Source organism: Anolis carolinensis, chromosome 2, assembly GCF_035594765.1.
Source record: "Anolis carolinensis isolate JA03-04 chromosome 2, rAnoCar3.1.pri, whole genome shotgun sequence".
Taxonomy (NCBI): Eukaryota; Metazoa; Chordata; class Lepidosauria; order Squamata; family Dactyloidae; genus Anolis; species Anolis carolinensis.
This window is the reverse complement of record NC_085842.1, coordinates 76,630,221-76,762,768: the sequence shown is the minus strand read 5'-3', so window position 1 is coordinate 76,762,768 and position 132,548 is coordinate 76,630,221. Positions and strand designations below refer to the sequence as shown.

Here is a 132,548-nt window from a genome sequence, read left to right as displayed (position 1 = left end):
CTCACAAACCTGAACTAGAAAAGACCATTTGGGCTTCTCCAATGTCTTTATAGGGATACAAAGGAATATGTTTTCAATTTTCTTATCACAGTGATGAACTACATTTCTAAGGCCCCTTCTACACTGCCCTAAATCCCAGGATCGAATCCCTGATTATCTGCTTTAAACTGGATTATATGTCTCCACTGCCAGATAATCTGGGATAAAAATAATTTAGGAACAGATCCTGGGATATAGGGACAGTGTGGAAGGGGCCTAAACTGATCCAATGATTTGGCAATTCCTAATCAATCCAGGGGAGCCCCCCCCCCCCCAGTGGCACAGAGGGTTAAACTGCTGAGCTTCTGAACTTGCTGACCGAAAGGTCAGTGGTTTGAATCCAGGGAGAGGGATGAGCTCTCGCTGTTATCCTCAGCTTCTGCCAACCTAGCAGTTTGAAAACATGCAAATGTGAGTAGATCAATAGGTACCGCTCCAACGAGAAGGTAACGGCACTCCATGCAGGCATGCTGGCCACATGACCTTGGAGGTGTCCATGGACAATACAGGATCTTCAGCTTAGAAATGGAGATGAGCACCAACCCCCAGAGTCGGACACGACTAGACTTAATGTCAGGGGAAAACCTTTGCCTTACTAATCAATCCAGTTTGGCTCTTCTTAATGGATTGCACTGGCCCAACCTGTTTTTTTTAATACACTTTAAAAAAATTCATTACATATTGATTTGTAGCATAATTAGTCTATAAACACCAGGGACTTCAGGACCTTTATCTGACTTTAATTCAGTGTGTGGTATATTTGCCACAAAATTGATACCTTCAATAAAACATGCCACCTTTTAATTACATTACAATGTATCATCTCCTCTTCCTCCTCTTTCTTTGTATCCTGCCTTTCCCCCAGTTTGAGGCTTAAAGTGGCTTACAAAATATTTAACTAGTTAAAAATCCACAAAATGTATCAGTTTAAAAGTGATTAAAATATCAAGTCAAATTAAAATGCATTAGAAATATAAACAACAGCATAACAAAAACAGAAAATGTGGCAAAAAGGATGGGCCTTGTACAATCAGCCCCCAAAAGCCTATTAAAATGTTTTTTCCTGCTTACGGAAAGATAGGGAAGAGGATGACAGTCTGGCTTCTCCGGGAAGAGAGTTCCAGAGCCTACGAATAGCCACTGAGGCCCCTTCTACACTGCCATATAAAATCCAGATTATCTACTCTGTACTGGATTATGGCAGATGCAGGGCTCTTCCAGACAGATCCTATATCCCAGGATCTGATCCCAGGTTTTCTGCTTTAAATTGGGCTATATGAGTCCACCCAGCGAGATAATCTGGGATAAACAGAAAACATGGAATCAGATCCTGGGATATAAGATATGTCTGGATGGGTCCTCATATAATCTAATTCAAAGCAGATAATGGGAATTATTATCTTCGATAATCTGAATTACATGGCAGTACAGAAAAAGCCTGAGAAAGCCCTCATGTGTCCATTTAGTGTTTCAGATCTGTGATTTCCAGTAACTGGATTGCTGTGCCCCATATCATTAAATGACAGTGGCATGTGCATTCACTTCACTGCCATTTAGCAGTGTGGCATATGATAGTCCATGCTTTTTCATGTCCCAGATTTGAACCTACTGTACTTGGCAGAATCACCTTTCTATAACTGAAAATCACGGGAACTGTAGTTTGGTGAGGTACAAACTATAGCCCCCATGATTTCATCACAATAAGCCATGATTGTTAAAGTGGTGTCAAACTGCATTGATTCTACAGTATGGGTGTACCCTGTAAGACATTCAGGTTCTTGTTTTCCAACCTTTCCAGTGTTATTTCAACTGCATGTTTAGATTATCTTGCTGGAGATTGCACCTCTACCACAGGTATTTTGCAGCCTGATACATTCTTTTCCATTAGAAATACCCCGAGAAAATGCCTACAATGCAAGGTAATCCTCCAATGCGATTCTATAGCCAGCTTCCAGATGAAGGTGGAAGAGTTGTGTTGGAAAACCTAGAAGTTCCTAGACGTTTTTTCTCCGTAAAAAAAGCAATGTCTTTATTCACATTGTTTCACATTCATGGTTTTCCTGTGACCTTAAACCTCACTGAATGTGAAGGACAGGCTATATATTTATTATTCTCATGTAGGGTTAATTAGACCACTTATTTTGTAAGCCACAAAGCAAGAATTGGCTAACTCAATCAGTCTTAATTACTACGTAGAATCAGTGCTAAACTTGATATCTGTCAACAGACCTGAACTGAAATTGGCATGTGCAATAATAAGCCAGTGTTTCTCAAACTCTGCTCCTCCAGGTGTTTTGGACTTCAGTTCCCACAATTCCTAACAGCTGCTAAACTGGCTGGGAGTTTTGGGACTTGAAGCCCAAAACACCCGGAGGAGCAGTTTGAGAAACACTGTAACATGCAATGGGATAAATATATTTTGGTGTTAATACTTGATTTGAATAGTTGACTACAAAGCCAGACATTTTAATTTTAATTTTTTTTAACCCTGCCTTGTAAATAATTGTTTAAAGTACAGTACATAGAACTCATAGAAGCCCCTGATGGCGAAGTGGGTTAAAACGCTGAGCTGCTGAACTTGCTGACTGAAAGGTTTGAATCCAGGGAGCGGGGTGAGCTCCCACTGTTAGCCCCGGCTTCTGTCAACCTAGCAATTCAAAAACATGCAAATGTAAGTAGATCAATATGTACCGCTCAGGCGGGAAGGTAACAGCGCTCCATGCAGTCATGCCAGCCACATGACCTTGGAGGTGTCTACAGACAACGCTGGCTCTTCGGCTTAGAAATGGAAAGGAGCACCAACCCCCAGAATCAGACACAACTAGACTTAATGTCAGGGGAAAACCTTACCTTTACCTTACATAGAAGTCATACCCTGCTCTGTTCCCTTATATAAAGTCTCTACCTTATGTATTTTTCAAGACCAATTCCAATATAGATATTACTTCTGATTCCACCAGTAGAGCCAAATGTAGTTCTTTAGGACTAGTTTAGCAATTGTAGCATATGTTCTGCGTGTCATGCATGAGCTATTTTATAAATAGAAAATAAGTTTAATTTCACCTGAAATATTTGACAACGCTATCTGGCACTAGTAAACTAAATGTAGAAAAGTCACCCGATATGCCTACCTATATATCAAAGGCGAGAACCATGTAGCCCTCCAGTTGTTGAACTACAACACACAGCACCCATCATTGGCTGACTGGGACTGCTGGGTCCAACAGTGAAATAACAATATCTGGAGTGCCACATGCTTGCTGTCCTTGCCTATATATACACCTATATACATATATTGAACTGGGTTATCTGCATCCACACTGCCATATATCCCAGTTCAAAGCAGAAAATGTGGAATTATATCCAGCTGGGTGGAAGGGACCATAGAAAATGTGAGTTTGAATATATGCCTTTTCCCTCACAGCTGAAGGTTGGTGATTCTCTCATATATATATATATATATATATATATATATATATATATATACACACACACACACACACACACACACTACCTATGCCCCGCCACGCGTTGCTGTGGCAAAGTGGTGGTGGTATTAGTTAAAAATTGTTGTGTAATTTTTATTTGACGTTATTTGTATTTTTTAATTAATTTTATTGTAAGTTATCTTTTTATTTATTATATTTTATTATTTTCTTGTATTATTTTTAGTTATTTTCTGTTATTATAGTATTTTATTGTATTAATCTTTTAGTGTTTTTAATTATTTTTAGTGTTTTTTATTATTTTTATTGGGTTGCTAGGAGACCAAGTTGGAGGAGCTTAGCCTTCTAACTGGCAGCAATTGGATAAAAGCAATTATTCCTCTCCCTCTAATTAGGACTTTATTTTTCTTTTCTTTTTGTTGTATCAACCTAGAGGCATGGATGATGGGTTGTGTTGTCAAATTTCGAGGTTGCGGGGCCTGTAGTTTTGTTGTTTTGTCCGTCGCCGTGATGCCATCACTCTTTTATATATATAGATATCACCAACCTTCAGTCGTGAGGGAAAAGGCACATATTCAAACTCACACTTTCTATGGCCCCTTCCACACAGCTGAATAAAATCGGCTTGAATATATTCCAGCTGAACTGGTATATATGGCAGTGTGGACACAGATAAACCAGTTCAAAGCAGATATTGTGGGATTTTCTGCCTTAATATTCTGGGTTATATGGCTGTGTGGAAGGGCCCTATGATACCTTGCAGACATATTCTAAGGCCCTAGCTTTGGCTGAAAAAATGTATCTCAGGGCTGAACCTTGGCTCAGAACCAGGATTGACTACATGTGATTTTGTCACGTGGAAAGTGGTGTAAGAGCAAAAAGTCAATTGTTTCCTGTGTGTATTTGAATGGACTTTGTAAGGGCAGCTGATAAACATCTTAACACAGACATCTCATAACCATTCCTAAAAGTGTCTATATTTGCTAATACTAGAAGGTATCTGATGTTTATATACATCAACAAAGGTTTAGCAAAAGCAAAAAACAAACACTTGACTGTGATTAGGAGGAAAAGACTTTAGCCTCATCTTCATTACCCTTCCCCTTCCCAGCATGTGTAGATGACTACTCTTGTAAACTTCAAATAAATTACTCTCACTTTTAAGTTATTTCCTTTCATTCAAAGAACAAATAATTTAATTTATGAAAGGGATCCATTTTTAATATTGTTTTTAATTACTTTCTTGGAAAACAAAACAAAGCAAACAAAAACTCAAGTGAAGTAATAAATAAAAGTGCACTTTAGCACAATTGGATGTTTTCCCAGAGTAGCCAGTCTTTGTTTCTATACTTATGCTCCTGGAAGAGCTGGTCTTCATTTCTGTGTTGTAGCTGCAGATAAACCTGAGCCCTGTTTAAAAACGAAGTGAAAATCATTACATCTGGTCTTCCACAGTTGTGGGCTAGATCTCTGTAGATTTCATTATTTACAGATTTGATTAAAATGTTACCTTTAGGAATCTCTAGATCCTCCAGTGTGATTCTATAGTCACTAAAGGACCTAGAGATTCCTAGGGCCCTTCCACACAGCCATATAACCCAGAATATCAAGGCAGATAATTCACATTATCTGCTTTGAACTGGGTTATCTGAGTCCACACTGCCATATAATCGAGTTCAATATGAATTTTATATTGCTGTGTGAAAAGGGCTTTAGAGAGGTTTCTCTCAAGGCCCTTCCACACAGACATATAACCCAGAATATCAAAGCAAAAAAATCCACCAATATCTGCTTTGAACTGGGATATCTGAGTCCACATTGCCATATATTCCAGTTCAAAACAGATGTGGGATTTTATTCAGCTGTGCAGAAGGAGTCTCAGTTTAAAAAATGCTGGTTTTTAAATTTGTTTTTCCCCCCCTACTTTTATGGGGATTGCACATCCCTACCGTGAACTGTAGGGCTGACTGTAATTGTTTTAACAATATTTTCCTTGCTCAAATATAGGACTTAGTAAACTGTTCAAGGACAGTGCTGAACATTTTTACTCGGTATTCTTGATGTCTCCATACCTAGAGGGCACAGGAATCCTTGCTGTAGAAATTCAGGGAATCTGGATTTTCTGTTGTCTGCCTTAGGGCTGGTTGCATGCAAAACAAGGGTTTGTACAACACAGTTTGACTTTCTTAAGGAATGTATGTGTACTGAATCCTACACAGACACTGCTATAACTTTTTCATAGTGGCTCTTGAAACTATTCTTGCAGAGCATGGGAGGGCAACTGTGGTTAGTTTGGGGGCCAATGGAGAACTCCTGGGATTTGCAGATCACCAAAAAACTGCAAATTGCCAAAATTATTTTAAATGTGTTTCTTAAAACATTAAGTACTACACAACACCTGTGTCAATACCTTCAAAGCAAAATCATGCTTTTGGGAGCATCCAAGTGAGGCAATTTCTACCCTTTTTTGCTAGAAAAAGGAAAGTATGGGAAATTTATACTATGTTAAAAAAAACAGACACCTTCCTTTCAGATCTGCAAGGCCATTCTGAAAAGGCCCATGTGATGAACTGTGCAGGACTGCACTTCGCTCATTCCTGTTATAGTTTCTAGTCACCATTCCAGGAAATAGATGTTCCATCTAATAATGGCTATGTTGTGTTAAAGTGCTGAGCTGCTGAACTTGAGGACCAAAAGGTCCCAGGTTCAAATCCTAGGACCAGAATGAGCACCCACTGTTAGCCGCAGCTTCTGCCAACCTAGCAGTTCAAAAACATGCAAATATGAGTAGATCAATAGGTACCGCTCTGGCGGGAAGGTAGCGGCGCTCCATGCAGTCATGCCGGCCACATGACCTTGGAGGTGTCTACGGACAACGCCGGCTCTTCGGCTTAGAAATGGGGATGAGCACCAACCCCCAGAGTCAGTCACGACTGGACTTAATGTAAGGGGAAAGTCTTTACTTTACCTTTACTTTCTACAGTGCTTGACATCTTGGTGCCTGTGGAAAGAGAGAGCTGCATTGTGAGCAACAACTTTGGAATGCTGAATTGGCCCTTGGTCATGCAAATACAAAAAAACAAACAAAACAAAAACACTTGGTTTGCCCCCCTCCTCAAATCATCTACATATGCCTCTTTTATTAAATCGACACATGTGCATCCTCTTTGTGGGTGTTTCATGGGCCCGGACGACACATGCAACCATTTTTAGAGAAATGGGAGCTGAGCAGCTCATTCTCAGCTTTATACATTTTATCCAGATTTCAGAATAGAACTAACCAATCTACAAACTAGAGGAGAAAAATAAGATGTGATCGTGCATATAAGAGTAACTGGTTTTTATTTCAGCATGAGCTTTTGTAGCTATAAACCTATTATTTCAGTTGCAGCATTGAATGATATTAAGGCTTCAGACATAAAACATATTTATAAAATTGTGGGAGTGGGATAGGATCCAGCTGGATTTGTGGCATGGTATTGTCCCTGTATTATTAATAATGCAGGGACAATACCCTGCCACAAATCCAGCTGGATAAATATATTTTAGGTTGTACATCTGTGGCAGGACCCATTGTTTTTGCTTGTTTTATTTTGAAACATCACATGTCCTTGATGGCACGATAAAAAAATGGTTGGTGATGATGGTGATGATAGAAATGGCAATACGCAATGAACAGTTGCAGAGCATTTTAACCTTCCTGGACAAAAAAGTAGAATTATAGAATAATAGAGTTGGAAGAGACCACATGGATCATCTAGTCCAGCCCCCTGCCATGCAGGAAAAGCACAGTAACGGACATACACATTACAGTCCCTGAACAAGAAAATTACAAATGAAAACAAGACAGAGAAATAGCTTGATTATATAAGCACAAATTCCAATTCATTAATTGAAGTATGAACAAAGGCAGTGGCTTTATGGCATACTTACTTTATGGCATACTACATATATTAACACTAGAGCCCTCGACGCTGTACTTGTAAGCAAAAATAATTGTCTCAGAGGGAGTTTTGAACTCAGGAAAAATGGCTTTTCTCTAAGCAGATTTATTGCTTTCACACATCAGCGTTGACAGACTACTGTAAAGATTTGAAAGACATGTGATCAACTAGCCCAGTCCTTTGAAATTTTAGGACAAGTAATATGATTTGCCTCTTTCTGGATCCTATTACACTCTTAGCATCACTACAAGTGTATAAATATGCTTTACACCTGAGGCCTTAATATCACTGGGTCCAACATCCAAAGAAACACAAAAACTCATGGTAAAATAACAATCACAATTCTTTTTTTACCTCTTCCTATTTCCTCTTTTTAGTGCTACAAGAGATTAACACAGCTACCTTGAAACCTTTAAACTTGATAGCTTTCAGAAAAGGAAGAATTTTCACTAATTCATTAATTTTCAGAAGTGACTTGAGAACATACTGCAAGTCACTTCTGCTGTGAGAAAATTGGTTGTCTACAGAGATGTTGCCCTGGGAACACCTGGATGTGATAGCTGAGAGGCTTCTCTCATGTCCCCGCATAGGAAGCTGGGGCTGACAGACAGGAACTCACCCTGTCTCGTGGGTTCGAACTGGCAGCCTTCAGGTCAGCAATCCAACCTTCAGGTTAGCAGTTCAGTCGGCACAACGGTTTAACCCACTGTGCCACCATGGATGAAAATAGAGTGAAAATACTGATTGTAATAGAGTTTTACAACTGGATCTAGAACTAGAATAGCACCAGCATATGAAAACTTTCTAAAGCAAATAGAGAAGAAAGAGGAATCTAGCTTGACTTTGTTGAAGAAATAGTACCCTCTACTGGTCTTCAACACAAATGAAAACTTTGTTGCACTAAAGATGCAATTGAGGTAAAAAGCACATTGGAAATCACACACAATGTGAAGCTTTGGAATGCTTACAGGTTTGATTCAGCTGTCTTATAGAAACTATTAGAAACAGTAAAGATGAATAGAAATGCTGGCATAATAAAGAAACCGAATGTATAGACTTTCCACAAAGCTATCTCTCGAACTATCATTTCTAGCATTCATTTTTCAGATTATTTGAACAACATTTGTAATATGTTTTAAAATTCTATTTACTATTCAGTGAGACTTCCTGATAAAAAATGAAATAATCAGGATACTGAAAGTGCATCTACACTGTAGAATGAATGCACTTTGACGCCACTTGAATTGCTGTGGCTCAATGCTACGGAATCCTGGGAGTTAGTCCAGATGTATAGAGACAAGAATTATTCTGGACCATCAGTAATGACTGCAGGGGAAAGATTAAGGAGGATCTATTACACACTTTGCCTGTTTTAGGATGAAATGTTGACACTAAACACAGGTTATGGTTTTTAGCAGTCCTGGTCCAACTTAATTACAATATAGTTCAAAGAGTCAATGAACCAATGTAGTGCTTAAAAAAAAAAGACTATTTTGCCTGGTCTCTAGGGGTGCATCTCCACTGCATGAACTAATTCAGTTTGACACCAGTTTAACCGCCACAGCTCACTGCTATGAACTCATGGGAGTTGTAATTTTCAAGGTCTTCGCCTTCTGTGCCCAAGAGTGCTGCTACCTCACCAAACTATAACTCCCACAATTCCATAGCATTGGGCCAGGATGTTAAAGTGGCATAACATTTCATTAATCTTGCAGTGTAGATGGAGCCCTCGCTGGCGCAGCGGAGTAAACTGCTGAACTTGCTGACTAAAAGGTCGGCGGTTAGAATCCGGGGAGAGGAGTGAGCTCCCGCTGTCAGCTCCAGTTTCTGCCAACCTAGCAGTTTGAAAACATGCAAATCTGAGTAGATCAATAGGTTCTGCTCTGGTGGTAAGGCAACAGCGCTCCATTGCAGTCATGGCGGCCACATGACCTCAGAAGTGTCTATGGACAAAACTGGCTCTTCGGCTTAGAAATGGAGACGAGCACCAGCCTCCAGAGTAGGACATGACTGGACTTAATGTCAGGGCAAAACCTTTACCTTTACGGTGTAGATGCACACTAACAGATGATGGGCAATTTCAGGATGGAACATAGTTTATATTTCAGTTTGGTTGCATTGTTTTGGAAATCACGCTTCAATTGTAACTTACTTCACTTTCCCATTTTTGGTATGCGTAGGAATCCACCAGTATGGAAACAGAGAAATGAATCATCTGCTTGGGTTTCAGGAAACAGGAGATGCACGAAACACTCAAGAAAACTCTCACAACAACATCCCACTACTTCCAGGCTTTGACTGACAGCAAAATTATGAGAAGCTAGACTAAATCATTTTGTTGAGATAGAGTTAAAGGTAAAGGTTTTCCTCTGATATTAAGTCTAGTCGTGTCGGACTCTGGGGGTTATTGCTCATCTCCATTTCTAAGCCTAAGAGCCGGCGTTGTCCGCAGATGCCTCCAAGGTCATCTGGCGGGCATGACTGAATGGAGTGCAGTTCCCTTCCCACTGGAGCAGCACCTATTGATCTACCCATATTTGCATGTTTTCGAACTGCTAAGTTAGCAAAGCTGAGGCTAACAGTGGGAGCTCACTCCACTCCAAGGATTCGAACTGCCGACCTTTCGATCAGGAATTTAGCAGCTCAGCCGTTTAATCTGCTGCGCCACCGAGGGCCAGGAGATAAAATTTCCTGATTATTTTTTCACATTACATATAACCTTTTAAGGAAAGAATGTTTGGTGGTTTAGAAATATGCCAATCTTGTAACTTAACCCACTTTTACTGGTGCAGGCCAGTGGTGAAAATGAGCCTTGGAGATTGTCCAGAGATGCATCTATACTAGGCATGGGCCAACTTGGGCCGTGCGGGTGTTTTGGACTTCAACTCCCACAATTCCTAACAGCCTACCGGCTGTTAGGAATTGTGGGAGTTGAAGTCCAAAACACCCGCACGGCCCAAGTTGGCCCATGTCTGATCTACACAGAAGAATAAATGCAGTTTGACACTACAGTAGAGTCTCACTTATCCAAGCTAAACGGGCCAGCAGAAGCTTGGATAAGCGAATATCTTGGATAATAAGGAGGGATAAAGGAAAAGCCTATTAAACATCAAATTAGGTTATGATTTTACAAATTAAGCACCAAAACATCATGTTATGCAACAAATTTGACAGAAAAAGCAGTTCAATACGCAGTAATGTTATGTTGTAATTACTGTATTTATGACTTTAGCACCAAAATATCATGATATATTGAAAACATTGACTACAAAAATGGCTTGGATTATCCAGAGGCTTGGATAAGTGAGACTCTACTGTACTTAAACTGCCCTGGATCAATGCTATGGAATCATGGGAGTTGTAGTTTTACAAGGTCTTTAGCCTTCTCTGCCAAAAAGTACACAACTCCGAAGACTCAATAGGACTGAGCCTTGGCAGTTCCAGTGGTGCCAAACTGCATTGCTTCTAATGAATAGTAGATGCACAATTTCTCTCCTTTCCTGCACCCACTGCCCCTTTAAGACCTCTTCTTGCATCCCGTAAGCAGCTCTCAGCCCGGCTCGCGCTATTCCTTTCCTGCGAGATTATGCTAATTCGCGCTGAGCAAAACATCGTCTGCAAAGGGGCTTGGAAAAGTTACTTCTGTGGGACTACAGTTCCTGAAAGGCCATGCCTCCCTCCCTCCCTTCTGTCAACGTGGCCAGAAGCCATATTGGATGAAGGATCCTGGGAGTTGAAGTCCACCCAAAGAAGGGGATTGAGATCTGCTGGTGTAGATCCATGTTAAAGATTACCTTTCCAATAGAGGAAGTGCTATCTTCATTTGCACTTCTAATACAGACAATATAATCTCTAAAATCATGACAGCAGGGCCGTAGCCAGAAATCTTTTTTGGGAGGGAGGGGGGTTGAACCCCTAGCACACACACACAACTACAACCCTGTCTATATCTGCTTGAGATAGTGCCTGGAGGGACTCTTAATGTTTTGAGTCTCATAGACTTAGCATGGGGATTTGGTTAACCAGTTAAAATTCATGAGTAAACCAGGTTTTTTTTTATAACCTGAAAAAATTCGGGTGTGTGTGTGTGAACCCCTAATCCCCCCCCCCCCCTCGCTACAGGCCTGCAGGACAGTAAATAACGAACAACATTCTGAAAACAGGGAAATTCCAGACAGGAACAATCAGGGCCAGCTAACATCTCCCAACAAAGGATTCCCCCAGGCAGGAAGTATCCAGGCTTTGAAGCAGTAAGGCCATTAAATGCTAATCAAGGTGACTGCAGCATTCATACTTGCCACACCAAGACTATTAATTGCTATTCAACCTGGGCAACCAAGGATTCCACAAGGCAGAAAGCGGCCAGGCTTTTAAACTGCAAGACTATTCAGTGCAATTCAAGCTGGCCAAACAATGATTCCCCTACAAAGGAAGTAGCCAGGCTTCGAAGCGGCTCTTTGATTGAGGGTGCTACTCCAGCTCGCCAAACAAGGATTTCCCTAGCCAGGCATTGAAGCTGCAAGGCTATTCAGTGCAATTCAACCAGACCAACAAAGGATTAACCTTGATAGAAGGCAGCCAGGCTTTGAAGCAGCGATACTACTCTGTACTATTGAAGCTGACCAACCAAAGATTCCCCTAGGTAGCAAGCAGCCAGGCTTTGAAGCAGTGAGGCTATTCATTGCAATTCTAGCAGTCCAAAAAACCATTCCCTAAAACACAAGTACCCACCCTCACAAGCAGCAAGCCTATTCCATTGTATTCCAGCTCACCGAACAAGGATTCCCATAAGAAAACGGCCAGGCTTTGTGGGTGCAAGAATATTCATTGCTATTCCACCTGGCCAATAAATGATTCCCATAAGCCGCAGCAACTCGTGGCCGGGCACAGCTAGTAAGTATATACAGTAGAGTCTCGCTTATCCAAGCTTCTGGATTATCCAAGCCATCTTTGTAGTCAATGTTTTCAATATACCATGATATTTTGGTGCTAAATTCGTAAATACAGTAATTACAACATAACATTACTGCGTATTAAACTACTTTTGCTATCAAATTTCTTGTATAACATGATGTTTTGATGCTTAATTTGTAAAATCATAATGTAATTTGATGTTTAATAGGCTTTTCCATAATCCCTCCTTATTATCCAACATATTCGCTTATCTAACGTTCTGCTGGCCCATTTATGTTGGATAAGTGAGACTCTACTGTATATGTATAGAACTAGGCGATAAAGATATTTATTACTGTCGATTCCTTCTTGCCCACACAGCCCTATATCCCAGAATATGAAGGCAGAAAATCCCACAATATCTGTTTTGAACTGGGTTATCTTAGTCCACAGGAACCCCAGTGGCAAAGTGTGTTAAAGCACTGAACTGGTGTTAAAGCACTGAGCTGCTGAACTTGCAGACCGAAATGTCTCAGGTTCAAATCCTGGGAGCGGAGTGAGCGCCCGCTGTTGTTCCAGCTTCTGCCAACCTAGTACAGTAGAGTCTCACTTATCCAAGCCTCGCTTATCCAAGCTTCTGGATTATCCAAGCCATTTTTGTAGTCAATGTTTTCAATATATCATGATATTTTGGTGCTAAATCCGTAAATACAGTAATTACAACATTACCTTACTGCGCACTGAACTACTTTTTCTGTCAAATTTGTTGTATAACACGAGGAATGGAATGAGGAAGTACAGACACTACTGGACAGTGAAGCAACAGCTCCCCCTGTGGCCGGAATCGTGAAGCTGGGAAAAATGTTAAATGCCTCTGTGTCTGTCTATATATGTTGTTTGTCTGTTGGCATTGAATGTTTGCCATATATGTGTTCATTGTAATCTGCCCTGAGTCCCCTTTGGGGTGAGAAGGGCGGAATATAAATAATGCAAATAAATAAATAAATAAAACATGATGTTTTGGTGCTTAATTTGTAAAATCATAACCTAATTTGATGTTTAATAGGCTTTTCCTTAATCCCTCCTTATTATCCAAGATATTCGCTTATCCAAGCTTCTGCCGGCCCCTTTAGCTTGGATAAGTGAGACTCTACTGTAGTTCGAAAACATGCCAATGCGAGTAGATCAATAGGTACCGCTCTGGCGGGAAGGTAGCGGCGCTCCATGCAGTCATGCCGGCCACATGACCTTGGAGGTGTCTACGGACAACGCCGGCTCTTCGGATTAGAAATTGGGATGAGCACCAACCCCCAGAGTCAGACATGACTGGACTTAACGACAGGGGAAACCTTTAACTTATCTTAGTCCACACTTAGATAATGTGGGATTTTCTGCCTTGATATTCTTGGATATAGGGCTGTGTGGAAGGGGCCTCTCTCGCTCCTCTTGTGAGCTGTTCGCCTGCTTCCTTGGCCAGAGAGTGATTGCTTCCCTCTGCTGGGCGGGCGCTGTATCCGCAGGGTCTTTTCCGCGGCGAAGGGGGCGTGGCGGAGGCCTCTCTCTCTCCTCCCCTTCTCTCCTCTTCCTTCCTCCGAAACTTCCTGTCATGCTGCCTCTTGCTCCGCGTTGCATCAGTCTTCGCCGCCCGGCTGCTACTGCGTCTGCTTCTCCTGCTGCTGGGCCTCTTCCGCGGGTAAGCCAGGAAAAGCGGCCTCTCCTCCTCCTTTTCCGCAGGCCTTGCATGCCTTTCTCTCTCAGCTGGAGGAGGATGGGCAGAGCTCTGGAAAGGCCTCCGTTTCTTCCTCCGGGGCCTTAATGGAGGCTAAAGGTCCTGTCTCTGAGTAAAACAGGCTTGGGTGGGAGGCCTTCAAGGAAGATCAGGTGCTATAGGAGGCATAAGCCAACTAGGGCCCTGGAGGGGTTTTGGACTTCAACTCCCACCATTCCTAACAGCCACAGGCCCTTTCCTTTTCCCCCTCAGCCGCTGAGGGGGAAAAGGAAGGGGCCTGAGGCTGTTAGGAATGGTGGGAGTTGAAGTCCAAAACCCCTCCAGGGCCCAAGTTGGCCCATGCCTGTGCTATAGGCTGTATATTTCAGAACAGGAAACTCACAAAACCTTACCTAAGAAAACCATATGGGGTTGACAGGAGACCTGAAAGCACGCCAACACATATGTGTGCATACCTATATGTGTACAGTATATGTATAGAGTTTCGCTTATCCAACATTCTGTATTATCCAACATAGTCAAATGTTTTTGTAGTCGTTGTTTTCAATACATTGTGATGTTTTGGTGCTAAATTCATAAATACAGTAATTACTACATAACATTATTGTGCATTGAACTGCGTTTTCTGTCAATTTGTTGTAAAACATGATGTTTTGGTGCTTATTTTGTAAAATCATAACACAATTTGATGTTTAATAGGCTTTTCCATAATCCCTCTTTATTAGCCAACATTTTTGCTTATCCTTATTGCAGGCCAGTTTATGTTGGATAAGTGAAACTATTGTATATGTGTATATATACAGTAGAGTCTCACTTACCCAAGCTAAATGGGCCGGCAGAAGCTTAGATAAGCGAATATCTTGGATAATAAGGAGGGATTAAGGAAAAGCCTATTAAACATCAAATTAGGTTATGATTTTACAAATTAAGCACCAAAACATCAATTTGACAGAAAAAGTAGTTCAGTGCGCAGTAAGGTAATGTTGTAATTACTGTATTTACGGATTTAGCACCAAAATATCATGATATATTGAAAACATTGACTACAAAAATGGCTTGGATAATCCAGAAGCTTGGATAAGCGAGGCTTGGATAAGTGAGAGATTACTGTATATACCCTGTTTCCCCTAAAATAAGACATCCCCGGAAAATAAGACCTAGTAGAGGTTTTGCTGAATTGCTAAATATAAGACCTCCCCTTAAAGTAAGACCTAGCAAAGTTTTTGTTTGGAAGCATGCCCGCCAAACAGAACATCAGAACATGCATGATCAGTAAATGTACGTACCATAGATTGTTGTACATGCAAAAAATGGTAGTAACAAGAAATTCTTGTTAGGATTCACATTTTGGCTGGTTATGCTGGTTTGTGATGACAACTACTGTACAATATATAATAAATGTTCATTTTTTGTGAATAAATGTGAATTCTTCATGGAAAAATAAGACATCCCCTGAAAATAAGACCTAGCACATATTTGGGAGCAAAAATTAATATAAGACACTGTCTTATTTTCGGGGAAACAGGGTATGTGTGTTTGTGTGTGTGTATACGAGCATTCCCTAAGTTATTAACAGGATAAATTCTGTAGGTTTGCTCTTGAATTGAATTTGTATGTAAGTCGGAATAGGTACATTTTTCAAAGTGTACCTCCAGCCAAATATATAGAATCCTAGAGTTAGAAGAGATCTCGTGGGCCATCCAGTCCAACTCCCTGCCAAGAAGCAGGAAAGTCACATTCAAAGCACCCCCAACAGATGGCCACCCAGCCTCTCCTTAAAAGCTTCCAAAGAAGGAGCCTCCACCACACTCTGCTGCAGAGAGTTCCACTGCTGGACAGTTCTCACAGTGAGGAAGTTCTTCCGAGTGTTCAGGTGGAATCTCCTTTCCTGTAGTTAGAAGCCATTGTTCTGTGTCCTAGTCTGCAAGGCAGCAGAAAACAAGCCTCCTTCCTATGACTTCCCCTCAAATATTTATACATGGCCATCATGTCTTCTCTTAGCCTTCTCTTCTGCAGATTAAACATGTCCAGTTCTTTAAGCCGTTCCTCCATAGGGCTTGTTCTCCAGACCCGTGATCATTTACTCACCCTCCTCTGGACACATTCCAGCTTGTCAACATCTCTCTTCCATTGCGGTGCCCAGAATTGGACACAGTATTTCAAGTGTGATCTGACCAAGGCAGAATAGAGGGGTAGCATGACTTCCTATATATGTATTCTTTAATTTTTCATAGCACCATGTGGAAGGTTTAACGCCCCTGTGGTGTTTCTTTTGCTGTCTGTGCCTCCGTTCGGAAGATTTCACTTCACTTTCTGTCCCTGTGAGAATTTAATTTTGGAAAATTTGGCTTGTTGTCGAAACAAGGTGGCGCAATGGATTACACCCTTGTGTCGACAGGACCTGTAGGTTGGGTTGCCGACCTGAAGGTTGCCAGTTCGAATCTGAGGAGCTCCCCATGCGGGGGCATGACAGAAGCCTCCCAAAGGATGGGAAAACATCAAAAACATTTGGACTTGGAACAACTGATTTCAGTTAAATGTTTATTGGTGTACTTATACACTGCTTTAGTATATTTAACTTCACAACTGTTGAAATGCTTCTTGACAGCATCTTTGTTTCTTTCAGGCTGGAGGCCTGCTTTCCTGTTTAATACTGTTTAATACTGAGGTCATTCGCACTGGATGCTCTTTTCTCTTAAAATTTGTGAGTAATATTTTTATTATGTTTATTTAGTGCTGGATTTTTCTTTTACATCAAACTAACCGCATAATCAGGTAGTTCTTCCTATCATATAATTAAAATGAACTTTCTGAAGAATTTCTAGTCCTTGTGGTTGCTATTATTTAGCCAACTATTAGTGATGTGAAAGGCAATTTTAAAGAAATAAACCCTACCTTTGATTTCATTGAGATCTCTCTCATTTTTTCCTTTTCAATATTTTTTTCCACTGACAGGTAGGTTATTAATAAATCACAATGAGCAAGGCTTTTAAATTTTTATTTTATTGACTATTTAAATCTTACTTAGTCTGAAAATTCCAGATTAGTTTACTGGTAAAAACATAAATAACAATATAGGAGGAGTGACATTTTAAAAAATGAATAAATCTCAAGCAGTGGAATAATTTTCAATTGCATTAACATTTATTTATTTTATTTTTATGTGTCTCTATATTGAGAGAAACATTAAAATGAATGAATAAATGAATGAATGACACAGCCCAATAATTTTTTCTTGGTGTCTTGGTTTCTAGGCATGTTCTTGGGGTTATTTGGAAAGCACCGATGGACCACATCAGTTTTAGTTTCTTAGATATGGTTATCATGAATTTTTTTGCGTGAACAGGTGGTAACTGGTATATGGCATATGGTCTGCATCTCAAAAACTCGAGCTGATAGGGGAAAACTGGTGTGCCATTTTTGAAATCAGCAGGTCAAATTTACCAAGAAATGGGTCTAATATTTGGGTCACCAAAATGTGTATTGGCTAGTGTAATGATATGTCTAGGCATATAAATTTGCCATCATTTGATGTGGTTTGAGCATTGGGCTACAGCTCTGTAGACCAGCCCTCGAGTCTCTGCTTAGCTGTGGAAACCCACTGGGTGACTTCATTTTCTCAAGCCCTAGAAAACCATATAATATGGTTGTCTTAGGGGGTCTCCATAAGTTGGAAATGACTTGAAGGCACACAGCAATAACAGCAGCAATCAATTGACATTCAACTCTTATGATTGAAAAGTCTTCAGGCTTCTCTGGGAAATGCATTGTATAGTTGGGCAGCCACAAACGAGATGGGTCTTTTCTGGTTTTTATGCACTTCAATGGAAATCCTCTGAACATGGGATCTTGAAGTATAGTCTTAACCAAAACTTGAGCAGATTTCTGCAGGTTCAAGAAGACATTTTTTTAAGCAAATCTGTATAGGAGTGCACTGTAAGGTTCTCTGAAATATCCTCTGAGGCAGCTATTACTTCCTGATGTTGCAGTGCTTTAAGGAAGGTTGTAGCTTATGTACTGGCCCTGTGGTTACTGGACGCTGTTCTCTCAGTACGGTGCTTCAGTTAGTAGAAATGGGCCAAAAGTAATGCTTTGACTTACGCATGGAGTCTGACTTGTTAGCAGCCTCCATAGCCCGGTCATTGTGACACTTTACTTCTTTTTCATGCATAGTACTTTTTTCTGGTGGTAAGAATGTTCAGTTTTGATTTAGTGTTTTTTCTCCTTTTTAAAAAAAAAGATAGAAAAATCCTAACCTGAGCTAATATTTATCATGCAGAAACCAAAGAGTCGACCAGGAGAAGTAAATGCAACAGACCTATTCTAAGAGAAAGCAACATTTAAAACATTGCATTCATTTTCCTTTGCCCTGACTTCTCTGGTATACATTTGGTACAGGCATTATTCTCTCAATCCCCCCAATTTCTTTTGTTTACCACAGGTAGCTATTATTTTATTCTTTTTGCTAAATGGAATTACAGATGTAAACATAAGGAACATACAGTGTGGGAAACTGAGTATATGAGTATTGAATATAGTGGGTATTGTTTCTGGGTGAGGATACATACCAATGTGATGTAAGCGGCTCTCTAGGAACTACAGAAATGGAACTGGTAGAGAAAAGTATTTTGAAGAAAATTGCACCATTATGCATGGTCCACCATGGTACATCTTAGATTATAGCAACTGGAATCCTTGACTGCTGACTCACACTAATTGTAATAAGTGACATGTGCAACAAAATGTACTTTTATATAGCTTATGCACTTTTGGGACAAAAAATGGCCGTAATTTTGTGTCCTGTCTTGTTTCACACAGGGAAAAGATGGTCCAACAAGTTGCAGAAAACATAAGCTTTCCACAAGAGGAAGAGAAAATATTGCAGATTTGGAACAAGCTTAATTGTTTTCAAGAATGCCTGAAACAATCCAAAAATAGGCCGAGGTAGGAATATGCATTCCTAGTTTTGTTCTTTGACATACCTATAAATTGGCAATACGTAGCTTTTATTCACACCTTCAAAGTTTAAGTTGTGTGAGATGCTATGATAAATTCTCATATTTTTGCCCTCAGATTACTGGAAAACATAACACAGTGGAAAGATGTCTGATAAAATTATATGTTTTATATAAAAAAACAAACACAACCCTCCATTCTATAATTATGACATTATTTACCATTTGTTTCACCTAATAAGTATAAAATTAAGAAAAAAACATATTACAGTATTTGTTTTATTTTTCTGCTTGAGAGATTTTTGTTTCTAAATGTGTATACTTTTTATTTGTTTTCATAGGTTTACATTCTACGATGGACCTCCATTTGCCACAGGGCTTCCTCATTATGGACACATACTTGCAGGAACCATTAAAGACATAGTAACTAGATTTGCTCACCAAAGTGGATTTCATGTGGATAGAAGATTTGGCTGGGATTGTCATGGCTTGCCTGTGGTATGCTGCATGTTTTTTTCTTGAATTTTCTTAGTATATAATTGTTTGTCTTCTTGGTTGTCCCTTGACTCCTGGTGTTCTACTATGCTTATATGTGAATCTCTTTTATAAGAAAAATCCACTGAACTTTATAATGAATGGCCTACTTTCAATTTTTCAGATATTAGTGGTCCTAACTAAATTGGAGACATTTTCTTAAATGTGGGCTTCATCCAATATTAGCCATAAGTCAGAATTCTCCTTCGCCTTCTTTCTCTCTGCGCTCTTCAAAATACACTCTGGCAGATCCCCTGTTCTGCTGGAGGAGATCTGAGATATGTTCAGGTCGGAGAAGAGGATATGTTCTGCCAGTAATTTCTGTTTTGCTCTTGAATACATCTCATGGCTTAGTTCATTCTGGACATTGTAATAATAACCTTTATAAGCTGTTTGTGACCACCTTAACACATTTGTTTTTGTGATTTTTTAAGGAATATGAAATTGACAAAGCCTTAGGCATCAAAGGCCCAGAAGATGTTGCAAAAATGGGAATTGCAGAATATAACAACAATTGTCGAGGAATTGTGATGAGGTATTCACAAGAATGGAAAGTGAGTAAAATACATTGTTTTCAATCCCAGCCTTTCGAATAATATCTTCATTACCTAGTATGCACTTTTTCTTCTCCTTCAACACACACACACACACACACATATTGCTGGGATAAAAAAACCCCTTGTTTTGGTATGGCTAAGGATCTAGATAAACTTGACAGAATTTTTAGTGATTAGCAGACCCTTCGTCCTATGGTAATCTGTATAATTTCAAACTGCATTTGAAATGTCTTTGGTTTCAGAAGTAGTGTGAAGTCGACAACAGCTCAAAAACACAAACTCAAAGCTGCTGATAGAAATTCATCTCATAGAATTAATTGCAAGGTACTTTGCATCCCTAATGTTAAAAATCAACATAGAAGGGCAAATGATTGTTACCTGTGTCATAGAATGAAGATAGTTCCAGTGTACTAGTAGTAGAGCACCATGGCTCTGTTTTTATAATGAGACTAGCTTTGCCCAGCCACGCGTTGCTGTGGCTTATGGGAATCATTTGTTGGCCAGGTGGAATAGCAGTAAATAGCCTTGCAGCCTCAAAGCCTGGCCATTTTCTGGAGTAGCTGGAGTAGCACCCTCAATCAAAGATCCGCTTTGAAGCCTGGCTACTTCCTTAGTAGCCGGGCTGGGCGGTGGCACAAGCTGGTTAGCAGCCAGCTGCAACAAATCACTCTGACCAAGAGGTCATGAGTTCGAGGCCAGACCATGTCTGCCTCTGTCTCTGTTCTGTTATGGTATTGAATGTTTGTCTTATATGTGTGCAATGTGATCCGCCCTGAGTCCCCTTTGGGGTGAAAAGGGCGGAATATAAATACTGTAAATAAATAAATAAATAGTAGGGGAATCTTTGTTTGGCCAGCTTAAACTGCACTGAATAGTCTTGCAGCTTAAAAGCCTGGCCGCTTTCTACATAGGGCATCCTTGCTAGGCCAGGTTGAATGGGACGGAGTAGCCTCGTGGCTTCAGAGCTTGGGGGTTTTCTATCTAGGGGAAATCTTGGTTGGCCAGGTTGAATAGTGTTGAATAGCCTTGCTGCTTGCAAGACTGGCCGCTTTCTACCTTGCGGAATCCTTGGTTTGAATAGCAATTAATAGTCTCAGTGTGGCAGGTATGAATGCTGCAATTAGCCACCTTGATTAGCATTTAATGGCCTTGCAACTTCAAAGCCTGTTTGCTTCCTGCCTGGGAGGATCCTTTGTTGGAAAGTGTTAGCTGGCTCTGATTGTTTCCTTTCTGGAATTCCCAATTTCCCTGCTTTCAGAGTGTTGCTCTTTATTTACTGTCCTGTCGCTTATCCAATGTTCTGGATTATCCAATGCAGTTGGCCTTTTAGTAGTCAGTGTTTTTGTAGCCAATGTTTTCAATACATTGCGATGTTTTGGTGCTAAATTCATACAGTAATTACTACATTGAACTACTTTTTCTGTCAAATTTGTTGTATAACATGTTTTGGTGCTTAATTTGTAAAATCATAACGTAATTTGACGTTTAATAGACTTTGCCTTAATCCCTTCTTATTCAACATATTCGCTTAACCAGCGTTCTGCCGGGGTGTTTATGCTGGATAAGGGAGAGACTACTGTATATTTATAATCTTATATTATCTGCTTAGAACTGGATTATATGAGGCTCCTTCTACACAGCTGTATAAAATGCACACTGAAGTGGATTATATGGCAGTGTGGACTGAAGATAATCCAGTTCAAAGCAGATAAGATTATAAATGGGTAATATAGCTGTGTGGAAAGGCCTTGAATCTACACTGCCACATAATCCAGTTCAAATCAGATAATCTGTATTTTATAAGCAGTGTGGAAGAGGCCTGATTGAAGTGGCCCTCGGCGCCATTAAATGGCTGAGTGGGTTGCTAGGAGACAAAGTGGGCAGAGCTTAGCCTTCTAACTGGCAGCAATGGGGAAAAAACAATTATTCATCTCCCTCTAATTAGGATTTTATTTTTCTTGTTTTTTTAATGTCTAAACACAGCAGGCATGACCATGTCTTTTGTAGCCAGGTTTCGTGGGTTTTGGGTGTTTAGTTTCGCTGTTTGCTTTAAGTTAGAAATTGTCCGAATATTTTTATATATATAGAATAGCACTGCAAGTAAAGTGATGGTCTACGTGTGACAACCAAAGGTTTTTTGATTTGGAGTGAATTCAGAAAAGAAAAGGTACTAGGGATAATTTGTAAACATACATTAGATAAGGAGTGCATTAAAGAATTTTAGAAGAAAGTCTGTTTTGTATAGATTACAACAAAGCCTGTGATTAATTAGATCATGGAAACATTGTTTTCTTTAAAAGAAACTAGCTTGGGGACCCGGCGATGCCCGGGTTATTAGAAGAAGACATTGCTTGTTTTGAGATGTTAGGTAATATCATCTAAGTTTGGTCCAGATCCGTTGTTGGCTGGGTTCAGTGCTGTCTGGATAAGGGTGAACTACAACTCCCAGATTCCCAGGGCAATCACTCCCAAATCCTGACAGCATTCACATTTGGCCATGTTGGGTCTGTGTGCCAAGTTTAGTCCAGATCCGTTGTTGGCTGGGTTCAGTGCTGTTTGGATAAGGGTGAACTACAACTCCCAGATTCCCAGGGCAATCGCCCCCAAACCCTGACAGCATTCACATTTGGCCATGTTGGGTCTGTGTGCCAAGTTTAGTCCAGATCCATTGTCGGCTTGGTTGAGGACTATCTGAATAAGGATGAACTACAACTCCCAGATTCCCAGGGCAATCACCCCCAAGCCCTGACGGTATTCGCAGTTGGCCAAGTTTGCTCCAGATCTGTCGTCAGCTGGGTTCAGGGCTCTCTGGATAAGGGTGAACTACAACTCCCAAAATGAAGGTCCATTCTCACTAACCCCTGCAGTATGTTCAGTTGGTCATTGAACTTCTCTGTGCCAAGTTTGGTCCCAGTCCATTGTTGGTGGGGGTAACAGTATCAGTGAAGGTACTGCAGGTCCCATTATCCATGGCGAGTTTGGTTCAGATCCATTGTTGGTTGGGTTAACAGTGCTCTCTGGCTGTAGGTCAAGTACAACTCCTGTAAATCATTGTGAATCTCCCCAGACTTCTTGTTCAGTTGGTGATCAATTCATCTGTTAACTGTGTGCCATAGTAGGAAAGTGTTAAGGTAGAGGCAGTGGGCGGGGTAATGCAAATTAAGGAATCCTGAGATGTCCATTCTGGAGGAAAAACAGATGAAATGGTCCCCACATGAAAGCCTTCACTTGGGTGGGGGGCAGAATGGTGTTTGTGGAGGATACTGGCAGGGTTTGGGCTACATGTTTATGGCGCTCACTATGACCTTCATGTCAGTGGAGGGAGGGCCATTGGTGTCTCCTGCTCAGTGGGAGCTATAGTCTGTTTGTGGAGTTGGGAGGCTGTTTGTGTAAGTGGACACACATACACATTTTTCACTTTTATTATGTGGATAGATGAGTGTGCCACAACATTTGATAGATCTAATGCAAAAACCTATACTTAATATAAGGGACCAATGTAAGAACAGAAAATGGAGAAAAACGTTTTCCAGTTGGGAAGGTGCTCAGACAAAGTGGCATTTTATCACCTTGTTTGTTAATTTATATGATGAATATATTGTATGTAAACTTTAATTGCACTCAGTTGAAGGAGGTGTGAAATTTGGAGGAGGTAACATGCACAATTTAAGATTCACAGATAATACCAGCAGAAAAAGGCAAAGACTTGGAGTAGCTATTGAGGAATGTTAAGGCATTGGGCTGTGAAATATAAAGTTGTTCTGCAAATAGTGTTCAACACATGAACTCCATATTTTGCCAAGCCCAATAACATTAAACCAGAGTGGGCTTTTAAGGGAAGAGCACAGTTTTTTTTCAATTTGTCTGGCTGCCAGAGCAGAACCTGATTTTCCTTCTTTGTGCAAACAAAACCTTCAGCATTGCCTAGGTTGTTACTTAGGTCTCATTTAATTTCTTTGCAGACCAGTGTTACAAGACTTGGACGGTGGATTGACTTTGACAATGATTATAAAACTCTGTATCCAGAATTCATGGAGACTGTGTGGTAAGTGTCTTTCGACTTGCTGGTATCAGAGTATGTCTTTTTTGTGATTTCTTTCAAAATATGGTACTAGTGTAAGTATATAAAGATTTGTAGAAAACGTACTTTATAAATGTCCTTAACTACATAGGCCCAGAATCTGCTTGATCTCTCCTGTTCACTCTTCCAAAAAAGTGCCATACCTGCCATATGCTGAGGGCTTTTTGTGAAATGTCAGTGCCTACTAGTCATGTTAACAGTATACTTGCTAAACCCAACAGCAGTGTAATACAGTATGTGTCTGAATACTGTTATTGGGGTGTAAAATTTTACTTCGTTTTATACTTACGAATGATTTTAGAGTTATACTCAACATGTCTATTGTTATTCTTCTTTACTATGTATTATGATTTGTCTAATTGTATTGTTATGTACCTACTTTTATTTATATTTTGTTCTTTTTGTAAGCCTCTCTGAGTCCCCTCGAGGAGAGGGGGTGGGATATAAATAAAGCTTTATTATTATTATTATTATTATTATTGTTGTTGTTGTTGTTGTTATTGTTATTGTTGTTATTATTACTAGCAGTAGTAGGAAAGAGTTATTTCATGTACTAGTCATGGGTTTCCCCACTGGTATCCGTTGGCTGTTATGCCATATAGGATAATGGAATAGATGCATCATTGGTTTGATTCACAAGAGGTGCTCCCATGCTCTTGTTAGCTATAATGCCCATTATTGTATGGAAGAATAAGTAACTATTGGTAATGGTGGTTACATTTCAACCTCTCTGGTGGATGAGTCCATATCTTTTTCAGTGCTGAGATATCCCCATATTGTGCAGCAGTCTCAGCTGCTATTGAGAGAGCACATTCATCTTCCAGTTGGCTACTAAACACACCTTATATGAATGAAAATAATATTGCTCCCCCCCCCCCCCCGATACCCACAATATTGTGTAAACAGCATAGATTATATGTTGAGTCGAGACTATCCCACCATTTTAACCCTTCCCCCCATATCGGCAGAAATCTGTTCAGCTATTCTCATATAGCCCCGGTGGCGAAGTGTGTTAAAGCACTGAGCTGCTGAACTTGCAGACTGAAAGGTCCCAGGTTCAAATCCTGGGAGCGGAGTGAGCGCCCGCTGTTGCTCCAGCTTCTGCCAACCTAGTAGTTTGAAAACATACCAATGTGAGTAGATCAATAGGTACCGCTCCGGCGGGAAGGTAACTGTGCTCCATGCAGTCATGCTGGCCACATGACCTTGGAGGTGTCTACGGACAACGCCAGCTCTTCGGCTTAGAAATGGAGATGAGCACCAACCCCCAGAGTCAGACATGACTGCACTTAACGTCAGGGGAAACCTTTACCTTTACCTTTATTCTCATATGATGTGATTACCAGCAAACACACTGGAACTTTATTTTGTTTGTATGGATTGTGCAAAAAAGCCCTGCTGGGATTTTTCTTTATTTGAAATGTTATATGACACAGATATAGTAAATTGATGTAATTGTCATAGTAGTTACCAGCTAAGGAACATGGATTTCTGTTGTAGTAAAGTGATTAGTAGAGTTAATCTTTTTCCAGTTGGAAAAAGTTCACTGACAATTTTCCTATCATTTAAATTTCCCCATAAAGTTTACATATCCAACTCTACTGAGCTTAAAGTAGCTATTCACAATTTCATGTGGAAAATTTCTAGATTCCTGTACAAAGGACATGATATTGTTGTTCTAGCCATGGTAGTCATGCATATATTTTTTAAAAAGCATGATAAGAATTAAAACAAAACCCAATGGTAAAAACCACAACACCGTTAAAATGAACTTTTAAAGAGTTTCCAGTAAAGTTTGGCTCATTTGACAAGGTCCAGAAAAAAATATATCAAAAGACCTTTCTCAAATGCCAGAAAGATAATTAGTTATAGGTTACAAGTAAAGCTTCCTATTGTTATTATTCCATAGTTGGGGTTCTTCAGACATATAGATCCTCTTCATCGGTACCACCTTCCTCATTACAGAATGTGAGGTGTATGAAATAGGACTTTCAATTTAGACTTTATGTTTGTGGAACACAGTTGTTTGTAGCAACTATCTCTGGTTTGATAGGCTTAGGCAGTTATCAGAACCCCATGTACATGTCAGCTGTGGATCATATTTGCATCAGGTAGCTGCTCCTTTTGAGTATATTCCATACGGGCAATTTGTGGTTATTTTTGATTTGTGATCACAAGGTCTAGAGCATATATGATTAGAAATGTGGAGGAACAACAGTGCTTGCAATTCTAGGAATTGTCTTACCTACTCACATATTGCCAGCCATAAGTTGAAAATATAGGTGCTTGCCATGATGACGTGATTATTTGTTTAATGGGTATATACCCAGTTTTCCAGTCATAAAGGCTCCAAAAGAAGTTGGCAGATTAATACGTAAACCCTTCTCCTCAGGTTTATAATCCAAAATGGTACAGAAGAAAAGAGAGGTGAGATGAAGCAAACAGGAAATGACAACTAGGGTGTTAGTGCGAATCTGATTTCCCATCTAGTGTATATTTCTCAAACCATAAATACAAAAAAAGAGTTGTATCAGCTGATCTTAATGACAGGATAGCTACAGTTGAGAAGACGTTTCCTTGAGTTTTAAGGTCCCAGCCACTTAGGGCTTTGAAGGCTAACATTTTGAACTCAGGCTAGTGTAATTCCTTTAAAAGAAACATAGATACAATTTCTGCACGATGTTCCTCACAGTAGTGCTGATGCATTTACTGCAAGCTGAAGCTTCCATGTCATTTTCAAGGATATGTGTCTGGCTTTTTTGTGTAGGACTGGTAGTAGCTGGTGGTTCGGTTGATGTTAGTCAGAAGCATTCTAAACAACTGAGTTTGCTTCAGCATCTAGTGACAAAGATAAATACAGACATTGTTATCAAGCTGTACACCTGTTCCTTTAGAAAGAAGCAGACACATCCAGTGCATATCTGGGCTCTGAGGCTAGGAAAAACGTACTTGCAATGCTTCCATCATTGTGGGATTTAGCTTCAGTTTATTTGTTCCTAATCCAGCCCATTGCAATGCCCCTTTACATCTATATATTCCCACCTGATTCTAAGGCTAAACCTAGACGTGTAACATGCTAGGTCACATATAGTACTGTTTTAGTTTATGACCACTGAGATGGTTTTGGAAGCTTAAACTTACCGTGTTTCCTCCCAAAGATACGCTAGGTCTTATTTTCAGGGGATGTCTTATTTTTCCATGAAGAAGAATTCACATTGAACAAAAAAAATGAACATTTATTATATACTGTACAGTAGTTGTTATCACAAAGCAGCATAACCAGACAAACTGAATCCTATCAAGAATTTCTTGTTACTACCAATATTTCCATGTACAACACTCTATGGTAGCTACATTTACCAATCCTGCATGCTCTGGTGTTCTGTTCGACGAGCATGCTTCCAAACAAAAACTTTGCTAGGTCTTACTTTCGGGGAGGACTTATATTTAGCAATTCAGCAAAACCTCTACTAGGTCTTATTTTCTGGGGATGTCTTATTTTAGGGGAAACAGGGTAGAAGTAGATCTTGCTTCTGCATCATACTAGAACTCCTCCATAAGCTGTTCACCGCAATATTTGCACCCTGCACAGTACTAAACTCTTTATTTCTATATCCACACCTTGCCTTGTTGCCATCCCATTTCTTCCCTGTGCTCTGAACCATTTCTTTGTGTTTCAAAACGGCATATACCTCTATAGTCTTCACAGATATCTTGCTGCCTTCCATACTTCTGCCATGTACTGTCCTCCTTTGATGACCCCCCCCCCCCAAATTGGTTTTTCAAATGCTCACTTTACTATATTCCAAGTTTTTTTTTTCGTGTCAGGAGCAACTGGAGTTGCTTCTGGAGTGAGAGAATTGGCCTTCTGCAAGGACGTTGCCCAGGGGACTCCCGGATGTTTTTACCATCCTTGTGGGAGGCTTCTCTCATGTCCCCGCATGGAGCTGGAGCTGATAGAGGGAGCTCATCCACACTCTCCCCAGGTGGGATTCGAACCTGGCAGCTTTCAGGTCAGCAACCCAACCTTCAAGTCACTTAGTCCACTACGCCATCTGGGGGCTCCATATTCCAAGGTGATAAAAGCAATGAATAGTTTTTTGACCTAGTACTATTTGACCAATGCCCTTATCTTCCTTGCTTCTATTAAAAATTCGACTACAAAAAGATTGCGCTATCAATTTTATGCTTTGCTTCCCCTTTGCTACCTTCAGCATCAGGACCATCAGCTGAATCAGAGTAAGCTGCCTGTGCTTTGGCAAGATTGTAATCTTGGGAAGTGCCAGCTATGCCTGGTAGATGTTTTTAGTTTCAGTTTGCAAATGACAAGGGTACTTCAGGATTTGCTGCTTGCCATACTGTGAAACTAAGCATGCTGCCCTTGAGAATAAGTAGAAATTGAGTTTTTAGAGTGCTTTTTGTGTTCAAATTCATGATTTATTCTAGCAATATTTGGGGCTTGTGCTATTTATAGATTTTTCATTTAATGTTGACAATTGACTGCCCAGGCATTCCCTTAGGTTCTCCGGAGGCAGAATAAGTTCTTGATTTTATCCACTCTATCCAGAAGTGGTTCCTTTTAAAAATAAGAATAAAGCTACAGTGCTTACCTTGGCTTATAGGTTAACCAAGGTTTATGGGTTGATTTTTTTTTACTAAAACTTCTAGATTTATACATGAGTATATACAGTAATTGGATGTATATTTCTAAACTTTATCACTTTTAAAAAGTCCTGAAAGCCCATCTCTAGTTGGCAACAGTTGCTTTCATCACTTGGAAGGTGATTTCCTGTTCTTTTCTGCCACATCATCCATTCTAAACATATCCTGGCATATCTCTCAGGGAAGGTTTTCAGTGCCATTGAAAGGTGAAGGCATGAGAAAACAAAATCCCTAACATAGACCTGGCCACCTTTGGATTTAGTGCAGCAATTCCTATTTTCATTTCACCAGCATAGACAAAACATAAGGAACTGCTATATTTTGAGATGTCAGGTGTGCAGGTTATTTATTAATTAACATGTACAGGCAGTTCCCAAGTTACAAACAAGATAGGTTCTGTGGGTTGTTCTTAAATTGAATTTGTTTGTAAATTGGAACAAGTACATTTTTAAAGTGCAAGTCCAGCTGTATAGCTTTGGATATCACGTGGAAGGGTTCTGACTGTGATAATTGGATTTTGAAAAATGTGCCTTGTTGTGGAAACAAAGACTGGAGGATGAAAACCTCAGCGCAGACTCCTTTTTTTCATGATAACTCTTACAGGAGTTAATTTCCCTTCCAAGGGGTAGATTTCTCGCACTTCTTGTTGTCTCACCTCTGTTATTAACTATGAGTTGTTTGTAAGTTGGATGTTTTTAACTGGGGGACTGCCTGTATTTACATTTACTTTCTCAATGAGCAAGTCTTTTAAAATGGTAAGAGATACCTTTTCGTGTTTCCAAAGGTGAATGTAATTCTAACACAGCTACAATTATTGTGTAATGTGAAAGTGTTTGCAAGAACAAAAATAATATTCCCTGTACTTGAAGATGGTTCCACAAGAGGGAAGAGTTAACCTGACTTTGACTTCAAAATCTCACTCATATGTTAGTGGAACGTATGAGTCTTGTACTATATTTAAATATGTATCTTCATGGTATTTGAATATTTTCCCCTCTTGAATATTTTTTCCTATTTGGAAAATAACTGGTAAATAAAGTAACTTCATATGTCATACATTTGCGAAGGAGCATGCCAATTATAATGCTTAAGATGTAGAAACCAGCTACCTGCAAACAGGGTGATTATCACTGATCTCCTACCAAGGATTACATGTTGTTATATGCCCCTCCAACCTTGTTGCTTGTTAAATTCATGTTTAACAAGCATGGAGTTTGAATGTGTGTGCTGCTAATTATTATAGCTGCAGCATGTATAGAGCAGGGAATGACCTTTTCTTCTGGTGTGATCTTTGTGAAAATCCTTCCCTTACCGTTGCTGTCTAAATTGGGAGGCAATTGCACCTTGGTTTCATTCCCTGACTGACCTTAGACATTTTAACACTGAGTAATGAATGCTCAGATAACATCTTACAAGTTCATTCTAGGTAGCTAATATTTTTATTACAGTGTAACAAAAATGATAGAAAGCTACTTCAATATTTATGTTTTTGCTTGGAAAAAGCAGTTCTAAGGAAGAATGATATGAGAAAAATCTGTGACAAAGAGCAGAGGAAAAAGTCAAGGGATCAGAGTTGAGGTTGGATGGGGAGGCAGCATAGTGTTTTGAAATGTGCCAAGTCTCAAGTTATGAAGTTATTTGGAAGTGCCCCAGAAGGATAAATAAGGCCTCCAGAGCATACAGAGGTGGTGGTGAAGTAAAAGATTCTCATTGATGTAGCCTGTACAGATCAGCAGATGTACATCATTTACTGTTATTGGCTATGAAATCACAGTTATTATAGCTCAAAGAATGCATATTGAGCTATACAGAATGAATGAGAATTATCACCAGGCTTTAGTGTGACTGGCTCAATACACTACTTATCTTGGGTCAGCTTTCAACTTGCTTAGGGAACTTTCTAAGGTAAGACGTGTAGAGAAAACTTTTTTTCAAGCACTTGAGCATTCATAATAAATGATGATTGGAGCCTCTACAGACATTATGGAAATTCACATGACTTTTCGTTATCACCTGTATTGGGCTCTTTAACAATGAATGGCCTATGTCTGTATTTTGGGCCTGTAAGATGCACAGGATAAGATAAGATAATGCAATGCAAGATTTAGTGTTAAGACAATATTGGCAATAAACTCAGCAGAAAGAAACTACTGTATATACTCGAGTATAGGCTGAGTTTTAAGCCCTTTTTTAGGGCTGAAAAAGCCCCCCTCTGCTCATATTCGAGTGAGGGTCCTGGTCGGTTTATATTTGGGTCAGCTTATACGTGAGTATATAGGTAATCAGAGTTGGACAGTCTTATCTTATTAAAGTCATATTATTATCTTAAATTACAGTTTTATTTAAATATTCAAAAGCATTTAACCTACTGATCCCTCAATTAATGTAATTTTATTGGTATCTGTTTTGATTTAGATTTTTGAAATTTACCAGTAGCTGCTGCATTTCCCACCTTCATCTTATAATTGAGTCAATAAGTTTTCCCAGTTTTTTGTGGTAAAATTAGGTGCCTCGGCTTATATTTGGGTTGGCTTATCCTAGAGTATATATGGTACTTGGGAGCAGCAATATAATTTTTTTACATGTGGTTAATTACTTTTCTGCCTGTCATATCATTCAAATTTCAGTAAAGCTACCCTGTTTTTTTGACTACTCAAGTTGTATTTTTGTTTTGTTTCAGGTGGGTTTTCAAACAGCTGTATGACAAAGGATTGGTATACCGAGGAGTTAAAGTCATGCCTTTTTCAACTGCATGTAACACACCCCTTTCTAACTTTGAGTCCCATCAGAATTATAAGGTATATAGTCTGGTCTATTAAATATACTTGGTTTGCTATTGTACTTCACATGATTTTGGAAATCCTAGGTAGATTGTGAGGATGGAGTCTAGGTTCATCAATACATGTCTAACAGGGCCAACCTTAGGTAATTTTCAAGTGTAAGCAAACAGTATTTTGCCCCCCTCCCAAAAAACAAAACAAAAAACCAATCAGGTCATAAGATGTATACCAAGAGCATGCCAAGAGTAAAATAAATACAAATTAAAATTTTGGAAAACAAGAGTCAATCGACAAGCTTTCGATGGGTGAAAAACTCGGGGCTATGTCTGTTTTTATTGTTGTTTTTATTGTTTTATTGTTTTTATTGTTATTTTAAAGCTAAGTGTATTGTTTTAATCTATTTCTGTAAACCGCTCCGAGCCAAACTGTGAGTAGCGGTATACAAGTCTAATAAATAAATAAATAAATACATACATACATACAAAGAAACACTAATGGGGGGGGGCAATTAACATTTTGAGAAAGCAGAGAAACGGGGAAAATCAGTACCCCTCTATCCCGATTGCATGGAGGAGAGATCAAGTCCCCTCCCTTCCTCCCAATCTAAGATGATCCTTTACATGCAGCTTCCTACAAACTCCTGAGAACTCCAGCAACCTTCTTAAACGGGGATCAAGGCTCTGCGATTGGTACAGTTCCCTCCCTTTCCAGGTTTCCAATTTGTTCCAGGATTTTCTGCATTTCCCCCCTTACAGTACTGGTTTGAAACTGCATAGAAATGGCAGTGTGGATAGATTATTATGCCTTTAATCATCCTGTATTAAGAGCCCCACTTTCCATCTGAACTTGCTCTAAACAGGGTGTCCCAAAAAAGGTATACACACTTAAAAATGGGTACCTTAATTGAGGTTTGTTTCCCCCCCATGTTAAACCCATGGAAATTAATAATGGAAATCAGGCCTCTTCTACGCTGCCTTATGTCCCAGGATCTGATTCCAGATGATCTGATTTAAATTGGATTTTATGAGTCTCCACTGCCATATAATCTGGGATAAGAAGATAATCTAGGATAAAATCCTGGGATATAGGGACAGAGTGGAAGGGGCCTCAAGCTGGAACTACACTGCCCTATATCCCGGGATCTGATTCCAGATTATTCTGTCCTGGATTACCTGGCAGTTTAAACTCATATAATCCAGTTTAAATCAGATAATCTGGAATCAGATTCGGGGATATAGCAGCAGTGTGGAAGGGACCTCAGACTGAATCTGTGCCCTAATTCCCAGGATCTGATCCTAGATTATCTTCTTATCCCAGATTATCTGGCAGTGTAGATTCATATAATCCAATTCAGAGCAGTGTAGGAAATCAAATCCTGGGATATAGGGGCAGTATGGAAGGGACCTCATGGTGAATCTACACTGCTCCTATATCCCAAGATCTGATGCCAGATTATCTGATTTAAACTGGTTTATATGAGTCCCCACTGTCATATAATCTGGGATAAGAAGAAAATCTGGGATTAGATCCTGGGATATAGGGCAGAGTAGATCCAGCCTCAGATTTAAGTTTTGAAAAAAGAAAATTAATTTTAAAATGTGAGTAGAAGTGTGAAAAGGTAAAGTTCAAAGAGAGTTGAGGAGGGAGTTTCAAGGAGACTTGCCATAAATCGAATTAGTGATCAGTTGGAATCCCTTGCTCTGCGTCAAGGAGTAAGTCCAGCCCTCCAAGGTCTGAGGGATAGTGAACTGGCCCCCTGTTGAAAAAGTTTGGTGACCCCTGGTGTATATAGACGGGGTTTGGGGGTGATTGCCCTGGGAATCTGGGAGTTGTAGTTCACTCTTATCCAGAGAACATTGAACTCAGCTGATAACATATTTGCACCAAACTTGACATATAGACCCAACATGGCCAACTCTGCATACTGGCAGGGTTTGGGGAGTGATTGCCCTGGAAATCTGGGAGTTGTAGTTCACCCTTATCCAGAGAACACTGAACCCAGATAACAATGTATCTGAACCAAACTTGGCACACAGACCCAACATGGCCCTTTGTATACTGGCAGGGTTTGGGGGTGATTGACATTGGCATCAGGGAGTTATAGTTCAGAGAATATTGACCCCAGCCGATGTCGGATTTGGACTACACTTGTCACACAGACCTGACATGGCCAACTGTGAATCCTGGGGGAGTTTTGGGAGGGTTGACCCAAGATTTTTGGGAATTGTAGTTTACCCACATCATTATACATTTTCTCATGGGAGCATTCATAAAAAACAAAAGAAAATACTGAGTTTTTTCCCCCTAAGACATAGTGTAACATGATATTACCTACCCTAACTTCCAAAAAACAAACAATCCCCCTTTCAAATAACCCAGGAATTGCCAGGTACCCAAGCTAGTTTTAAAAAAAACTAGGAATAAGAGGAGGAGAGGGCGGGCCTTAGGACCCCGCGGACCTCGACCGGAGGAAGAGGGAGACACGCAGACACACTCCAAGGTGCGAGAGAGTCAAAGGAGGGAAACAAGAGGAATTGCCTTTGCCGCAGGAGCAAAGACAAAGACAAAGGCAGCAGCAGCAAGGGACAGTGCGCCCTGCCTCTGTCTCTCACCTGCCTTGCCTGTGTGTGTGTGAGATGGAGTGCATGCACCGGTTTTTCTGGCTCGCACCTCTCTCCCTGCGCTGAACCAGGGGCACCTCAACCGCGCCCCTCGGGGATTGGCGCTACATGCAAATGCGTATCTCGCCTGATGTCTGAGAACATTGGGGACAGAAATAATATGGAAGCTGGTTCAGCTCACAAAGCACTAGGCAACACCATACTTTATCCTTTACCCCATGGAAATCATAGCAACCCTGGTTTGGACTAATTGGAGTCTATGGGCTGTTTACAGATAGCTATCCTTGAAAATCCCATGTCCATTGAATGAGTTTATAGAATTTGTTCTCGATGGTTGCCCTCTTACAGATTTTCAAGCAGGTAGCGTAAAAGTTTAAATACATTATTTACAGTAGATTTTAATCGGTAAATGTTACTGACATTCTGGCTGTGTAGCTGGTTAAAATGTGAATCTGTTCATATTCACATTTTGAACAATTTTAAAAATTGCAATTAATTTAAGGCATTTTAAAAAGTGCCTCTGATGTTTTTAACATTGTAAAGAGTTCTGAGCCTAGAAGTGTAAGTATATACAAATAAAATATGAGAAATATATATAAAAATTACATATGAGAGACTACAAAAATTAAATATGAGAAATGTTTGTGGTTTTTTATATACAGAGTAATATCTTACATGGGTGTGGAGCATCATTGTGGGAACAGAGGTCTCATATTTGCATTTTATTGAACAAAATGTGCTCCATGGTCACCAGTTTTCTTGTGTAGTGGTCTGGACTGTTTCAGCTGTCTGAAGTATATACTGCCATAGATGCAGAAATTTGAAAATAGACTTCAGTTAACATTTAAAGAGGAAAAATAAACATTAGGAGCCCAACTTTTTTTTTTTAAAGAAGCAGCTTACATTCTGTATGTGAACTCATGATATACCAAAGCAGGTTATCCAGCCATAAAAAAGAGTGATGTCCTTAAGCTTCCCAGGATCCTCTAAAATGCCTGTTAGTCAGAACATAGCGTGCACAAATGGCCCTTATCTTGCTCTAACACAAAGCTTGTTTTCCTCAAAGTCAGCTTATTTTAGAAGGCAAGGCAAAGAGAAAAATAGCTCAGCAATATTCTACAGGCATAGAGTTGTTCATCTTGTAAAATGTCAATAAATGTTCAGTGCAATTTTTCCAAATATATTTAGTACTTCAGCAAACCGTGAAGGTGGGTGGTAGCATACAGCATTACTTAGAGATTGAATAGAATGGGTAACAGTTATATAATAACTAGAAAGGCTTGTTTGCATCTTGGCTGGTGACTGATCTTCATATTTGCCATATGAATGCCCTCTGTGACAATCCTTAGCTCTAATATAAAGACTGCAAATCCTTATGCAGGGTGCAAATCATATAGCCCTCCAGATGACACCTGACTGCGTCTCTGATCAGAGGAGTCGAGTAATGCTGGGAGTTGCAGTCCAGCAATATCTGCAGATACCCATCCCTGTGCTAATTTATTAAAGAAAGAACCAGGAATAGAATTAAAGATAACTTATTTACCATAGTTATTTATCCATATTGTTTACATCTCCAGTGCAACAAACCAGTTTTATATCACAATTCTTGTTAGCATTTCTCTAAGATATGTTCTTGTTGCTTGCCCTCAAGTCGACATCAACTTACAATGATTTAGTGAATGAAATACCCCCAAGAGCCCCAGGGAAATGTGTCCTGCTCAGGTATTTCACACTGAGTGCTGGGATTTCCTTGATTGAGTGTTATTGCTTGCTTGCTAGATCGTTTCAATTTTTATCCTACCTTTCTCACGAAACAGAGTTTAAGTAATTGCCTTCCTCTTTTCATATGGGCTTCTACTTTATTGTCTTTACTTCTACATTATTGTCTTTTCCATTGAGCCATGGAATGAATGAAGTATGACAGCCTCCTAGTGAGATTAGGCTTTATTTGCTCTAAGCCCCATGCATTTGTACCATGGTATTTGTAGAACTCTCATCAGCCCCATTTTTCAGATGAATCTCTTTTCTTTCTGGCTGCCCCTTTTCACTGCCCATCTTTTATATCCATATATAGAAATAAGTCATATTTTGGCTTGGGCAGTTTTGACTTCGGTATTTACTGGTTTGTGTGTACACCTACAGATTTTATCTATTGGTTTTATGGCTGCCTTTTCAAATCTTAGTTTTCTTATTATGTTCTTCCATCTTATATGATACTTTTGTAACAGTAAAAATCAATATATTTGGGCTATGAAGGCGTGAGGGAGAGTTGCTTTCTCTTTCGTTATGGAGATAGCTTTTTCAACACATCTGTTTTTAAATCATTAATCAATTTCTTAAGCAATATCTGCATTCTAATAGATATGTATTTCCACTCCATTTAACTTTGAATTCATTACTCTGTTGAAATCACTACTCCCCAGATTTTATTATTCTATATATCCGTCAATGACTTTTGTCAGCTTTTTACAGAACAATGTCGATTAGTATTAAAATCAACATTCAGAATAGTTTTTTGACAACTATACAATAATACCTTTTCAGAACACTTGCTTAGCGTTCTCATCTCAAAAATCAAATACTTCCAAAGGGGATCCTTCATCATGTCTTTCTTCAGGAGGAAATTAAACAATATTTTGGAAATTTAGATTTTATAATGGACAGACTTTCCCTTTTAAACATGAAATCCCCACGTTGAAATCATCTTTGTACAAACTTCTTGAATCTGTGGTCATTTACCCTAGGCAACTACAGGCTTTCTTGGGAGAAACAGAATGTCTGGATCCATTTCAGTCTGGTTTCAGTTCAGATATGGTGCTGTAATGGTCCTAGTTGCTCTGAAAAATGACTTACTTGGGGGAAGGATGGGAATTCATTGAGAGTGAGATTTACTGGACCAGATCTGTGGGATGGGAGTAAGCTGCACTGGTCTACAGTGGTTCTGCTTCTGCCAGTAGAGTTGATAACAGTGTATGGCATTGGAGGACAACTAGTCACATTCATGACTATTATGCATGGGATGCTTCAGGATTTCATCTTTCCCCTTGCTCTTTAATATTCATACAATACCTTTGAGTGAATACTATAGGGGATTTGATGTTAGGTAATCTAATTATATTGAAATGTACATTTCCTGGTCCTATGTAGAGATGTCAAGAAATTTGCAACAAAACAGTTAATTTTTGTGTACAGGCAGGAAATGAAATCTAAATGTTTAGGTAAAGACATGACAGTAGTAGGAGTCCTATCGACTGTGAATCTAAAACTTATTTGCAACCACATAACACATTGATTTCTCTGTATCTGTGAAAAGTGTCTTTTATCTGACCTGTGTTTTGGACCTCATTTAAAACCAGAACAAACCTCTGTGACTCTATACAGTGATTTAACATTTCCCTGTAGCTATAGTAGTTGTAACCTATCCAACCTATCCAAGGAAATTTGATGCTTTGCTTCCCATGCTGAGTTTAAATACAAACACCTTTGGTTATATGAACTGCTAACAAACATCTTTAATTTAATTCAGAAGTTTGTGAAGATGATAGTGTTTAAAAAGACATGTTTATATTTTATCTGCTATGTTGTTGTTGATATACTACTACTTCTCAGTCATAAGGAATGAGAATATAATTGATCATAACACTACCTTTGCCTTCAGTACTTACTGATACATAAAGGGAATATTTCTCTTTGATTTCATCTCTTCTAATTCTTCATTTAAGGATGTTCAAGACCCTTCTGTCATTGTTACCTTCCCACTGGAGGAAGATGAAAACATATCTCTTGTTGCTTGGACAACAACACCCTGGACTCTGCCCAGCAATCTGGCCCTCTGCGTTAACCCAGACTTGCAATATGTGAAGGTGAAAGGCAAGTGAAAAACATGATGTGACATCACTGATGTTTTCTTCTAGTTGTGCGAATGACAATGAAAGTAAGCACTGCTTGATTCCCTAGGTCTCTTTGCCTTCAAGTCTTAATCTTGCGATCTTACTCAACCTGGTTAAAGTTTTTACCTTTCTGTTCGTCTCCATGTGCTCCTGAACTGCAGTGTAGTATTATTGCTTTATTTGTCTGGCAGAAGCAAGATTTGGCTTCAGGCAAATGGGCAAGTGGCTAATGACAAAGTTGGTTTAAATTCGCCTGGTTGTTCTGTCGTCTTCATTTTTAAAAAGGTGAAAGATTTGTACGATCTTAAGAGAAACCAAAATCTGAAAGTGACTTGATGCTGTTGTCATAATAAATCTCAGAAAGGCAGCGTAATGTAGAGAGTACAATGGTTACATAAAGTGCTTTCCTTCAAACTCATGTAGCATTTGTTTAATTTATTATGATATATCTAATTGGTTTGCCCTTTGATTTACCTACCCGTGATGATTCAAGCTACCTTCTAATGCTAAACGTATGATGGGGGAATGGCCTTATAAGGGAATATCTGTCTCTCAGTACACTGTCTGCTAAGCCGAGTGCTGCAGACTGAGCTCATCCTCTCCCTCTACAGATATAATCTTTTTCATTTGGAGGCCCAGCCATGAGCCCCCTGAGGGTAATTACAAGGGCAACAAGCAAAGAATAACTTCTTGCTGAGCACATTTTGTTTCTGACACATGAAAATGTCCATGAGAAGGAAAATTGCCTGGGGCTCACTGAAAATAAACAATTGCTGGCAGCTTATCTGTGCCTGAGGAAACCCCCTGGAAACAAGTTAGGTTGTACCTTTGGACCCGTGAATTAAGACTATTTTCATACTGAATGCTCTTATTGTATCACTATTATACTTAAAGCCGCCTTCCACAACCTGATACGCTCCTGATGTGTTGATGGTAACTCACGAAATTTCCAGAAAAGCTTTGTCAGTTGTAGTTTACATGTCACTAATGAGGACAGAGGTTTCTGAATTGCAGGATGGTCACTAAACATGTGCACATAACTAATTGTTCTATTGAAATGAAGCACTCCCATTGACAGAAATCTACTAAACATTCTTAAGCTTAAGACTGAACTCCTGTAATTACTTCACATCTGCAATGATGAATGCTGATTTCAGTAGCACTTACCTCAGATTGCAAGTGTGACAATCTCACCCCAAAGTGTTGCAAGCCCCTCTTGGGGCCAAATCATGACATTGAACACCCTGAAGTGACATGTGGAATTGGCAGTTCCTGCTCTTCGTCATTCATGTGTCTCATAAATAGACTTTGGCCATATCCATCTCTATTACGTTTATTCTTCATACCTCAAACACACCTGAAACATTCTGATGTTGCAGGTCTTTTTGGTTTTTATTGACACAGTTCTGCTGATGCTTATTGTAAAAAACAAATGTGCGTTTTGTTTCAGTCATTCATCTTGTTTGATTTTTGTCTGTTAAATTGTCCCGAGAAGTTACTGCTACTGGTCTTTAAATATGAGCCCGGTGTAAGCTAAAGAGCAGTGGCAGATAGATTGAGTGACCCACTGCACTCCCATTCTGTTCTTGAAGAATTTCCCACACCACCCCTACTGAAATCAGCCATACATATAAATAAGTTGCTCTAGAATGAGTTGACTTCTGTTTTGAGATCGACACTGGGCAATCTGCTCTGCTGGAACTTACTAAGATCTTAGCCTGATTTATAATGACCTGTTTGAAAGCTCTGTAATTAAAAGAACCAGCAAGCTAGAGCTTAGCTTGGAGCAAGCAGAATTGGGAATTATGCAGAGAGCTACCAGTGAGAGTTGCTCACCTGTTTTCACATTTCATTACCCCAGCATTTGTGTATCTGGTGGCCTTCGGATATGTAGTGACAGCCATAATTATGGTTTGTCAAATCAGATGTCATGATTTGTAGGTCTGATGCAAACTATAGGTTGTAATTCTGATTAGCCAGCAAACCACTAGTCACGATGTTGTTGGTTTGAATATCTTGTTCAGTCATGGTTAAGCTTCCTTAACTAGTTCTCTGTGTAATGTTAGTATTCAGCTTAGGAATCTCTGCTGATACAGGATTTAGATTGATTTCTTCACCATAAAAGCCCGTCTGTCCATTTGTGCTATCCTGATAGTTCTTACTGTAAGTCTCAAGTTAAAAGAATTGATTTATTCTTAATTTAAATATTCAGGAAATGCTAATTGTTGCATTAATACAGTGTTCCCTCACTACTTCGTGGTTCACTTTTTGCTAATTCGCTGTTTTGCGGTTTTTCAATAAACTCTAAAAGACTATTATAAATCATAAAAATTACAATTTACAGCATAAGGAAGGTGAAGCCAAAGGGAGAGAAAAGGAGCCCAACAAGAGGCAACAAGAGGAGAAGGAGGCGATTTATCAACACACGATTAGTTGATAAAGACTTAAAATATTGTATAACTACTAAAATAATGTATAAATATTAAAATAAATGTCCCTACTTCGCGGATTTTCACTTATTGCGGGTGGTCCTGGAACCTAACCCCAGCGATAAGTGAGGACACACTGTACTCTTGAGTCCAAATTTATTTCTGTATGTGCAAAGCATTAGAATATTCACTTTTGTTTATTTCCCCTCAGAAAAAAACACAGGTAGATTTTTCATTTTGATGGAAGCTAGACTGGTGTCCCTCTACAAGTCTGAAAGCGAATATATAATACTTGAAAGGTGAGTAGAATACTGCCAGGGACTTGTAATGATTAGGCAAACTATCCATGGGACTGGTATCAATAGTTTCATTTATCCATGTCCAACAAAATATATCATTTCTAGGCATTTTCTAGGTCCTGAAGTGTAATTCTGTGGTACTCTTGGGCTGGAAGTACTTCATTTCACTTCTGAACATATTATGTACTAGTCACACAGACTTCAGATAAGGATGTAGGTATTAGATATTGTTTATGTGTACTTTGTTGTTATCTGCATAACTCTGAAGTTCTATAAAATACTGATGCTTGGAACTAACTTTATCTTGAGTAAATTGGACTAAAAGTAGTGCTGGGACTTGGTGGTTCCAAAGTTATTGTTATCTGTTTGCCTTCCTGCTCAGTTTCAGAACTTATTCCAGCTCAGTATTTCATTTGGGTGATATATTAGGCCTGATATTTCAGTCCAAACCCACCAGTGGAATCCAGGATTGCTTATGGCGGTTCAGGACTAATAAAAAAGGATATACTTCTTTGAACAGCATATAATAGAACTATGGAAAATAGCTGTCAACTTGGATGGCTTTTATCTGTTTTATAGGATGAGCTCGTCAGTGGTTATTTGTCAGGATGACAATATGGCACTACGAGCATCAGAAACAATATATCACTGTATTCGTTACTAAGGATCATGAAATGAAGTGTATAGTGGCACTTACGTTCTGCTGGTGGTCTGCCTATGTGCAACTGGTTGACTGCTGTGAGCAAAAATACTTTTGAGTACTTCTTTGGTTTGACCCAGCTTATGTTTTTTGTTGTTATTTTCTTAAATCAACCTTCAGGCTGAACAACAAAAAAATTTCAGGAGGATCTTAAAGAATCTAATTAATTAATTAACATGCTGCCTTTCTTTTGGAGTGGGACCCAAGATGGCTTCCAAAGACAGTACATTAAAAATATTTACAATAACATTTAAAAACTAAGAACTAAATAATTGTTTCTTAATCAGGTTGTGTTTAAGGTGTTGTATGTATTGCATTCTCTCCACACAGATACAAACTCTCAGGACAGATGACATAAAATAGCAGAACTTGGTTAAAAATTACAAATTTTGAAGACTATTTCCTTCACAGAATGTCTTACAATGAATTCCTCTCTAATGCTGCAGTTACCTGTGGCTTATAGAAAGCAAAGTTGATTCATATTTTATATGGATTTTTCTTTAAGTAAGAAGCAAGTCTTAAAAATAGAACATACTGATATACTATGCAGAAATTGTCTGGTTGTTCCCAACATAATCTTCATTTATCTCTTTATAATAGTGTTGAATGTACTTTGCAAATGTGCAACCACATAATTTTTAGCTATAATACAGTGGTCCTTTGGTATCTTCTGGGTATTCCTGAATCTCACATGGATACTAAAATCCATCAATGCTCAAGACCCATTGTACATAGTGAAATAGTGTCCCTGATATATAATGGGAAATTGGGGTTTGCTTTTTGGATTTTAAAAAATATTAAGCTGTGGATGGTTGAATCCACAGATTCAGAATCTGTGGACATGTAGAACCATCTGTGTTTGTTCTTTTGCTTTATATCCCACCTTTCTCCTAATAATGGACCCAAATTGGTTTACAATATAATTTAAAACAAAATAGCTAAACCAATATATAGTACAAAGGTTTAAGAAACATTAAACAGTCAATCCAATTAAGGCATTGATGTTAAAACTGTAATTAGTATAATTAAAGGCTCATAAAACACACATTAAATATTAAAAACAACAGACCCCCTACATACCCTTCCACTACAGCTAATAAAAGACCGGGGGTCTGTTTAAATAAGATGGCATTTGCCTGCCAATGACAGGAGGGAGTGGGGACCAACTGAGATGCCATTTGGCGGGAGCTCCTTAGCCTTGGAGCAGCTGCCAAAAAGAATCTCTCTCATATCCTCTCCAGATGAGCCCATGATGGTGGTGAATTGGACAGAAAGCCTTCTCAAAGAAATTCAGGCAGCTTTCTTAAAATATAACAGAATTTTAACTTCTGTTTGAGGGTTTAGCATGCTCATACAGTTGGCTCTCCCTGTCCATGGGGTTTGGTTTCAGGACTCCTTGCAGATATCAAAATCCTGATCGTTCCATTATATAAAATGGTGACTGGACAAGATGTGAGGCTGGAGAGGGGCTGAGGATCTTTAGAAAGGGTGACATAAATTTCTGCCGAACATTACACTTGGATTCCCATCATTTCACAAACCCTCAGTGTCTCTCCAGCATCACATCTTATTTGTCATGTATTGCGTTGTGTAATTTGAATCTGCAGTTATTGAGGTATGAATTCTCTGGGACAGCTGTACTTCCAAGACCTTTTATAGAGTTGTAAAATACAGTTCTTGATGGTTTGTAGCTGCTTCAGTTTGTATGCAGCCTTTTATGTAGTTTTATTGTTATGTATATTTTAATGTCTGTTTATTGTGGGGTTTATTACATTGCATGCTACTTTGGGTACTCATCTGGCAGAAAAGCAGCGTATACATACTGGAAGTAAGTAAAATGTATTAATTACTGCTTTATTGATAAAATGTATTTCAGGTTCCCTGGTGTTCAACTTAAGGGGAAGAAATATAAACCTCTTTTCAAGTATTTTATCAAGGTAAATAAAACCATAATTTTAATTTGTTATCTAGAGCATATTCAATGTATATTTCAGAAGAAAATTTGTTTTCATGTTGGAAAAATTTGTTTTCATGTACAAAAGGAATGTAAATCAGTAGCTTTGATTGTCAAAGAAATTGTGAGGATACATATGGTGAGGAACTTGTAATCTTATGATTCACTTCCAGTTGCTCAGTCACAGTCATCAGGACCTCTTTGTCATATTATTTATTTTTGTCAACAGAGCAAGCAATGTAATATTGGGATTCTTGTAGATTGTCTTTCTTCTCTTCAGATTGCATAGTTCCATTTGGCTTGCTGAAGATTTAATGTAATGTTATATGTAGTAATCCAAAGACAGATGTGCATCCAGTTTATTTTTATAATAATAATAATGATGTGAAATAATTTCAAAATAAAACACTTCAATTTACAATATTTTATGTGTGTATGTAATTTCTCACCAAACATCCAATTATATAATCTGTTTAATTTTTTTTCAAATTGAATGTGTGAATTGATAATTTGTTCTGAGTATAGTAATTTGCCTTGCCTAATATGTCCATGTAGATTAAATTTGAAGATATAATCACATGCTGACTAACTTGAACTCAGTAGGAGTCAGTCTGAATAGACATGCATGACATCTATATATATATAAATGTAATGTGCTGTTTTACTATGGAGTAAACAGCAAAACCACTGAACCAAATCACACCAAATTTGGCCAGAAAAGACATAGTCATCCAGTCTATCTCTTTCAAATAAAAAAACCTAGAAAAATAAAGCCCAAATTAGAGGACGAGAAAGAGCAGTTTTCCCCCTTTAGAAATGACTCAGAACAGTAGGCCCCGCCCCCTTCATATCCTAGCAATTCCCACAGCCAAAATGTCGCCCAGGGCACAGGCAGAGTGCACTTAGGCCTCATCCACACTACCTATAAAATACAGATTATCTGGTTTGAACTGGATTATATGGCAGTGCAGAATGCCAAGGCACATAACCCACAGTATCTGCTTTGAACTGGATTATCTTGAGTCCACACTGCCATATAACCCACTCATCGCTGTCACTTGATGCTCAGGTGTTGGTGGTGACCGGGAGGGCCTTTGCACAGCTAAAGCTAGTGCGCCAACTGCGACCGTACCTCGAGAAGTCTGACTTGGCCATGGTGGTCCACGCTCTGGTTACCTCAAGGATGGATTACTGTAACGCACTCTACGTGGGGCTGCCCTTGAAGACGGTCCGGAAATTGCAGTTGGTACAACGGTCGGCAGCCAGGTTACTAACTGGAGCTGCTTATAGGGAGAGGTCAACACCCCTGTTCAAGCAGCTCCACTGGCTGCCGATTATATTTTGGGCCCAATTTAAGGTGCAGGTTATTACCTATAAAGCTCTAAACGGTTCAGGACCTGCCTATCTTCGTGACCACGTTGTCCCCTATGAACCCACCCGGTCGCTGAGATCTTCCGGGGAGGCCCTCCTCTCGCTTTCGCCCTCCTCACAACTGCGTTTGGTGGGGACGAGAGAGAGGGCCTTCTTGGCCGTGGCTCCCCGACTCTGAAATTCCCTCCCCAGGGAGATTAGGTTGGCTCCCTCTCTACCTTCCTTCAGGAAACAACTGAAGACTTGGATGTTTCAGCAGGCCTTTAGAGATACAGTCAATAATTAATCAGCCCCAGAGGGTTTTTAATAATCTATCCCATTTTTATTACGATTTTACCATTTATGTGTTTTAAATGCAATTTTTTATCCTGTATTTTTGTTTTAATTGATATATTGTATTACTGTTTTATGTTTTTATAGTGTGATTTGTATTATGTTGCCTATGTTTTGTTCTATGTTGTTTGGGCCTCTGCCCCATGTAAGCCGCCCTGAGTCCCCACGGTGAGGTGGTGGCGGGGTATAAATAAAGTTTTATTATTATTATTATTATTATTATTATTATTATTATTATTATTATTTTATACAGCTGTGTAGAAGGGGCCTCATATAATCCAGTTCTAAGCAGATGATATAAGATTATAAATATAATATATAATATTTACTGTGGTATAATAATACAGAACAATATAATCTCTAAAATCAGGACAGTAAATAAAGAATAACAGGAAAGTAAATAAAGAATAAGGCATGTATCAGTACCAGATAATTAAGCAACGGAGAAATTAAATTTAAGAAGGAAGGAACACGAATCAGACTAAAGAAAAAGGAAAAGACAAAATAAAGAAAGATAAATATCAACAATACAACAAACTAGAGGAATACACAAAGATGAAGATTGGGAAGTCAAGAACCCCCCTCTGCTAACCATCCCACCCCTTGTCCCATTCCTATCCTTCTACCGTTTCCATCACCTACCATACCTGAAACATCTACCCACACTTACTGTATTCCCTTATAGATTTTTCCTACTATCCTATCATCTCTATTGTTCTCCCACTTTACTTGTAAAAGAAAAATACCCCTTCCCCCCTCTTTTTTATTTTCCCTAATAAGATATATTTTTTAAAAAAAGAATAACACTCTGAAAACAAGGGAAATTTCAGACAGGAAACAATCAGGGCCAGCTAACACCTCCCAACAAAGGATTCCCCCAGGCAGGAAGTATCCAGGCTTTGAAGCTGCAAGGCCATTAAATGCTAATCAAGGTGACTAATTGTAGCACTCACACTTGCCGCACCAAGACTATTAATTGCTATTCAACCTGGACAACCAAGGATTCCACAAGGTAGAAAGCGGCCAGGCTTTTAAGCTGCAAGACTATTCAGTGCAGTTCAAGCTGGCCAAGCAATTATTCCCCTACAAAGAAAGTAGCCAGTCTTCAAAGCGGCTCTTTTTGATTGAGGGTGCTACTCCAGGTCACCAAACAAGGATTCCCCTAGCTATAACACAGCCAGGCATTGGAGTTGCAAGGCTATTCAGTGCAATTCAACCAGACCAACAAAGGATTAACCTTGGTAGAAGGCAGCCAGGCTTTGAAGCAGCGATACTACTCTGTACTATTGAAGCTGACCAAAGATTCTGCTAGATAGCAAGCAGCCAGGCTTTGAAGCAGCGAGGCTATTCATTGCAATTCTAGCAGCCCAAAAAACCATTCTCCTAGAACACAAGTACCCAGCCTCCCAAGTAGCAAGTCTATTCCATTGTATTCCAGCTCACCAAACAAGGATTCCCATAAGAAAAAACCGGTCAGGCTTTGAGGCTGCAAGGCTATTCACTACTATTTCACCTGGCCAACAAATGATTCCCATAAGCTGCAGCAACTCGTGGCCGGGCACAGCTAGTTGTATTTTAAAGTGCATTCAGGGATGCTTTGTATGTTTTGCTTTCTTTATGAAAATTACTATGTGAAGGCTTCTCACTTCAACAATTCTAGGACTTTTACTTCATAGACCATTGTATTCTGAAGAAAATTATTTTGTCACTTACAATTCAAATCACATTGTCAGGAATCTTTTGTACTTGAATTTGAAAAGGATTCTGGAAAACCAATCATACGTATATCTGTCTATCCCATTTCTGCTACTGGTAGCATTTGCTCCTCCATTCCAGCAGAGTTAGAAAAAGCCTACTTTTGATCTGTGTTGTTCCTTGACTAGAGCAGGGCCGTACAACCTCTGGCCCTCCAGGTATTTTGGGCTTTAGCTCCCAGAATTCCTGACCATCGGACAAGCTGGCTAGAGCCTCTAGGAGTTGGAGGCCCAAACACCTGGAGGGCCACAGGTTGTGCAGGCCTGCTCCAGAATATGTAAGATTGAATTGTCAGACTAGCCTGCTTCAGACAGAAGTTTTTGTTCAGTACCATAACTGCTAATCTCCAGCCATTTTAGTATTTCTCTGGCTCACATTCATAGCAATGCCTTTTGTGTAGAAATTCTTTTTTTTGTCATGGCATTAACACTAAATGATGCTCTTTGAATGTTTAGGCACTTTGCTTGACTTTTGCTCTTAAAATCTTCTCTGTTCCAGTGCAAAGAAAATGGTGCTTTTACTGTAGTGACTGACAACTATGTGAAAGAAGAAGAAGGTACAGGGGTTGTACACCAGGCTCCTTACTTTGGCGCTGTAAGTTTAAAATGCTTATGTACTTTTATACAGAGCATGCTTCTATTGTATCTTAACTATTTCAACTGACATTCAGAATCATTTTTATTAAAGAAAATATTAAGAGTTGCATTGCACAAATATCTGTATGTCAGAAATTACATTTTTATAGTTGCTTTATTCCATTCATTCCTAATATATGTGGTAAACAAATAAATGTTTTTTTTCTCCTGTATTTACTATATGTATACCTGTCGCATCTCAGGCTAGTTTCACCTTGCTTTATACACCAGGCTGCACACAGGTTGAAGTCTTTTGTAGTTTATTAACAAATAGGAAATAAACAGTTCTTAAAAAGCAAAAGTAAAGTTCCAAAAGATTGTTGCAAAACAAGGCTTCAAAGAATAATCCAAGAAATCATAAGGCATAAAACAAGGTCCCATTAGAGCATCACAATGTCCCATGAACATGAACACACAAAGGCTGCAAGATAATCCAGGAAAATGAGAGCTTGCTTCTTGACTTGAGCGAGAAGTTGCTTTTACAAAGGTTTGTCTCCCAACACACTGTTGTAATACCCCTTGCATAGCATGAAAGCATTTATTTGGCCTCTGTCCTCCTTCTTGTTTGCTATTCTAACACTCCTGCGAACCCTGAATTCCAAACGGCCAGCTCGATCTAAAGATTCCATCTCATCAAGGCCAGCCAGCTCGTTAGCATCTGTCTGCATGCTATCAGACTGAGAACTATCCTCCTTTTCTGAGTCAGTTTTCACCTGGCTAGTTTCAGTATCATCAGCACCATTCTCTGCTGTGGGAAAGCCTCCCTGTTCCTCATCTTCTATAGCAGGGACACTCTGAACCTGAGTTCCATAATTCTCATCAGAGTCATCTTGAACCTGAATCCCATAATCCCCATCAGAGTCACTCTGAGGTTCCAGCTGAGTCACAACAATACCCTGCTCTTCTCAACCCCCAAGGGGACTCAGTGGGTTACAGATTATGGTAAAATTCAATGCTGCATTATACAACAAATAATAAATATAGCATATCAAATTATAAAACAATTAAAACATATAAATGCAATAAAACAGATTAAAACATAGTTTTAATAGAGCAGATGTTCCTTCAGGGGAGGAATGAGACACACAACTGGGGCTGCGGTGGCAGCGTTCACTCAAGAGAGGGCCCAGGTGAATCAAGGGCTATGGCTGGACGCAACTAATGTCGGTATCTCTGTGCTGACCCCAGGATGCCGAAATGGAGGCTGGTCAAGATAGAGTCTGGCAACACTAAGTGGCTGGAGTGAGTCCCCAGGAGCTGAGCCAGAGGCAGCAAGGGAAACAAACACTGTCCCCTTCCCTCAAAGCCCCTGGTGAGGCCCTGCAGGCATGGTCCTTTTTATGTTCCAACCTCTGGAGCAGTAGGTGTTGATTGCTGGCCTCGCTTCACAGAGTCAGTTCTGCCAGGAGTGAGTCCCCAGGAACTGAGCCAGAGGCAGAAAGGGAAACAAACACTGTCCCCTTCCCTCAAAGTCCCTGGTGATGGTACCTTCACATCATGCTTTTGGTGGTATATTTAGGGACTTCGTTCAGCAAAACATCTTTCATTTCCTCTCCCATCATTAGATCTTTATAATTGTGTGCTCTTGATACCAGATAGTGCTGAAAACATAGAAGTAAGGAAGGAGCATGCAGAGTGAGCGGACCATGGTTTGCTATTTATCTCTGAAATGAGACAAGTTATAAAGCATTAGATAAATTAAGAACCTATGGATTTAGATTTTTGTGTGTGATTGCCCACCAATGTCAAAAAGCTTGTAGAACTTGAAGTGATGTTTATACTATTGGTACATAGGAAGTGACCTAGTCAGCATCAGTCAGACTCACCTGCTAAGAAATCTCTACCTTGTCATCATCTGTATCCTCCAGACCGTCCCAGAGATTTTGGGGTAGAATCTGAAATCTGCAATCTGCTTTATGCAAAACCAGTGTTGTCCCATTGAACTATGTTACTGTCCCCGTAAGACCCTAACCCTAACTCTAAGAACCATTATCTCATAACCCATTTCCGAACATAAAATACTGCAGTTTAAGTGAACAAACTCTTGGAAATCAAGAGTCCATGTATCAAATAACATTCTTAGTTGCTTTATATTTGATTCACAATGGTTTATGGCCTTTTTGGAAAGATAGGTGTATCTTTTGGTAATATGCAAGTTTCTTGTTTGGTCTTACAGTAGAGTCTCACTTATCCAACACTCGCTTATCCAACGTTCTGGATTATCCAACGTATTTTTGTCGTCAATGTTTTCAATACATTGTGATATTTTGGTGCTAAATTCATAAGTATTACTGCGTATTGAACTACTTTTTCTGTCAAATTTGTTGTATAACATGATGTTTTGGTGCTTAATTTGTAAAATCACAACCTAATTTGATGTTTAATAGGCCTTTCCTTAATCTCTCCTTATTATCCAACATATTCGCTTATCCAACGTTCTGCTGGCCCGTTTACGTTGGATAAGCGAGACTCTACTGTATATTGTATGTTCATACTTATAGTCAGTACCTGATATCGCAGCCATAATGTGATGAACACATCTGAATTACCCTTCAATCTGAAAAGAAACATTTGTGACTTAACTTCATAACAGGCAATAATGAACCGTTTTATTTCTTTCAAAGATGTAAAGCACTTCAGATATTGAAGGGATAATTTATCGATGGCAAAGTTTTGTAAACAGAGCACTGAAGGGTTTAGTAACATTTTGAACTCTGGAATGCTGTATAGGAATCAAAAGGTGGGCACTCAGCCTTTCTCATTCTGCTGTTCTTAGTTAGCATTTTGTTTTTATCTCTCTTATAGGATGACTATAGAGTTTGCATGGATTTTAATATTATCCAGAAAGATTCTGTGCCTGTTTGTCCTGTGGATGCCTCAGGCTGTTTCACAGCAGACGTAGCTGACTTTGCTGGACAATATGTGAAGGTAGGTTATTAGAAAATTTGCTTGAAATAATACTGAGAAATTGAAATGTAGGTCCTTGGTTTCCACTGCCCAACAGTTGCTCAGTTGCTTTCTGCTTTGGAGAATTCACTGTTGATGTTTCCACACTCAGTGCTATTTTTTTAATTTCTTTCTCATCCCACGAACATGTAGGATCTCAGAAATGTATGGCCTCTTTCATTCTGATTGCCATTTCAGAACATAAAATTAATTTCACAACTTCTTTACAATGACATCATCACACATAGATTAAAGTGATTGCTAATCAGTCTCCCTGAAGAAGTGTGTTATACCAAGAACAAAATCATAGCAAAGGACATTTTTGGCATAGCAGCCTATTATTCTTAAAAGAGTCCCTAAACTGTTGGCATGGAAATGGAGCTGAATAGGTCCATGTTGAAATAAGGAATCCCATCCTGCTTTCTGTTAGCTTAATTTAAGTTGGCTTTATTCTGGGTAGTTTCCAAGATGTCAACATCTTTATGTGCCTCTCCAACAGATTGGCCATTATGATGTAGAGAACTGCAATTAGTAGAATTCTTTTTCCATTTTGCATTTGTTTGATGGTTTTATTCTATCCATGTTCTACCATTACCTTTGTTTTTGAATGTATTTGAAAATGAAGCTTACTTGTTTTTTTTTTTGGTTTTTTTTTTTGCAATGGCTTAGATCACTTTGGCAAAGAAAAAGCATGCCTACTCATTTAGGACAGGAGGATGGGCATGTCATAAATTTGTGCCTAAGCTCTTTGAGTCATATTACAAAACAAGGCAGAATGTGTAATCACCAACTCCCCCAATCCGAAAACCCACTCTCCCAGCAGCAGTTTTCATGAGGGCATGAAGCCGAAAAGTGGGAGGTCAAAAAAAGCATTGTCCTCTATGGACTCAAGCCTTGGCTTCCTATGATGAGGCTTTTAACTAGCAGATCTCTCAACAATAGGGTGAGAAGCCACTTGTTTTTTGTTGATTGAGTTGAAATAAAACAGTAGTTCTGTGTGCCTGCATGGACCTTGGATCAAAGCTGTAAAATGGCCCATGCTTCTCTGACACATATATTATATCGCATTACATTTCAGTAATAGAGATTATTTGCCATAATGTCTCTGCGGTGAATCTGAGACACTTTGTGAATCTCAAACCTTTTAAAGCTGTGATCTTGAAAGCTGCATGTTAAAAACATATTTTGCTTTCCTTAGGATGCAGATAAGAACATCATCAAGTCCCTAAAAGAGCAAGGAAGACTGGTTCATACCAGCACTTTCAAGCACAACTACCCTTTTTGCTGGAGGTATGGAGAAGTAATTTAATACATGTTTAAAAGTCAGATTGGTGATAAATTGTTCTCACTGTGATTGCTAGGGACTATAGAGGGTCCCTAGGTTCCTTTTGAATAGTGCCGGAGGAACAATGGCTTTCTGACAGCATCTACACAAACCATGACACATTAAGAAGTAAAGTTCTAGATTGTCAGCCAAGGCGCAGCTGTGTGTTGTTTCATTGATAGCAACCTCAGCCAGTCAGTAAAGGTACTGGCAAAGTCAAGAGGTGAGGCATACCTGTCTCCCTCATTGCTTCTTTATAGACAATCTTCCCTCAAAGGTTTCATTAGCATGTTTCAGGGAAAATAATGTAAATTTGGAATGGCATAATTAGTGGCTTGTTACATCTAGGTTTTCAATATGTTCACAAGGCTGGAAAGAGGACACTAGTTTTCTTGCCAATCATTCGGTTTAGATTATATAGGCCAGACAGAATTAGAAGGGTGCTGGTAAAATTTTATTTTATGAGAGAAGTTGTATAGTATTTGTATAGTTGTATAGTATTTCTACAGCAAGCTGTTTTTATTGTTCAGCTATTCTGTAAAATGCATTTTATTGCTACAATTTATAGCCTCCAACAATTTTCAGTCTTTGGAGTTCAGTAACAATTCCATTACTTCTTAATATATTTCATTTGGGAATCCTTTAGCAGACACAATCCGCAGGTTGTGTTTAATATTTAAGCTGATGGTGAAAATTTTGAGTTTTCTCATGCAATAATAAACATTTCAAGTTAATATTTTTATGGGAGAAATAAGCATTCTAATAGGCATTTGAGGAGCACAAATAGTACTTATGGAAACTGTTTTCAGCGGTGAATTTGGTGTGATTCAGTAACTTTGCTTTCATTCTGCTTGGATGCTTTTTTAAAATAAGACTCTCCAATTCCTGTGGATTAAATTATGGTCTACATATATAATTCCCACCAACACCCACTTTCAGAAGTAGTTGCCTTATTTGAAGTAGTAGTGATAATCTTGATCAATTAAGATAACTTGGTTCTCATTCCTGAATGGATATTATTTTCTATTAAGCATAAACAAAACTTGCTTTGCCGTGGTCTAACATAATTTTGGTGTCATTACATAGTGATATGAGTGAAACTGGAGCCATGAAAAATAAGGACAAATTGGAGAAGCAGTAGTAAGAATTAGGTTAGGTTAGCAGTAAGAATATAGTAGTAAGAATTAGGTTAGGTTAGCAGTAGTTTCATTTTTCTCCTTGTTTCCAGTAAAACACTTAGATTGGATGATTCTTTAACATTTTAAAGTATGTCACAATGCGAATGACTATGAAATGCTATCAGCATTTATTACTACTCTTGCCCCTGAGATAGAAAAAGAATTTTTAGATGTTGATATTTTATTTTAAAAGCAATGAAATATATTATTCAATATAAGTGAATCAAATCAAAAGTTGTTCATGTAAGGACTTTTACTTTTAGCTGCTAGAGAGTTAATGGAGCATCAGTGGAAATCAGGAAATGCATTGAACCTCATGGCATGCAAAAATATGGGACATTAATACATAAGAATCAGAAACTGAATGAAGACACAGACACAAATAACTTTAGAGAAATTTGGCTCACGTTTATTTGCTATGTTAATCAATCGACCCAAGAAGACAAGCTTTGATCACTCCAACTCCAACTCATATATGGAAGAATGCACTTGGTTTCATTAGGTACTAAATCTATAGGCTGTGTTATATACAGTATATTGCATGAATGTTTGGCATTGTGCTAGTTAATTTGTAAACTTTGTTTATTTCATACTCTTTTTCAGTTGGAAAAGTTGTTTCATTATTTTGAAGAGTAACAGCTTTATAGATCTGGATTAAAAATTTAGCTAATGGTATCCTGGAATTCTGTATTAGAAATCCCTCCTTTGAGATATCATTAGATGTAGTAAGTGGCATGGAAATTGATATGATAAATAATAAATTAGTTACCAAGCTCACTTGTACTCTGGAGGCAAGAGTACAGTCATACTCGACTTAAAATCAGCCAGAGTTTTGCCATTAATTTTCAGAGGACTGCAGTTGTGATCAAAGTTGTTTCTTCAAACATTGCAGGATAGCTAAAGTACCTGTCTAATTGTCCTTATATAATTGCTTTTAGGTCAGATACTCCTCTAATATATAAAGCTGTGCCAAGCTGGTTTGTTCGTGTAGAGCACATGGTGGAGAAGCTATTGGAAAATAATGCCCAATGCTATTGGTAAGTTACTCTTTTTTTACTTAATTCTATAGCTTGAAGCCAATGCCTTAAGCTGTTGTGCTTCCTTTGCTTTAATAATAAAGCAAAGTTGAGTAGTTGAGATAGAGGGGAAGATCTTTCATCTGCTTCAATCTGGACATGATGGAGCTGTGATTTCCTTTTCTAAATTCCTCAGTGGCCAGGGCAGGGGTAATTGTGATGGAGGTGAAATCTTTCATCGGTGACTACATCATCTCTACTTCTGAGGCCAGGGTAGTGGCAGTTGAAATGAACGGAGAACTTTCAAATAGGGTATAGGATCAGAGTTCACAGATTACATTTGCTTCACTTGGTCAGACAAAATGTAACACTTAATATATACAATTCCTGCTACTCTGCTATCCTCACAAAAAAAAAATCCTAAAAATATTTTGCTAAAAGTTCTTGGAATCTTTCAGATTATGGATTTCTCAAATAGTCATAGCTAACTTGTGCTCAATTCATGCCATTTCTCCTCCCCCACTCCAGACATTTAAAGGAGAGAAAAGTGCACAAACATGCTGTAGCCTTCTTCCTCCTTTTCAAATAGTTCTGTGCATACATAATCTTTAGTTCTAGATGTGAGCCATTTAAAATAGCAAGCTGAACAGCAATCTAGTAATATTACCAAGCAAAATATTTTATGGCTTCTATAATATGAATTCTTTTTCTCCCATGTTATCATCTTGTAAGCAAGTCAAGGCAAGCTAGATGGCAGTATAGACTGGAACAAACAACCATGCATGGTTTTTCTTTTAATCCCCATTGGGATGTGAAAGCAGAGGTGCACATTAATTTTCTTTATGTGTCCCTGCAGGGCAATGCAACTTGCAAAGTTTGTATAGTGAATACAAATAACTCCTTTTCTGCCTTCGTATATCACTTTTTGTTTGGTTACTGTTAAGAATGTACAATAATGGAAATTACTTAGGAGATTTAAAAAATTCCTAAAGGACATATTACCTCTTCTAAATTTTTTGTTTTCATCTTGGAACAATATTAGTTATATAAAACATGCCCTAGTTATCATAGAATCATACAGCTGGAAGACACCACCAGGTCCATCCAGTCCAATTCCCTGCCATTGCAGGAATTCAAAATCAAAGCACTCCCAACAGATGACCATCCAGCCCCTGTTTAAAATCTTCCAGAATCATTGGCAGCCTTGTACCCTCTGCTGCTGCTGCTTCCTACAACAGCAACAATAATATTATCCCAACTCATCTGGTTAAATCACAAAAAATTCTTTAACATCATACCAACAGAAAAGAGCTGATTATGGCTTCCCTACCCCTCTTCCCATGGGGCCCCTGGTGGAAAAGTGTGTTAAAGTGCTGAGCTGCTGAACTTGCGGACCAAAAGGTGCCAGGTTCAAATCCGGGGAGCGGAATTAGCGCCCGCTGTTAGTCCCAGCTCCTGCCAACCTAGCGTTTCGAAAACATGCAAATGTGAGTAGATCAATAGGTACTGCTCCAGCAGGAAGGTAACGGTGCTCCATGCAGTCATGCCAGCCACATGACCTTTGAGGTGTCTATGGACAACGCCGTCTCTTCGACTTAGAAATGGAGATGAGCACCAACCCCCAGAGTCGGTTACGACTGGACTTAACGTCAGGGGAAACCTTTACCTTTTACCCCTCTTCCCTAGCAGCTTTCAGTCCTAATAAAGCTTCTGAGGTTTGGAAGAAGATGTTAACTGGTCGAGTCATAGTGCAAGGAGTTGGGACCACTTTTCATGAACTGGTGCTTTGCTCAGAGAAAGTGTCTGCACCCAATGTTAAGCAATCCTTTCCCCCCTCAGTACTCCCATGTCTTAGGGCCCATTCATACAGGCCCTGTATCCCAGGATCTCATCCCAGGTTTTCTGCTTTAAACTGGATTATATGAACCCTCACTGCCAGATAATCTGGGATAAACAGAAAATCTGGGATAAGATCCTGGGATATAGGGCCGGTCTGGAAGGGCCCTTAGTCAACGTATGTATCAAGTGTCCATGACTTTCAGGTAGGACTTTTGTAATGGTTGTGATGTAGATGCTGGGAGTAGTTGAGATGATTAAGTCATGATCCAAACATAAACTTCTTCCACCAGTGCAACAATATTAAATACTTGTCTTGGATGCTAGGTTTTTTATAGAACTTGTTTGAAACATAAATGGAGACACACATGCTTGTGACGGCCACTGCAAGGAGAAGATGGGGTGATTGCAACAGGGGATAGGGAAAAGGCAGAACTGCTTAACACCTTCTTTGCCTCGGTCTTCTCAGAAAAAGAAAGCCATCTTCAACCTCAGCAACATGGAATGGACGAAGGATTGGGGGAAATCCAACCCCAAATAGGCAAACAAGTTGTCCAGGAACACTTGGCCGCTCTAAACGAATTCAAGTCCCCAGGGCCAGATCAACTACATCCAAGAGTACTGAAGGAACTGGCGGAAGTTATTTCAGAACCACTGGCAATTATCTTCGAGAGTTCTTGGAGAACGGGAGAAGTCCCAGCAGATTGGAGGAGGGCGAATGTGGTCCCTATCTTCAAAAAGGGAAAAAAGAACGACCCAAACAATTACCGTCTGGTCAGCCTCACATCAATACCAGGCAAGACTCTAGAAAAGATCATTAAGGAAGTGGTCTGCAAACACTTAGAAACAAATGCGGTCATTGCTAATAGTCAACACGGATTTACCAAAAACAAGTCATGCCAGACTAATCTGATCTCTTTTTTCGATAGAGTTACGAGTTGGGTCGATACAGGGAATGCCGTGGATGTAGCCTACCTGGATTTCAGTAAGGCCTTCGACAAAGTCCCCCACAACCTTCTGGCAAACAAACTAGTAAAATGTGGGCTAGACAAAACTACGGTTAGGGTGGATCTGTAATTGGCTAAGCGAACGAACCCAAAGGGTGCTCACCAATGCATCGTCTTCATCATGGAAAGAAGTGACAAGTGGAGTGCCGCAGGGCTCCGTCCTGGGCCCGGTTCTGTTCAACATCTTTATTAACGACTTAGACGAAGGGTAAGAAGGCACGATTATCAAGTTTGCAGACGACACCAAACTGGGAGGGATAGCCAACACTCCAGAAGAAAGGAGCAGAATTCAAAATGATCTTGACAGACTAGAGAGATGGGCCGAAACTAACAAAATGAAGTTCAACAGGGACAAATGCAAGATACTTCACTTCGGCAGAAAAAATGGAATGCAAAGATACAGAATGGGGGATGCCTGGCTTGACAGCAGTGTGTGCGAAAAAGACCTTGGAGTCCTCGTGGACAACAAGTTAAACATGAGCCAACAATGTGATGCGGCAGCTAAAAAAGCCAACAGGATTCTGGCCTGCATCAATAGGGGTATAGCATCTAGATCCAGGGAGGTCATGCTCCCCCTCTATTCTGCCTTGGTCAGACCACACCTGGAATACTGTGTCCAATTTTGGGCACCGCAGTTGAAGGGAGATGTTGACAAGCTGGAAAGCGTCCAGAGGAGGGCGACTAAAATGATTAAGGGTCTGGAGAACAAGCCCTATGAGGAGCGGCTTAAAGAGCTGGGCATGTTTAGCCTGCAGAAGGGAAGGCTAAGAGGAGACATGATAGCCATGTACAAATACGTGAAGGGAAGTCATAGGGAGGAGGGAGCAAGCTTATTTTCTGTTGCCCTGCAGACTAGGACACGGAACAATGGCTTCAAACTACAGGAAAGGAGATTCCACCTGAACATCAGGAAGAACTTCCTCACTGTGAGGGCTGTTCGACAGTGGAACTCTCTCCCCGGGGCCGTGGTGGAGGCTCCTTCTTTGGAGGCTTTTAAGCAGAGGCTGGATGGCCATCTGTCGGGGGTGCTTTGAATGCGATTTCCTGCTTCTTAGCAGGGGGTTGGACTGGATGGCCCATGGGGTCTCTTCCAACTCTACTATTCTATGATTCTATGATTCTATGAACAAACAGTAGGTAATAAAACCAGAAATGAACAGTGCTTGCTGTATCTCCGTGAGGGCTTTAGCTGTAGCAGCTCTTTTCCTAGAACTCTGGACTTCTTTTCTTTGTTCTCTCTTTTATTCTCATTTCCCTCTATTGTACAGATACCTTACTTTGTCCATCCTAGTCATGAAGTTACTTCCCTGTTTCTCCCCTTGACAAAGTTAAAGCCTTATTTATTTATTTAGAATATTTGTACCCCGACTTTCTTTGCATACAGACTCAAGGCAGCTTACAACATAAAAACATGCCTTCTTCATAATATTTTGCCTCCTTTGATAGCCTTTACTGAATTTTCTTTCTTCATCCCAGTTTCTCTATCATATTTGAATTGTTGACATATAAAAATTATGCAATTGAAATTGAACAATGTATTACACCATCTTAAAACCAAAACTAAATGCCAAAGTGGAGAGCATTTTTTTCAGCGCAGTGACAATACTGAAGATAATAGGATCAACAAACCAAAGAAATTTGAAGGAAACGTATGGGGTATGGCGACATTGTTTTATGTAGGTAAATATTTTTGTTAATCTGAGAGAACAATTACAGTAGTCTCTCACTTATCCAAGCCTCGCTTATCCAAGCCTCTGGATTATCCAAGCCATTTTTGTAGTCAATGTTTTCAATATATCATGATATTTTGGTGCTAAATTCATAAATACAATAATTGCAACATAACATTACTGTGTATTGAACTACTTTTTCTGTCAAATTTGTTGTAAAACATGCTGTTTTGGTGCTTAATTTGTAAAATCATAACCTAATTTGATGTTTAATAGGCGTTTCCTTAATCCCTCCTTATTATCCAAGATATTCGCTTATCCAAGCTTCTGCTGGCCCGTTTAGCTTGGATAAGTGAGACTCTAAGGTATTTAGGTTCTTCAGCACAACTCTATGGTCAGTTTCTGCTGGAGGATCATGAGATTTCTACAGGGAACATATTAGTTCTGCAAAAGGTAAATCTGCAAATGTGAAGGGTGAATTGTTGTTATGAAGCTAAGCTCCAGCTTTCAAACAGGTAGTTAGTCAAAACAGCAAGCTGTCCAAGTTCAAACTGAAGAATCTAGCTGAAGAGACTTTAATTGAAGGGAATTAACACAAGATGAGCTGGTAGTCCATTCCGAGATCCAGAAGCCGATTTCCACAGATAACAGTCTAAGGTCAATCCAAAATACAAATGCCAAAGCCTAAGAGATAGTCCAAAGTTCACGAATTCCAAGATCACCAACAGTCCGAGGCACAGAGCTAAACCCTGATGTTGCTGCCAGCAACTAAATCAAGCTCCTGTGATGTCTCATGGGCCATGTAGTCCTGTTCCTAGTATTATTGTGACAGATGAAGAGGAAAACTTGGATTTCCCACCGTTTCAGCCAGAATTGGAGCCCTTGCACCTGCAGGATATTTGCCCTCCAGAAGCCAGCCAAACAAGCCTTGAGCAGAAATCTCCCCCATTTTCTCGCCGGGATTATTATAATCAACAAAGAGGCGCTCGCGAGGCGACTCGCCGGAGCGCTAGGATAGCTGCCAGACAATTAGATGATTAAGTCTGTTTCCCTTGGGAAACTTTAAGGAGTCAAACATCTGGACACAGAATGGCTTTCGTTTCTTGTTCCCCAGAGAAAGTGCTCTTTGGCGGGAAAACAAGATCCTATTTAGATGTTTGCTCTCGGAGGAAACCTTGCGGAGTCAATTCGTCAGCTCGTGGAGTGAGATCGTGTGTAGACTTCGTACTCCAGTTCCCAGCTCCTGAATCAAGTTCCCAGCCCTGCCTTGTTCCACGGATTTCTATGGACTCAGTTCTTGTTCCACGATTGCCTTGTTTCAAGTTGGACCTTGCCAAGTCTCAAGTTTTGCCTTGCCTTGCGTTTTAAACCACGGACCCTGCTTCTCGGATTCCAGCCTTGTTTCCCTTTGCTTCGGATTTACCTTAAGCCTCAAAGACTATGGACAGTTCCCCACACTATTGCTTGCCAAATAGTGTGTGTTTCGGTGAAGTGGATTATAACTTTGGACTTTAATATCATATATTGGACATTGTTTTTCTGGACTATATTTGACCTTTCCTGAAAGGTCTACTTCTGAACTATATTCCACACTTGTTTTTATTGACTTTATATATTTCTTTAATAAAGATATTAGATAGATTCTGGCCTCTGCGTATGGTTATTGGTGCTCTGCAGCCTGGGTCCTGACAGCTCCTGAGAACCTTTTATACTAGATTCTCAGGTGTTGCCTATTGATGGCTTATTTTTCAACTAATTGGGTGGAGCTGTGACTTGAGCTGCGACATGAGCCTAAAAGAACCAGAACATTTAACCCTTCCTCCACCTGCCCAGATGTACTTGTCCAGAAGTGATCTCTTCCAACAAAGACTCTTCTTCCAAGCTTGGGCACTGCTAGACTCCAACTTGGATGTTGGCCCTTCAAACAGCACCTCCTCCTCATCCGCAGAGCTGACTATGACAGCTTTAGTTGTAGCAGCAGCAATACTGAAGACAAGAACAGGGAAAGATTTGAAAAGTCCAGACTCCAAACTGAGATTCACCATGTCTGGAAAAATAAAACAACTATGGTTCCAGTGGCAGTAGGTCCTTTGTGAGTATCTTCAGATGGTTTGACAAAATATCAACATGCAATTTCCATGCACAGAATCACAACAGCAAAATTTCAGAAAGCAACACTGCTTGAAAAATGCCATATTATTTGATAATATCTCACTGTTTTATTCTTGGTAATCCGAATCATTTATAGTCTAAAACTCTAGTCATTAATTAAATATTTAGTCAATTAGTCATCCACTGAGTGGTGGACTGTGAAACTATGAATGCTAATGATGATATGAGCTGTGTATAAAATCCAGTGGGCTATCCCAGGCAGGTTTGCCAGATACCATTGTTCTTATACATAAAACAGGAGAAAAAGCAGACGTGTGCTGCTTATTTTAACATTAACGATACAAGACAGTATTTCCTCCAAGAGGGAAACACCAGTGAATAGTTCTTGTTGTTCCTTTGACAGTAGATCTGCAAACAGTCCAAGGCTTAAGGTTTCCCAGAATTGTAATGAGTCATGATTGTGCTGTGATTGCCAGAAAAGTAGGGATTGAGAATTTTTAATGCACCTCCAGTTTAGGGTAGTATAGAGAACTAGAGCAAACATCCATGTCTGGGCACAGCTAAGAGATCTGAATGCTTGTCTAAAAGTTTCAAGGGACATAGAGATGTAGGAACCAAGCAAATAAACTCAGTGAGGTTCTGAGTGGTTTTTGTGAGGAACATCTAGATTGCTTAGAAGTAGTGCAATTTCATGAAAACTAAGAGCTGAGGTACAGTTGCACACTCCCATATGAGGTAATATTATTTAGATAGAAATAAAAGGTGGCAATAATACATTATGTATGAGTGAGTATAGTTCAGCCTGATTACTTGGCTTCGAGGGGTACAAATCTGCTTCATAATACAGGTATGTTTTTCTTGGACATTCAGTGACTGAGGAGGTTGCAAAGGTCCCAGAAACTGCAACTGTCCTGCAACTGAGAGCAAACATTGGATACCTACTGTCTCTCTCTCCAACAGTTTGCTGGAGATCAACTGTTCTGAAGTCCTAAATACCGCTTGGGCACTCAGACTTTTCTGCTGGTTACTAAATAGTTAGGGAAGCAGACATTTGCTTTTTTGAGCTGGGTAAAGAGAAGCAGCATTACGGAAGAAGCTACTGTATAGTTATAAAAGGACATACATTTAAATAGATTGCCAACAGAATTCTGGATACTAGCTCATCCAGAGATGTAAACTGGGCTTAACATTGCTTGGGCAGTACCCAATTAGATTGCCGTGGTAATGGGTGCAGTAATTAACTAGATGTGAAACAATAATCAGAACCTAAATTTAGCCACCTTTTGAGTGATGTTCTACTTGTTTGAAGGGAATTGCATTCTCTTAAAGCAGGGGTGGGTAAAATAGAGTTTAAATGAGCCACCCTCCATATTTGTGGAACCTCATGCTTCCTTTGTTGACCATACTTCCCCCAAAGCTGATGGGCAAAGGTTGAAGGTTGGGAGTCTAGATTGGCCCCCAGGAAATTTTGGAGGGCCACTAAATGCACTCCCAACCACCTGAATCAACTCTTCCTTTCCCCCTCCCTTCCCTGATTACTCTTGTGCTCTTGCTGATGTCACTCTAGGCTAGGCCTGCACAACCTGAGGCCCTCCAGCTGTTTTGGCCTCCAACTCCCAGAATTCCTCCATTGGACAAGCTGGCTAGGGCTTCTGTGAGTTGGAAGCCATGACACCTGGAGGGGTGCAAGTTGTGTTGGCCTCCTCTAGCCTGTGGGCCATAGCTACCAGCCATTTTGTGGCTGGGGCTTTGCACTAGGACTGGAACAGAAGGGGGATGATAAATGCTGTCCTGGACGCCCTGAGCCTGGGGAATACAGGATGGCTATGTAAGCAGTTGTATCTGGTTATACAGTAGAGTCTCACTTATCCAAGACTCACTTATCCAAGGTTCTGGATTATCCAAGGCATTTTTGTAGTCAATGTTTTCAATACATCTTGATATTTTGGTGCTAATTTAGTAAATACAGTAATTACAACATAACATTACTGCTTATTGAACTACTTTTTCTGTCAGATTTGTTGTATAACATGATGTTTTGGTGCTTAATTTGTAAAATCATAACCTAATTTGATGTTTAATAGGCTTTTCCTTAATCCCTCCTTATTATCCAAGGTATTCGCTTATCCAAGGTTCTGCCGGCCCCTTTAGCTTGGATAAATGAGACTCTACTGTATATTAGACCTGGCCAACTGTTTACATGACCTCGGAGACTGTGTTTGCTCTGAGATTTTGAAGGAACTCCGGAGCAAGCCACAACTTTTTATAATATAGTTCATGGTCACGTTAACCTGAATCAGCTCTGCGCATCATGCAGATGTCACAGAGCAGATTAGTTCCCCACCTCTTTTGGGGTTAAGCGTCCATGTAGATGTGCCCCTAGAGGTTCTGTCTTTTGTCTTCCTGTACCAATGGTTATGGTTTTGTTTCCTAGTATACTTATCCCATAATTAGGTCTGAAATTTTGCAGCTGGTCAGTTTTTAAATTAAATGAAAACTATATATAAGCATGTACTCAAGACAATATATAATGGTTGTGTTTTGGATCTCTTCTTAGCTATTTAAACTGAAGAAATGCCTTTTATTTTCTTTAAGCCGCGGCTCAGTCTACTAGTATCTTGAAGCGGAAAGCTGTTGTATCAAATAGAAGGTTGCAAAGTTCATTTTTCACATTAGTGAATTGTTCAGATGCTCTTTTATCTTAATTCAGTTTTCCATTTGTGGTTAGATAGGGTCTTCTAAGGTCAATGGAAAGAGTATAACTATAATAGTTCCAAACTAACTTTTCATAGCAATTACATTCTTTTAAACCATGAAAACTAATGCTATCACAGAGCTAAACTTCAGGGATTTCTTAAATTATTTGACCAGGTTTATGCTACGAGTTTGGCTTATCATTATATACACTTTCTATAACCTAAAAATAGCTTGAAGCTTTAAATTGGGGGGGGGGGAGTTGTGTATTGAAGTTTTAATATATGCAGTGAAATCTGTAATGTGTTTCTATTCTGAGTGACTTTGTTCAAGAAATCTCTGTTGTTTAATATTATTTTAAGTTATGAACCATTGGGAAAGATAGAGATTTGAAAGAGAAATCATGACGTTTCTGACACTCATTTTAACCTTCTCAAATATGTGCACTTTTTCAAAGTAGTTACATATTTTTAGGTCAGGGTGTAAACTGTGAGCCTCCCTCGAAGTTGTAGGAGAACAAATCTCAGCATTTATCATCTTCAGGGATGCAAGGTAGGGCTGAAGAATTGCATGCCAGTTACATCAACCCAAAACCCCACACCTGTTTTTTTTTTTAGAATGGGCTGGGTTTCCAGATTCCAAACTTCTAAGTTATCTGATTGTGTTGTCACTCTTCTTTGAGAGGCTTAGCTGTTTCTCCTCTCAGTAGAGGTGAGCTTTGAAGAAATGTCTTGCTGCTGCAAGGTTTCTGTGTCAGTCATCTTTTCATTGCCATGTGCATTGAAATTCCATCCTCCAGGGCAGGGAAGGATGAGCTTCTGACCTTATCTTTAAGAGAGGAGTTATGTTAAGTCTGCAAAGGTGGACAAAAGAGTGGCAAGAAATTGAATAGTACAGAATCTTGAGTTTGTACACTGGTATGGTTTTGCATGAAAACTGTTGCACTGGGGCAAATTATAATTTCCATCTTGGACTTTGAAGGACCAGTACCAAAAAGGATCAGTTTTGGGCAGTGATAACACAGATAAACATGACAATCTCTGTAAATCCAATGGTTTCCCTATAAAGTTAGGCCTGAATCCAATTGTTAGTATTAACTAGAATTGAATTTACACAAGTGATTTGCCAAGTTTTCTTTAATTTATTGGGTACCAACAGTTAAGAAACCCAACCAATCAATTGGGTTTCAGACAGTCAATTTCATGATTAATTAATAGATTTTTTTCACTTTTACTTAACCCTATATTTTAATTTTTAAAACCTAATGTTCCTAGTTCTGACTCTTACTCAGGAACCTATTCAGGATGCATCTTACTAGCCTAGTTATTATAATTTTTTAAAGTGACAATGTCATCTTCAGTACCACCTTTGCTGATCTGACTTGGTTGTAGCTGTGTTCATGGCTTGCCCTTTCATTTTTGTTCAGACATCTTGCTTTTCTTGCAGAGGTAATTAAATATAATTTACTAAATTTATGAAGTTTTAAAAGATTCCTTAATTGCTGTGAACAAAAATAATGTATTTTACTTGTTGAATAAAATGTTTCATGAAGAAAGAGAGAGGATTTTTAGACTATGAGATAAATACCAACAAAATATGACAGGACATCAATGTTTAAGTTCTCAAAAATGGAACTGTGACCAAAAGCTCTTTAACATTGCCAGAAAATCTTCTGAACTGTTTCATAAAAGATGGGTTGCTTGCTCCTGTTTTTCAGCTGAACAGTGCTTATATAAGAAGGCTCACTTGCCTTTGGTGTTCGAAAATGGAAATGCTTTCTTTTCCTTTCCTTTTTTTCTGCTTTCTGACTCTAGCACAAATGAGTTATAGATTGGAATAAATGAGAATTTTGGTAGGTTTACATCGTCAGTCTTTTGAGAACATAAAAACAGAGCATCAGAAATGGCTCTATTCAGTTGCTTTAGCATGACTTGGTATTGTGTTCAAAATTATCTTGGGTGTCAATAATAGCCTGACTGAACATCACAGAATGCTGTGGTTCTTACTATGTCTGGGGTGGGACTCATGCAGCCTTCTAGATGTTGTTACAAGCATCTCAACTAGCACAAATGCTTGTGATCTGGAATACCAGGATTTTTAGTTTAACAGCATCTGAAAGGCTTAATGATTTCAGCCTCTGTGCTGTCTGAATGAACCACTGAACCATAGCAGATCTTGGGTTTTTGCCTCTCCCTACATTCTCATAGGTGTGAAGAAGGAGTTCAGGAGTATGCTACGGCACACATGTCCTGCTTGTGGACTTACATGGTAACTGGTTGGCTGCAATTTGAACAGAATCTGGGGATAGATAGGTGATTGTCTGGCTCCAGCCTGGCTTGTGTTACGAATTTCTTGAATTTATTTATTAAAAGGATTCCCATCCTGCCATATATCAGAATTATCTCAGGGAGATTTACAAGTAAAATTAAAGCAGTTTAAAGGAATACATTAATTCTGATAAACTAAAAACATATTAAATATAATTATTAAGTTATAAGAGATTTTTAAAAATTAAAATAGTTGTAAATTACATACAGCAGTATTTTATGGACACCCAACTTCCATTCTACCACCAACCTGTGCCTGGAACAATCCACACAACAAATTCATTTTCTTGACACCACTATACAATGGACTCCCTAAGCATCAAGCATCAAAAAGTTATCAATACATATGCTTACTCTGATTTCCACCCACAACACACTACCAAATCTGCTGTTTATAACAAAGTCCTCCAATACAGCTGAATCAGTTCAGATCCATAAGAAAGATTCAAAACTATTGGATTTATAATAAGCATTTCTCACATTACAATACTCATCTAAGGAAGCAGTAAAAACAAGTTAACAAGGGAAGATTAATACAACGCAGATCAAAACCACAAAATGACATACAATCCCTTGTTGTCAGCGAAAGTCTCCAGCTGAGACTATTCAAATGCATAATTAGTGAGCTATAGCCAATTCTGGGAAGCAGTCCTTAATTGGCATACAGACAGCCTCCAAATCTTAAAATGCACACAACGGGATAAATAACATTGCTGGTTATATAGCCCCTGCCACAAACTCAGATTCCAACTCTGTTCCTATATCTACTCATATTCATGTCACTTGGTATTATATCCAAGAGCGTACGGTGGTGCAACGGGTTAAACGGCTGAGCTGCTAAACTTGCTGACCAAAAGATTGGTGGTTCAAATCCACCAGAGCAGGGTGAGCTCCCACTGTTAGCCCCAGCTTCTGCCAACCTAGCAGTTTGAAAACATGCAAATGTGAGTAGATCAATAGGTACCACTCTGATAGGAAGATAACGGCGCTCCATGCAGTCATGCTGGTCACATGACCTTGGAGTTGGACAACACTGGCTCTTCGGCTTAGAAATGGAGATGAGTACCAACCCCCAGAGTTGGACACAGTTGGACTTAATGTCATGGGAAAACCTTTACCTTAATTACTATATCCAAAGAAGGTCTTAATTCCACTTGGTACTGCATGTGAGTTTAAATCCACTAAAGCTCACATGAAAATTAAAAAAGTCAGGAGTATGCTATGGCATTTTTTCTTTTTTCCTACCCCTTCCTTCCTTCCTTTTTGAATTCAGGCTGGAAGCATATTAGCAACTAATAAAGCCATTTCGGGCTCGCATTATAGATTGTCTTTAAAGGCTTCCAGTCAGTAGCTGTCCTATTGCATTTTGCATTAGCTGCAGCTTATGAGTCTTCTTCAAGGTCAGCCCCATGTAATCTAGTTCAGCGGTCACTAGTGCATAAAATACGGTAACCAGATTATCTCTGTCCAGGGATTGCCATAGCTGGTGTACCATTCAAAGCTGATGCCAAGCGCATCTTTGCTTCCAGTGACAGGGAAGCATCTTAGGGCACTTCCGAGTGTACGCCTGTTCCTTCAGGAGAAATAATTCTAGCCAGGATATATTCTTATGTCCTTAAAAGCTTTTATTTCTATTGCTCTTTAAAGCAAGAACAAAAAAAAGTCTAATGGTGACTTGTTTAAATCAAGGTGTGTTTCGTGAGAACAGCCAGATTGAAACCATGATCTCAAGAGTTTGGCTTCTTTTATAACTATTTCTTGAACAAATTTATGCTTGGGGAACTGGGGGTGGTGTAAAACTGTATGTGCTGTTTCTACTCTCCTTTTCACACATGCATACCTAAATTATTTTTCTTTGGTTGATCCTGTTTCCAAAAATTAGGGTTCCTGATTTCGTGAAAGAGAAACGTTTTGGAAACTGGTTGAGAGATGCACGTGACTGGGCTATTTCACGCAACCGATACTGGGGGACGCCCATCCCATTATGGGTCAGTGATGACTTTGAAGAGGTGTGTAAGAACAAGACTAGATTGAGTGAAGATTGCTTTACTAAAGTTAATTTTTTATTCTGTGCATAGAATGCAACACTGCAAATGAGATAGGAAGACAAACAGCATGATTCTTTTGCAGCTTTGTCAGATAGAACAACATTACATACTTTCCTCTGTTGTTGCTAAAAATGCTGTTTCTGTTTTTTTTGATAAAATGCCAGTGACAGAGAACTTGCTAAAACTGAGCAGTTTGGTAGGCTAAAATAAGATTTGACTAGGAGGCATTGAAGGTTAGCAGCTGATTAACAATTGAAGTATAGTACTTTCATTGAGCTAGAAATATAGAATCGTTACAAGCGGCAAATCGCAGCAAAATGTTGCAGTGTGTTCTCAAGTCCTCAATTATAGATCAGATTCAGATTTTTTACACCATGCTTCTTCATCTGGTTTAAAACTTTAAACATTTTGCAGATTCCACAACTCCAACAGCACAAAAACAATTCCTCATCTTATCTTAGTCATTTCCTTCTCACATAGGCAATCCTCACTCTCATGGCATTGATTTTTTACTATTGTTCAGCTTCAGTTTCTGAAAGGCACTTCCATCACTCACCTTTTAATAATTTTTCAAAAAGAAAAAAAAAAGCCCTCACCCAAAGGAAAGGACAGAACCAACCAGGAAGGGGTGAGGAGCCACCCTTTGCCCATTGCTGCTTCATCTACTTTCTCGTCTTCACCTTTCAAACAACGAGCAACAGGGAAGATGGAATATCCTAAGCTTGGCAATTACTGTAAATCTTGTTATTGCCTTTCTAAGAATGAGATTAATTCTGGTAGAATGTTATTCTTCCTTGCTATTTATATACTCATGTATAAATTGAACTCAATAAGTTGAGGGCAGATTCTGTGGCCAAAATAATAAATTTTGATATGACTCATGGATATGTTGGGGGTGATTCCACAGAGAAAGGAAAGCCACCATCCCCAGGCTATTTTCCCCATCCAGACATTCAAAAAGGCTTGAAGGGGCACCACAACTTAGAGAATAGAGGGGGCTAACACTTTTTTAAAGGTACTCCCAGGACAGATTAAGCACTTGACATTCGCTAGACTATTGAAATAAGTTATTTTAAAAGTCTATTTGTAACTTGCATTGAACCATGGATAAGTTGACCCAGGTTTTTGGGGCTGATTTTTGGACTAAAAATTCTAGACTTATACATGGGTGTATAAGGCTTATTCCATAAGTCCTGATAGTTGACTTGGCAGGGTGCAGGGAATATTGAAAAAAAAAATCTATAACCTCAAGGCTTGTTTAATGTGTAAAAGCTATTACCTTCGTTTTAGTTAGTCCATTATAACTCCCAATTGCTAGTAACTTGATCAGTTGAACTTCCCATGTAGAGTCTGAATGGTACTACTGTACATCATAAATTTAACTTGAACCTTTAATCTCCCAAATATGTACTCTTTTTTAGTAGCAGTATGTACAGCTAATAGGGGAAACCGACTTTAACTTGATTTAAGTTTAAAGAACATGGGTTAGATGGAAAATTGATAATGATGTTCTAGTTAGTTCAGAGGTTCTCAACCTGGAGTCCCCAGATGTTTTTGGCCTACAACTCCCAGAAATCCTAACAGCTGGTAAACTGGCTGGGATTTCTGGGAGTTTTAGGCCAAAAACATCTGAGGACCCCAGGTTGAGAACCACTGAGTTAATTGGACACTTCTCAGAGAGGTAAGAAATTTATTGTGTTCCTGAACAAAATGGGTATGACTCTGAGAAGAAAATTTTCAAGATTGAGTCGGGGGTGCTGTGTTGTATGTAGTTTTAACAGGTTTTTAAGTGGTTTTATTGGTTTTAACTTTGTGTTTTTAATACGTTCTGTGTTTAATTCTATGTTAATCTTTGTATGCTTTGGGTTTTAATTTATACATTGTATGATTTTTAGTGTTAGCTGCTTTAAGTCTCCTTTGGGAGTGAGGAAGCAGGATATAAATACCGGTACTAATACTAATAATACTATGCGCATGTACTGCTGTAAACAAAGTTTCTTACAATTTTTTATGCTCCAGAGTTTTTCTTCCCCCTGTTCCCCTTTTTAAAGAACATCAGCATTGGGAGCATTTCATTTATTTTTATTGGGATGGTGAGGGAGGACTGGATAAACACAAGCAATTGGTGCTGTGTTGTAACAGCCTGAATGTGGTAAACAATGCAGTCAAGTTCAAGTTGTAAAAATGAGACACTACTGCCTACAATAAGCAAGGTAAGTATCAGCTACCTCTAAAATCCCTCAATTTCCCATGTATGATCAGCAAAACAGACAGAGAAGGAGAAAAATAAGTGTGCCTTTTCGAATGCCTGGGTGTTGAAAATGATGATGGGGGCCACGGCAGAATTGGTGCTTTTTCCTCTCCCTGGAATGACCTGTCATATCCACAGATTATGTCAAAATGCTTCAGCAGGTTGAAATGATGTTCACTGTAATCTATTAATTTATTTAAGATTGATATGTATTGTGTGTTATTGGTTTATGATGTTTTGTTGAATTTTTATGCTATGTCATTTGCTGTTTATCCATGTACGCCACTTTGAGTCCTATCCATGGGAGAAAACCAGGGTAAAAATAAATAAATAAATACATACATACATACATACATACATAAGGACTAGTGAATTGAATTCATGGGGAGAATGGAGAATGGTAAAAGAAAAATATTCCCAGATATCTTTTGGTGGAAGATTCATGGGCTCTCCTTGCATATATAACTATTTTTGCTTATTTATGTACTTCACATGTGCACATTGTTAGTTTTGAGACATTTTTCTGAAATGTCTTGAACTACTCTTCTTCTTTGTCGTTCAGGAAATTCTTCCTGCTTTTTCATGTTATTTCTGCCTCAGGTACCAAATTTCTGCTAAAGACTAAAGTCTAGGAATATATCTACTTTATTAACTGAACTGAACTCCCAACAGGTGGTCTGTATTGGATCAGTAGCAGAACTGGAAGAATTATCGGGAGTGAAAGTAACAGATCTCCATAGAGAAAGGTTAGTGACTGTGTCAAATATCTATTGGAGCTTATTATAATAATGTAATAAATAATAAAAGTTTATTTACATCCCGCACCCATCTCCCCAAGAGGACGCAGGGCAGTTAGTACTGGGGATCACATGTCCATGCTGAATCCTTTGTAAAAATGCACCCTTAATTTTAGAATATGGAAAAGATTAGAACTGGAAGGGATTTTCATCTAACTCGTAGTAGACATATTATGTGGCCCCATCTACATTGACCATATAACACAGTTTCAGATTACATTATATAGCAGTGTAGATTATGCCTGTATGTGTGTGTGAGAGAGAAAGAGAGAGAGACAGACAGGCAGAGGGAGAATTCCAGTCTGGTACATGGTTGATGCTCACATTACATAGAATCATAGAATAGTAGAGTTGGAAGAGACCTCATGGGCCATCCAGTCCAACCCCCTGCCAAGAAGCAGGAAACCGCATTCAAAGCACCCCCGACAGATGGCCATCCAGTCTCTGCTTAAAAGCCTCCAAGGAAGGAGCCTCCATCACAGCCCGGGGGAGAGAGTTCCACTGTCGAACAGCCCTCACAGTGAGGAAGTTCTTCCTGATGTTCAGGTGGAATCTCCTTTCCTGTAGTTTGAAGCCATTGTTCCGTGTCCTAGTCTGCAGGGCAGCAGAAAACAAGCTTGCTCCCTCCTCCCTATGACTTCCCTTCACGTATTTGTACATGGCTATCATGTCTCCTCTCAGCCTTCTCTTCTGCAGGCTAAACATGCCAAGCTCTTTAAGCCGCTCCTCATAGGGCTTGTTCTCCAGACCCTTAATCATTTTAGTCGCCCTCCTCTGGACGCTTTCCAGCTTGTCAACATCTCCCTTCAACTGCGGTGCCCAAAATTGGACACAGTATTCCAGGTGCGGTCTGACCAAGGCAGAATAGAGGGGGAGCATGACTTCCCTGGATCTAGACGTTATACCCCTATTGATGCAGGCCAGAATCCCGTTGGCTTTTTTAGCTGCCGCATCACATTGTTGGTTCATGTTTAACTTGTTGTCCACGAGGACTCCAAGGTCTTTTTCGCACACACTGCTGTCAAGCCAGGCGTCCCCCATTCTGTATCTTTGATTTCCATTTTTTCTGCCGAAATGAAGTATCTTGCATTTGTCCCTGTTGAACTTCATATTGTTAGTTTCGGCCCATCTCTCTAGTCTGTCAAGATCGTTTTGAATTCTGCTCCTGTCTTCTGGAGTGTTGGCTATCCCTCCCAGTTTTGTGTCGTCTGCAAACTTGATGATTGTGCCTTCTAACCCTTCGTCTAAGTCGTTAATAAAGATGTTGAACAGAACCGGGCCCAGGACGGAGCCCTGCGGCACTCCACTTGTCACTTCTTTCCATGATGAAGATGACGCATTGGTGAGCACCCTTTGGGTTCGTTCGCTTAGCCAATTACAGATCCACCTAACCGTAGTTTTGTCTAGCCCACATTTTACTAGTTTATTTGCCAGAAGGTCGTGGGGGACTTTGTCGAAGGCCTTACTGAAATCCAGGTAGGCTACATCCACAGCATTCCCTGTATCGACCCAACTCGTAACTCTATCGAAAAAAGAGATCAGATTAGTCTGGCATGACTTGTTTTTGGTAAATCCGTGTTGACTATTAGCAATGACCGCATTTGTTTCTAAGTGTTCGCAGACCACTTCCTTGATGATCTTTTCCAGAATCTTGCCTGCTATCGATGTGAGGCTGACCGGACGGTAATTGTTTGGGTCGTTCTTTTTTCCCTTCTTGAAGATAGGGACCACATTCGCCCTCCTCCAATCTGTTGGGACTTCTCCCGTTCTCCAAGAACTCTCGAAGATAATTGCTAGTGGTTCTGAAATAACTTCCGTTAATTCCTTCAATACTCTTGGATGTAGCTGATCTGGCCCTGGGGACTTGAATTCGTTTAGAGAGGCCAGGTGTTCCTGGACAGCTTGTTTCCCTATTTGGGGTTGGATTTCCCCCAATCCTTCGTCCATTCCATGTTGCTGAGGTTGAAGATGGCTTTCTTTTTGTGAGAAGACCGAGGCAAAGAAGGCATTGAGCAGTTCTGCCTTTTCCCTGTCCCCTGTCGCCATCACCCCATCTTCTCCTTGCAGAGGCCCTATCGCCTCCTTTTTCTTCCTTTTTCTACCAATGTAAGCAAAAAAGCCTTTTTTGTTGTTTTTTATGTCCCTGGCAAGCCTGAGCTCATTTTGTGCTTTAGCCTTGCGAACCTTTTCCCTACAGGTGTTGGCTATACGTTTGAATTCTTCTTTGGTGATTTCTCCCCTTTTCCACTTCTTGTGCATGTCACTTTTGAGCTTTAGCTCAGTTAGAAGTTCTTTGGACATCCATTCTGGCTTCTTTGCACTTGTCTTATCTTTCTTCTTTGTTGGCACTGTTTGCATTTGCGCCTTGAGTATTTCACTTTTGAAAAACTCCCATCCATCCTTAACTCCCTTGTTTTTTAATATTGGCGTCCATGGAATGCCGCTCAGTAATTCATTTTTTGGAAGTCAGCTCTCTTAAAGTCGAGAATGCGTGTTTGACTTGTCTTAGTTTCAGCATTCCTTTGTATTGCAAACTCCAGGAGCACATGGTCACTTGCCCCTAAGGATCCAACCACTTCAATTGTGTTGATCAGGTCTTCCACATTTGTTAAGATTAGATTACACATTATAGAGCAGGGGTCCTCAAACTTTTTAAGCCGAGGGCCGGTCCACAATCCTTCAGACTGTTGAGGGGCTGGATTATCATTTGAAAAAAAAAAATACAAACAAATTCCGATGCACACCGCACATGTGATAGTCAAGTTAATTAGGATTGTTGTTGTTGTTGTTGTTGTTGTTGTGTGCCTTCAAGTCATTTCAGACTTTGGGCGAGCCTAAGTCTAAAATGTATTTATTTATTTATTATTTATTTACTGCATTAATTTACTACATTTGTATCACACCCTTCTCACCCCAAAGGGGACTCAGAGTGGCTTACAAATTATATGTACATACAATATATTATATTATTAGCATAGCACAATATTAGCATTATATATTACTATACTGAACTATACCACTATACTGTAATATTATTAGTAATATTATATGTAATATAGAAAATATAATTAATATTATTATATGGTAATATTATTAGTGTTATATTGTATTACATTATAATATAATTATCAATATTATATGTATATACAATATATTATATTATAAAACTGAGGGCGGGGGCCAGGTAAATGACCTCGGAGGGCCGCATCCGGCCCCCGGGCCTTAGTTTGGGGAACCCTGTTATAGAGATATATAATGGGGAAGGTAGATAACTGAATAAATTACATTTGGTTATTCAAGATACAGGCATTTTGTATGCAGGCGTTCTTGTACAAACCTTACTTGTGTTCTGCTAAATTTTATGAAATACAAATTCCTCTAACTTCTGTTAGGGAAAGGGTAGTAGTGACAGTAAATGCCATTTTAGAGAGGGGCACCTATCAGTTAATTAACCTACTGTCTTACTGGCTGTCAAGGGTTTGCTAGGTTGCCTTCTGAGTCTGCCTTCTGCCCCTTTTTAAATTACTCAGTCATTCTGAAGGTTGAAAAGGATTTTTTAAAATATTAGAAAACCCTCTTTTACCAACCAAAGCACTTCTCTTGTTATGTAGTAACAGCTTGTTGGTAGAATATCCATAGTAGGTTTTTCATGTTTGACAGACTCAGATTCTGGACTGACTTCAGTTACACACGAGAATCTAAGGGTGTTTCTAGTGTTGACTGTTGATTTTCATCCTTTATTAGAATTTCTGTGAAAGCTTTCAGAGGTTTTTGGATTCAGATTGTCTAGAATTGCCAATTAAATCTGTAATGGGATTATTAGACTAATTTTCTACCTGAGGAATGGAAGTACCACATCTAAACTGTTGTATCTCTCTCCTTAGCGTTGATAATATAACCATCCCTTCTCGCTGTGGCAAAGGCGTATTACGTCGTGTTTCAGAAGTTTTTGACTGCTGGTTTGAAAGTGGAAGCATGCCTTATGCACAAGTCCACTATCCATTTGAGAACAAAAAAGAATTTGAAGATGCTTTTCCTGCTGACTTCATTGCTGAGGGGATTGACCAAACAAGGGGATGGTAATTTTTTAATTAACTAATGCAAGATTTGGACAAGTGTGGTGCATTTAGCATCCTGTATGATCTTAAAACAACTTTTAAAATATTATTTCTCTAGTAATTATATTTCCTATCATTAACACTCAGCTAATAAAGTTTCACAGACCTAAATTTGAGTATTAAAGTGTTAGAATTACTGAAAGTTTTGTGTAAATTCATTTTGCCTCCGTATAGTTCTTCTGTTTGATCCAATAGGCAAGTAATTGGGTCTAATTTTGTTTGGGTATAGAAGATCTTTTGCAAAAGAAAGCAGTTGAAGATCAGTGATCTGATATATAGCTCTGCTTGTTTGGCAGAAGATAGCTGAGTGTTAAGTTAATCCACACTTGACAAACTATAAATTGTGAGATTTATATAAAGAAGTAACTTTTTGGTGTAGTTTCCTTCTTTAGGATATAGGCTACGTGATGCTATTAATTGCATATTCAATGTCTGATTAAACAATGATAAATAAATAGTATTTAATGTCACTTTAGAAAATGAAATTTATTAAAATAGGCCCCAAAACAGATAGGAATAACTTGCATATAGCCCTTGAGCAAGTTTCCTTATATATCCTTTCCCATCAAGTCACCAGTGGTAATTAGTACTCCTGCTGTGACTCAGCACACTCAGGGCCATGGCCTTCACTCAATCTACCAGTAATATGGTCTCTCTCCTTTCCTGCTGCCTTACAATTACTGAGCATTAGTATTTTTCTAATGAGTCGTGCCATCTCATAATGTATCCAAAGTACAACAGTTTTGATTCAGTGATTTTGGATGCTAGTTTGAGTTCAGGCTTAATTTGTTCTTAGATACATTTAAGAATCTTTGGGCAGTCCATGGTGTCTGTAGAACTGTCCTCTAACGCCACATTTCAGTGATTTTTTCCCATCAGTTTGATTCGCTGTCAAACTTTCACATTCATACATAATAATTAATAATAACTAGGAATGTTCTCTTGATTTAGTGAATTTATAAGTTTTATTTATAATTCATTTGCAAGTGAAAAGAATAAAACTTTCAACTAATTGACTTCACAACAGGAGTACATGTGAAGAAAGATCTATAAATACTTAGGGATTATTACTGCATATTCATAGCATGTTTTATGCATTTAATCAGAGTCCAACACCTTGTCAGAACTTCTGGTTTGCACAGAATATAAGATAATATCTGGAGTTATTAATTTAATTTCATGTTTTCCCACAAGATCTTAAATAATATTATCTTGCATAGTGAATACCTTGATTAATATTGATCACTTAATATTCATGCTTTAAAAGTTATTGGAAAGCATCCACTCAGTTTGGTTGAAATATGGAAGGTAAATATGGAATCAGCCAGCCTCCAGGATCTGCTGTTTTTACTTTGTTTTTCAGGTTTTACACTTTACTTGTGCTGTCCTCAGCTCTTTTTGGGAAGCCTCCCTTCAAGAATGTAATTGTAAATGGCTTAGTTCTTGCCAGGCAAGTATGATGATAATATTAATATTATGCTCTTTGTGACATTTCTAATTCTTAGATGTTGAATGCTCCACTTGTAACTCAATATTCAACTACTGGTGGCCCACCATTATATTACTCAAAAGAATGCACTCCCTTTAGAAAACTAACTTGTTTAAATATCTTTGGTTGTGACTAGAATAAGGTATGATGTAAATTAGTAAATCATAATTAAAGATCTGAAATGTTAAGTTTGGGTCACAAAGCAATGGTTATTCTCCCATCTGTATTTTGTAATTCATTTATTGTAGAAGTCACTTGCTTTAAAAAAAAACTATCATAAAAAGGTGGTTTGATTTCCCAGCAATGGCTGGATTAACTCAGAGTTCTGCCACAAGGGATGTTTTGTCAATCCCTGCGTTTAATCTCTTCTAGTGATGGGCAAAAGATGAGTAAACGAAAGAAGAATTACCCAGATCCAACAAACATTGTAAACTCTTATGGAGCTGATGCATTGAGGTAGGAATCTGTTGATCTTTCTTCCTTATTCTGTAAATATTTCCAGGTCTTCTGCTTAAGGTATATCTAGCCAAATGGTAGTGATTTGCAACTTGCTTTGGTTTATCCATGTGCCCTTCTTGTAGTGACTCTGTGTTTGTCCTTTTTCCTCCTGAAGTTTTTAAACCTTAAATAAGAATAGGCACAAAGGTTCAGTAAGAAAAAATGATTACACATGTGCTTAAAACAAATAATATAATGGCATGCAAAAATTGAGAGAGCTGAGGAATAGTCTGCCTGAGATTGCACGGATGGGGGAAACCTGTGACTCAAGGACTACATATCCCCCATAAGTCTGGTTCTTGTCCTGGGCTCCCCCCGTATGCTCCATTGCCAGGAGGGAAGTAAATCAGAGAATCCTCCCCTTCTAAGCAAGGTGCAGACTCCAAAGAATAGGAATGTTTTGGGAAGTCAGAAGTAGACTTAATTTTTTAATTGAGATGAGGAGTTGATTCCTTGGGTGCGAAATTATTTTTGGAGTCCCAGAGCTTGCCTGATGCTCCTTAAACTGACATGACATAGATACATTTATCAGGCATAAACGTATTGCAGTTTTTATCCGTAGGCACCATCAGCTGCAAAGCTACAGGTGGAAGTGTAATTTGCCCTGCTCCCAGATGGTGAGATGGTCACTTTATGCAAACTGGCCTGTTGTGAAATATTCAGTCTACCCAGCAAGATCTCTTGAGGCAAGCTTATCAGCTGACTTGCATGAAAATATTCAGAAAGTGCAGGAACTAGCCCTGTATTCACTGAAATATAAACTGATTGAGTTATGAGCTGTGCTGAAATCAGTTGATCATATCAATTGAGCATATCAAAAATGTCCTTATAAATACATTCTCCTAATAGGTGATTAGATATTTTTCTTTGACAACCCTTGAAAGGACGTTGACTTTGAAAAGTAATGACCACTTTGCTTTGAAGTATTTAGCAATCCTAGATGAATTGGGGAGGGCCACTATCTGTTTAAGCAAAAGAAGAGAACAGGGTATTACCAGTTATTATCATCATATATTTATTTCCTAAGTTCACCAAAGATCTAATTTCGCATATTCCAGTTGCCTCAGAAGCCTAGCTCAGAAACTGTTTTCCTTTGAAAAAACTGAATTTTAAATATATGGCTTGTGGGGTAGACTGTCACAGATTTTAATGTATTTTTTTCTTTTTTCTTTTTTTAAACAAATGAAAATCTTAAATTCTCAAGAGTATTCATTATTGTTTTTATTTTTTCAATTAAGATAAAAACTGTTTTGCTTGCTGTCTGCCTGATATGTGTACAGCAGTGGCTTATTTATGGATACAGTGACACACACACACTATACAAAGCATTAGATTTATTTAAGGAGAAAGCTCCAGTTTAGTTTTTTGAACTCATATGAAATACTTGATGTCAAGCATTTGATGTGTTCTGTTTATAGAATAAGCTAATTCTGACTGACTTGTGAGTGTTGTCCCTTTTCTCCACTGAGCTAATTTAGCTTCCGTGGAAAAAGCTTTTTTTCTTCTTATGCAAATTTTGATTAAGTAGTACAAAAATATCCTTCTGTGCTTATTGGTAAATGCAGGACATTTGAGCAGCTGCAAACTTAAGCTGCTTAAGGAAACCGCTCTAGAAAGTAGTAGGAACAGCATGTATTAAGTGAATTTATTGGTGGTCTCCTGAATCAGTATTTGTAAAACCACTATGAGAGTCGGTCTGGTGTAGTTATTTGTGTGTTGGACTAAGTCTCTGGAGACCAGGGTTCAAATCCTTCTTGCCCATGGAGACCCACTGGATGACTTTGGGGAAGTCACATTCTCTTAGCTTTAGAGGAAGTGAAGGACAGATCCCCTCTGAATAACTTTTGCCAAGAAAACTCAATGATGGGATTGCCTTTGGGTCACCAGTAAGTCAGAAATGACTTGAAGGCACACAACACCAATGTCTCCGACCATTAGATTTGCTCCTCTCCCTTCATTTTTTAAAAACTAAAATGTTGTGACTATCCTACTAGTAGAGTTAAAATTGTAATATTGAATCTTAAAACATTGCCTTGGTATAGGTTATATTGACTCTTCTTATGACACACTTCAGCTCTACTTGGTTCCAAGTGATGTTCAGGACATTTTTGCACAGCAGCACCAGGTGCTAGAATGTACTCTGGAATCAAAGTGTGTCAGAGTCTATAGGTTAAACGAATTCCTGCTAATGAATGTTCCCAGTGAAATTGTTCAGATTATACTTCTAGTTCTTCAGATACATGACAGTAATACCTGGCCCTTGTTTAGTAAACAAAACAAAACATATTCACCTACAATTCATTTTGTGGCATAGAGAGGTCAAGCTTAAAAGAGCAACAAACAATGCAGTATATAACTGCTTCCCTCTGTGGTGCTGTTTTTAATAGACGACTGGGATGACCTTTGGCATATTGACACTGTGTGGAGTGGACAACTAACCATTGCCAGTTAAGTGCTTGAAAATATATCCAGTGTTTGGTTTTAGGATGGAAATTAAGATGACAGATTATTAGGATTACCTCATTGTGGTAATTTCATCCAGATTTCTCAGATGACTTTTAAAATTTACATCCTGTTTTTATTATCAATGATGAACAACTAAGTGACTTTTATATTGATTCTGTAAACATCTTACCTCTTCTTCATTGACTACAAATTGTATTTCCTGATTCTAGTTGGTATTAACCAAAGCCCTTAGTTAATACTATACTTTCATTTGTGCTTTCTTAGGAACAAGCCGCAATGAATCCCGGGAGATGTTCTTCCCTGTAAATATGGATTCAGTTGGGTGGAAACACTGAAGTTTTTTCTTTCATATGCATGTTACGTAGATATAGTTTTCGGTTAGTCAAAAAACCATCTTATCATAGGAAAAATGAAATAATTATTTCAAGTGGATAGTGTTTGCAATTAGCTTGGGAATATAGTTCTAGGTGGAGAGTAAAGGAAAAATCTCCAGCTAGACTGAGCTGTTGCTAAAACAGGTTAAAGTCTTTTTACCTAACTGGCAGCCTGAGAGAGAAAAAATGACTGGAAAACTACCAATAACATAATTTATTTCATATTTAAACAAAACTTTGTTTGTATTGATGCTCGATAGAATAATTAAAAATTTAAAATACTTCTGTCGAAAACTATCTTTTTTGTGAGCGTACATTGTGTCTTAGCAACTTCTAGAGATCTTTCTCATATTGAACAAAATGTTGGAGCTATAATATGATTTCTTTTCTGAGGTGGATGAGAGACAGGATACTAAAGTGTTTTAAAGCAGCCTAATGAACATTCCTAAAAGGCAGAGCAAGTTTTCATGGCACTGTTCTCTTTGTGTGTGTTCTACTGCAGGCTATACCTTATAAATTCTCCAGTGGTAAGAGCAGAAAACTTGAGGTTTAAGGAAGAAGGGGTGAGAGATGTGCTGAAGGATGTCTTCTTGCCCTGGTACAATGCATATCGTTTCCTGGTCCAGAATGTTGTCATTTTGCAACTCAAGGTAGGAAACTTTGATACACTGCCAAGAAAAACAGTCTGTTTTCTTCTTGATCATTATTGTATTGTGGTTATTACTAGGAAATCTCTAATTATGATCTTCTAAAGGGTTTCTTTTATTGAAATTGAATATGAAAGCAACAGCAATGGTAGTTTGTCCGTTTAATAGAAGATGGGTCTGATATCACTCATATCAAATAGGTGCAGCTTTAAAATGAAATGGAGCTGGAGTTTGTCATTTCCTCATTTTCATTATCAGAGCCAATGGTGCATTTTTCTCTTTACTGAAAGAGTATCCAAGGGTCCAGGTGCCAGATGTTCTCCAATGCATCCACAGGGGATGAATGGGGAAGAAATTTGGATCAGGAAGCACTTTGTGGGAGGGCCTTTCCTCCTTTGGTTAGTTTGGTCTCTTAAAGAAGTGGCAGCAGGTTGCAAATATTCTCTTCTATCTAGAAGTTCTGAAGAAAAGAAGCAGTGCTAAGACTAAAAAAATGTTTTTTTCTCATTCGTGGTCTCTGTGGAATCAGCACTTATGGTATTGATTAGGCCCAAGCAATACTATCGGAACACTCTCAGCTGTGAAGCTTTGGCTATAGCCCCGCCCGGCCTTCCCATGAGGCATATAAGCCCCGGGTGGGATGTAGCTGCAGTTCCCTTTCTTCCTCCGCATTGTACGCAGCTTAAGGAACCTCTTGTGATATTATTTTGACTTGGGTTGTCAGACAACGTTTCTTGATTCTCTGGAAGCCTATTTTACTAGGACTGTTTTGACTACACTTTGGCTTATTCCTCTAATCAACTTTGGATTGTTTTTGGATCATGGCTCTCTTTAAGAAGTGTGCTTCCTGTGAGGAGAAACTGCCAACCACCAACGGACACGATAAGTGTGTTTTGTGTTTGGGGGAGGGGCATGTGGCTAAAGGCTGCTCAGCTTGCATGGCTTTCACGCCACAAGCTAGGGAGGAGAGAGAAAAGCGGCTAAGGGCGCTTTTGTATGAGTGCGCGCTGCTGCCTGCCTCAGGGCTCCAAAGAGCTACCTTCGCTCCTCCCACCCCATGCTCCCTCATTCCTGCACCCTCCATTTCACCAGCAACGGCAGCAGCAAGCAAACGGGCGAGATCCAAGTTGCCCAAAGAGAGGGCCACGACAGCGCCTCCATCTGCAGAAACGCAGAAAAAGAAGCAGAGAACAGCTTCCGCCAGCGCCGTTCTGGCCACATCCCCTTGCACTGAGCTCACCGGCCCTGCACCAGTGCTGCTTCCGGCCATGCCTGGCTTTCGTTCCCAGGTGCCGGGGAAGCAGCCGGAGCTGCTTCCGGGGACGCCAAGAGGGGAGAGCCTTGAGCCTTGCTTCCCCTGAGCGGGAGTAGCTCACCCACCTCCAACGAGCTGCCACAGCTTCCTCCCTCCTGCCTTACCCCTGGCAAGTGGAGGAGCGTGGCCGGGGCAAAACCCCAGGAAAAGCTGATACTCCTCAGGTATAAAATGTACAAACTGTACAGCGACATGCCTCGGTACAGAGTGCAGCCCTTTCCATAGACAATCCATAGACGATATGGCTTCCATGTTGGCATCACTCTATTCACAGAGTCCTATGCCATATGCCCCTCCGTCTTTCCCTTCCCCACCAAGGAGGCAGTCAAGTCAGCAAGATTTCATTCATTGGTCTCCAGGGGGCCGTGCATATTTCTTTGGTCCACTTCAAGAATGTGCACAGCCACCTGTGCTTACTTCGCAGCAGGCCCTCCCACAGCTGCTGCAGATCCACTCAGTGTGCTACTAACACCTTCTTGGAATCTCTAGCTGGTGCTCTCCGTGCTTACAAAAGCACCATTTGAGCTGCTGGCTACGGCACAACTCTGCCATCTTTCATGGAAGATGGCCTTTCTGGTGGCTATTACATCTGCATGGAGGGCTAGCGAGCTTTGCCTTCTACGTGCTGATGCCCCTTATATGCGCTTTCATGCGGATAAGGTGGTGATGCAGACTGATATTTCCTATCTCCCAAAAGTCGCTTCATCTTTTCACAATACACAAGATACAGTTTTACCAGCTTTCTTTCAGGCTCCGACAACACCTCTGGAGTGTTCTCTTCACCTCCTAGATGTCCGTAGAGTGTTATCGTTCTACCTCAATAGGACTAAAGACTTCAGAAAGTTGCCTAGACTCTTCCTTCATTATCAGACTTCCACTCAGGGATTGCCTATCTTCCCAGAGACTGTCAGCATGGGTAGTGGCTACAATAAAGCTAGCCTATCAGTTGGATGGCAAAGAGTCTCAATTCCAAGTAAAGGGCCATTCTACAAGAGCAATGGCCACGTCAACAGCTTACCACCATGAGGTGGCATTAGAAGATGTCTGTCGAGCAGCCATATGGGCCACGTCATTGACATTTGTCACGCACTACAATATGGACCTCCAATCCAAGTGACATGCAGCGTTTGGTTGAGCGGTCCTGTTTTCGGCAGTGTCATGATGCCCACCGGCCATGGTGAGTAGCTTGTTAGTCTACCATATGTGCTGATTCCACAGAGACCACGAAGGAGAAAGCAGGGTTTCTTACCTGTAACCAGGTTTTTTTGAGTGGCCATCTATGGAATCCGGACATCCCCACCCATCTTCCCCACTGATTGTCATGCCACTTTATCATCTGCTGGTGGCGGGGAATTACAGCTACATCCCCACCCGGGGCTTATATGCCCCATGGGAAGACCGGGCGGGGCTATATCCAAAGCTTCGCAGCTGAGAGTGTTCCAATAGTATTGCTTAGGCCTAATCAGTACCATATGTGCAGATTCCACAGATGACCACTCAAAGAAACCTGGTTACAAGTAAGCAACCCTGATTTCCCAGGACCAAGAACTCCAGAGCTTGCATTATCATCACATTCATGCATCGTTGGCTAAAAAAACCCGTTTCACAACATTTCCTCTGCCCTCTACTCCTTCCTGGAGCTCTTGCTAAGATCCAGTGAAAGACTAGTCATTATTCTAGTAGCAACACACTGGCCAAGATGGTTGCTGTTTACCGTGTGTCAGGACCCAGACTGCGGAGCACCAATAACCATGCGCAGAGACCAGAATCTATCTAATATCTTTATTAAGGAAATATATAAAGTCAATAAAAATAAGTGTAGAATATAGTTCAGAAGTAGACCTTTCAGGAAAGGTCAAATATAGTCCAGGGAAACAAAGTCCAATATGAGATATTAAAGTCCAAAGTTGTAATCCAATAACCGAAACACACACTTTGCCAAGCAAAGTGAGGGGAAATGACAAGGTCCTTTAGTCCATGGAGCTTGATGCAAGGCTGGAGAGCAAACTAGATTCTTGGCAAACAAGGCTTGATTCAAGGTAACAAGAAGCGAGGAACAAGAACAGGGTCCGTGGCGAAATCTGTGGCGAGGTCCAGGGAACAAGGCAGGGCGGAAACGAGAACAAGGTCCTGGAAACTGAAGTAGCGTAGTCCACACACAATCTACTCCCGAAGTTGACGAATTGACTCCGCAAGGAATCCTTGTGGCCAAACACCTATATAGGATCTTGTTTTCCCGCCAAAGAACACTTTCTCTGGGGAACAAGAAACGAAACCTATTCTGTGTCCAGATGCAGGACTCCTTAAACTTTCCCAAGGGAAACAGACTTAATCATCTAATTGTCTGGCAGAAATCCTGGCGCTCCTGCGAGTCGCCTCCCGAGCGCTTCTATCTTGATTATAATAAAGGCGGCGAGAAAATGGGGGAGATTTCTGCTCAAGGCTTGTTTGGCTGACTTCTTGTGGGCAAACATCTTGCAGCTGCAAGGGCTCCAAATCCGGCAGAAACGGTGGGAAACCCAAGTTTTCCTCTTCATCTGTCACAAAAGTACTAGGAACGGGACTACATGGCCCATGAGTCATCACACCGTGTCATATTAAAGATAATATTTTTAATACTTTGTTTCTCAAACAAAGCCCTGGATTTAGATTCATACCTATGACAAATAATTCCTATTATATAAATGGCCTGAAAAATACAATGCATACTTAGTACCCTTCCCCAGAACAGGTTTTTGGAAGTGGGAAGTCATCTATGGCATTGCTTTTTAAATGGTGGTCCTCACCCCAAATGGGGTGCCCTTTAGCTCAATGTTGAGGACACGAAAAATTAACAACAGTAAAAGATTTGTGAAGACTACCTAGACATTTACATGAATTGTTAGCAACAATGTGTAGTATTTACAGCAGACTGCAGAAAATGCTTCACTTGTATTTATTTATTTATTTATTAGTGACATTTATATCTTGCCCTTCTCACCCTGAAGGGGACTCAGGGCGGCTTACAAGTTATATGTACATACAATATATTATATTATTAGCATAGCACAATATAAGCTTGATATATTACTATATTGTACTATACCACTATAGTAAGGTAAGTTAAAGGTTTTCCCCTGACGTTAAGTCCAGTCGTGACCGACTCTGGGGGTTGGTGCTCATCTCAATTTCTAAGCCGAAGAGCTGGCGTTGTCTGTAGTCACTCCAAGGTCATGTGGCCGGCATGACTGCATGGAGTGCCATTACCTTCCCGCCGGAGCGGTACCTATTGATCTACTCACATTGGCATGTTTTCGAACTGCTGGGTTGGCAGGAGACTATACCACTACATTGCAATATTATAGTAATATTACATGTAATATAAATATATAATTATGATAGTGTATTATTATTATTATTATTATTATTATTATTATTATTATTATTATATTGTATTACATTATAATATTATTATCAATATTATATGTATATACAATATATTGTACTTCATAAAAAGGAAAATCAGCCTGTATCTCAGGCTTTTCGATGCTGTTGTATTTTTAGAACATGTTTAATATTTCTCCCTATTTTATGAACTTAAATAACTAGGTTGTGTAAACATTTCTTGGGCAAAGGGGGCTATGAAAAGATTTCTTGGGCGAAAGGGGGTAATCAGTAGAAAAAGTTGAAGAAGTCCTCATTTATGATACAACTGACCACTTAAGATTTCCCTTTGGGGTGTTTTCTACATTAATGGAAAATGGTATGGAAAATTTTCTGAACATTTGTGTCGTCTTTGTACTTCAGCTTTTTTACAAATGGAGGCTCAATTTTCTAGAAGGTTGTGCTTTTTTTTTTTTTTTAAGTATACTGAAGTCTCTAATTCCAAGCGAGGGATAAACATTGTATTTCATTCAGTGACAAGTTAATAACTCTGTCTCAGCTTACTATAATATATAATTTCATATAAGAAGGCTAACAAATGTATAATGCATTGTTAAAATGGTATTTGATTAGTGTAATTTTGGTGTGTGAGAGACAATCTTTTAACTTGATAGCTTTACAACATGCTTAATCATAAAATGTCAGATCAATGACAGTAGCTTATTTGTTTAGCAATCTCATGGAAGACTCCAAACTGGACAGTCAGGAAAATTTAAAAACACTTATTAGTCAGTGTTAAAATCCTAGCCTGCCCCTTTAGCAGCTGTTGCTAAAAAGATTGCATTTCAAACAATTTTTCAAGGCAGATAGGTTCTCTGATAAGGGAAGTCTTCTCAACAGGTACTGTGGGGGAAAAAAGTATTTCGTCAGATACCAATTGTACAAGTTCTCCCACTTAAAAAGATTCCACCATAAATTGCAAATAAATTTGTGAAAAATCAGACAATGTGATTTTCTGGATGTTTTTTCTCATGTTGTCTCTCATAGTTGAGGTCTACCTATGATGTCAATTACAGGCCCCTCACATCTTTTTAAGTGGGAGAACTTGTACAATTGGTATCTGACTAAATACCCCCCCCCCCCCACACTGTATATTGCATTAGTTAATGCACACTCTACTTGGAATGGGAAATTCCATTCCCATTAACAAAAGCCTCCTAATTACTCATCTTTCATGATACTAGAGCTTCTAAAATCACTTTGGAGACTTTTTGTTGAAGGCAGAAGAATTAAATAAATAGTAATGAAAATTGATTTACGTTTTTAGTAGTCACCTCCGGAAGGAGAGCTTTTGAGCCTCATAATTAATCAGCTATATCGGAGGGTCCCTGGACAGTGTTCATAATATTTTTCTTCATTTATCATGTTTTTTTTCATTTTTCAAGCTTTTAAAAAATAATCAAATGTTAGTCCCAGCATATAGATCACATGACAGCTTATATACTGAGCTGTCACCTTGATGTGGTGAGGGGGCTTGCGTGTTCCAATGAACCTGCGGGCACAACCACGGGAGTCACACATTCGCAGGAGTGGCCACAGGGGAGGATCTAGACCAAGAACAATCCGAAGACCCAAAGACCTCAACGGCGGAGCAGGCGGAGGATAACATGGTACATGTTACAACAGCTGTAAGGCGGAAGAAGGCTGCAACAGACTGAGAAGCCACTCTTGTTGTGTTAATCACACCATTGCTGGGACCTCAATCTGTGAAGACTGTGTGTTGACTGGCCATGCACCGACCTCCACACATTAAAAAAAAAAAATCACGCACAGGCGTCTTCCAAGAAATGGAGGACCATCATCCTCGAACTACGAGGGATCGCCTAAGTAAGTGAGCAAGACATACAGTACTTCCATAACTGTGTCCTTCTCGGGCATTTTGTCAATTGTATCAGTAAAAGAGGCTCTTCCCAATTATCAAAACGTGTCTCAGATTTTTTTAAAGGTGTGTGTGTGCTGTCAGCTGGTTGTTGCTTGAGACAAAGGATTCAATGCTTCTCTTGCTTGTGCAGTAGGCAATCAGTCCAAGTGACCTGGTGAAAATCTCTGTTTCAATTAGCCTTTTAAGCCTGCATTGAAACTGCAGCCCACTAAACTATTTATGTAATGTTAGTAAGTATGATAGTACCGAAGTGAAGTGCTTTGTAGCCAGCTAATGGAAGCAAAGTCCAAATGTAGAAGTCTTTATATGAGAACCTTGAAAGGAGCTATTTCTGACTTTGCAAACTATTGAATCGTATGAAAGGAAATCAAGCTATCACAAGATAGAGATATTACCTCTTTTGCCAAGTAGTTTGAATGGATGGTACATACTGAAAGCTGTTGTTCTCACAGGATAGTATAACAAAATTGAGCATTCTTTAGAATAACATTCATTTCAGATGTTTTTGTCACAGAAACAGAACTCTGCAAATAATTCTTTCTTGTTTGTGCACATAATGTGTATGCATATGTGCATCCCATTTTGCGGAGTTCCATAAACAGCCCTCCTTGCACATTGGCGGGTTTGACCTTTGCAGATATGATTATTTATGGATTTGATTAAAATGTTATTTCAAATACTCTCTTAAGTCATCCTGGCAGAAGTTGACTATAGAGTTTTGCTGGAGAACCCAGAGATTCTGAAGAATGGTTTTTTTTTATTTGCTGTTTTTCTTCTTTTATGTATCCAAGCAAATTTGGAGAGCTGATTGTATACACATGTATACATAAAGGCCAGATTTTGGGGCCAAATTTATGGACATTGATATGGATAATTCAAAGGTCATTCTGCGGAGAGGGGAAACTTGGGGCCAGCAGCATCCAGCTACTGATGTTGCCATTTTCATGCTTAAGCATTCCAAAAGGTCTTTCGCCAGTCTACTCAGGGAGAGAGATTGTTCCTTTTTTTACAGCAGTTAAGATACAGTATTAACTATCCAAAAAAAAATCCCATTCCTTTCTCTGAGTAGAGTGGTAAAAGGAGAGAACCTAGGACATCCTGGGAGAACATAAAAGAAGCACTGTCTCTCTTCACACTCTCAGCTTTCCTTTGAGGGAAGCCCCAAAGAGCTGCTCCCATTTTCCTGCCCTAGCATTCAAAAAGGCCAGAAGCAACATCGCAACGAGAGAGACATAGATAAGGAGTCAGTGCTTCTTTTAGGTTCTTCTGTAATGGACTAAGCTCTCACCGCTCAACACTACTCAGAAATGGGAATGGTTTCTTTTTTGATAAATGTTAAGTTGCAGTACTTAACATTGACCTTTGGACAAATTGATCCATATTTTTTGTTGGGTTTGTTTTTTTGACAAAAATGTCTAGGTTTACACATGAGTATATACAATAAGTTGGGATATAAATCTCAATAGTAATAAAGCACCCTGTGATTAATGTTCTTGACTAGCTCTGGAGTCCCTTGTAGTGTTTGCATTCAGACTTAACACAGTCCAAGACAGGGCTGTCTGCAATACACCAACTCAGTTTCTTTGAATGGGTTCCATGTTTACACTTTCTGTCTTAAGTTAAATAGTCAAGCAGGGAGTCCTTTTTTCCTAGCTGAATTATAATCCTGCGATATCTTTTTCTACTCATATTCATAGGAAGACGGAAAGGAATTCCTTTACAATGAGAACACAGTTAAGGAAAGTAACAACATTATGGATAAATGGATCCTTTCCTTTACGCAGTCACTGATTCAGTTCTTCAAAGTTGAAATGGCAGGTTTGTGTTTACATATTTTTTAGATTTGTATTAGCACACATTATCAAAATCTCTCATTAAAATCATGTTCATTTGGGCTCAAAAATTTCTAGACAAATTTATTGCCTCACAGATTCACCTAAATGCCAATGTCTGTGTCCTCCCCCCATATACTATCTCTTGACTAGATGTAAGTCCAGAGGACCGTAAATGTCACAGCTGTGTTTCTGATTGGGACAATGGCACAAACCATTTGTCTTAACAGTGCTAATGAAATTGGCTTCTATCAAAGGAGAGCTTAGCTTTCACAGTGGTCACAGTTTTTTAAAAGTATTTTTCTAATTCTCTAAGGTCTGAAACCTCTTCTGTAGCAACTTTTTTTTTAAAGAATAAAACAAATACCGTTGGCTTTCCACATTCACAGATTTTGTAGATGGCTTCAAAATATTCTAATCCCCCCGCCTCCCCAAATAAAATCAAATATTGATTTATATAAGAGATATATAATAGAACTTGAGCATCCATAGATTTTGGTATTGGTGGGGAGTCCTAAAATTAAACCCCAATGGATACCAAGGACCCACTATAGCTCAAGGAGCAGTTTCCTAAAGTACTGTGAAAATAGTCCATCATTACTTGTCTAAAGATATTATGGAAGGGGTTTTTGCTGATACGTTATTTAAAGATGTTTATACAGTCTTTGGGTCTCCTGAACATATCTGGTCAAGACTTACCAAATTATTTCTGTAAACCAGAGGTGAGCAACTGTGGTGGGGGACATTTTGTTTATTCTCTTGCACTTCTATCAGGTCACATTGTACAACTGAAATGAGAAGTAACATGACATCATTTCCATTTTCATTTTTGGCAATTTTTCAGCTGTATTGGGGAGATGTGAGTGGGAAGATTGAGTCAAGGAGGGCTGGGTTGATTTTGAGACCACAAAACAGCTGGAATTTAAATATATGTACCCTAGATTCACCAAAGGCCACAAAACAAGATTCTGCATGCTCATCTCTTTATTACATGCATCTTTTTCCCCTAACCCTGTTGTCCTTAATCAAGGTATAGCATTTCACACGCAGCAGTATGAACCATGATTAGTCCTAGTGTTCTACTCTTAACAACACTTTGAAGCATAATCTCTGCTTGAATAGGAAGAAAAATTATTAATAATTAAATTTGTGTAGCAACATGCACCTAAATTTACCTACCCACAAGATGATGTGAAGTATTGTAGCAGCATCTACCCAAAATAATTTTTAATTAAGAAAAATAGATTGAAGAGAAAAGTTTAAGAGAATGTTAACAGTGTGTTGGTTTTTTCTTTGTTTTCAGCTTACAGGCTGTATACAGTAGTTCCTCGTCTAGTTAAGTTTGTAGACATTCTCACCAACTGGTATGTCAGAATGAATCGCAGGAGATTAAAGGTAGGTTTTGGATTATTCTAGCATTATTCACATGAACTAGAGATAGTTTGCTCTTGTGTTAATTCATATGTAAACACACAATACCATTTTGTTATTGTACTTAAGGAAACAATACTTAAAGAATTTGCTTTAATTCTGTAAGCAAATGAATGTCACATTGTCTGATCTTTTATTTGTATGACTATTTCTTGAGTAGGGTGAAAATGGGATAGATGACTGCATTATGGCCTTAGAAACCTTATTCAGCGTTCTTTTCTCCATGTGCAAACTTATGGTAAGAACAGTCCTATATGTACATTCTCATATAAACTTATGTACAAAAAAAGTTTGGTGCTTGAAATGGTATTGTGAAACTAATACTCAGCTTGCAGTCCGGTAAACAGGTCGGGGTGTGCATACTGTCATGGTGAAGGAGTATAGAAGATGGGCAGAAAACGTATTGAAAACTCTGATTTTTGGGAGTGTGTAATGGATGGACTTTTTGGGATGCATTTACATATATTCTTCTCTTCTCCCATCCTGATTGTTGTGTCACTCTGCTCTTAGCTCTAGAGATGCAATAATATGTGTGTAGGGTTGTTGTATGTTTTCCGGGCTGTATGGCCATGTTCCAGAAGTATTCTCTCCTGACGTTTCGCCCACAACTATGGCAGGCAACCTCAGAGGTATAGCTCCGTCAACCATTCTAATAATATAGTATAAATCTTATATATTGTTTTCTTATTGTTTAGTGTTATTTTATCCCATACATTGTCAGATTTGCTAAAGCCAATTGTATTGTCCTTGTTAAACTGTTCCTTTATTTGTGCATATTGGAACCAGGAAATACCAGGGAAGTTCAACTTTATTTCTTCTTGTGTTTTTAACTCATATTTATCTTTCCTATTAATAATAATAATAATAATAATAATAATAATAATAATAATAATAATAATAATAATAAAAAAAACTTTATTTATACCCCGCCACCATCTCCCCAACGGGGACTCGGGGCGGCTTACATGGGGCCATGCAAAATACAAAATATATTTGTATTTTGGCCATTTTGACCATCTTAATATATTTCTTTGATTAACCTCCAATGATGAAATCCAGAGTGGGATCTTGTTATTATAGAAGCACACTTTATATTTTCCCCAAATTTTAATTAAGGCTGATCTAATAAATAATTGAATGTTTAATTGGCTGACAATATGAAGCATGCATCTAAGTAACTAGGTAACCAAATTATTATTTCAGGCACCTTATACTCCATTTATCACTGAATTGATGTACCAGAATTTGAAGACACTTATTGATCCAGCTTGTGTTCAGGAAAAGAACACAGACAGCATTCACTACCTCATGCTTCCTCAAGTTAGGTGAGGAATTTTCTTTACTGCAATATTGGACACCCTTTGGCATTTTGCAGTGGAGTGGAAAGGTGTATTTGTTATCAATGAATTATCAAAGCTTTGAGGCATTTTTTACTTGAATTACATCATTTTTGTAGGAGCTTAGGCAAGAGCAACAGCAATGCTCCAGTGGATATGTCAGAATTTTTATTCGGTCACTTAATCAATTACAGATCCATCTAATAGTAGTATTGCCTAACCCACATTTGACTAGGTCATGGGAGACTTTGTCAAAGACAATCAAGATACGCTACATCCACAGCATTCTCTACATCTGCTAAGCTTGTAACTCTATCAAAAAAAGAGATAAGATTAGTCTGGTATGACTTGTTTTTGAGAAATCCATGTTGACTTTTAGTAATCACAGCATTCCTTTCTAAGTGATTGCCGACTACCTCTTTAATGATCTGCCCCAGAATCTTTCCTGGTATTGATGTCAGGCTGATTGGATGGTAATTATTTGAGTTTTCTTTTTTCCCGTTCTTGAAGTTAGGACAACATTTGCCCTCCTCCAGTCTGCTGGAACTTGACCTGTTTTTCAAGAATTCTCAAAGATTATTGCCATTGGCTCTGAAATGACTTCTGTTAGTTCCTTCAATGCTCTTGGATGTAGTTCATTTGGCCCTGGAGACTTGAATTCATTTACAGTAGCCAGGTCTTACTGGACAACTTCTTTACTTATTTTGGGTTGCATTTTCCCTATTACCTCATCCATTCTGTATTGCTCAAGTTGAACACCAATCTCCTTTTGGGAGAAGACCACCTTCTCGATGCAGAGGTCCTACTGTTTCCTTTTTCTACTGACATAACCAAAGAATCTTTTTAATTGGTTTTAATCTCTCTTCTCCTTCTTCATTCATGCAGTCGTTTCCGACTCTTCGTGACCTCATGGACCAGTCCACGCCAGAGCTCCCTGTCAGCCGTCGCCACCCCCAGTTCCCTCAAGGTCAAGCCAGTCACTTCAAGGATACCATCCATCCATCTAGCCCTTGATCTGCCTTTTTTCTTCCATTTTCCCCAGCATCATGATCTTTTCCAAGCTTTCCTGTCTTCTCATGATGTGGCCAAAATACTTCATCTTTGCCTCTAATATCCTTCCCTTCAGTGAGCAGCCGGGCATTATTTCCTGGAGGATGTACTGGTTGGATCTTCTTGTAGTCCAAGGCACTCTCAGGATTTTCCTCCAGCACCAAAGTTCAAAAGCATCTATCTTCCATTGCTCAGTCTTCCTTATGGTCCAGCTCTCGCAACCATAGGTTACTATGGGGAATACCGTTGCTTTAACTATGCGGGCCTTCGTTGACAGTGTGATGTCTCTGCTTTTCACTATTTTATCGAGGTTGGCCATTGCTCTCCCCCCAAGAAGTAGATGTCTTCTGATTTCCTGGCTGCAGTCTGCATCTGCAGTGATCTTCACGCCTAGAAATATAAAGTCTGTCACTGCCTCCACGTTTTCTCCTTCTGTTTTCCAGTTATCAATTGGTCTGGTTGCCATAATCTTGGTTTTCTTGATGTTTAACTGCAGCCCAACTTTTGCGCTTTCCTCTTTCACTTTGGTGATAAGGCTCCTCAGCTCCTCCTCACTTTCAGCCATCAGAGTGGTATCATCTGCATACCTAAGGTTGTTAACGTTTCTTCCAGCAATTTTAACTCCAGCCTTGGATTCATCAAGCCCCGCACATCGCATGATGTGTTCTGCGTACAAGTTGAATGGGTAGGGTGAAATATTCAGCCCTGCCGTACTCCTTTCCCAATCTTGAACCAGTTTGTTGTTCCGTGGTCTGTTCTGACTGTGGCTACTTGGTCTTTATACAGATTTCTCAGAAGACAAAAAAGGTGACTTGATATCCCCATGCCACCAAGAACATGCCACAGTTTATTATGATCCACACAGTCAAAGGCTTTAGAGTAGTCAATAAAGCAGAAGTAGATGTTTTTCTGAAACTCCCTGGTTTCCTGCATTATCCAGCGGATATTGGCAATTTAGTCTCTGGTTCCTCTGCCTTTTCTGAACCCAGCTTGGACATCTGGCAACTCTCACTCCATGTATTGCTGGAGTCTGCCTTTTAGGATTTTGAGCATTACCTTACTGGCATGGGAAATAAGCAAGCCTCTCTCTAGCAAGCCTAAGTTCATTTTGTGCCTTAGCCTTACGGACCTTTTCCCTATGTGTGTTGGTTATTTATTTGAATTCCTCTTTGTTGATTTCCCCCCTTTTCCATTTCTTGTGCATGTTTCTTTTCAATCTTAGCTCAGTTAAAAGTTTTGGACATCCATTCCGGTTGTTTTACACTTTTCCTATTTTTTTCCCTTGCTGGCAGTGTTTGCAATTGTGCATTCAGTATCTCACGTTTAAGAAATTCCCTTCCATCGTTAACTCCCTTCTCTTACAGCAGTGATTCTCATCCTGTGGGTCCCCAGATGTTTTAGTCTTCAACTTCCAGAAATCCTAACAGCTGGTAAACTGGTTGGGATTTCTGGGAGTTGTAAGCCAAAACCCTTGGGGACCCACAGAACCACTCTCTTATTGTATTCCTGTCCATGAAATCACTCTCAGTATTTACTTAAATTTCCTGAAGTCAGCTCTCTTAATGTCTAGAATGTGTGCTTGACTTCTCTTATTTTCACCCTTCCCTTGCATCATAAACTTCAGGAGTACATGGTCACTCCCACCTAAGGATCCCACCACTTGTACTCCATTGACAAGTGTTGGTTAGGATCAGGTGCAGAATAGCAGATTCCCTTGTTGTCTCTTCCTTATGAACAATAAAATTGTCTGCAAGGCAAGTGAAATATTTGTTGGACTTTGTACTCTTTGCAAAGTTTGTATTCCAACAAATATCAGAGTAGTCAAAGTCCCCTATTACTACTATATTTCTTCTTTCTGCATGTTTGGTCATCTGGTCAAAGAAGGCTTCATCTAGTTCTTCCGCTTGGCTTGGAGGTCTGTAGTAGACCCCCATAACTACATCTTTTTCAGTCCTTGTTCCCTTAATCCAGATGCTCTCAACTTGGCTTCCAGTATTGAAGTCTTGCATCTCTTCACATGTGTAAATTTGAAGCACAAAAGGCCATCCAGTGGTTCAGTCCACCAATGTTTTGGACTTCAGCTCCCACACACTACCACAGTCATTAACTACTGTAAGGGACTATGGGAGCCCTGGTCCAAAACATGTGAGAACCAAATTCAGTCCTGATGCTGACTTGTCTGAAAAGAGCTGGCCGTTGCCCAGGAAAAGCAACTTTGATAAAGCCTTTTGAAAAGAAAGATATGAGTATGTTTTAAAAGGGAGCAGTGAGTAAATGATAACACAACTTCTGTGAATCAATATGCATGCCTCTCTTTTGGTCTAGAGGGGGGCATACTGTTCAGACGTCATTTTAATGATCCAACATCATTGCATTTCATCTTTAGGCAAAATATGTGAAGTCTAACTTGCAGTTGACAAGAAGGATGGGATTAATGTTGAACACTCATAGTATGATTTGACTTTTGTTTATTGCTTATTAAAAGAGATAAATCTGATAATTTGTCTAATTCATTTAAATAAAAATAATTTTGTTTCTGCAATGGATTTTTGTACTTTAAAAATCTCGTTTTGCCTGTAATATAGACTATACATTGTCATTTAGATACCCTTGGACTGGTATTGTGTAAAGGACATTTTAAAAAAGATCTTTAGTTATTTATAGGGTTGTAACTTAATTTCTTGAATCCCAGGTGTCTCTTTGTTCTCTGCAATTAGTGGTGTCAAAGATGGCTAAGAAAGTAAATTAGTTTAAACAATAGTGTAAATTGGCTTCCTTTATTGACTCTATTTGAATAATGAGACAGACCTTCATTTCCCAAGTACTCTGTAGCAGTTGTGTTGGGATCCCATTCTCTGGATAGTGCTGAAGAACAATTAATACATTCTGGAATATTTCCTCTATTGCCCAGAAGGAAACGCAAGAGTAACATAATCTCAGGAACCTCTAAGCTCTCAGCCAGCTGATTAAGGGGTTTCCTCTCTTTTCTCTGTTTCTTCTGGTTATTTTTAGTATTTGTGTCATGAATATTGATTTCATTACTCTCTCCTTCCCCTCAGAAATTGAAAGAAAAGAAAAATGTGAAGATGCCATGGTCATTAAAGGTCCCCTTGCAATGTATAAATATAGCAGTCTGATTACATTTTCACTGCCATGGCTGCCTCCCTAGAATCTTGGGAATGGTCACATTTAATGGAATAGCTGTTATTGAACACCCTGAGAAACATTGTTCAGCAGCTGGTCAGGCATACAATTTCCAGAGCACCTAACAGCAAAATTTCAAAATGTAGTAATTAACAACTAAATCAGCAATATAATGGTAGCCTAGAGTCAACATCAATCAACTGGCTCAAAGGAGAGTAGAATAGCATTACAATGTTACATAGGAGAAAAAAATGTTTTCCTACCTACAATACAATAATAAAGATTATCCCCCCTCCCCTATACACACAAACCTTTAAGGTATCGATCAGCCTACGGAAGAATAACATAAGTTTGGGTTGTCTAGTAAAGTCATGGTTCAACAGCTAGATGTGTATTCTGCCTTCAGAGCTAGATGGTTCACATGAGAACAAGTAGCTGAATTGCTTCTAAATTTAATTTTAATTTTAATACCGTTAGAAATGCTGCATTTGGAAATTCTGTATTATGAGGGGACCTTTCATCTTTCTTTTTGAAAAGGTTTAAAAAATAGATTATGATTTTATCAAGGCTTTCTTCAATATATGCTGTCTGGTGAGTACTTTTTCCCTTTTCCATCTAGGGAAGATTTAATTGACAAAAACATTGAAAGTGCTGTTTCCCGGATGCAATCTGTTATTGAGCTTGGGCGGGTAATCAGAGATAGGAAAACCATTCCAGTAAAGGTATGATTTTTTAAAAAATATATATTTTACATCAATATCCCATAAACACTTAATGGCTTTGTCAGAGAAAAGCATAAATAAATCAATAAATCCCCAAAAGCATATTACAAGGAAATAGTTTTTGTATTTTGCTGTGGACCTTTGTTGTTGTTTTTTTTTCCACAACTTATGTCACTGAATTTAATTTCAGTATCCATTGAAAGAGGTGGTGGTTATCCATCAGGATCCTCAGGCCCTGGAAGATATCAGGTCCTTGGAAAAGTATATCCTTGAGGTAAGATGGAACAGCAGAAGGCACTGCTGATACTGAAAGCTCTTATATTTATATTTTCATTTTGTAAACTTGTCAAGTCAGGAAGCATGAGAGCACATAATGACAGAACACAGCAGATGGACATAATACTGTTGAAATTCTTCAGCTCCCACAAAGTGCTGCAGCCATATTGCACAAAGTGTGGGAAGCAGATCCATTAGCAGACTTAAGAGTGGTCTGGATGTGTGCAGTGTTTGTTCAGTGCATTCCAAGATTAGAGGAAATTCCAGTTAAGATTCCACTTTCTAAACAAAATTCTTCCATGTTAGATCTCTCACCATCCAGTTGAATGTGGAATAAATTACAGCTAGAAATGAAGTCTTGATACAGGAGTCAGTTGCAAATCACGTGCAACCTATTCCTCAGCACATTTTTAGAGGAGTCTCCATGTACACCATGACACTACCTTTCTGTGATGATGGGATGGTGTGGAAACACCATAACATGTTAAGGGGAATCAACTGGGCAGCAGCAGTAGGAAGAGGCAAGAAAAGTAGATCCCTTGAAGGCTTCTCATTCATAGCATTGCATGAGTTGAATCTGGCTTGACAGCAAATAACAATTTTCCCTGAATGCACAAAGACTCCCTTCCTAGTGTAGCCTCCGACAGATCAACCAGGCTATATTCTTCGCCATTTTCTATGCTATCTAGGGCTGGCAGTACTTGTGAAGCCTAATAATATCCGGAGGGTGGCAAGATTGTCATCCTACATTCTGCAGGATCATTAGTTAGGGGCAATTTCCAGATACAAAAATGATAGTTGGAACATATAAGGAATCGCCAAACAAAACAAACAAAAAGAGTTGGATCCTCTCTTAGTTTAAATGGGAAAAGAGAACTGTTTAGTTTTTGTTTCTGTATATTCTTTTTATAATGCATACAAGTATCAGAGTGACTTGAAAACTCTAGACTATTTAACTTTAATATAATGCTATTTTAATTAATATAATTCTAGTTTTGGCTGAAAATTGAATTACAAATGTTTAAAAGTTTAATTAGTTTTTCATAGTTCATAACTATTTTTACAGGAAATTCACTGGGTTGAGCATATGGTACAATAAATGTGTGTCTCAGCTTAAAATGCTATTTTTAAAAGTTCAGATGCAGCCTGTCAACAGCAGACTTCATATATGTCTAGAGCAAGCTGGTGTTCTCTGCAACATTTAATGTCCTTTATGATCTCAGACATCAAACATTTCTTGCTAAGAAACTGTTGAGATGAGCAAAATCTGCTTATACTGAGTAGGGACTGAAATATTGACGAAGTATACTATTGGATCACTGTTGTTGCTCACATTTGAAAGATGAAAGCAAGCAAGAAAAAAATACGAGCTAAGTAGCCAGGAAAAATCATGAAATGTGTATACTAATTGTATTGTAATATAATATAGACTTATTTCTGACTATTAATAATGCCAAAAACGTAAATGACTTGTTTTATAATTTTTTAATACACTAACTTCTGCAACTCAAAGCAGCGTTTTACCAGCATTTGTTACAGTTCCCTTTGTCAGATCCTCTCTTTCTGACCTTTCAAATTGCTCATTCAGCTTTCTCAAGTTCAAAAGATAGTCTGGAATTTGTGAGCAAGAAAAAATAATGGGAAATTGTTTTTCTCATGGTGTTGTTGCTTTACCTGAAGTGGGAGTCTTAAGGGGAGCTGAATGAAATGGTTAGACTTTTATTGATTGTATGTGCTTCCCTTTGGAATGTGGCTAGTTGGAATTCAAGGTGTACAACTAATTTGTCGTCGAAAGCTTGGATGCTTGCCTGTTGACATGGCTTTCAAGTCCATTTTTGTTTTCACAATTGATTAAAATGTAAATGGAAAAAAGAGAGCCATGTTGTGGTCTGTGCTGTCTAAGAAATAAATGAGATGGGCAAAAACATGTAAAGCTTTTCGATTGGTCTGTGTTATTCAATTGCCTTAAGCTAAGCGTCGGTTCAAAGTGCTGATTATATACTGATCCTTCCGTTTTGCAAACTGAGTCAATTGAAACCTTTATCTATTTTAGAGATTAGAATGTGGCTTGCCAGACAGAGTGACCCCATGTGTGGTTTCACGTTTCAAGTTCTTATAGCTCAGTGCCTCATAAAAGCCATGGATCTCCTTATAATAATGTGTGCACATTTATTTGACCAGACAAAAGGTCTTTCAGCTTTCCTTAAAGCAATAGCATTAGAGTAGAAGTGTCTTAGAAGAAGCTTTAAGATAAAAAAATACATAAAAAGAAGCATATATTATTATAATATTATGCACAGTTATGAATAACATATCATTTCCTGTCAGGTGTAATTAAAACAGGAGCAAAATGTTTTTTGTTATATAGAATTGTTAACTATTACTGGCACTTTTGTACAGTGGCATCATGCTAAATAGGACTGGGGATTGTTTGAGTGGCAAAGGGAAGACCTAAACTAAGAGTAATCCAAAGAGAAGATGCGAAGGACAAAGCTGAATGGCAATAATCCCACAATTGTGGAGTGTGTGGCTCTTAGGTGAAGTACAGCTACGATCTTTGGATGTATTCAGTTGGGAATGAGGGAGGAAATTTGAATATTACTTTAGTTGGAGATAATTAATTAAATGGGGATTAGTGTATATTCAAACTAAGTATTCAGGAGAGGAAAGTGCTTTAAATACAGTAGAGTCTCACTTATCCAAGCTAAACGGGCCGGCAGAAGCTTGGATAACCAAATATCTTGGATAATAAGGAGGGATTAAGGAAAAGCCTATTAAACATCAAATTAGGTTATGATTTTACAAATTAAGCACCAAAACATCATGTTATACAACAAATTTGACAGAAAAAGTAGTTCAATATGCAGTAATGTTATGTTGTAATTACTGTATTACGAATTTAGCACCAAAATATCACGATATATTGAAAACATTGACTACAAAAATGGCTTGGATAATCCAGAAGCTTGGATAAGCGAGGCTTGGATAAGTGAGACTCTACTGTACTGCAGATTGACTCACTTATTGTTGGGTTTTCAGTATATACAAATTATTGTAGTAGATAATTGGTCTTTTTTGCTCATTGAGTTCTACCATGCATTGTGCTATTCTCCATGTAAAACAATATGAGATTTGTTGTTATTGTTAATCTTGATTGCTCTTTCCAATTCCTTACCTGTTAATTTGTAAATTTGCAGGAACTTAATGTCCGTCAGGTGACATTTTCGACTGATAAAGATAAGTATGGAATCCGTCTGAGAGCAGAACCAGATCACATGGTGCTCGGGAAGCGTCTGAAGGGTGCCTTTAAATCTGTTATGGCAGATATCAAGAAGCTGACAAGTGAACAGTTGGAAGTATTCCAGAAAACAGGTTGGTAACCATACAGTATGTGTATTGTATTATATCAGACAAGTGTGATGGGACTGATCGTGGAAACTGATGCGAACGAGCTTGCTTATTCAGTTGTGCAATCCAATCCTGTTGCAAGACAGACCCCTTAAAGTGCCAGACCAGTCTTTAATAAAAGTAGAGTTTATTAGTCCACAACAAAAAGAGCCCAAAAACAAACTCAAAAAGGCTCAAAACACTTAATCTTCAGTGTGAAGCACAGTATTTTCCACAGTTAAAGCAAAACCCCACACCCTAGAAAATAACCCAGATTTAACTGGAGTATAATCCAGATCAAACTTCAAACTGTGCAAAACAACAGAAAAAGCACTCCAATTCACAGCAGGACGCCAGCAGGCAGGAAGAAATGAACAGCGGGGGGCCAAAGGCATCTGGCGAAGTCAGTCAAACACAATATCGTCATCGTTGAATCCAGTCCAGGTCAAAGTAGGAGATGGCAGCAAACACGAGAATCCAGTCCAGGTCATACACAGAGACAAAGCGTAGAATGCAGCACGGCAAGTTCACAGAAGTCTTCCCAAAGTACGTCTTCCCAAACAGCTCACAAGGACACATGAACACACAACAACACTTTGCCGACTGCCAAGGGGACCCCATTTCCCAACCCCACTTTTATTCACAATTCCTTCTCAGAACTGGAATCAGCCAACACCCTGCTAGCAGCTGAAGCATCTTGCCTCAATTCCTCCTCAGAATTGGAATCAGACAACGCCCCACCAGACCTCCTTTCACCTGAAGCCCCTTGCCGAGCCCTCCACTCTGTCCATCTTTTTATCCAAACCCATAACTCCCCAAGATTCAGCCGGATCGCCACTGTGCCAACCCTCAAACATGCCGCTACTTGTGGGTTCTCTACAGATGTCCTGGATCTCCTGCACCTTAGTCCAGTACATTGCCTCATCCTCTGAACTTGTCATCCCATCCTCCTGATTCTCAACCCCATCACCCCCCTCAAAGCCCTCAAATGAATCATCGTCAGTAGGCTCCATAAGTATTTCCCGAATCCGCTTCCTTTGTCTCTCCTCATCGGAGTCTTGCTCACGAGTAGTCTTTCTTCCTCTTCTAGTACTCCTAGTAGTATCACTACTCAAATACTCCATCACAACAAATCCACTTAGCTGCTTGGATATATTTTACAGCCTAATAACTAATTACAAAATATGTAAAAGGTATTCCTTTAGTCCACTGTCAAAGGTTTTTGGAGTCCATAAACATACTGAAAAATAATTGCAAAGAGAAACGTTAAATCAGTTTTACGAAACCAGGGAGTGTTGAGGGGACTACTTTGTCAGTAAGATAACATTTCCTTGACGTAATCTACATTAAAAATGTCTTTATGGTTTCTGTACTTTAATGAAAATAAGAAGTCTTGTGGCTCCTAAAAGACCACAGGACCCTTGGACAGCATGATTAATAAACAATGCAAATGTTATTGGAAAAATACAAAATTAGTGAAAGTGTTGGTATGCTAAGTGGAAGAGTGAGAGAACAGTTGAATGTAGATTAATTACACATTGTTTGGAGTTTGGGACACCATTCTTTAATATAAAATACGTAACTTTATGATTTAAATGAACCAGGCACCATTGTTGTGGATGGCCATGAACTTCATGAGGAAGATCTCCGTCTGATGTATATCTTTGACCAGGCTGTGGGAGGATCTGCTGCTCAGTTTGAAGCACATTCTGATTCTCAGGTACTGAATGTAGTAACTAGTGGTAGTAGGGGACCCATGCATTCAGATTGTTAGCATCATTTCTTAAGGAGCTTTACCTTCTAATTTGTAACATAGAATCCATTTTTGGAAAATTTGCCCAAGAAGGCAAGAAGTCTCCAGAGCATTGCAAAATGTTACACCGAATATTTGAACTGGCTGTATGACATATTTGACTTGGAGCAACTTATTTCTGTGTTGCATGTTGAGTGAAAACGTAAATCTGATCACAAACCGTTCTATAGTAATGATGCAGAAGACCTTGAACTGAGAAATGGTCTTGTATCTTATCAGCAGTGCTGCAGCAGGGGAATAGGTGTTTCTATGTTAAATTCTTCACAAATAGGTGTTCTCTCTAATTTCAGAGAACACAAGCATGACTTTTCCTGGTCTTGGAGTATTGCACTTAGGTATTTACTTTGTATTTAGTTTCTCTCCATTTAATGGATCACTGTTATCAGTAGGGTGAATAAGAAGCAGATAAAGTTTGGATCTTTCCCTGTATGCTCCATTTTGCTTACTCTCATATAATAAGGTAACAGGTATTGCTATGTGCCTGTATTCAGCATATTGCAGAAGTTCGTACAGACAAAAATAATTAGCTGTACGTTTTAAAAAATCACTTGTCATTCACAATAATTTGTATAATACTGATTTGATTTGTTAAATTGTTATAGAACATCCACTTTTTATTTCCAGGTCTTGGTTCTCTTGGATGTTACTCCAGATCAAGCTATGGTTGATGAGGGTGTTGCACGTGAAGTAATAAATCGCATCCAAAAACTTCGAAAGAAGGTTAGCTGATCTAGAAAATAAAATAGTTCCCTTCTTCCCATCACTCAATTGTCTGTGCAGTTGTGTTGATGTCATTGTTGTCACCATCATCTTTATAATGCACTTCAAACAATTTTACACATGAAAGATATACCCATAAACTGAAGAGCATCCAAAACTTTAAGCAAGCTCAGTGAGTTTTTAGCACATCCCCACCGCAATATATTTAAACATTAGATTCACAAGTTTTAAATTTTTTTGAAAAGCTGTTAATAGGATACATGGTAGTTTTGATGTTCCATGGACTGCTGTTTCAGACATGCAAAGTCATTACCATCTAAGAACATATAAGGGATCTTCAATCTTAGCCTTTTCAATATTTGCTTACTGCCACAATTTGTTCTTAATTTAATAATCGTATAGTGTCTATTGCCTGAAGCATGTCTTCCTCTTCCACAACAGATGTTGTCATCTAAAATCCAAATTAAATTATTGTTCAGTTGTTAACCATTAATCTTAAACTACCCTCATCCATTAATACCATTGATGTTCTTGGGTACTAATCCCTGGAGGAAATGTTGCAGCCTTTTCCCATTTACCTCTTAAATGCACCTAAGCTATTCACAATTAATGGTACTGTGCATTTTTATACAACTAATGATGTTCCTGATACCTTTATTTAAAAAATTATATATGATTTGTTTTCTTGATATTAAAGATTGACCCAAGGCCGTGTTAAGGATTTGCCTAAACCCAGTGTACACTACCCTTTGCTACATTTTTTTCCACAGTTTTGGCAAAAATTGACAATGGCTTCCTAGAAACATTATTAACCTTATTTAAGTGTTAAACTTTTTCAGTCAAACTAATTTGTGACAAAGTTTTATGAGTACTCTTTTCATCTAGAAGGATAGTGCAAAGCTATCCTGTTTGCAAGGCCATCAGAGTTTGAGGATCACTGTTTGGCTTTGTTTTTTCTATTAGAAACAAAAAATGGACTTTCATGTATTACCAAGGGAAAAATTCTTGCCATCTCAATAAAGTCGATGATGGAGTTTGAGCTTGACACTAAGGGAAGGAAAGAGACTGCATGTAAGATGTGTTGTCCATGGCAGGTTTAGTAGTAGTTCTTAAAAAGAAAACCATATATTTTCTGGTATATTTTTGTAGTCCTGCTATGCAGGTTCGTTTGAGTTACCTCCAGAACAGTAATTATTAACAGGAAAGACCAACCACGAACTTGAATGCAGGCAGAGCATTGCTCTGAGAAGCAATGGATCTCTGTTTTGTTTCTTTCAATGTAAACTCATCTATAGCTCTTGCCAGATCAGCTAGAATATTTAAAGAAACAAAATCATTAGCCAGATCACAATAGCAGCATGGCTGTGAAGGAACAGGAGAAATCAATACTTTAAACACAATAGGACAGTACTGAAGAAAACTTCTTTGTGTATTGAGGGGTGGGAGTGCATAGAAAGTGGATAGAGAACAGATGGCTATAAAAGGAGAAAAGAAAAGAGGAAAAGAAATGAGCATGACATAGGTAATTGTGTGTGAAGGTGACTTTCCTTATTACAGTTATGATAATATCTATACATAACTTTCAGTGCTCAATGGAATGTAATTACAGACATATGCAGAACATAATTGTTTTAACTTCGTTAATCTTTTAAATCTGAAAATACTTATTTGTCAATTGTTTTAGTTTAATGGATGCTTTTTTCTTATGAAAATTAAATTCACATTGTGAACCTTTTATTTTTGTTTGGTTGGATAGCATATTTTAAAATTTATTTTCCAAAGCATCACTGTCACAAAGAAAAATGAACTTGTCATAAGTTGTGGAAATATAATCTTTTCTTCTTTCTTGTTTTTTTAAAAAAACAATTATGCTAGATTTTAAACAACTTGTTCCATAAATAGCTCAAATAGATTTTACCGTGTCGCAAAAACTGGCAATAGGCAATGTTTGAGACCCGTTGGTGTTGCTGATTTTATTACAGCGCAATCTTGTTCCTACCGATGAGATTACAGTATATTACCGTGCACATCCAGAAGGTGATTATCTTGAAACTGTTATTAAGGAACATACAGATTTCATTTATGCAACAATAAAGGCTGCCTTGAAGCCATACCCAGTGCCTACCTCCAAAGAAGTGCTTATTCAAGAAAAAACCCAGGTAAGAACAAATACAAACCCTTTAGAGCACATTTACCTCACCCATTATCTGAATAATGCATTGCTCACATTAAATGTTTATTACAGCACACAACTATATCCATTTCAAATGTTCATATTGTGTAACATGTTTTAAGTTCAAGAAGTCACTGAAATAATCCGAAGTTCTTCCACAATTAGATTGCCTTATTTTCCCTAATCAGTGTTAGGGTTGCTCTTTTTGGCAGGTTTTAGGTTATTTAACTAGTAACAGTGATTGTAGGTTGAACCTGGTGGAAGGATAATGACAGCTCATGTTCATTTCATATGTTCTGGCTTTTTTCACCCAGGTCCCCACATTACATAGCTCTTGCTCCAAATCCCTAAATGACTCACAAGTCTTATGCATTGAAATAATCTTATCTGCCTTCACCTTGATGTTGTTGCTCTATAAACTCATGTTGTTTTAGACTGCTCTGAATGATGTCCAATTTATCAGAAATGTCCTGTTTGATTTTGACTGAAGATTTAGCTGGGTGTTCATCTTCCCATGGAAGAAGGCTGCTGTTTCTCTCTTTAGCTGGTGCTCAAAGTATACTGCCCTTGATCTTAAAGGAAGCATGTATCCATAAAATTCCACTTTGAGAAACCATATATATTTGTGTCCCATCATCTCACCTTGTAGCAACATCTTCTATAGCTCAATCGTGTCATGTATGAGGACTCCCTTTTATTATTCTCAGACTTCCCTCCCTTCAGCTTTATTGGGTGCTGAAGGTTAAAAATGTTTTAGGATGGCAGAGAGGTAGATTTCTTCTCTTTGTTTTCTCTACAGCACACGTGTCAAACTCAAGGTCCGTGGGCCAAATCTTGCCTCACCATGTTATTGTATGTGGCCCTCCAGATTCTAGACGACAACGCCTGTATTCCTCATTATTAGACATCATAACCAGAGCTGATAAGAGTTGTGATACAGTAACATCTGTAAGGTTGAAGTTTGTTCTGTTTAGTCAGGATAGTGGGAGTTCAGTTTAGATACAAGGCTTGTGGGTATGGTGTCTGTCCTTTAACTTTTCCCCAACCTCAGAGCCACAAGTGCCATTGGGTTGCAATCCCCATTATCCCCAGTCCGCATGGCAGATAATCAAAAGGGATTGGAGTTGTCTGGAGACCTACATTGGGTAAAACTAAGGAGCACTCTGACCACTATGTATCCATGGATTCAACAGCCCCTTGAAGGCAACCATAAGGCTGATATGGCCCTCAATGGAAATGAATTTGACACCCCTGCACTACAACATGCATAATTTTGGAAAATTCAATCAAATTTCTCCCACTCCATTATTTGTCTCCTTTTTCTGAATTTGAGAAGCTCGTATATTGTAAGCTTTTGTAATAACATAGTAACTCTAGTCCCTGGTCATTTTGATTGGATTTTCCCAACTCAACAATTAGTCATTTATGGTAGTGATCATCTAAACTTTATGCAGTAACCAAATGTGGTTACCATACACATATTTAAATGGTAGTTTTCATTCCTAATAATCCCTAGCAGAGAATTCACAGCTGCCATAAACAGAGCTATTTTCCCTCACTATTGTACTATCACTAGGTAAGTAGGGTTGCCAGATGAAATAAGGGACAGGGCTCCTTTTCCTTTCTACACTGAGAGGATAGGAGACTTGTTCCTTAGGTCATCTGGCACCTTTACCACTAATTAGCAGTGCTACAATCCAGAAAGTTGTGAATTTAGGATTTTTTGCGTTCCACTTTTCATTTACTTATTTTGAACTGCATTTGCAATTTTGTTTCTGATCTTCTCAAATTAGAAACATTCTTCACAGCCAGCAGTTAGTAAGCAATCTTTCCCACACTGTAGCGATATGTCTACTCCACAGTTGTCTCAGGAGTTATGGCAGTTTGTTGCTGGCTCAGATACAGGATTCAGCCTAACTTCTGACCATGTGCCAAATGTGTTTTAATGCCCTGAATATAGAATTAAGTGTGGTTTTATCTCAATGGCACAACTCAGAATAAAAAGGTTATACTCTTTGCCTTGCCTTTGAGCAGTAATCTTTTGTGGAGTAGTATATGCCTTATGATGAAGGCATCTATTCCCTTGAAGGTACATAAGGTGACAGAAAAATACACATGACAATCTACTAATAAGACCATAATTAATTGGAACTTAAGCAATCAGGAGAAAATCACACTATTATTTAATGATTAATAAATTCTCAAATATTTGTTAAACGGAAGAATATATTTGTTTATTTTTTTGCCAATACAGTTCATATGTAGTCAGTTCACAAGATATTGGTGATATTCCTGTTCCTTGCGAAAAATTCAAGTTACATGTAGTTTGGTGGTGATTGTAAATTAATGTTCAGTGTTCAGTACCCATGTTTGAAATTCTAGGACAGACAGAAATACACGACATTCTGTAGGAATATAATGGTCTCAGCACAGCATTTTGATTGAGATGGAATAGATAATTCTTGGCAAGTTTTCTTTTTATAAGGCATCTGTTTCTTATTTATGGATCTCCAAGCATGAAAAACTTGAATAATGGTTACCTTCTAGAAAAGAAAGTAACATGTCAAAAATAAAAGGTATAAAAATTTAGAGACAATGGCATTGATTTGCATCCATATTTGGTCTGCAGTACTGTAATCCTTATCCTGATGTACTGATCAAATAGAGACATAAATCAAAGGAACTTTCAGTATTAAGAAAGACATATTGAGTCATGTTCACCCATTCCCTTGTAGTCCATTCTACATTGCTCATGAGGATACTTTGAGCCTTGGGCTAGAGAAAGTAATTAAGAAATTTGAGGAAGAGGAAATTTTCTTTTTGTTAGTCACAATACAAGCATAGTCATAAGATATACAGTACCAATGTTGTGTTTACATTTTAAAGAATAGATCGTAACAATCAAACATTGCCCAGTAACATTTGTCTTTGTGTTTCTGATGGTTTAATTATAATAATTGTCTAACTGCATATATAACAGCAGCAAAAATACATTGTAACATTTGGTGTGTATGTCCTTGAATCCATGTTGAACAATAATGTTAATTCAGCCTTGAAATTTGCCAGTTTCCTGGTGGTTAATAGCCATTAAAATTGCCTCCTAGTGGTCAGGTCTAGCAGACCCTGACACCATCTTATTGGCATGTGTAGTTTAAATCTATTTCTATGCTTCTTTTTCTTTTTTGCTGCTTTGAAAGCTTATTTCTTAGCCCAGGGTCATCTCTGCTAATATCCTCTAAACGGTTATTTACTTTGAAATACCCTGTTTCCCCTAAAATAAGACATCCCCAGAAAGTAAGACCTAGTAGAGGTTTTGCTGAATTGCTAAATAGAAGGCCTCCCCCGAAAGTAAGACCTAGCAAAGTTTTTGTTTGGAAGCATGCCACTGAACAGAACACCAGAACATGCATGATCAGTAAATGTACGTACCATAGATTGTTGTACATGGAAATAATGGTAGTAACAAGAAATTCTTGATAGGATTCAGTTTGTCTGGTGATGATGGTTTGTGATGACAACTACTGTATAGTATATAATAGATGTTCATTTTTTTGTTCAACAATAAATGTGAATTGTTCTTCATGGAAAAATAAGACATCCCCTGAAAATAAGACCTAGCGCATCTTTGGGAGCAAAAATTAATATAAGACACTGTCTTATTTTTGGGGAAACACGGTAGTGTTAGTTTGCAACCATTGTCACTATAATTATTGACAGATAGTTCAAATGTTAGTAGTTTAGATGTTTTGCATACCTCGTCTTGGAAAAATCATGTAAGAAAATGTACCTGTTGTTTATTCAGCTGAAGGGATCAGAACTGGAAATTACACTAGCCAAAGGCACTTTGAATCATCGCATTGAACCAGCATGTGCTTATGTCAATCTGAACATCTGTGTTAATGGTAAAGAACAAGGTAGGGATATATTAAACTGCTTTTTGAATTGTCATCTTTGCCTTTTAACCACTGTAATCTTTAGGAGGAAGGCTGTTTACTGTATATTGGGGAGTTTGTCAGTATAGTCACTACAGTTTTTCATACCACAGTTGACCCTCCATATTTGCAGCATTTGGGGTGCAAGACCTCACAAAAGTGGGAAAACTCTGAAATCTGTAGGTCTTCCCAAAGAACTTGCCTACAGGGAGCCTTCACCAGGCAAAAGTGGGCATCTGGCAGGATCCCCAAAAATGGGGAAGCGTGAAGAACTAGTGGCCAAGGTTTGCCACCACCAAAACTTTGTTCTTCGGATACAAGTACTGTTCCAACCATAGTCTGCATCAACACCCCCCCCCCCCCCAATGAGCTCTTTTCTCCTTCTGCTCCAGCACAGCTCTGCATTAGCCATGATGGAACTTATTACATTTATTTTAGCTTTCTAGTTTGTGCTTGATTTTCTGCAGTAGATTACAAACCCCCCCTAAAATTCCCATTTAATTATTGATGGCAAACTAGCAAATGATCAAATCCATGAATATTAAAGCCATGAATGTGGATGGCTGACTACAATAAAAATCCTTTCTTACCACCCCAAGTCCCTTCAGGAAGAGAGAGTGGGTTTTAAATAAAATTGTTGTTGTTGTTGTTGTTATTATTATTCTTACCACTGAAGCAAGCTTAAAGAGAAAACAGATTTGTTTAATCAGCTTGTATGATTGATGCCAATGGAAACTACTCCAAATTGGCCTAGGATTAATCATTATTGAAATAAATGTGGCTAATTTTACATACAGTAGAGTCTCGGTTATCCGAGATAAAGGGGCGGACCCAATCTCGGATAACCAAACTCCTCGGGTAAGGCGAGGGCTCGCCGAGGGATGTCTCCCCGGATCTCCCTTGGCCAGGCCCTTGCTGGAGGAAAGAGCAGCCCTCGTGGGGTGCTTCCCAAGGGGCGAGGGCTTGGCCCAGGGAAGCAGCCCACAAGCGCTGCTGCAGCAGTGATCGCGGGACGCTTCCGAGATGCTTCCTCCTCCCTCTCCTTCTCTCAAGCTCCCTTCACTCGAGAGAAGGAGAGGGAGAGGCGGGGCGCTTCTGGGGTGCTTCCTCCTCCCTCTCCTCTCAAGCTTCCTTCACTCGAGAGGAGGAGAGGGAGAGGCGGGGCGCTTCAGGGGTGCTTCCTCCTCCCTCTCCTTCTCTCAAGCTTCCTTCGCTCAAGAGAAGGAGGGGGAGAGGGATGAGCGCCCCCAACGGCGCCTCGGATGATATGAAGGCTCGGTTAACTGGGGCTCGGTTAAATGAGACTCTACTGTGTATTTATAAATATTAATATATTCTGTAAATGTGTGGGTAGGGGATATTGAGTACTTAAAATTTGATATTATGAAATTAATGCATGCCGCTATTCTTGAAACAATGAAAATATCACTCAGCACATCACTGATTTTGGCAATTCACAAGTGCAGGAATGTCCACTCATCACTAGGTCATACAGTATGATGTGTAAGGTATTAAGGCCTGTTTAATTTAATTCCACAGGTAATAGTTATTTTTAACACACACGCGCGCACACACACACATAGCTGGGACCCCCCCCCCAAAAAAAAAGGCTATAAGTGTTCAAGGGGATGGAAATATCTGTAGTGAGGATTTTTTCCTATAACATTTGACCCCAGTGCGATTTTATAGGCTACATTTGACAGTTTCCTCAGGTAAAAATGTTGGTTACTAACTGGCATTGCATGAGGGCAGTTATTGAAGAAAACTCATACTCATGTTCTTTTGATTCCATGGAATTAATTTTACAGGCCATTTCCCATTATTTTTGAAAAAATAGTAAATTTCACCTTTGGGTCATGGTGTGTCATTATTTGTTATCAGTTCTAAAGACATTTGTTGTTTTTTTTAATAAATGTGAGTGTAGTGAAGATATTTGTTCCTGGACAAGATAACTATGCCCTTAAGGAAACTTGTCTTGTATGTGTGTTCACAGTATAGATGTAACAGTTTTTGTAACTTACTATAAAAACATTTTTTTTCTTACTTCTCTGTATTTCTCTGTCCAGGTGGAATGGTTTTACTAGAAAATCCTAAAGGAGATAATAAATTAGACTTTACCAAATTTATAAGTACCATGTCATGCATTTTTGGACTTGGAAATTCAAAGCTGGCAGTTTTCTGTGGAAAAACAGGTGGGTAGCAGTAGAGAGCAACAGACTCCTTGATAATACAGCATATTACTATGTTCCAGAGAAAATATCATGATGATTTTTAAAAATGTGTGACTTTTCTCTTGAAAATATTATTTGTCTTGAACCTATTTATTAATTAATATCATGATAAAAATGTAATTGGTAAAAATCAAACCGAAATACTACGTTAAAACATCCTGCTGGATGCTGCTTCTGTGTAAATTTGATCCATTTAAAATAGAAGAGTTTCTGCCTGCTTAGTCCCAGGGAAGCAAGCTATAGGCTACTATCTGCAGCTTTCATACAGTGAAAAATTCATGCTCTTTGTAAGCTTAAACCAATATGTCCTTTTAAAAATGCTTTATTATTGTGGAATGCTGAAGATCTCATGGCTTGTATTTCAATGAAAGTGATGAACTACCTGATTACTTTGTTTTAAAGCTTGGAGTGGACTATGTAGGAAAGCCTGGGAACTACTTTCCAGCTGCCTTAGAATTCCCATGAGTAAAAAAAAAATACATTGGTGATCGTCAACAAGTCATTACTTAGACAATTTGGCTGTATCTAGTTTTAGTTTGGAGAAAGATGGAAGAAAGATGGATATGGAGTTGAGAGGGGCAGGCAACCATACAAGATGGGGGATATCTTGATTATTCATATAGTTTGGGAAATGTCTTGTTCTCTTTCTCTCCAAAGGGACATCAGTATCATTTGTAAATGCAGAGATATTACCATGCCAGTGGGCTCGAGCTATGTGAAATGTGTCACCTAGCTATCCTGACTCTCTTGGTTGGTCGTTCAGGGGAGAGATGCAATTAGATCTCAAATACAACAAATTATCAATACATCTCTTAGGGAAGGGAATTTTCCACCCTGTTTAAAAGAAGCAGTAGTTAGATTGCTGTGGAAAAAGCTCTTCCTTGATCCTTTGGACCTTAATAATTACAGACCAGTGTCTAACCTTCCTTTTTTGGGAAAAGCAATTGAGAAGGCAGTTGCTTTACAGCTCTTCCTTGACCCATTTCAAACCAGCTTCAGAGCAGGATATGGAGTTGGGATTGCTATGATTGCCTTAGTGGATGATCTCCATCTTAACACTGACATGGGTGTGTGTCCCTGTTAATTTTTTTAAATTGCTCAGCAGCTTTTGATACCATCGAAATGCCCACAGTAATTCCACAATTAGGGTTTGGGAGAAGTAACTCTCTTTCAAAGTTGTGCCCTATCACCTGGTTTGTACATGTCTCAGCAACTGAAAAGAGTGTATAGCTGTCATGAGCGATAACTAATAATAACATACTTCCACCATGACTTTTTTGGGTCCTCTTTGAGTACAGGAGGATCAGAGCCTGGAGATAATATGTACTAAGCAGGCAAATATTTGTTTTGAAATCTTCCATGCTTCATACTGTATATGGAGAAGTGGATGCATTCACAGTAAATGAATATTGCATGGTTCAGCTGCTCATGGCATATGTTTCCAGCTTTAAATGTAAGTGCCTTGGAACTGCATCCTAAAAAGGAAAGCCTATTTCATGTAAACAGCAGGCAGTATCAGTTGACACTGGAGGAGGTACTGCATCATAGCTTGCCTGTAGCAGCTTGATTTTTTTTTCTTTTCTTTTCAGAGCTGAAAAACCAAACAGACTTGCTGAGTCTCAGTGGGAAGATGCTTCATGTAACGACGGGGTTAGCACCAGACGTGAACAGCCCTGATGGCTCTCTCTGTCCCTATATCAATTTACAACTAGTGAATGCAAAACCACAAGGTACTTCATATAAGATATTTATTCCATTACAGTGAATCAGATTATTCCTAGGAATTTAAGTCTTGGGCCTAGGTGGAAATCATCACATCTGTCCCTGGCCTTGTTTCTCAGTTTCAGTTGGTTGTGAGCTAAGTATAACCCTTTCATCACATTACTGAGCAGGTACATTCAGACTCTGCACCCTTCTTTTCCTTCTGCCACTGTGATTGTGGTGCCACAAAGGACTTAACTGTGGAGCCATTTCCCTTCTGTGGATTTTATTCAAGGAAAAGTTGAATATTGGAGAGAAAGTTATTCTAAAGTATTGAGATGATATTGGTAGGAATAGGAATAAAAGTAAGTAATGTTTCCGACGCACCCAGAATATGTCAAGAAGCACTGCTGTTGTTGCTAAATGCAGTACAAAAAAAGTATAAATGTTCTGGGCAAATATATGGAAAATATACAGTCATAAACAACTCATGACATTTAATTACAAACTTGATCTCATTTACTTATATTTTGTACTAAATTCTTTTATCAGAGGTATCTAGATCTTACCACAATGTTTTTTAAATAAGCAAATAATGACAACATCCCTTTCACATGCTAGTCAAGCTTAGAATTGAATAATGAATCTCTCGAGAGAAGTAAGTCTTATTATTCCTAGGAATGTATAAATCAGGCGCAGTGTATTGAAGACTGGGTGAAGAAGTCTACCCTTATAGAATATAAGGAAAACTATGTTTTGTTTCTGCTGAAATCCTTATAATGTCTTTTCTCCAGAGTGTCTGAATGGAGTGGTGGGAACTCTTCTAATGGAAAATCCTGTTGGACAGAATGGGCTAACATATCAAGGACTTCTGCATGAAACAGGGAAAATGTTTGGACTCAGAAGCAGACGATTAAAATTGTTTATGGATGAAGGGCTAACAAATGGTAAGCACAGCAAATAGTCATTTTGCAATGAAGGGTAATCATGTTTTATGCTGTGTAATTTTCATTAGTTTTTTCAGGATTTATATATTACAATGTTGTAATTTTTAATAAAATAAAGACTGTACCTTATAGTTAAAACTACACAATGGTGTAACTTGAACATATGCCATAGTAACCCAGTTTTTGCTTTTGTGGAAGTAGGAATTCTGTACTGAGTGTATAATGCTTCAAATTTCGCTTATCCACCTCACTTCCCTTCAGTCTCAAACCCAACATGGCCATTTCTTGACTGCTGGAGAGCTGAGGGATTGGCAGAGAGTCATCCAGTTATTTTCTTATTAGTAGATGCACAAGTGACAGACATTCTCTGAAACTTCCCAGGAATCCTTTGGAGATCCTTGAGGACTGCTGTGTGTTCAGCTATAGGAACGTAGCTGGATACTTCTTTGCCACCAACCAGGAAATTGCCATGTTGGGGGAAACACAGCAAGAAAAAAGTGAGTTTTGGTGTGTTTGGACATAGTTAACACATAATTAACACATTTTCCAATACAGGATCTTTATCACATTATTTAATATGAAGTATGTAAGTGTCATGGTTCTTCCTTCCTGTGTGAAAGAAGACCAGGGAACCTGTTCTGGCTTAGGAGCATGTGAATAGAGTGGCTTTGGTCCTTTGTCCTCTGCTATGGTCCTGATCCAGGTTTGGGAGAAGAGGCACATTTTGGAAAGAGGAAAAGCCTCCACCCATTCTGCTTTTTAAATACCAACCTTGGAAGTGTAGAACCATGAAACACGATGTGACCATAGTGAGGAACAAAACATTAAACTGTGTCCCACCTAGGAAAAGGATCATGACCAGAGACATTGTCCAGACTTGCTTTTGAGTAGAGAGAAAAAGCTGACATAGCTACATGTGGTATCTATAGCATAATTGGACCCCTTTTGGTACATTGAATTACAGTTAAGATTTTAAAGTGTACATTGCTTTTAAATGTAAAAAACAAAAAAGAAAGAAGACCCAAGGAATTATGACTGACTGACAGGGTCGGAGTCTTCTGGATGGGACTCCCTTCCACTGATATGCTAACTACCAATTAATATCTGGAGAAACACTCTGTCATGTCAGTATCTCTACCTGCATTGTGAACAGTGCAGTTTTTGCTGAGATGGACCTAATATTCACTTGGCCTATTAGCTGATCTCTTAAGGGAAGACATGTCGCAATGTAGCTGCAATGGAAATACAGGCTGATGTAAGATTTTCACTGAACTGTTATGGAGACTTTTCTCAAAGAGGGTACTGTAGCCAAAGTACTTTTCAACATATAATGTCTTTGTAATTGAGACATTTGTTTTATTAAACATAAGACTCTTGAAAAGGATATAAAGAACAAAATACAGCACATACAGTATGAATGGGAGATGAAATTCCTTGATGACTTGAATTAATGTACTGCCTCAGAGGAATTTAATATCGCATTTTATTGTTAATAATAATAATAATAAAACTTTATTTATACCCCGCCACCATATCCCCGCAGGGACTTGGGGCGGCTTACATGGGGCAACGGCCCAAACAACATAGGACAAAATACAAACAACATAGTACAAATCACAATATAAAAAAGATAAAACAGTAATATAATATATCAATTAAAACAACAATACAGGATAAAAAATACATTTAAAACATATAAATGGTATTGTTAGAATGAAGGTTTATTTTCAACCTTGTAAATATTACAGGACAGGAAAAAGGTTATTACAGCAAACCTTCCATGTACATGGCCTAACAATTATTGCAGTGAAATGAATGAGAAATAATATGTAAGACGTCTTGGATATTAACATAAAAAATATCTCATTCAGAAAAAAGGTCCTCTCTTTTTATTGTATATGGCTTCAGAAACTTTTTGTCTTATATTATTTCAGTTCTTAGGTTTAATATTACACTTAGAATAATCCACGACAATCATAAATATTAGACAAAGCACACTTTCCTCCCTTGGAAATATGTCATTGTTTGAACTGCTGGAATACCTGTAGACCCAAAACTGTTGATTTGGGACAATTGGACTCAATATTAGGGATAAAACTAAGCATTAAATTGGGAAGTTCTTAGTTCAGGACCGTAATGACTTTAACAGTAGCAAGGATTTTAAAAAAATATTCCTATGATTGGAGGGGTTTTTTTGCATTGAATGATAATGAGTTCTTTACAAAGGTAGTGAGAAAGAAAATATTTGTGGTTAGTGTTAAGGGTTTATGATTGAAAAAGAATGGCAGAGCATTTTGATCACAAGGTTCACAAAAATGATCACGGAAAGCAAGCATCGGTCTATAGCTGGCAGTTGCGGTGTGTCAGCATTTTCTTAGCTGTCGAAGGAAGTGAGAGATTAGTTCTCCTTTCCTGGATGTCAGGCAAGGTGAAAGTCCTTTGAGGACTCTGTACATCACAGGGAACAGAATGAAGGCTGATAGTTTCTGCCAGGCATGATAGACCAAATCTGACCTGCTTTAAGTCCTTTGGTGCACAGAGAGATTAGCTGACGGGGTACTGCAGAACTTTGCATGAAGTCAAGAGTGGCCTGAGTGTCAAGATCAGATATTTGGTGCCTGTGAGAAGCAAGGAAAAAAGTATCTTCTATATTAACAGTGTATATTAATATGACAGAGCCAGCATGGTGTACTGCAATGGTTCTCAACCTGGAGTCCCCAGATGTTTTTGGCCTTCAGCTCCCGGAAATCCTAACAGCTGGTAAACTGGTTGTAGGCTCAAAACATCTGGGGACCCCAGGTTGAGAATCACTGGTGTAGTGGTTTGAGTATTGGACATGGATTCTGGAAACCAGGATTCAAATTCCTGCTTGGCGATAGAATCCACTGGGTAACCTTGGGCAAGGTACACACTTTTAGCCTCAGATAACACTATGATCGGTTCACCTTAGTGTTGAACCTCTCATACTTAGTGTCAAATCTATCAATTTGAAGGCCCACAATAACAAAGTTATTAAGAGCTAAATGCCCACATCAGTAATGTTGTGTTTGTATTGTGTAAATTTCTATTTGCAGGGTTTAATCTTCTAAACATGAATCTAGCTTAAAAGATGGTCAATTTTGCCTATAGAAAAACTGTACTTAGTGGAACCCAAATTCCTCTCATCCTGGCAAGGGGACTATAAAAGTAATGGAAAGGAGACAATGACATTTACTCTCCCCCAAGAAGTGAACCTGAAGAAGGGAAAAAGTACACTGACTCCATTGTCCTTCAGTGCCAGAAGAAGTAGCAGTCCGGCTTCTGATCAAGAAAGGAATGGGTTGAGAAGCAGGTTGTCCTTTGCATCACTTTTCCTAGGAAGTGTTCCTCATGTGGAAAACTGGTCTGTGTTCGAAGGTGATGTTTTCCTGGCCTTCCCATATGGATCCAATCTATCTTCACGGCAGATAGCTTTCTGTGCTGCTCTTGTGATAACAGAAGGAGCAAAATGGTATAATTTACCTTTATTAGATGCTGCACCTACCCAGGGTGGCAGAACTCATTAAAGTACAGTGTAGTGAATGTTGGGATGCCCAGGTTTGTTTTATTAATCAATTGCACACATATTATGGTGATTGCTTTTCTGCAGGCTTTTCTTAACATACTGTCCTACTGCTAATCACGATCTTTGAATGCATTTGTTTGAAAGTGGATTCTGTGTATTTACTTGCAGTAGCTTTACATTCACTCACTGAGAGCCAGCCTCTTTTGTATGAGCTGGTCTTTTAAGTACCTGTTGCAACACAAATTGCAAACTATGAAAACTCCATGTAAATCTGTTGGGGAGGACAAGTGATTCAGCTAACGTGGCATACTGTGGAGCTTTTTATCATAGTTCCTGCTGTTATTAGGGATTCTGGTTTGGAATGCAAAACTGAGCAGAGATTCCACAACAGAGTTTAATATGGCCACTCTGTGAATGACTTAATATCATCTGTTGTTCAGCAAAATCAGCAGGCTGGTGTAAAATTAAGGTAGCAGTCCTAAATATACTTAACAGGTAACAAACCCTATCGAACACTGCAATTCCTCTGAGCAAAAAGGCTCAGAATTGCTCTGTATTGTGTTACTATCCCATACTATCCCCATCATTCCATTTATTTTGATAATGAAATCTGAATAGTGGACATTGATGTCAGAGAACGATGTTGAGGATCTAGGTAACCTTCTGGGAATGGTTTCTGGCTGTAAGATCATTTTATGGAAGAATAGGTTATTCTGCCTATGATCAAACTGCTGTAAAAATCTGTTCTTGCAAATTGTACTCTTGCAGCAGTACTCACATAGCATGAATAAAGGTTAAGATTAACCTTTCACTTTATATAATTCCCATTTCCTCTGTGTGTGTGTGTTTGTGATTGAGATTAAGAGAGTAAAGTTCATAGCATGAGGTTGATTTAAGTAGGGTTAACTGCAATGCAGAGGAAGTGGGCAACACATTTGTACAAGCCCTAGCAATTGTCTTGAGTAAACATAGCCCAACTAACTTCAGGTGTGAGGAAACAAAGCAATAATTGAGTAAATGAGACACCTGAAATGCTTTTTTAATTTGATTTGGATCCTACTGAATAAGGCAGCTTACATCTTAATACTAATCCTGGATATTTTCATTGATGCACCCAGGCCTTTCTTTCAGTTGGATTACAGGTGCCATCTACAAACCTATAGTTTAATATTTGAGTTTCAGATATCATTCTCTTTATAAATGTTAAAAGTTTCTCATGCTTGTATATGGATATCTCTTTCCATATTTATATAAACACCTAGAGTTGCAAGGCTATGTGTGGTTACATTTATTGCTCAAAGTGCATATTTTACAGCTATACACATTTTCCAAAAGTTTGTCTGGATCCTTACCATGGTTCTTTGGCACCAGTGTCTTATGTTCAAATCAAAATAAATGGGAGAGTGGGAAAGAGGATGAAATATATAAGAGAATTTGATTTTCAGTGACCTGCAGCTTTTTAAGGAAGGGCTGGAAGCATATCAAATTTCCTATGGTGCCAGTTGGTTGTTTTTAATAATTTGTTCAATACCAGACCCCCTTTGTCTTTGTGGTTTTTCCAACCAATCCTTTATATCATGAGCATAGTTTCTATAAAAATTAGTCCAGCTGCCAACAGTGGAAAAAAGAAGGTAATGAAAAGAGACTGTAGCAGTACCTTTGATACTGATTTATTTTTGCATTAGATTTTGTAGATATCAGTCCAGTTCTTTACATGAGTCCAGCCATCTTATTGTATCGATGTGTTCCTTCATGTCATATTGCATTTATGACAACCTTAAAGTGAAGCTGTCACAGGATTTCCTTGGCAAGGTTTGGTCAGAGGAAGTTTGTCTTTGCCTTCCTTTGAGCTAAAACTGTGTAACTTGACCAAGCTCACCCAGTGGGTTTCCATGGCAGAATGACATGGAAATTGTTACTATGGCCTCCCCTTCCAAATACTCTTGCTGTTCCTCATACATTTTTTTTATTTAAAAAAACAGGTACCATGGCTGAAACATTGTTTTGTTCAGGGTAGATAATACATGATCCTTGGATGCTGAATTTCATTTTTCCTTACAACTATCTAGTATAGCCAGTGGTAAGGCATGTTTGAAATTTCAGCCCAGTTACATCTGGAGGGATGCAAGTTGCCCAGTCCTGCCTCAGATATGTGGCAGGTAGAAACTGGGGGAAAGAGGTCATCAGTGGTGAAGGGCAGTTGCCAAGTGGGCTCCTTGTACCTCACAAGAGCAAGATGCTTCTCAGTGCTGGTGCAGGCAGTGAAAAGGCTTTGCCCTTTGTGACCATGAGGTGTACCCCTCTTATCCCAGGGAACGGGCAGCTCAACACAGGAGGAAGGCATGCCTCAATTGTCCTAGAGCCAAGACATTCAGGACTTTGAAAGATTATCACAAAACTTCTAATTTTGTCCAGAAACAAATTGGCATCCACTACATTGCATTGCAGGATATGTTGCACACACCCAGTTTTTCCTTTCACTGCAGTTTGGAACAGCTGAATTTTCTCAAGATTCCTCAGGCCAATGTAGAGCGTCATGGATTAAGAAAATCTTGACACAACTAAAGCATATGTTGCCCTAACCGAATTTGACTTCCTTAATACTAGGCTATCCTGTACTCTATCTTAAACTGAATTTGTAAGCTTCCATATGCAATGGTTTTATTTGAATAGGATTTGAATGTTATTTATCTTACTGCTTAAACCTTATTATTTGATTTGTACTCTGCCTTTCCTCAAATATTTGGGTCTTAGAGTGGTTTAATAGATCAATAAGTTATTTATTTTATTTGAATGTAGGAATGTTAAGTCTATTACTGCTATTAATGTTCCATCTTCTTTGCTCTTTCAGAGATTACAAAAGAAACCTCCATGAAGAGTTTAAATACGAAGACAGTATACGTTAATGTTACATCAACAACTGCTGAATGTTAAGTGAATCTATTTTCCCCAATGCTGCAATTTAAACTTTTTGGATGAGAAATCTGATTTGCAATTGGGATACTTTCTTGAAGAATCCCCAGTCTCTGCAGCATGGTTTGAATGACAGCAGAATGACATGGAACGTGTTTCTATTAGTGCATGTGTAATATGCTGCTTTAGGTTTAAATACAGTGAATTTTCATTATAAGAAGTTGTAAAATCTATGCAGAGTAATACCCAGTGACAGGAGGGATCTATGCAGTTAGTTGCCTGAAAAAGAAAATGAGATGAGTACCTCAGTATTGCTGTTCTTTGCCTGTTATTGTGGAGAAGACCATCTTTAGTTTTTGTAATGTTGCTGCTACTGCATCAGTCATACCATGTTATGTTGACTTTAAACCTGATTAAACAAGAGTAACGTGATTGTTCAGAATCACTGATTCATGAAGTATGTGTTATGTCTCTAATGTCTATAATTTTGATCAATAAATTGCTTTATCTAAAATGATGTCTTATTGGTTTCATAGTAACTTTTGGAAACACTTAGATGCCTTCCTCAACTGAGAACGTGGTGATTGATGGACGACTGTAAATACCAGGAATATGCCTATGTTTGTTAGCCACTATTGATCAGCCTAGAAACTTTGTATGAAGAATGTAGTACCTGTAGGTCTTAAATCCAAATATTTTCTACCATGTCCATTGTGGATGAAAATGCTTATATCCCACCCCAAATGCTTAAAGCAGCAAGTCATATTTGAAACTTTTTAAAGTCTGCTTTGTTTTAAAACATTTCAAAATAAAAACAGAATAGAACAAAAAGCAAGTGAATAGCAAACAAAAACAACAAACAAACCAAGAGCCGATAATTTTACAACAGAAATCTTACTTGCTCTCACCAAGGTTTTTTGTGCAAGCAGCCTAAATGTATCTTTTAAAGAACTGGCAGTCTGTAGGGTCACTTGCAGAGGAGGAAGTCTTTTATTTAGGAACTATTATTCTTTCTTGAATGATAGTCAATGAGACATCTGTTGTGGAACTAGGCACATGAAGATACAAAAAGAAGAGATCCTTAAAATGATTCATTCTAGACTGTTTAGGGCTTTAAAATCTAAACAGCAGTTTGAATTGGATGGAAACCAAATTATAACTATATCTAAAATGTTAGGGTAATAGGATCAGAATGCCTCATATCACATATTAACCTTGGCTCTGGTATTCTGAACCAACTGGCCATGGTTTCTATGTTTGGGGATTCTAGCCCTGATCAACGGAGTTACAGTCCAGTGCTGAAACCAAGTACATCATGATAGCTCTACTGTGATTATGAATTCCACCAATCTCAATCTTTCCTCTCTGCTGCCCCCCTTTCTCTAGCTTCTTTTATCCTTTGAGATAGGCAGCAGCCAAGATGCCACACCTTTAATTGTGAAACCTGGTTGTTGGGTATAGACAGCATAGAAAGTCACCTCATTTGGAAATGACCATCTTCAGAAATGCTGGCTGACGCACAGCTGCAATGTACGGCTTCAGTCCTCATATCTATATATATAAAAGTGTTCTAACCGTTTCTGCCTTAAAGCAAACAGCAAAACTTATCACCCAAAACCCCCAAAACTTGGCCACAAAAGACATGGTCATCCCTGCTGTGTTTAGACATAAAAAAAAAATCAAACTGGAAGTCACTCCAAATCCCCAAAAACCGAAAACTCCACTGTGCACATGCGCAGAGTATCCCCCACCCTTGGAAGACATGTGCATGAAAGGCAGCTGCGCACAAGCATCCCAACAGCAGGGGGCGGTGGATTGTGTAGGAGGGAGGAGGACAATAGACCTAAACAACCTCATCCGGCAAGTGAATGAAGCTATGAACACAGGGAAAGCAGGGCCAGCTAACACCATCCAACAAATGACGGCAAATGAAATAAAAAAGGACCCAGTATTAAAAACAAAAAAACCCCCCAGACATTAAATAAACAACAACACTTTGCACACAGGGAAATTCCACAGAGGAAACAATCAGGAAAAAAATAACAAAATAACATGTATACTATCAGTACAACAAATAAAAGGGGAACCATCTGAAAACAAGGGAATTCAAGAAAGGAAACAATCAGGTCCAGCTAACACCTCAAAACAAAGGATTCCCCAGGGAGGAAGCAGCCAGGCTTTCAGGCTGCAAGGCCATTTACATGCTACTCAAGGAAACTAATAACAGCATGCATACCTGCCGCACCAAGACAATTCAGTGTATTCCAGCTCACCAAACTAGTATACCATTACGAAGAAAATGGCTAGGCTTTGCGGCTGTAGGGCTATTCACTGCTATTCCACCTGGCGAACAAACGAATCCAAAAAACCACAGCAACGCGTGGCCGGGCACAGCTAGTACTATATAAAACTGCATTTATTTAATTGAAAAAAACAAAACAAAAATGATCTTTACTGACCAATTGTAGATTTATTTGCATGTTCACACTTCTTGGCATGCTGTATTTGAAAAGCTCTCAAATCTAGTCCACCAGTCTGTTCAAGTGTTTTTACAACTGCACTACTAATTCTTTTTGATGAAAACCATCAATATCCTCTTCATATGGACTTCATACAGCTTTTATGAGTGAAAAGCAGGCATGAGATTTTCAGATCCTGGAAAACAATTGCAGAATACACTATAAATGGAAGGCTAATAAAAGTATGGAAAGTGGTGTCCTGACAAGCCCAAGTTGACTGAAGAGTGAAAACTAAAATTAATTTATTTACAGATTCAAAGGTCTTCAAAGGTACCAACCAATGCTTTTTGGAAGCCTAGAAAAAGGTAGGGGGAAATAATACAGCAAAATTAGGAATTTGTTTTAATATGGTAAACGTATGTTCACTAACAATTGGATTCACAGAAATCCTGGTTATTTTTATTTCTTTTTATTGTGTTTGACTTGATATGTTTAAACACATGTTAATGAAAATATGAACACAGAATAAAAACAACATGGAACCTCCAACTTCTCAGATGTATATGAGAGTACCAGTTTGGGCCTATTTTGTATGATTTATTGGTTTTACCAAAATTTGAAGATCACTACTTTCTTTCTTCACATAATGATCAACACAAATAAAGTGTTCACCAGGTTGACTTGGATTATTTCACTTTTGAGTTAAGTAAAAATTGGTAGCATTTGCAGTTACCTCTTAATTCTTGCAAAATTAACCAAAAGGGGAATTATTCACAATAAAAGGCTAATTAATCTGAAATGTTCATGAAAGTGCTCAAGCTATCAGCCTACTCAAGTAATAAATCCAGAAATCTCAAGTATGTGTTTGAGAAGTACAGAATGGACAGTAGTTGAAAGGTTGGGTCCAAAATCTTACTGTTGTCTTCATTTTCATCCCAGTAGGTAACATATCAAGTGCAGTGACTGAGATCTATTGTATAGATTTTGTAGCATAAGTGTCAGATTAAGAAAACCCTATGAAAATCAACATATATCAATAGGAAACCTGAGATATACACATATATACATATAGAGCTATAATTATTACTGTTCTGTAGGCAATAAAGAGGCACCCTTTGTGGATGATATTGTTTATAAATAGATTACTTTTGGATTTTTGTGCGTTAGTGGTAGAAAACGTTATTTTATGCAAAAATCTTACATATCATTTGTTTAGGATCACATTGTTTATGATACAAGGCTGTCATTTTATAGCAGGCAATATTATTGCTCAAATAGATGAAGCTTAGGTAAAAACCTAACTAATGAAATGTGGAATCTACTTTGACAATGATCTCTAAAAAGGGAACCATTAAACCCTGCATTTTTAATAAGTACATTAGAAGTACCTATGCTGTTAAGAACAGAACTTACTGTGCACTGAGAATGGTTTCAGAGTAATAATGATGTGCTGGAATGGCAGCATTAACAACAGACAAAGATAATCTGTAACAAATTATTTTCCGGAGTCAAAGTACATATGATGATGATGATACTTGCCAAAAATAGGCTCTATCCTGCAGAATGAAATACCTTAAATGGACCAAATCCTACCATCTCCCAATTTACATTCAGTATAAAGTGTGTCCAAAATTGGCTTCCTAGATCTTACCCTAGATAAGCAGCTGGTGTGTTCAATGAATGAAAACCAAAACATCTGTTTTCCTTTATTCTCTATACCCATAGCCTCTATTAATATGTAGCTTTGATTGAGAAACACAATATTTTCTACTGTTATAAGCAACACTGAAGCAAAGTGCACGCCTCCTGAAGTAGAAGTGTCAGTACAGGTTTTGTTGAAGAAGCTTGATAGTGTAACATTTAAACGTTTGCAAATCAGATTGTATGTGTCTCTTCCTTGTTTAAATGACCCTTGTTATGTGCAGAGGATTGGTTCCAGGTCCCCACATGGATACCAAAACCCACAGATACTAAAGCCCCCAACCTGATAACCAATGGTAAAGGGGCCACCTACCTGTTTGCCCACCATTTGCCATGGGAAGTGACTCCAGGGTGGCTCCCTGGACTTCACCAAACTTCAGCTTACCATTAACCCACTAGTGTACTGCCCTGAGAGGCTACATCTTTTCCTTCCCACTCATCTTTTGCCCTGCCTCGGCAGCTTCTTTGGTCTCAGCAGAGGAGGACTGCAGAACAGTTCTTTTCCTGCATATTAGTCCAACTCATGGAGAGCAGATATCTGTAACTCAAAAATGTTTTGCTGCTTATTTAATTAAATGTCCCTAAATATCTGTCAATTTATGTACAGGTCAAAATGAATTGGGCTTTTAAATAATAAATTCAGCATGTGAAGACCAATTACCTTTTCCTGCAGAACAGCTTCTGCTGTGAGACCATTATAGAGGGTGCAGGGTGGGCTGGAGATGAGATGTCCTAAACTGCTTTAAAAAAAATCAGTCTGTGGTTGGGGCACTAGATAGATAAAAAAAGGAGTAAGGATGTCTTTGAAGAGACTTCAGCTGTTAGGTTACTATTGTGGTACCTGTTATAATGCACTCTAATTTTGGAAGATTCAAAGAGGAGGCAGATTGTCAGAAGTCTGCAACTGGTGGTCTCTCTTCTCTGAGTCTGGGGGGCCAGGGGCTGAGACGTTCCTGCTTCCCAACAACTAAAGACCAGGTGTGGTTATTCCTTGAGAGACAGAGAGATTGCACTACTCCCAGAAATTATTAAGTAAGAGACACTGACCTAATGAAGCACTCGTTTGCTGTTTATAAATCTTCCAGCTATCTTGTGGCAGCCTTGTTACTTTCAACCATCCTTCCTGGCAGTTTGCAGTACTTTTTGATGTACACGTTTTCCTGACTTTGGACTGGTTGCAATTTAAGCTTATGTGTTACTTCTTGCTGGCTTTGTTCATTTACAGAATGTCTGTCTGACTCTAGAATATCAACCACAAGGTACTACACAACTCTGGAAGAAAACAATCAAATTAAACAACCATGCTTAAAACATCAAGAAAGCAGAACAAATGCATTATCAACTGTCGATCTGATTCCATTACCATGGGCAATCTTTTTGGAAAGTGCTCAGGACTCTTCTTCAGCCTAAGTAGTCATTACAACTTGCCTAAAGTGAGGGAAAGATGGAGCCAATCTGCCCTCCTTATTCTAATGTCTCCGTAAGGAGGATAAAATATCACAGGTTCTGAACCACTACTGTACTGGGGAAATAACCCTCCTGTTCATGGAAACATTTTCCATGTAGCGTGGAAAATGGAGAGGAATAACATTCTGTGCCTTCTTTCAGAGACAGCTCAAATGGGGGATGGGGGAAGGATAATGGCATAAGCAGCATCTGTCCTTCAAAGTATCATGTAGAGATAGGACCTCCCCAATCTTTCACCTGTGTTCTGGAATTGTCCAGAATAATTCATGGGACAGCAACACTATAATTAAGCAAAACAAAAACTTAAGCACAAAGATAGAGTACCTCCTCATTTTTATGTTGTAATATTTCATTACAGTTTTTTGGACATAACATGGAGGGTAACATCTTTGTTTGAGACATTTCCATATTTACTCCTCTTTACCACCTGCAGTCTAATATTTACTCCTCTTTACCACCTGTAAACTACTATTTGTGGTTTCTGAAAGTCATAACGTTCAGTTAATCCTACTAATTCCAGCACTAGTTAGTTCACTGATTATGCTATCTGTCCCTGCAAAGGAAAGGTAGAGCAGGGAAAGAAAGGCCAAAAAAGTGCTGCTTATAGAAGGTTTTTGACTCATTCTTTGGCAATTTTAATTGCCAATGACCATCTGTTTATTGGCTGGTCTTCAGCCTACTTTGGAGCATCGCTGGCACCCCCCCCCCCCCCCACAGCAACATCACTTTTCTTTGAGCAGTATGTTGACTGCAGCTTGAAATTCAAAGATATTATATGTTTTCCTGTTCAGCCACAAAGCTGTTGGGTAAATATTAAACCCACACACACTGTGTTGAGCTCCATAAGTATTGTGTTGGAAGAATATGGAGGTCATTGTTATTGGAATGCTGCACTGGTTATTCTTCAAGCCTTGGATTAACTGGGAGCTTGGGTTGACTTTTCTTTGTTATTGAGTTTATATCCAGTATTTGGTGATGGGACTGCTAGACTGGGGTATAGCTCAAATATTTTCCTGTTAGTGCTCTCCAATGCCTATATTTTTTTCTCAATATCCTGCCATGTAAGGAATATGTATATTGTTTTCTGCAAATTTCTTGTGCATACATATTTATTTCTAACCTCATTCAGTGAGTGGATGGATATGAAAAAGGACTTTGAAAAAACATTCACACATAAAAGTTGTTTCCTTTTCCCTTCAATATAAAATGGGATGGGGGACAGTAAAATCATGGATGAGAGTTCCCTTTTTATGTTTGCCTATTTTTAGCATGTTAAGATGACAAATTAGAAGGGATCAGGAACCTCAAAACGTCAAGAAACTCTATGTGGTCTACAGAACACACGTTTGCCATCCCTGATCTAAATGTTGTGGTCTTTGTGCAGCACATTTTGTATTCAGATGATGTGTGTGTGGGAGGCAATTGTTGCCAGCCTTCAGCTGGAGCTTGAAAACTGCTTCTCATTTCAGTTGGTATGCTAATTGAGAACTCTGCCAGGCTGAGAGGCTCTTGTTTCAAGGGATCATCTTTCAAGGAAGCGAAAGGCTTGCTTTTCTTTTCAAGAAGAATCATCTTCAGCTAACAATCTGAGCATTGCCTGAAGAGAGAGGCTCCCTGGGTTAAATGAGCTGACTCACGCCTCCACAGCTTTCAGGTGCAGCCTATGAACAAAAAGCATTTTAGAAGGCATTCTGCCGCTGTGGTGCTTCAGTACTGAAAAGCACAATGGCAAAGGAGTTCACTTCCCTCCTTTGCCCTGAGTGTTTTTTAGCTGCCAGTCCATCCAAACCAATATGAGTGGCTTTTCATTCAATCACTAGGTGATCAAGGGCAAGGTGCAAATGATTTGACTGTGGTTGTAACCGGAATCTTTACCTCTCCATTTGCAGAATGTTGACAACAAAGAGAACATCTAGAGAGTGCTCCATGGTTCTCTTGCTGCTCCTCCTTATTTTCAAGTGACAGTTTCTTCTTTTCAAGTCACTATGCTTCCAGGAGATTGATCAACCAGGCCTTATTCCAAGGCAATTGATTGCGTTTTGCTATGCCAGTGAAAAGAATTACCGCATACGAAATTGGTAAACTTCAAAATCAAGTGCTTGTCCTGGTGTAGTCAATTCTCACTGTTCACAATATAGGAATGCTCTTTGGACCATCCTCCAAAAAACTGGATGCCCTGACAAATTTGTGAACATCCTGTGGCTCCTCCATGATGACATGATGGTAAGAGTTTTGGACAGCAGTGACCCATTTAAGGTGGAATCAGGTGTCAAACAGAGATGTGTTATTTCCCTAACCTTATTCTCCATCTTCATTGCACCTTGTTGATGGGAAGCTTCCTACTGCCATGGAAATCATCTATCAGACAGATGGCAAGCTATTGAACCTCAGCAGACTGAAAGCCAAAACCAAAGTCACAACAATATCTGTTATAGAACTCCAATATGCTGATGATAATGTAATCTGTTTTCATTCAGAAGACGACATACAAGCCACTCTAAACACCTTTGCAGAAGCACTGAACATCAAGAAAACCAGAGTGCTCTTTCAGCAGGCACCAGCCAAGTCCTTTGCCATGCCAGAAATGCAGCTTAATGGTGTACCATTAGAAAATGTTCACCATTTGCTACCTTGGCAGCCACCTCTACACAAAAGTCAACATTGACACTGAAATAACACACTGTCTGAGTTCTGTGAGTGCAGTATTTTTCCGAATGAAGCAGAGAGTGTTTGAGGATCGGGACATTTGTAGGGAGACCAAGGTGCTTGTTTATAAAACTATTGTCCTCCCACCCCTGTTATATGCCTGCAAAACGTGGACCATCTACAGACTCAACTCCTGGAACGATTCCATCAGTGCTGTCTCTGAAAAATCCTGCGTATCTCTTGGGAAGACAGGCAGACAAATGTCAGTATGCTGGAAGAAGCAAAGACCACCAGCACTGAAGTGATGATCCTCCGCCATCAACTTCGCTGGATTGTTCACATTGCCCAAATGTCCGATCACCATCTCCCAAAGCAGTTGCTATACTTCCAACTCAAGAATGGGAAATGGAAGGTTGGTGGACAGGAAAAGAGATTTAAAGATGGACTTAAAGCCAACCTTAAAAACTGTGGCATAGACAAAGAGAACTGGGAAGCTTTGGCCCTCTAACTGGAGATCAGTTGTGACCAACAGTGCTGTGGAATTTGAAAAGGCACAAATGGAGGGTGAAATGCAGAAAGGTGTCAAGAGGAAGGTGTGTCAAGACAACCCTGACTGGGACCACCTTCCACCTGGAAATCAATGTACTCACGGTGGAAGAACATGCGGATCAAAAATAGGTCTCTACAGCCACCTCCAAACCCACCACCAAGACACTACACTTGGAGCCCCCAGATGGCGTAGTGGACTAAGTGACTTGAAGGTTGGGTTGCTGACCTGAAAGCTGCCAGGTTTGAATCCCACCCGGGAGAGCGCAGATGAGATCTCTCTATCAGATCCAGCTCCATGCGGGGACATGAGAGAAGCCTCCCACAAGGATGGTAAAAACATCAAAACATCTGGGCGTCCCCTGGGCAACGTCCTTGCAGATGGCCAATTCTCTCACTCCAGAAACGACTCAAGTTGCTCCTGACACACACACACATACACACACACACACACACAAACTTGGAAGACAATCATACTCTGACACGAATAATTGCCGATGATGATAATTCCAAGGCAATTGACTGGATTTTGCTCTGACAAAAGAATTATGGCATACGAAATTGGTAAAATTCATAATCAAATGCTTGTCCGGGTGTAGTCAATTCACACTGTTCACAATATAGACGGGGTCCCCAAATTTGGAGAAGTAGGGATAAAAACAAAAGTTGAAGGAGCAGCGTATGGGCTTAAAACATGACACTGTAGAGAGAATTAAGGGTTCATTGTGATTACATAAGAATGCGCGTCTATGGCCCCTTTTACACTGCCATATAATCCAGTTCCTGATCCCAGATTATTGACTTTATACTGGATTAAATAGCAGCGTAGACCCATATAATCCAGTTCAAATCTGGGATCAGATACTGGATTATATGGCAATGTAGATCCAGCCTATGGGGCAGGAGAACAGAAAAAGAGATGGTGGGATAAAGCTTCCAGGTGTTCATAACTTGCATGGCATCCAAAGGAGTAAAACCCGAGCTATTTTCTGAAGCTATTTCTTTCATGACACTAAAAACTTTGTCCATTAACCCACTAATCTTAGACAGCTTTACACAACTTTTGCTACATGGTTTACCTCTCTGAGACAGTGAAGTTTGCGTTGTGACAATTATATGGCAGCATTTCCTAACCTATGATCTTAGGCTTTTGTTGAAATGAAATATGGCCTAGAAAACCTTTTATGAGCTAAATGGCCTTGCTTCCTATCATGCAACCGAGTAATTTTGCTTGATGTTCATGTTGCACAGGTTATAGCTTCCATGGAACATCAACTCACCCAACTTGAATGACCACTCAAGCACACACACAGTCTCTCATATAGGGAGAAATGTGCCTATAGGACTATGTAGAAGACGTATAAGTTCAGGTGATGACGAAAATTGTCAATATTGCTTTGTTTCTACAAGACTAATAATAGCTAAAACATGGAAGGGGGAAAAAGAGTTAACTATTAAAGATTGGAGAGATAAATTAATAGATTATATCAATATGGCCAAGCTAACAAATAGTAGCAGAGGAGGAAATAATGAAGAATTTGTAAACAAATGCGGGCTGGCACTTGGGTGTCTTGAAAAGAAGACAAAGGTAGAGTTGAATACCGTCATAAAGGGGATTTAGTGAAAGAAGATATATGGGTAGTTGCTAGTTAGTTATGTGATCCATATTGAGGGGTGTCGGAGATCAGGCGGGTTGGGTTCATGGGTGTGGTGCTAGAAGGATAAAAAATGTTAAGGTATAATAACCGTACAGCCAAATTTGATTTTTCACATGTTTAACAAGTGCTGACTGATACCATTCTGCAAACTTGCTTATTCTGTTGTAGTTTTTCTTTTTTTCTTTTTTTTCTTTTTCTTACTCTCTGTTTCATTTTTATATAAACTATAAAATAAGAACCAAGAGCCTTTTATTTGCCTCTAACTCACCTCCAAGGAGCCACCGAAAGCACTTCTACTTTCCAGTTCCTCCTCTCTAAGCTAATTGGTGCCAATGCACTCTTGTCCCACCCTGCTGTAGAGGCTTTAACTGAGGCCAGCAGCTGCTTCTCCTCCCCTCTTGAGTCCAGGGAACTGAGAACAGGCAAATTGGGGCCTCGGTTGAGTCCTGTATTTCCACAGCACATCAGATATCATATTGAAGATGGAGCAGGATTGTTTTTTTTTTACTGCTTCAGGGACTAGGGCATGGAGCAAAGGATTCAATCTATTGGAAATGAAATTCCACCTGAATATTAGGAAGATAATCCTGATGGAAAGAGCTCTTGGGTAGTGGAATATAGTATGCTGCCTTGGCGTGTGTTGGATTTGCTTTCTCTGGAAGTTTTAAAAAAGAGTTTGAATTATCATCTGTTGGGAATGGACTAATTCAATAATCCTTCTTGGCAAGGATTGGACAGGAAGGCCCTTGTGGTATCTTCCAACTCTTATGATTTTATGATAAGGGAATTCAGTGTTAATATTCTGGTTTTTGACCAAGGAGAAATAGGAGCTTTGCTTTAGAGTGCTTACTCCCCAGTTTTAATGAGAAAAAATTACTACTTGTAAGGAAGAGAACATATACTGTACCTCCACTCCAAACTAATCTCATATATAGATTCTTATAGTCAAAGACATCAGACATAAACTTCAGCTACAGAAGTAAACCTTTAATCCTCCTAAATGTACATCCTATTTTATTTTGAACTGATATTTCTAGAAAGTGACATCCTCACCACTATTATGATGATAGAAGAACTAATAGTTTCTATGTTATTTTAAAATGTCTGCCTTTCCATTTGGGTTTTTCTTTTCCCACCAGGAAAAAAATTAATTTTTTCTAAGTGATCTTATCCCACGGGGCGTCTAAGCCTCACCCTTTCCACTTGACTTTACTCTACTTTTGTACATTATTTTTTGCAGGTGCCCTCCACAGGTTCACCTAAATTAAGACTCAAAGTAGTTTTTTTAAGCACTCAGAGGTTACTTAGAATCAATTACCTTCTCCCCAAGAGTTCTGACCAGTTCCCTTCTGCCATTGCTTCTTCTGCTTTCCAGTTGTGTGCTGTCTCCCTTTTCTCCAGTCTGGAGAGGCTGTTGAAGAAAATAATCAAGCCCTGGGCCTGTCCTTGTTGTTGTAAGCATTTCTAGTTGTTGTTCCTGGCAGCCATCCTGTGACCTTTCCTGTTCGTTTTCTAATTCATGCAACAATACAGCATCTCATCCTTCTCATCTCATTGAAACATAAACTGTATCCAGCAGGCTGGCAGAGCTGAACTCTGCTGAACAAGCCCTTTACTTCTGATGAAGAACTCTGGGCCCTGAGAGAAGGCAAGGACTAATCAAATACGTTTGGCTGTTGTGCTTGAATGAATGACACAGCAAAGGGAAATGGGGAGAGACATGGCCCCAGAGACATGAGCTTGAGTGTATGTACCTATGACAGAGAGTAGGAAGAGGCAGAGGTATGGCTGCACTCACTAGAAGGGCAGAGCTACAACTTGACAGTGATTTTGTCCTACCTTTTCAGGCACTCAGATATTTCACATGTCTTCTAAACCTAGTTGGTTGTTGTG

General features: G+C 39.0%; 1 protein-coding gene and 2 non-coding genes across 4 annotated transcripts; all 3 read left to right on the top strand.

Moving 5' to 3' along the window:
* Positions 1–13,869: 13,869 nt before the first annotated feature.
* Positions 13,870–120,695, top strand: iars1 (isoleucyl-tRNA synthetase 1). 2 transcript variants are annotated; one of them, XM_062970004.1, is made up of 35 exons: positions 13,870–14,015; positions 16,678–16,755; positions 18,870–18,995; positions 19,348–19,504; positions 19,975–20,094; positions 24,060–24,142; positions 31,521–31,638; positions 37,964–38,111; positions 40,772–40,859; positions 43,436–43,496; positions 47,471–47,566; positions 50,413–50,535; positions 51,752–51,843; positions 53,994–54,092; positions 67,600–67,726; positions 70,689–70,762; positions 74,698–74,892; positions 76,295–76,381; positions 76,793–76,876; positions 80,261–80,408; positions 88,723–88,843; positions 90,161–90,252; positions 90,449–90,526; positions 91,492–91,613; positions 96,439–96,541; positions 96,732–96,815; positions 100,015–100,189; positions 101,809–101,924; positions 102,642–102,737; positions 104,720–104,896; positions 108,713–108,824; positions 110,909–111,034; positions 112,663–112,803; positions 113,569–113,721; positions 120,117–120,695. In XM_062970004.1, the coding sequence occupies exons 3-35, from the start codon at positions 18,877–18,879 to the stop codon at positions 120,197–120,199; spliced, it is 3,798 nt and encodes a 1,265-aa protein (XP_062826074.1). In that variant the 5' UTR covers positions 13,870–14,015; positions 16,678–16,755; positions 18,870–18,876; the 3' UTR covers positions 120,200–120,695. The 2 variants fall into 2 exon arrangements, with proteins under 2 accessions (XP_062826074.1, XP_003217709.2); XM_003217661.4 differs by lacking the exon at positions 16,678–16,755 and having other exon boundaries at positions 13,915–14,015.
* LOC134297280 (small nucleolar RNA SNORA84) lies at positions 18,072–18,204 on the top strand. The gene has a single exon (XR_010004008.1). It is a non-coding gene; the product is annotated as a small nucleolar RNA SNORA84 (small nucleolar RNA).
* On the top strand, positions 77,160–77,240 carry mir5414 (microRNA mir-5414). The gene has a single exon (NR_130014.1). It is a non-coding gene; the product is annotated as a microRNA mir-5414 (primary transcript).
* Positions 120,696–132,548: the final 11,853 nt, after the last annotated feature.

Excerpts from the sequence above, each read along its gene's own strand:
- iars1 (XM_062970004.1), top strand. The coding sequence starts at position 18,877 with ATGGTCCAACAAGTTGCAGAAAACATAAGCTTTCCACAAGAGGAAGAG. Across the intron at positions 50,536-51,751 it reads TTGCTGGACAATATGTGAAG|GATGCAGATAAGAACATCAT; the intron begins GTAGGTTATTAG and ends TGCTTTCCTTAG. Across the intron at positions 100,190-101,808 it reads GGAAGTATTCCAGAAAACAG|GCACCATTGTTGTGGATGGC; the intron begins GTTGGTAACCAT and ends TAAATGAACCAG.